At 47.1% G+C, this 129,978-nt stretch overlaps 2 protein-coding genes across 3 annotated transcripts; one reads left to right on the top strand and one right to left on the bottom strand.

Annotated features, from left to right (window-relative positions):
* Positions 1-52,534: 52,534 nt before the first annotated feature.
* On the top strand, positions 52,535-123,224 carry RIMS4 (regulating synaptic membrane exocytosis 4). Of its 2 annotated transcripts, XM_081557084.1 has the most exons (7): positions 52,830-52,926; positions 56,253-56,255; positions 99,077-99,215; positions 112,472-112,584; positions 112,866-112,967; positions 113,583-113,722; positions 118,615-123,224. In XM_081557084.1, exons 1-7 carry the CDS (start codon positions 52,830-52,832, stop codon positions 118,831-118,833), a joined length of 813 nt encoding a protein of 270 aa, XP_081413210.1. In that variant the 3' UTR covers positions 118,834-123,224. The 2 variants fall into 2 exon arrangements, with proteins under 2 accessions (XP_081413209.1, XP_081413210.1); XM_081557083.1 differs by lacking the exon at positions 56,253-56,255 and having other exon boundaries at positions 52,535-52,926.
* Positions 123,225-124,325: 1,101 nt separating this feature from the next.
* On the bottom strand, positions 124,326-129,707 carry KCNK15 (potassium two pore domain channel subfamily K member 15). The gene is made up of 2 exons (XM_081557082.1): positions 129,425-129,707; positions 124,326-125,011 (listed from the first exon to the last, which is right to left on the bottom strand). Exons 1-2 carry the CDS (start codon positions 129,705-129,707, stop codon positions 124,326-124,328), a joined length of 969 nt encoding a protein of 322 aa, XP_081413208.1.
* Between the last annotated feature and the right edge of the window lie 271 nt (positions 129,708-129,978).

The raw sequence follows: 129,978 nt of genomic DNA, 5'->3' as shown, positions 1-129,978 counted from the left end.
CACAAGGAATTGAGCTGCTAAATCTCTTGAGCCTCTTTTAATATGTATACCGTTACTCCTATTCCTCCTTTTTAAAAATGCAACTGATTTGATGAAGAAACCAGGTAAATTCTCTTACAGTTTCTAACAGTCTGAATTTGGCTGATTGAATCTTTGCAATGTTTTAAAAATGTGACACTATCCCTTGAACGTCCTGTAAACAGGTAGTGAGATCTAGTGGCTTGATTAGATGTCAGTTTTGGGCAAGAGTGTTTTATAGGTGAGACTGTATATTTCTTATTTCATCAGATCAGGAGGCATGTAAAGTCTAATTGTTCCTCAATGATCTCTTCCAATCAGAAAACTCATTTCTTTCAGCTCTGAAATATTTTTGCAAATTATTTCTTCAAAGATTTCCTTCAATTCATCTCCATATTTTCTACATCTTCACTCCAATTATTTGGAATCTGCGGTCCTGGAATGATTTTTTTAATTTTACTTTTTTATATTTGTTTTTATTGATTTATTTGGTTGTGCCAGGTCACAGTTGTAACATGTGAAATCTTAGCTGTGGCATGTGGGATCTAGTTCCCTGACCAGGGATTGAACCTGGGCTTCCTACATTGGGCGCTCAGAATCTTAGCCACTGGACCACCAGGGAAGTCCCTAATTTTATTGGTTTTTTTTTTCTCCCTCTCTTATTTTATTTTTTTACCTTTTTGTGTTTGGGTCTGCTTTTCTGAATAGTATCTTCCAACCTCTGTTTAGTCAGAGCTCTGTGCCAGACAGAATCAAAAACCACTCTAGGTATTTTAAGCAGAAAGGAATTTAATATAGGGTTGAGGTTGATGAAGTCAGGGAGATTTTTGTTTCAAAGTCTGCATAGCCGTGACTGAGAGGTTACCTTTGCTACTCTTGCTGTTGCCATTGTAACTTCCTGACCACAGGAAGCTGGGAACTGGGTCCTGGATCAGGGAGTCTGATTACTGACATTTGGCTCAGAAGTACAGTTTAAAGACAAGAGGATTTTTGTTTGGCTTGAATAAGAAGTTGAAATTGTGGGGTAGTCTACGACATGTCAACTCACATGAGGACTTTGACGTCCATCCAACCAATTTTGGGCTTTCGTTTCAATGGAACAGAAGCTGATCTCCTGACTCAGAGAGTTGTAAGGTGTAATCAGAAACAGAGCTCTGATAGCTCTCACTAACCTTGCCAGACCAGAGCAGGCTGTGTCAAGGAGACCAGAGTTCTCCAAACTCACTCAATTGAATTTTGGTCACATAATCACTTTGGCTCTTCGTTTACTTCATTCCAGTAAATGAAGTCACTGGAAAGGTAGGCATCATTATGGAAACAAATATGAATCTGTATTTTGATTTCATGATAACTAGAAATAAGTTTCAAAATGTGTCTAGGTTTTGCAAATTTGTACCTGTTGAGGAAGTGGTGAGGCATCATCGCACTCTAGTACTTGCTCTAACCTTGGAAAGTTCATGGAACTATCCGCCTCCAGTCTCTTTCATCAGAATACCAGCTGGGCAAAAAAACCCCATTAATTTCTTGGGTGTTTGTGTATTTTAAGAATGATATTTTGTAGCGTTTAATTTTAAGTAAGCAAACACCTGCTGTATTCATTTTAACTCATGTATTTTTATTACCTGGAATATATTATCACTGTAAGAAAGCTAAAATATTAAAGATAAAAACTAAAGTCTCCTGTGATCCTATGCCATTTCTCTTCCCCAGGAAGTAGTGAAAAGTCAAAGTGTTGTGTCCGACTCTTTGTGACCCATGGACTGTAGCCCGCCAGGCTCCTCTGTCCATGGAATTCTCTAGTAAGAATACTCAAGTGGGTAGCCATTCCCTTCTCCAGGGGATCTTCTCAAGCCAGGGACTGAACCTACCTCTCCTGCATTGCAGGCGGATTCTTTATGGTCTGAGCCACCAGGGAAGCCCCAGAAAGTAACCAAGTATCAGTTATATAGCAGCATGCATTTGTCAAGGGAGGTGAGGTTTTGCTGCAATAAGAAACATCCTCAAAATCTCAGTGCCTTACCACAACAAAGGTCTGTTTCTTGATCCTTACATGTTTGTCATGTGTTGGCTTCAACTGTATCTCTGGACACAGATTGAGAAAGCAAGGAGATCATGGTAATCTCAAAGCAGAGGGAAAAAAAACAGTGAGGAACCTCTGCTTGAAAGGCACGTGTCATTTTCACCCACATTTCCTTGGTCAAAGCAAATTATACGGCCAAGTCTACTTCAGTGGGGATGTATAATCTTCCATAGAGAAGGGCAGTAAAAATTTTTCTGCAGTTTTACAGAGGACATGATTTTATTTTTATTAAAAAAATTTTTTTTGGCCACAGCTTGCAAGATCTTACTTCCTTGGCAGTGAAAGCTCAGAGACCTATCCACTGGATTGCCAGGGAATGCCCAGGTATCATTTTAATACAATTTATCACAACACGGAACTTTACTTTCTTCATGCAAAAACATCTTAGAAGTCTTTCCATGTTATAAAAATAGACCCGTCTCTCACTTTAAAATGTATCTATATATTTATGTATTTACTTGGCTGCACTATGTCTTAGTTGCCGCGTGTAGAATCTAGTTCCCTGACCAGGGATCAAACCTGGTCCCCCTGCATTGCAAACACGGAGTCTCAACCACTGGATCACCAGGATAGCACATCCCATTTCCTTTTTATTTGTTTATTTATTTTTTGAGCTTGCTTTTTTCTTTATTGCTGCATGGGTGCTCAGTCAAGTCCGACTCTTTGCGACCCCATGGGCTGCAGCACTCCAGGCTTCTCTGTCCTTGGAATTTTTTTAAACAGTTGTATTCACATGCCATAATATGGAGGCAGTATTGTTTAGTTAACTATTTCCTTATTTGAGGACATTGTTTCTAACACAAACAAAGTGTGTAAATATCCTCAGACTTGCCCCTTGTGCACACCGTGCGAGTGTTTCTCTGGGTACAAAGAAGTGGAACTGTTCGTGAATAGCTCATGAATAGTTCCAAAGGAACTGCCAGTTCGATCTCTGTATCCTAGTATGGCACACTCATCAGGAGAATTTCAGAGTTTGATACAAAGATTATTTACAAAGAATAGTGTCGTATCCCAGGACTGATGACGGTGAGGCTAGACCTGCAGGAACACGAAGAGAGCACTGAGGTGTCATGTGGAAACGGAAGGGCGAAACCAGACCAATACGGCCCCATAGGGAAGGAGAAAAGGGAGCAAATGTCTCAAATCACGCTTTTCCTCTGGTCCCCTATGGGACTGACCTCAACCAGATGACAGCCAGGGAGTCTGTTTATCTAGTCCATCCTGGCCTGCCTTCTGGAACATAGAAGACGTAGAAAGGATAGAAAGCCAATCTAAAGGAGCAAATAGAAGATACTCATCCATTCTCTTATCCATGGAACAAGAAATGACCTAATTGCTTGCCAATATTATAAGAAAAAATAAGGTACTTAAAAGTGCACTTTGAACTTGCGTTGCCCTAATTGTGGTACTGGAGAAGACTCTTGAGAGTCCCTTGGACTGCAAGGAGATTAAACCAGTCAATCCGAAAGGAAATCAACCCAGAATATTCATTGGAAGGACTGATGCTGAAGCTGAAGCTCCAATACTTTGGCCACCAGATGTGAAGAACCGACTCCTTGGAAAAGACCCTGATGCTGTAAAGATTGAGGGCAAGAGGAGAATGGAAAAACAGGGGATGAGATGGTTGGATGGCATCACCGACTCAATGGACATGAGTTTGAGCCAGCTCTGGGAGATGGTGAAGGACACTATTTGTGTGTTGCAGTCTATGGGGTCGCAAAGAGTCAGACACAACTTGGTATCTGAGCAACAATTATTAGTGAGGACTTCTGTTTATAATGCAGAGACCCAGACAAGCTAGGTTTGAATAATCTAACCCTAACTGCTACAGCAAGGGTTGCCAACCTCCGGGATCTAACGCTTGATGATCTGAGGTGGAGCTGCTGTAATAATAATAGAAACAAAGTGCACAATAAATGTAATGTGTTTGAATCATCTTGAAACCAACCCCCGCCCTACCCCGCCCAACAGCCTGTGGAAAAATTATCTTCCCTGATGCCAAAAAGATTGCAGACTCATGTGATACAGCATCCAACTATGGACAATTCATAGCGTTTACATTTAATTAGAAGCAAAGAGATCTTGTTGTTACTGTTTGTAGAAACAATGGAGTTGATTTGGTGGTTTGTACCACCAAGTCTTCTGGGACTTGGGCTACTTTAGTCTTGTTGCTTCATTTTACATTAATTGTTCATTTGGACCAAGATCACCTTATGAGTACAAAATGTCTGTTTCAACTCCTGCCATTGCATCTGCATCCAAACCAGAAGGAAAAAAGAAGAGACCAGAGGGGAAAAGGTGGAGGTATTGGGTACAACCCCACTGCCTCTTAAAGGTTCTAGAATCTGCTATGTGATTATCGGATTTATATCTTATTGGACAGGACTCAGTTACATGGCCATACTTGGCTATAAGGAAAGTTAAGAAGATTAACATTTATTTGGGAGACTATGTGCCTAGGCACAAGGGAGATGACCTGTAAATGCTATTTTTAAAAGCCCAGGAATTGGACAGACATCCTTCTCTGGAAAGTGAGTGGGTCCTGCTTTCTAGGAGTGTACCTGTCCTCTGACCTCCATAACCCTTGGCTCTTTCCCTGGGGTCACACTTCCTTGTTCAGTATTCTTATGGCTAAATTTTAATAGATACGAGTGTTACCCTTTTGGGGACTGCACAGGTACTATACCCCTGTCTCCTGATAGTTTGGAGACCCTAGAGTTTCTCATTTCTTTGAGGAAGAAATAAAGGTAGAGATGTTTATTAGGGGACATTTAGTGGTCTCTTCCTCAGATGCTCAGAATAATGCCCAGCCCATTTTTTTCTGTTTTTAGCACAGGAGTCACATCCTATATGGAGGTTAAGTTCTAAAGACAGTTCTTTTTCCTTTTCTTTTTTTTAAATATTATTTATTCATTTGTCTGCACTGGGTCTTAGTTGTGGCCCATGGGTCTTTGGTCTTCATTGTGTCATGCGGGATCTTTAGTTGTGTCATGTGGAATCGAGTTCCCTGTCTAGGGATCAAACCCAGGCCCCCTGCATTGGGCGAGTGGAATCTTAGCCATTGGACTATCAGGGAAGTCCCTAAAGACAGTTCTTAAAGAAAAATCATACACAGTCAAAATTCTTAAAGAAAAATCATATACACAGTCAAAATTATTATTGATACATTGTTATCCTGTATGACTTTGTAAATATGTATCAGTTAGCCAGGACTGCCTAACAAGCCACTTTAAAACTCAGTGATATAAAACAGCAATGATTTACTTTCATGTATGCTGCTGTACTTGGGCTGATCCAGCAGCCACGCACTCTCTGGCATGACAGAAGCACAGAGGGCAAGGCCAACCCTGCAAGCACACTTTAAGCCTCTGCTTGAGTCAATAACTGCTAACATCCCATTGGGAAAAACCAGTCATGCGGCAAAGCCTAAGGTCAGCGAGCAGATGGAGAAGTATTACAGGTACATGATCCAGGTCAACATCCCCAACATCAAAATTTCACTCTTTGTCTAGAAGTGGTGTGGGAGAGGGAGTGAAATGTTTTTGAACAATTTAAATTTGCCAGAAAATTGATTTTTAAATGAATCACTCAAATGCAGTGATTTGAGTGAGTGATCAGTCAAGTTGTGGCCCTCAATTCTTCCATTGCTTATCTGAAGAGGTCAAAGAATCCATCACCAACCACTTGCCCAGTTAGTCGAACATTGTGTAACATGAATGATGAAATAGTCAGCACTGGGGAATAGTCATCATTGTTAATGGTATGAAACCCATAATATAATACATGTATTATTTCTGTATGAATTGGTCAAAATACATCAGTTATTACAACTGGCAAGGCTTGGGTCACAGGTTCACTGAGTGGATGACAAGCACAACCATTTTCATTCTCTAAATCCCCCCTCCCCCTACCCATGACGTTGACATTTGTTGCCTACCAGTCGTTCGCCCTCTTTGAACAGCAGTGCAGATGGGACAAGTACGTGGGTTCTGTAGTGGATACAGTGACATGCTGCCCAGACTCCTCACTCCATGACTGAGACACGTATATTCCCCCAGCTGCTGGAAGCATAGTCTGTTTGACAGCTCTCAATTGAATCCTTCTTGAGGATTTGCCCTTGGCTGAGGAAAGCAACCTAGTCCAAGTTCTATACATCCAATGACTGGATGAAATAGGAGTCCCAAAGGCCAGCCTCCATGCCATCCTAGCTCCACGCTTACCCCTTTACATCAGCTGAGGCCTCTGGGGACTCTAACTCACAACAGGCTCTGAAGTCAGATGGAACTGGGTTTTGTGTTTTATCCCAAATATTCACAAGCTATGTGGCCTTAGACATGATACAACCACCTTAGCCTCAAATTTTTTAATCTCTGAAGGTGAAATAATAATAGCATATGCCTGTTATAGTTACGGTGAGGATGAAGAGAAATAATACACGTAAATCACATGGTACCTGGCGCATGTTAGATTGTGCTGAAATGTATTCCATTTTTACTCAGATCTTTGCTGGGACTTCCAAAAGCCAGTGTCCTCATACTTCACCAAGGCAGAAATGGATCTGTTGTGCCAAGTTCTTTCCAGCAGATGACGCCAGTGGGTAAGGCTGCAGTCCTGTCCAGCTCAGTTACAATTCTCACTATTCACAGATTGACATCAGTTTCATAGGGATTATCTCGTTTGATTCTCTGTCATCAACCATTTCTCAAGGGCTAACTATTTCATCACTTATTCTTTCATCACTTTCTCAACGCATGCTTACTGAGTCCTTACTCCAGCCAAAGGGCAGCTTTAAATCCCTTTTAAAGCATCATGGTGATTAAGAAATAAAACAAAAGAGGGACTTCCCTGGTGGTCCAGTGGTTAAGAATACACTTTGCAATGCAGGAGACGTGGGTTTGCTCCCTGGAATCTGCATGTCACAGCTAGAGAGAAGTCTGTGTGTGGCAACTAAGAACTAGCGCAGCCATAAGTAAATACATAAATAGTTTTTTTTTTTTAAGAAAAGAAATAAAATTCCAAGACCCTGCTGGCAAGCTGGACTTTTGCAGATTAAAAAGACAAGTTTTAGCCTCTGATTTTGTTCTGGTCCTGACTTGCCTCTTGAAGGAGGCTGCTTTCAATAAAGCACTAAAGCACAAGAAGCTTGATCTGAGTGAAACTGAGGCAAGAAGATGATTCCTCTGCAGGGGCAGCTACGGTGGCTCCCCAGAGACCATCCGCCATCCTTCCCAAGGGTTATTGATCTGAGGGCACAGCACATGGTTCTTAAGTAAGTGTAAGTGTTAGTTGTTCAGTTTTGCCCGACTCTTTGCGACCCCATGGACTGCAGCCCACCAGGCTCCTCTGTCCATGAGATTTTTCCAGGCAAGGATACTGGAGTGGGTTGCCATTTCCTTCTCCAACGTGGTTCTTGGACTGGTTAAAATGGCCCAGTAGGAGAAAAAAAAATCTGTGAAGGAAATGCTGAAGGCCTGGGAGGAGGAGGAATCAGCCGGCCTGAATGCAAGAGCTCCTGGGAGAAGCGACTTTGCAGCAGTTCCTTCAGTTGTGCCAGCGGTCATTGAGCATCCCTGGAAGCCAGGAGGCCAGGCCAGCCAAGGTCCTGGTGGGACAGAGGCGCCCCGCCTCAGTCTTGTCTCGCCCACTCCTCAGCTGTGGGGGAATGAACTCACCGGAAGACCACCCCAGCAGTGCAGTTTAGGGGTGCCAAGAAGGGCTCCTTCCACGGATAAAATCCCTCTCTCATCAACCAATCTCTGGGCCCCAAATGCCACCATTAGTGCTTCATTATTACGAGAATTAAGAACAGAAGAACAGAACTCCTCTCTATAGGTAGGGGTGTGTGTGAGAGAGAGAGAGAGATTGTACTGACTTGGAGAAAAGTCTGTAAATGTGCACATCAGCTGTTAACATGACTTGTCTTGAGCCAGAAGGTGTGGAGTAAGGTAGAAAGATTAATGGAGGATAGGAAAAGAGGATGAAAGAAATAGGTGAGGGAAAAAATCACATTAAAAAGAATGTTCATGATTGAAAGAATTATTATTATTTTGCATTAAAAACAATATGACTTTATTCCAGGAATATAAAGTTGATCTAACATTAGGAAATGAGGGACTTCCTTGGTGGTCCAGTGGCTAAGACTCCGAACTCTCAGTGCAAGGGGCCCAGGTTTGATCCCTGGTCAGAGAACTAGATCCTGCATGCCACCACTAAAAGGTCCTGAGTGATGCAACTAAGATCCGGGGCAGCCAAATAAGTAAAACAAATACAAATAAATGTTAAAAAGAAAACAGACATTAGAAAATGAACTCATATAATTTACCACTTTAATATAATAAGGAGAAATGTCATACAACCGTCTCAGTAGATGCAAAGAAAGCATTTGATAATATAGAACACAAGTTTATGATTTAAAAAAAAGACCTTCAGAAATTAGCAGTAGAAGGGAACTCCCTTAATGTGATAAAGATTTTCTACAAAGAACACATGGCCTATTTAATGGGAAAATATTGAAAGCATTTCCACTGAGATCAAAAAAGAAACAAATTCCCAGTATGTCTATTTCTATTTATCATTGTATTTGAGATCCTAGCCAGTGGAAAAATAAAAGATATGAAAGGAAAAAAGTTGCAAACATGGTTACATATAAGGGAAAAATTCCAAATCTACCAATAAACTATTAGAATTAAAAGTAAATTTAGCAACAACACCATATACAAAGTCAGTATACAAAAGTCAATTGTATTTTTATTTATCACAAAAATGAAATATAAAAGTTTGTTTAATGACATTAAAAAGAAAAAAATACCATTTACTTGGTATCACAAAACCCAGATAGCTAGGAGTAAGTCTAAAGAAATATGTGCAATACCTGCAAATTGAAAAGCTTAAAACATCACCAGGAGAAATGAAAGTTCTAAATAAATAGGTATTACTTTTTCATGGGTCAGAAAACTCAATGTTGCCAAGAAGTATGTTCCTTCCAAACGATTCTAAAGATTCAGTGCAATTTTTGTCTTTGAAAAAACAAGGAATATTTATTATTTGTTTCAATTTCTATAAAAGGTTACTCCTGTTGCTCATGAGTGTAAAGACATCCATGAAAGATACCCACTAAAATATTAATAGTAGCCATATACCATGATGAGAATCTAAGGGATTTTATTTTCTTCCTCGTAATTTTATATATTTAAACATTTTTATAGAGAGTATTTAATTAGGAAAGTGGATTAAAAAAACAAAACCAAGAAAACTATTGCAAGCCACAGGGGAAAAGCAATGACAAAAGCTGAGACTTTGGTGTTAGATAGGATTCAAATTCCAGCTCCTCCATCCCCTAGCTGTAAAACTCAAAACAAATTACTTGACCACTCTGCACCTCAGTTTCTTCCTCTTTAAAAGCAGGGGTTGAGTAGATAACTCTTCTTTTTGCCTGCCCAGCATCTTTCCCCTTGATCTCCCTTTGGCAATCATACCACCTAACTTCCACCACAATTCGCTTGATTTGTGCAAGACTGGCGAGCCCAGACACCCACAGGGTCTAGTCTGGTGATGTAAATGAGGGAAGTGGGCCAGATGTGAAGGAGGAACATTAGTAAAAGAAATATTTCACTTTCTTCCTTAATCCACTGTTTAAAACAGTAAAATCAATGTTGTAAGATTTATGACAAATGGTTCTGATATGAGGCTTCAGGGCTGAAACCATAGGGCACGGTGGGCACAGTAGAGAAATGGAGAAACCATGCTCTATCCAGAGGGGACCCTTGTCACAGAGTGAAGAAGTGCACCCATGTTGCTGGATTTCCAAATTGTTCAGAGAAGCAGAAATCTGGATTTTTATGTGAAATCTCTCGATATTTCATTTTTGGCAATGGATGCAAAGAAATCTTTAAATGCAATCCAGGCCCAAATGGTGGAGGCCAAGCAAAGCAAGATTCTGTCTGAGTGCCACATCTAAGCCTGAGGGTCCATGTGTGTGATCATCGGCATAGTGAGAGAGACAGATGGGGGGGCGTATGGGCAGTTTTGACACAGCTTGATAACTGGCAAGATGGAAAGACATGATGTCATGGGGGCAGAGAAGAAAAGCTGGGCTGGGGAAGAGGCGGGTCTTTGAGGAGGAAATGGCACCCGATCTATGTCCTAGAGGAGAACTCAGCAGGCCAAGAAACTTGGGTGGAGCAGTCCAGGCAGAGATAACAGTCCAGGGAAGTTCCGTTCTCAGGAATCCAGCAGATAGGCAGCTCAAGTTCAGATGGGGTTGGGGGCGCAGGGGGAGATGAGCCTGGGGCGATGGGCAAGGACCCTATGGAGGGTGGCCTTGACCACATCACGTGTATATTCAACCATTTCTTAATTTTCCCACATTGTAATTCTGCTCTTTTTTATAGAAAATCAGAGGTTGTTTCTATTCCCTGCCATGCAACCATTTCCTGTGATAATTAGGAGTCCCTTCAGCTCTCAAACTTGGCAAAACTCCTCTTTCTCCTCCCCACACCCAACTGCTCTAGGGCTCACCCTCATATGTGTTTCTTTTTTTTAATTTATTTATTTTTTAATTGAAGGATAATTGCTTTACAGAATTTTGTTGTTTTCTGTCAAACCTCAACATGAATCAGCCATAGGTATATATCTCATGTGTATTTCACTTTCATCCCTGGAGTACCCAAGAAAATAAATACTTTTGACCTTTGTCAGAACACCTTGGACTTGCCAGCATAAAAGAAACAAAATTTGCACAGGAGGAAGTGTTTCGATTCCTCCCAAATGTCTCTCTTTTCTCTTATGTCCAGAGCCAAATGCAGTTGTGTTTTTTTTGAAATTAACTTATTTATTTATGGCTGCTCTGGGTCTTTGTTGCTGCACGTGGTCTTTCTCTAGTTGCAGCAAGTGGGGACTACTCTCTCATTGCAGTTTATGAGGTTCTCATAGCAGTGACTTTCCTTGTTTCAGAGCATGGACTCCAGGGCATGAGGGCTTCAGTAATTGTGGCACATGGGTTTAGTTGTCCCGAGGCAGGTGGAATCTTCCTGGATCAGGGATCAAACCCCTTTCCCCTGCATTGGCAGGTGGATTCTTAACCACCAGGCCACCAGTTCAGTTCAGTTCACTTGCTCAGTCGTGTCCAACTCTTTGCGACCCCGTGGACCACCAGAGAAGTCCCCAAATACAGTTTTGGTTTTGAGACCACAGGGGTGGCCCACAGGGAGGTTCCAAGCTTGTTCTCATACTGGTCGCATGGCCTGACTCCTCCAGTAAGACCAAGCCACACATACCCAACTGGAGTATAAGCATGTATGTTGGAGGGTCTCCTTGAACCTGCTCCATCATGACTCAGGGCCCAAATCTCTTGCACACAGAGCCAGCGTGGACCTGATGTCAGTGATGGTTTGAAAAGTCCATTTAGCCAGCACATGATACATGCCAGAAAGTGAGAAAGAGTCGCTCAGTCATGTCTGACTCTTTGCGACCCCATGGACTATACAGTCCGTGGAATTCTCTAGGCCTGAATACTGAAGTGGGTCACCTTTCCCTTTTCCAGGATATCTTCCCAACCCAGGGATCAAACCCAGGTCTTCCGCATTGCAGGTGGATTCTTTACCAGCTGAGCCACAAGGAAAGCCCAAGAATACTGGAGTGGGTAGCCTATCTCTTCTCCAGCAGATCTTCCCAACCCAGAAAATGAACTGGGGTCTCCTGCATTGCAGGTGGATTCTTTACAAACTGAGCTATCAGGGAAGCCCAATATGTGCCAGGAGCTGTGCCAAACTCTCACCATACATGAGCTCATATAAGCCCATACAAGTCTCCTCCCATATTATAGAAAAGGAAGCTGAAGTCCAGGGAAGCTTAATGATAGCAACTTGTCCAGTCTGATGAACCTTATACATCTGATCTCAAAGGCTATGCTATTTGAAATGGAATGAGACTGATTGCGATGATTCGTTGTTTTTTTTTTTTTTTTTGTTAGTGCAACATATGGGATCTTAGTTCCCTGACCAGGAATTGAACCCACATCCCCTTCCTTGGAAGCACGGAGTCTTAACCACTGGACTGCCAGGGATGTCCTAATGATTTGTTCTATGTGTCAACTTGACTAGGCTAAGGGAAGCCCAGATAGCTCGCAAAACGTAATTTCTGGGTGTATCTGTGAGGCTGTCTCTGGAAGAAATTAACATCTGAAGCAATAGACTGAGTAAAGATGGTCGTCCACTGTGTGGGTGGGCATCCTCCAATCCATTGAGAGCCTGATTAGTACAAAAATGTGGAGGAAGGGTGAATTCCCTCTATCTCCAGAGCTGGGTGGCACTAGTGGTAAAGAACCTGCCTGCCAATGCCGGAGACATATGAGATGCGAGTTCAACCCCTGGGTCAGCTAGACCCCCTGAAGGAGGGCATGGCAGCCCACTCCAGTCTTCTTGCCTGGAGAATCCCATGGACAGAGGAGCCTGGCGGGCTACAGTCCATAGGGTTGCAAAGAGTTGGACACGACTAAAGCCACTTAGCGCACACACACACACGAGTTCCTCTTTACCAGCCAGACACATATGTGCTCCCACCTGCTGCCGCTCCTGGCAACATTCCATGTAGAAGAATCTCTATCAGCCTGGGCCCCAGGAGAGCAGACCAGCCCCCACCCCTGCAATATTCAGTCGACATGTAACATGAGGAAGACCTAAGTCTTACTGTTCTAAGACTTTGAAAATTTGGGGATTATTTGTTACTGCAGCATAACCAAACAACATCTTCTAACTAAGCCGGTTAATATTCTATTCTGTCCTATTCAACCAAGACTTTATTGGTTAATGTCCATACTTTAAAATGAACAGATTACAATAAACATAAGCAATTTCTATCCTGGCTCGTGTGAAAATGTCTTTATTTGCCCTCACACTTGGTTATGTTTGCCTGGGAATAGAATTGCATGTTAAAAATCTCTTCAGAACTTTCAACATGCTGGGGTATTGGCCTCTGGCTTTTGAATTCTGGTGAGAAATCTGATACTGGGCTGAGTATTTTCCCTTCATAAATGAATATTTTTAAAATCCAAGAGAAACTCAGAATCTTTAAAATGTATTGCATCTGACACAATCTTTTAACCTTTTTCTCATGTTCTCTCTCTTGGTCTTTTCCATCTCTATTTCTTTGTTCTATGTTGGAGGAACTTTCTTCAACTTTAAATTTCAGGCATCTATCAAAGTTTACATTTAGCAATAATGTACGTTTCAGAAATTTTAACAATATTTATATGAGTATAGCAAACAGGAAAACCCATGAATCATAAGTGTACAAATAGATGAATTATAACAAAGTGAACACACTCAGATAAGGATATTCAAGTCAAGATATTGATTATTACCAGAAGGTAGTTGTCCCCTTGTGCTACCCCCAATCACTACCCACCCCTGCTACCCAAAGATCACCCATTCTCCTGTTCTAACTCTGTCAGTGAGTTCCTCTTGCTTTTTGAAACTTCAGTGGAATCATACAACAAATCATATATCCTCTTGAAGATTTAGTTTCCTCGGCTATAAATTGGGAGTAAAAATATAACTAAAAGAATACGGCTAATGATAGTGCTTTGGACATGTTTGTTAAATCTAAGAATCTAGGGACTTCCCTGGTGGTCCAGTGGCTAAGACTCCATGCTGCCAATTCAGGGGACCGAGGTTCATTTCTTGGTTGGGGAGCTAGATCCCACATGCCACAGCTTAAGATCCTGCATCCTGCAATGAAGGTTGAAGATCCCGCAGGTTGCAACAAAGACCCAGTACAGCCAAATAAATAAATATTTTTAGAAATCTATGGTTCATTGTACCTTAAATCACTTGCATGAGTGGTGAACTTATGTCATTAAAAAGAGGTCATATAATCAGTGAACCAGAGAAACTGTAGTCCTTGGATCTGATGTGGGCAGACTGGGAGATGAAAAGCCATAGAGTAAGAAAGCAGCATTTTCTGTTGAAAATGAACAAGAATTCCTCTTGCTTCATATCCTCACTAGCATTTGGTGTGGTCCATGTTCTGGAGTTTGGCCATTCTAATGAGTGTATAGTTTTCTTTTTTTTTTGTTGGTTGGTGTGTAGTTTTAATTTGCTTTTCCCTGATGACATGATGTGGAACATATTTTCTTATGCTTGCTTGCCATCTATTTGTCTTCTTTGGTAAGGTGTCTGTTTAGACCTTTGACTCAATTTTTAATCAGGTTGCTTGTTTTCTTATTGTTGGGGTTTTAAAGAGTTTTTGCATATTTTGGATAAGTCCTTTATCAGATGTGTCATCTGCACATATTTTCTCCCAGTCTGTAGCTTTCTCATTATCCTCACATTGTCTTTTGCAGGGTAGAAGAATTTAATTTTAATGAAGTCCGGTTTATTAAATTTTTTCCTTTTGTGGATCATGCCTTTGGTGTTATATCTAAAAAATCATTATCATAATGAAGGTTTTCTCCTGTTCTCTTGTAGAAGTTTGGTGTGTGTGTGGTTTTCATCTAACCTGTGGCTTTTGCCTCCCATCCAGCTGGTTTCTAACGATGCCCTTGGCTCATTGTCTTCTGACAGTTACGGCAGTGCTAACATTCTATAACCCTCTCTTCCTTATCTTGCTAAGAAAGCAATTTCAGCCCAGCATTTAAAATCTCCAAGTACTTGTGTTCGTCAGATTTCTTCCCCTCTCTTTACAAGTCTTCTTATCAGATCCAGTTGAGACTTACACTATGGTAACCAAGATTCATTTGATTCTACACAGGCTTAGGAGCTGATGTCTTCTCTCAGAGGGGGAATTACATTTACCAAGTTCAGGAGACTGATGTGGAAAATCGGAATGTCAATGTATTCACCGATAACAAGAAATAGAATTGTTAAACAGACTGCAAACTTCTCATCAGTCTGACCAGCACAGTCTTTCTTGAAGACAGATTTAAGTGAAAAGTAGAATTATATAAAATAAAGGGAAAGAAGATGGCTTGGTGAGCACTCTGCCCCTTAGCCCTATTGACTAAGAGCCTGTTACACGTCAAGCATCGTGCTGGATACAAGGCGGAGAGCAGCCGGGAAGAGAGATAGGACTCTATATTCACAGCTCCTAAGCTACACAGAGAAGACAGGCCCAGAGCAGAGAGTGGGGCTTGTAGATAAAAAAAAAAGACCGTACACCTTAGCCTCTGCTTCCTCTCTGAAACTACCAAAATAGCAGTACAGGGATTAAAAACAAATTACAATGCCCTGGGAAGGGAGGACGGATAAATTGGGAGATTGGGATTGACATATACACACAGCTATATATAAAACAGATAACTAATAAGAACTTACTGTCTAGCACAGGGCACTCTACTCAATACTCTGTAATGACCTACATGGGAATAGACTCTAAAAAAGAGTAGATACTTGTATATGTATAACTGATCCACTATGCTGTACAGCAGAAAATGACACAACATTGTAGATCAACTATACTTCATTAAAAATTAATTAAAATTTTTTTTAAAATACAGTGTCCTGAGACAGAGGGCAGCAGGCTATGGTCACAGACCAAATCTAGCCTGCTCCCTGTCTATGTACAGCTTGTAATCGAAGACTAGTTTTATAGTCTCAAATGGTTGGGGAGAAAAATCAAAAGCAGAATATTTTATGACACATGAAAATGTTAGGAAATTTGGATTTCAGTGTTCCAAAATAAAGTTTTATTGCAACTTAGCCATGTGTTCCAATGCGTGTTCCATGTATTATTAATGGCTGCTTTTGTGCTACATTGACATAGTTGAGTATTTGCAAAGGAGACCATGTGGTGTGCAAAGCCAGAAATACTTACTATCTGGCCCTTTACAGAAAAGATTTGCCAACCCTTGCTCTACAGTAGCTCTATTCCATAGAACTTTCTGCAGTGACAAGAAATGCCATGTGCTGTCTAATACAGTCACTAGCCACTAGCTCCATGTGGCTACTGAGTGTTTGAAATGTGAGTAGTGTGATTAAGGAATTGAAAGTTCATTTTATTTTGTGCTGGTACCAAGTCGCTTCAGTCATGTCCAACTCTTTGCAATCCTATGGAGCATAGCCTGCCAGGCTCATCTGTCCATGGGATTCTCCAGGGAAGAGTACGGGAGTGGATTGCCATTTCCTTCTCCAGGGGATCTTCCTGAACCAGGGATGGAACCTGTGTCTTTTACATCTCCTGCGTTGGCAAGCAGGTTCTTTACCACTAGCACCACCTGGAAAGCCCATTAATTCAAATTTAAATAGTTGTGGGAGAACAGAGGCTTCTGTGTTGGATAGTGCAGCTGCAGAGAGTAGCAGAAGGGGGTCTGAATTGGAAGCAACATGTGCAGTGGTGGATGGGGTAGCATCCTGAAAGCAGAGGGATGAAGTGAAAGCTTACACGTGGAAGACCAAGATGTTCTGCCCAATCTTGTTTCCTCCAGCTTCTTTCCCAATGCAGATTCCAGAATGCTGACACAGAGGATACGTGTGCTTAGTCGCTCAGTTGTGTCCGACTCTTTGCAACCCCATGGACTGTAGCCCACCAGGGTCCTCTGTCTACGGGGATTCTCCAGACAAGAATACAGGAGTGGGTTGCCATGCCCTTCTCCAGGGGATCGTCCCAACCCAGGGATCAAACCCAGGTCTCCCACATTACAGGCAGATTCTTTACCAGCTGAGCCCCAAAAGGAAGCCCAAGAATCCTGGAGTGGGTAGCTTATCCCTTCTCCAGCGGATCTTCCCAACCCAGGAATTGAACTGGAGTCTTCTGCATTGCAGGCAGATTCTTTACCAACAGAGCTATCAAAGAAGCCCTACTAAAGGACAGTCACATCAAAGCTCATGGTCAATAATTAGACCTCTTCACATGCATCCAGTGTCCAATCAATACAGCCTAGGTCCTGTCCTTCTATGTGAGCAGACAGCCAAAGCTCATCACACATTTAAGGAAAGATGCAAACGTGAAAGAGATCAAACATCCAGACTTAAGCAAAGACCTGTGGGAGAATGTAATTTATGAAAGTTGGAGGCCCATGAAGCTGGGTGAGAAAAATGGTCTTTATTTTCACTAAGTTCAATTGAAACTCGGCATTTCCTTCATTTACGAACATAAGCAACAAACCAGAGTAACATTAGCAGTTTCCGTGACTTCATCCTACAGTGGAAAGTGGATATTTTCCTATCACAATGGTCTTGCTGAAGGTGTCTCAAAGTATTATTTCTGCTCATCATGGCTTTGAAATTATCTTAGTTATTAGACACATGGCTAAATCTTCTAATACAGAAGCACATATGTTACTATATGATAGATTTGTTTTTAAAATATTTTGATAACTGTATTTCAAAATAAAAGATTTCCCCTGTAATTTTATGTATGGAAGTTTATTCACTTAAAATATTATATTGAGGGAACTTTCCTGGTGGTTCAGTGGGTAACACTCCATGCTTGCAATGCAAGGGGATCCAGGTTCGATCCCTGGTCAGGGAACTATATCCCACATGCTACAACTAAGACCCGGAGCAGCCAAATAAATAAATATTAAAATTAAAAAAATTATGTGTTGAGAAGAGATCCAGGGGCTTCATCAGACTTCAAAGGGATCTATGGCACAAGAGGGGTTAAGAATCCCTGTATTTGTGTTCTCTTTAGAGCTGTAAGTGGACAGGGAATGGAGGTAATAGCCATAAAGTACTATGTGCCAGATTTTAATCCTCATCAGTCTAAGCGTAAGTGTTAGTAGTAGTAGTAGTAGTAGTAGTACTTGGAAATGCTCACTTTGTCATTTCAATGAGATGTTTGGAGGGAGAAAGGATGAATAGATGTGCTTAATCAGCCCTCTAGACCCAAATTTTAGTTTTCTTTTATAAAAATAGTACACGCACAACATAAGCAAATTAGAGAAGTGAAAAGGAGACAGCAAAAATCACCTCCAACCTCACTCCCTTTTTGGTGAACATTGTTCTAGACAGCGCCGGGTGCATATATACAAAAATACACATACACACGCACACAGACTTACATAAAGATAAATATAGGTATAAAGATGTATGTGTGCATGTGTCCATGCTCAGTTGTGTCCAACTCTTTGCAACCGCATGGACTGTAGCCCACCAGGCTCCTCTGTCTGTGAGATTTCCCAGGCAAGAAAACGAGTGGGTTGCCATTTCCTGTTCCATGGGATCTTCCCAACCCAGTAATCAAATTCCCATTTCATGTGTCTCCTGCTTTGGCAGGTGGATTCTTACTACTGCACCAGCTGGAAAGTCTTATAAAGATATATACATAGTTTTAAACAAAAATGGGATCGAACTACACATTTATCATTATTATTTTAATAAACAATACATTGTGTTTATCTTCCGTAGCAATAATAAGAATTGAGGCAAGTTAATTATGTTCACCATACAGCTAAGGAAACTGAGACTTGGATGAATCAAAGCCTTGTCCATGGTCACACCTGATGAGAGAGGAAGAAATCTCTTGGTCATCCTGGAACTACTTACTCTTGAAGAACCTCATGTCTGTGAGGGAGTAAACCCTGTAGTTCAGCTGAACTGAGAAAACTTCATGGTCTCAGCTGCATTTACCTGAAAACTTGTAACTTATGCTACTGGAAATCTTAGCAACTTCAGAGGATGCTAGCTTGGGTACAGGTGACCCATATGCTGAATCCCAACAGAGATCTATTGCTGAGAAACTTCAACTCTACTGTCAGAGTGCGAAGGCAGGAATCTGGCGCATCCTGGGCTCCTTTATTCAGTTCTGAGTCTTCCGTGAAACAAAGGGGAGGAAGAAGTCACTTGTCTCCTTACCCCCGCCATCCACCGCTGTAACTCACCACTCAGTGTCTCCGAGGCAGCGCGCGCGGTAGTCCGTGGATGGAGAGCCACGCCCACAAAGATTGATCTCTTCATCCAGTGTGGCTCCCAGGAAAAGGTGAGGAGGATGAGAGAAAGTAGACTTCCTGAGCTTGGTCCCAGGGTTAATCTGAGGGATCCCAAAGCTTAGAATGGCTACATCAGAATCACCTAAGGAGCTTGTTGAAAGCAGTGATGCCAAGGTTTTGCTTCCAGGTAAGTGGATATCAACCTTGGCTACACACTAGAATCACCAGGGAAGCCTTTAGGAAACAAACTGTCGGCAAGTGTTATGGACTAAATGTTTGTGTCTTTCCCAAATTCACATGTTGAAACCTTCCCCTCCCACAATATGTGATGGTCTTAGGAGATGGGGCCATTGGGAGGTAATTAGGAGTAGATGTGGTCATGAGGGTGGAGCCCTCATCAGTGGGATTAGTGCCCTTTGGGGTCACAAGAGAGCTTGCTTCCTCTTTCTGCTCTCTCCCATGTGAGGATACAACAGGAAGTAATAACTAGTCTGCAACCTGGAACAGGACTCTCACCAGAACCTGATTATGCTGGCACCCTGATCTTGGACTTCCAGCCTCCAGAACTGTGAGGAATACAGTTCTGTTGTCTATAAGCCACCCAGTTTATAGTATTGATATTTCTGTTATTAGCAGTCCAACGGCCGCTAAGACAAGACACTCCAAGCTCCTCCATGAAGTGAGGTCACTCAGTCATGTCCGACTCTTTGCGACCCCATGGACTGTGGCCTACCAGGCTCCTCCCAAGGGATTTTCCAGGCAAGAGTACTGGAGTGGGTTGCCATTTCCTTCTCCAGAGGATCTTCCCCACCCAGGGATCGAACCCAGGTCTGCCACATTGTAGGCAGACGCTTTACAGTCTGAGCCACCAGGGAAATCTTAAGCTCCTCCATAGAAACATTGAAGAAACAAGCAGAAACTGTCAGAAACAACTTTGTAAGCATTCTGGAAAACCATCAGGGCTTACAGCAACCAAGTGAATGCTGAATCAAGAAAAAAAGGCAACTCAAAGATGGCACAGTGCAAGCGGGGTGTACGGTCTAAGGCTGAGTTGCAGACACCCTGGCTGAGAGTTGGGATGCCACAGTGCAGAGCCCAGCTGCAAAGACTGAGAGGTGTGTTTTGTTGTATTTGTTTTATGTTTAGTTCCTGATGTTCAAAGAGCTCTCTGTCAGGGTGCTAGTTGAACATGAGCTGAAGAACAGACTTCAGTGACTACATGTGACATGAAATACAGCCTTTGTAAAATAGTTTGGGACAATCCCTATCCAAACGAATGACTGCAGTCTTCATCAATCACAATTAGTGACTTCTGGAGAAGGGGGAGAATCTGATTTCCAGTTACCACACTATGATATTCAGATGTCCAATCTCGGAAAAAAAATTCACAAAGCATATGAAGAAACAGGAAAGTATGGTCCAGTCAAAGGAACAAAATTAACGGATAGAAATTGACTCTGAGGAAGCCCTGACATTGGACTGATTAGTCAAAGACTTTATTTTCTGTTCGTTTGTTTCATTTTTTGGCCCCAAGGCACGTGGGATCTTAGCTCCCAGTTCATGTGTATGTGCTCATTCGCTTCAGTCCTGTATGACTCTTTGCAACCCTATTGGCTGTAGCCTGCCAAGCTCCTCTGTCCATGGGGTTCTCCAGGTAAGAATACTGGGGTGGGTTGCCATTTCCTCCACCAGGGTACCTTCCCCACCCAGGGATCGAACCCATGTCTCCTGTGTCTTCTGCAATGCAGGCAGATTCTTTGCCACTGAGTCGCTGGGGAAGCCCCTTAGCTCCCAGACCTGGGATCAAACCCGAACCGTCTGCATTGGAAGGGGAAGTCTTAACCACTGGACCACCAGGGAAGTCCCCACTCAAAGACTTTAAACCAGCTGTCTTGGAGAAGGAAATGGCAACCCACTCCAGTATTTTTGCCTGAGAATTCCATGGCAAGAGGAGCCTGGCAGGCTACAGTCTATGGGGTCGCAAGAGTTGGACATGACTGAGTGACTGAGCACACACAGGCACACAGTATTCTCGGGGCTGCTTTTGGGAGCCAAGGTGGGTGTTTTTGAGTGGGTCAAATATTATGTAGTCAGTGGTTATAAATTGTTATTTGAAAAGCATTTGGGGGCAGCATTATCAAGTTTGCTGAAGAGATGAAAACTGAGTCTGACCTGACACTGACGTACTCCACTCACAGTGCTCCAGCATACTCTCTTACATACTCTGAATTTGCTCTATGCAAAAATATCAACTGGATTTTGCAGTGTTTTTGTTTTTAAAATTGGTATTTATTGTTAATTGTATACAATTCAGAAAATACCTGGTAATGGCAGGAGAAAAAAATACGTGGTCCCATCACCTATGTTGAACACTGGTGTTTTCTATGTATAATCTTCTCTTACAAAAATTTTTTTCTACATTGTAGGGGTGTTCTGTTTATATGTATTTTTTGTATTCTGATGTTTTTTTCAGAGTAGTAACTCAAATATTTTTCCTGTATTACTGCATACTCTATAAATACCAATTGTAATAGCAAAAACAAAAAAAAAAGACTTTAAACCAACTGTCTTAAAAATACTCAGAGGACTGAAGGAAACCATGGACAATAAAACCTGAAAGAACTAAAAAAAAAAACCAATATATGAACAAAATATGAATATCAATATTCTATCAAAAGAGATAGATATGATTAAAAGAAACTAAGTAGAAATTCCGGAGCTGAAAAGTATAATAAGTGAAATCAAGAATCTGATGCCCAGGGCTCACCCTGGTCTGCATGGGTGCTCAGTTGCTTCAGTCATGTCCGACTCTTTGTGAAGCTATGGGCTGCAGCCTGGCAGGCTCTTCTGTCCATGGGATTCACCAGTCAAGAATACTGAAGTGGGTTGCCATGCCCTCCTCCAGGGGATTGTCCCAACCCAGGGACTGAACCTGGGTCTCCTTCATTGCAGGCAGATTCTTTACTGCTGACCCACCAGGGAAGCACCCCAGCCTAGATAGGTAGTGTTAGCTGCTCAGTCTTGTCTGACTCTTTGCAACCCCATAGACCGTAGCCCGTCAGGCTCCTCTGTCCATGGAATTCTCCAGGCAAGAATACTGGCTTGGGTAGACATTCCCTTCTCCAGGGGATTATCCCAACCCAGGGATCGAACCCAGGTCTCCCTCACTGCAAGCAGATTCTTTACCGTCTGAACCACCTGGGAACCCCAGTCTAACTGTATCCAAATCTCTGGGGTTGGGACTCCAGTGTGCTTTCCAAAGCTGCTAAGATGGAGAACCACTGTCACAGAGATTCTGTTTTAGGAGGTCCAGGGTTGGGAATCTCAATCTCAGAGGTACATTACCATCACCTGAAGAGCTTTAAAAATACTGATGGCCAGCCCACTCCCCAAAATCTCTGAGGGTAGGCACCAAGGACTGGCATTGTGAACAAACTTTTCTTACAATTCTGATTGCTGCTAATGTGTAGAAACCATGGAAAATTCCATGTTGTCTGATCTTCATCTCTATGAAAGCTTTGTGTTCAAATGAACTATCAAGAGCCCCAATATCTAAAATGTAAGTTAATAACATTTGCTTATTCCTTTTTTTTCTGGCTGCACTGTAAAGATTTCAGTTTTCTGATCAGGGATTGAACCCCGGCTACAGCAAAGAAAGCGCCAAATCCTAACCCCTGGATGACCAGGGAGCCCCCAACATTTGTTTACTCTAAAGTCCTTTGATGAGGCAATTGAGATTAGCATCATTCATTTACTCATGTATTTATTTATATAAATGCATTGAGGGGACTTCCCTGGTGGTCCAGGGGCTAAGACTCTGAGCTCCCAATGCAGGGGGCTTATGTTTGATGCCTGGTAGGGGAACTAGATCTCGAATGCCACAACTAAGACCAGGAGCAGCCAAAAAGGTAAATAATTTTTTAAAAAATGTGTTGAGGGCCCCTCTGTATGCCAAGGAAGGCAGCAGTGCACAAAATAGCCAGCCCCTGCTGTTACCAAGCATTCATCCTAGCACAGAAGCCATAAATCAACAAAAATTGATATGTGTGTCAAGCAATAAGAGAATTAAAGTGGGACAAGAGGATAGAGGGGGATGAGAGCAGCTATTTTGGATAGAGTGGTCACAGTGTCCCTGAGTAGCTGACATTTGAGAAGTCGCCTGGAAGAAACGAGGGAGTGAGTTTGGTGCTAGAGAATGTCTGGGAAAGAGCTATCTGTTGAACAGAAATCTTTGAAATCTTGGTTTAAGGATGATACAACCTCCCATCAGCCAGTTTCTTTCTTTCTTTTGTCTTGGGTGCCCTTGATTTTAGGGCTTCTTCCCTCCAGGCCCGTAGAGAATATATTTGTGTTGTTTCAAGTGCTAAGTTTGTGTTAACTTGTTACAGCAATGATAGGAAACTGACACAGTTCTCAATAAATGTTAGCTCTTGTCATTAGGTATGGCCATCAGGACGAGTAGTTAGTGTCCTCAACAAACCCTAACCACAATCATAATAACAAAGACTTGGGGCTTCTCTGGTGGCTCAGTGGTAAAGAATCCGCCTGCCAACGTCCCTGGTCCAGGAGGATTCCACGTGCAACTAAGCCTGTGGGCTATAACTACCGGGCCTGCGCTCTAGAGCCTGAGCTCTAGAGCCGGGAGCAGCTACTGAAGCCCTTGTCCCCTAGAGCCTGTGCTTTGCAACAAGAGATGCCAACTCAGTGAGAAGCCTGCACACCACAACTAGAGAGTAGCCCTCGCTTGCCACAACTGGAGAAAAGCCTGTGCAGCAATGAAGGCTCAGCACAGCCAAAACAACAACAACAACACACAACAACAACCACACAGATGAATTCACCGGAAGGGGCACAATGGGATGTTTCTTCCACTTCTAACTTTTGGCATCCTAGGCGTCTGAAAGCACTTCGTCTGCAGTTTAAAAAGAAATAAAGTTCTGTTTGTTTTATTTGGGGGACTTTGTGTGTTGTTGTTGTCATCTCTGGCTGCACAGCACAGGATGTGGGATCTTAATTCCTGGACCAAGGATCAAACATGTGCCCCCTGCATTGGAACCACAGAGTCTTAACCACTGGACTGCCAGGAAAGTCCCCAGAAGTAAAATTCCAAACTAGCTTCTACTGCTTAGGCCTAATTTCGCACTTTGGGAAAAGTTAATAATTGTTTAACAGGAAGAAGTAGTGGTGAAATGGAACACACTCCAGGTTGGACATCAGAAAGGCTGGGTCCCAGTCCTCACCCTGTCTCTTTCTGGCTGTGTGACTTAGGTTATCTTGCTTCCCATCTCTGGGCTTCATATTCACTGTTTAGAAAATGAGAAAATTAAACCAAAAATAACAGCCATTTTGTTGGCTATCGACAACGGACAGTTTATACATATAGTCGTGTTCGAGTCACAGGAGATATCATTCCCATTTTCTATAGTTGAGAAAATTGAGAGGCCCAGAGAGGTTAAGTGATTTGCCTGAAGTCACAGAGTAGGTACCTGGCAGAGCTGAGATTTAAAATTTTTTTTGCGCATTTCAGAGTTCAGGACCATCTTTAGTATTTTTATTTTTTATTTTATTTCTTTTATATTTTGACTGTGTCAGGTGACATGTGAGATCTTAGTTCTCTGACCAGGGATCAATCCCACGCCCCCTGAATTGGCAGTGTGGAGTTTTAACCACTGACCACCAGGGAAGACCCCAAGGCTCTCTTTAAAGGACATATTGATGCCGCTTCCAGTTTTCTCTGTAGGTCATAATGTGGACGATTGGAGGGGCTGTGAACAGCCCTCAGGTCATTCTGCATCCTCTCTAACTTTCCGCATCAAGGCTCTGGAAACTGATTCATCTCTTTCATTTCTCAGAAACTCTGACTCAACCCCTCAGAGGCTTCTCTCACAATGATCCATTCCCCATCTCATTTTCTTCGACAGACACTACTAACTGCTTAACCAATATCTAATCTTCCCTTTTTACTTAGTAACAGAATCCCAACTTTGCTTGAATAAAATGTGCCCAGTGAAAGATACCTCCCCATACACCCTTGCAGCTAGGGGTGATCTTCTCACCCAGGTCTGACTGACAAGATGTGAGTAGAGATTTGCATAGAAATTCCTGGGACTCTATTGTCTTCCTCATAAGAAAGGGTGGAGGAATTTAGCAGGCACATATTTTTCCCTCCTTGCTTTTACTTTCATTTCTGCCAGGAATATAAGTGAGATTTTTGGAAGTGAAGCAGCCATCTTGTGACAATGAGGGTGAGAGCCACCTGCTTTTGTAACAGAGCAGTAAGATAGAAGGAGCTTCAGTCCTTAATGGTTTCTTTGAGCCTCTGTACAAGCCTGGACTGCCTGCCTCTAGCTTTTTTGTTACATTAGAAAAAGAAAGTTATTTGGGCAGATTTCTGTTGCATGCAATTCCGTGCAATTCTAACTGACAAGTTCTCCAAGAAAAGTCTCTCTTCTGCCCTGTAGCCCTGACATGTGGCCTTAATAAGCATCTGTGGTGACCCAAAAATAGACCTAGGGGAGGAGGGACTGGCCATGGATGTGATTCTGAACTTGCTGAGTCATCACCTGTTCCATCCATGCTCTGGAGAAGACTGCTGTTAATTACACTCTCCCCGGCCAGCTGAGCACAGGAGACGTCTGTGTGTTCTCAGGGAAGCTCAAATATAGCTCAGGCTCCTCCACTGCTTTTGCTGAGTGTGCAACATCCTCATGTCTGGCAGCCCCACTGAAAAATGGGGAAGCTTCTCCTGGGAGGTTAGGGTCTGAAAAGATGCTAAATCCAGGGGATGTTGGCAAAGCCTGGCTCAAGGAAACAAGATCTTTATTTGTTCTGCCTCCTGCAAGTTGTGTGTTATTTCTCCTAGTTAGCAGGTGATGAAACTAGCTTGAGGTCCAGAGGGTAGAGGGACCATGTGTTATGTTATTTGACTGCATGAAACTAACTGGACTCTATAACTGGGAAAAAAATAACTTGGGGGATGAATATAAGATGGCTCACAGAACTGCACATGAGACTGAAAATCCAACTTGGACCCAAAGGCAAACAGAGTTCCAAGGGGTCTGGGTGGCAGAAACAAGCACTGGGGTGACAGCTTGGGTCATGAGCTCATTCCATGGTTAAAGGAGGAATGGACACCTTGACTGACAGTCTTTCTGAAGCTTATCGGGAAGAATGTCTTTTTAAAAAAATTCTTTTATTGAAGTATAGTTGATTTACAATGCTGTGTTAATTTCTACTGTACAGCAAAGTCATTCAGTTATATATGTGTGTGTGTGTGTGTGTGTATACATTCTTTTTCATGTTCTTTTCCATTATGGTTTATCACAGGATAATATATAGTGATATAGTTTCCTGTGCTATACAGTAGGACCTTGTTGTTTATTCATTCTATATGTAATCGTTTGCATCTGCTAGTCCCAAACTCCCAATCCATCCCTCTCCCATCTTTCTCCCCCTTGGCAACCACAAGTTTGTTGTCTACGTATGTGAGTCTGTTTCTGTTTCACAGATGAGTTCATTTGTGTCATATTTTAGATTCCACAGAAAACTGATAGCAAACGGTACTTGTCTTTCTCTTTCTGACTTGATTTAGTATGATAATCTCTGTGTTCATCCATGTCACTGCAAACGGCATGATTTCATTCTTTTTCATGGCTCCATTGTATATATGTAGGGAAGAATGATTTTCCTGAAGCATCCTGAGGGTTCAAGTACCAGAAGATTGGCAAGAGGAAGTTGAGTGGTAAAAACAAAAAAAGTCCCCTGCAGGTAGTATAGGATCAGTCAAGATCAAGGGTTTGGGGAGCTGGCTGACCTAAGTTAAAAGCTTAGCTTTTCCCTTTACTATCTATCTTTGGTTAAGTCAGTTAACCTCTTTAAGCATCAGTTTTCTCATCTATGTGTGATGGGAGTAAGACATGTTTGAACCCAGCAGGATGTAAGCTCTTGATGGCAGAGATTTTTGTTTTGCCCCTATTATTATATCCCCAGCATCCAGACTAGTGCATGTGTACTTTTGGGGGGGGGCCACAAGTCGTGCGGGATCTTAGTTCACAGATCAGGGATCGAACCTGTTCGCCTTGCTGCTGAAAACAACGGGGCACGTTGAGGGCAGGATGGATCTGGTCCAGTGATCTCCAGGGCTCCGATATAACGTTGGCGTGTACTACTTGGCTTCTAGGTCTGATGGGTTAAGACATCTGAAGTCACCATGGCCCCACACTTCACAGTGAACCATGGCATACGGTGGCAAATAGAATAAATTACAGCCCTGCAGAATGTGTGCCTTGTTTTAAAGAGCACACATGGAGGGACTTCCCTGGTGAACTGACGTCAACTCTCTCAGTCCTGTTTTCATCCAAAGCTTGACGAGCTACTAAGCTGGTTCCTATCCCAGGAGCATGGCAGAAATACAAAGCATAAAAGAGAGAGGCAAACCTGGAAGAAATTGGGATTTTGGTATCTTTGTGTGCGTGCATGCTAAGTCACTTCAGTCATGTCTGACTCTTTGTGACCCTCTGGACTGTAGCCTGCCAGGCTCCTCTCTGTCCATGGGATTTTCCAGGTAAGAATACTGGAGGGTTGCCATGCCCTCCTTCAGGGGATCTTCCCAACCCAGGGATCAAACCCTTGTCTCCTGTGGCTCCTGCATTGCAGGCAGATTCTTTACTGCTGGGCCACCAGGGAAGCCCTTAGATATCTTTAGTCCCTCCAATAACCAGGACCTTTGCCATGTTCCTCACTACCCTCAGAAGCATCACCATCACCATGCCCCTGATGACCACTACTGCTACCATTTTCCACAACTGGTACTCCACCAATATTATCACCATCACCACCGTGCCACAATTACCATCAATACCACCACCACCAACCCAACCAAGCCCAATGCTCAGCACAACCATATTCTCCATTTCCAGCATCTCCGTCTCCAACATCTTCACTATATAAATTGTTATCAGCATTGTTATAACTACATAATACATGATACTGGGGTCCCACCCAGGGGCTCTTCACTAGGTTGGTACACTCATCCCCCCAGCTTCTGGGAGAGTTGCTTGCTCACAGTTTACAGCTACTCCCTTGTCTTGAGAATTCCCCTCAGCCAATGAAACTTCTTTGCGAGGAAATGCCCAGAAAGTTACACCCCTGAAGGCAGCGTGCACCCAATGACTGACTGGCATGTACAAGTGCCCTGCCCCCTTGCCTCAAGCTGGGACAACTCTGTGGCGGTACAGAGCTTCCTCAGCTTATGGTGGGGATATGGCCCAATAAACTCATCATAAGCTGAAAACATTGTAAGCTGAAAATGCATTTAGTACACCTAAACTGCTGGACATCCTAGCTTAGTATAACTCACCTTAAGTGTGCTCAGAACACTTATATTAACCGATAGTTGGGTAAAATAATCTAACATGAATACTACTTCATAACAAAGTACTGAATGTCTTTATGGAACACTGTACTGAACGAGCACGGAATGGTTGAGTGCAGAGTGGTCATATGTGTATTGGTTTTTCACCCTTGTGATCACATGGCTGACTGGGAGCTGCGGTTTGCCACCACTGCCCAGCATCACAAGTGTCTTGTACCACATATCGCTAGCCTGGGAAAAGATCAAAATTCAAAATTTGAAGTATAGTTTCTACTGAATATATATCACTTTTGCACCACCGTGAAGTTGAAACATCCTAAGTCCTACTATCATAAGTCATGGCTGACTGTATACGTGCCCCCAAAGCTCTCTATGGGATCAGTCTTGACAGGCTAGACTTCAGACAAGCCCACATTTTTAGCCTAGCTTTCTCTATCCTCCCATCTGCTTCCTTGATCTCTTGGTAGAGTTCATCTAAGTCCCTGATCAATTACTTGTACAAGAATCCCAGAGACTTCACTGGTGGTCCAGTGGTTAAAAGTCCACCTTCCAATGCAGAGGACATAGGTTCAAGCCCTGGTCAGGGAATTAAAGATCCCACATGCCGTGGGGTGACTGAGCCCACACACCATAACTGCTGAGCCCTCCGGAGCCCATGCTCTGCAACAAGAGAAGCCCCTGCCTGCCACAACTAGAGAAAGCGTGCACTCTGCCACAAAGACCCAGCACAGCCAAAAATAAAATTAACTAATTGAAAAAAAGAGAATCCCATTTCAGACTTTACTTTGAGAAACCCAATGCAAGACACACTATTACCACTTTCATGACTGTCCTAGTGGACACATTTTAGACAGCTTTCCCTGTCCACACCCCTCTTGGAGGGAATTCTGCCTGCACAGAGAGGGCTGTGCTGGAGCTGGCCAGCTCGAGCTCATGAAGGTCAGTCACCCACATTCTTCCCAACTCTGTGTTCAGAGACATCACACGGCAGATATCTTGAAATCAGCCATGGTGGGAGAACTTGCCCTGTGGAGACTGGCCGGAACATTTTCTCGTTTTCATTTGTGTGCTTTGGAATGCTGGTTGTTAAATATTTACCAGCATACCACCCGGCATAGGTTGCCCATACAATTCCAATCAATTCCAAACCTTGGTTGGAAAAGATCAAAATTCAAAGTACAGTTTCTATTGAATGAATATCACTTTTGTACCACCATCAAGTTGAAAATCCTAAGTTGTAACTTAAGGAGCTGAGAGAGACTCCTGCTCCTGGAGAGACTTATCCATAAGCTACCAGTGCCATATGAATTATGTGGCCTGGGGAGAAAAAATGGCTTAGGCCAGCAGATGTCTTGTGCAACTGGGAAATCAATAAATTATGGTCAGTTTGGCAAGTAGAGTTGAATAAAATAATCATCATAGCTACTTGGAGGCTAAGCAAAAGTTGTGATTCACTGAGCACTTTGCATGCATTATCTTGGGTAATTCTCGTAACAGCCTTTGCAGGATATGATCATCCCCTTTCATCAGGTGGCACGAGTTCAAGGAAGTGAAGTCCTTGCCGAAGACCACACAGCTTGGTGGAGGAAGTAAGATTCAGTTCAATCCACTGTCTTTCTGCCTCCAGAATCTGCATTCATAATTACCTATGAATCAGTGCTAGGGGCTTAGATTGGCAAAAAGCACAGACATGGTGATATTACGAGGGAGTAAAAACTAGAGGAAGTAGAATGGATTCATCAGGATGCTTTGTTTTCAAGTTATAGAAACCAATGTTGAACTAAATTCAATGAAAGAGTTCTTCACTGGTTCAAATCCATCCCTAAGATGAGTGCTACTGGGGCCCTTAAGGCTGACTCAAAGAAGAGTCTGGAATTCAAAATGAAGCAATTTCTCTCTCACTCCCTCTCTCTCTCCCTCTCTCTCCCCTTTCTCCCCATATCTTTCTTTGTTTCTTTCTGCATGCTAGCATCCTACAAGGAGGGGCTAAGCGAACACTGTCCCAGCCATTCCGGGTTCCCAGCCCCATCTGATTGCAGATGGTAGCTGTTCAAGACATCTAGAAGGTCACACGATCTGGAACTAGGGGATACATGCCCAAGTGATTCTCTGATCAATGAGGACACAGCTCATTAAGACTATGAGCAATCTTACGGATAGCGGACAGTTGCCAAAGTTCATCATCTTTCCCCACGACTGGAATTTTCACTCACAGTTCTCCCTGGGCAGCATGTGCTGTGAGGTCTGATGTAAGAGAGTCCTAGGTTCAGAGTGGCATTCCCATGCAGATCCAGAGCACTATCTGAGTGATATGTGATGGCTAACTGGCTTTGGGTAAGTCACTTCCCTTCTCTGAGTCTCAGTCTCCCCATCTATAAAATGGAGGTGACCACTGTACTTAGCTAGAAGACTTGTGAAGATTCAGTGAATGAGGTGAAGCACCAGGAACACAGATGGGGCTTAGTCAATGTTCATTTCCATCCTCACTTGCTTTTCCAGTGGAATCAGCTCTCTTCTGTTCTGCCATTTCCAGCTGGTTTAGTGGGGTGGCCTCTATCCTTACCCAGGACTGTAGGGTAAAGGGAAATATATTAAAAATATCTAGAGGAGACCCTAATTCTTTGCTAGCGGTTACATAAATTCTAAAGTCATCTCCATCTCTCTCTGCCCTGGCTAGCCTCCAGAGCAATTAAACATTGATGTTGTAGCTATACTTATCTCCTCTTCCCTCTTCCAGCCTAGGACATCAATTCTCCTTATCAAATGAAAAATTTAACCCTCACATTTGTGGACATCTTCGGTTTATGAAGCACTTTCAGAGTCACAGTTTTCACATACTTATTACAGGAATTAAATCAAATGGAAAAGTACAAGGAAGAAAGTTGAAAGAAGTCAAGAGATCAAGGTCAACATCACCAATGGTGCGTCATATTGTGATTATGTATCGCTGATAGGATGTCATGAGACAAACACGTAACTTCTGTGGTCTTCTTCCCTCAAACCTACAATTCCAGTCTAATCATGAGAAAACATCAGACAAGCCAAAATTGAGGGATGTTCTACCAAATATCTGACCACCCTAATGGCAGAAAGTAAAGAGGAACTAAAGAACCTCTTGAAGAAGAGAGTGAAAAAGCTGGCTTGAAACTCAGCATTCCAAAGACTCAGATCATGGCATTCAGTCCCATCACTTCATGGCAAAAAGTAGAAAAGGAAAAAGTAGAAGCAGTGACAGATTTTATTTTCTTGGACTCCAAAATCACTGCAGACGGTGACTGCAGCCATGAAAATAAAACATGCTTGCTCCTTGAAGGGAAAGCTCTGACAAAGCTAGACAGTGTATTAAAAAACAGAGACATCACTTTGCCGACAAAGGTCCATATAGTCAAAGCAATGGTTTTTCCAGTAGTCATGTATGAATGTACGAGTTGGACCATAAAGAAGGCTGAGTGACAAAGAATTGATGCTTTTGAATTGTGGTGCTGGAGAAGACTCAAGAGTCCCTTGGACTGCCAGTCCATCCTAAAAGAAATCAACCTTGAATATTCATTAGAAGGACTGATGCTGAAGCTGAAGCTCCAATACTTTGGCCACCTGATGCAAAGAGCCAACTCACTGGAAAAGACCAAAGGCAAAAGGAGAAGGGGACAGCAGAGGATGAGATGGTTAGATAGCATCACCAACTCAACGGACATGAATCTGAGCAAATTCTGGGAGATAGTGGAGGACAGAGGAGTCTGGTAGGCTGCAATCCATGGGGTTGCAAAGAATTGAACACGACTTAGCAACTAAACGACAACAACAAAATACTTAGAAAGTGTCAAGGCTGTGAAAGACAAGGAAAGACTTAGAAACTGTCACAGGCCACTGGAGATAAAGAAGACATGGCATCTAAATGCAACATGGTTTGAAAACTGGGAGCAAAAAAGGACATCAGTGGAAAAATCTGAATAAAGTCTTTAGTGTAGCTAATAGTATCATGGGGATTCCCTGGTAGCTCAGTGGTAAAGAATCTGCCTGCCAATGCAGGAGAGGCCAGTTAGAGCCCTGGGTTCAGAAGATCCCCTAGAGAAGGAAATGGCAACCCATTACAGTATTCTTGCCTGGGAAATCTCATGGATAGAGGATCCTGGGAGGCTATAGTCCATGGGATGACAAAAGAGTCGGACACAACTTAGCTATTAAACAACAACAATAGCATCATACCAATTACCAAATTAATTTATTTTAAAAAAATTTATTTATTTAGCTGCACCAGGTCTTTACTTGCAGCATGAGGGATTCCACTGTGGCTCATGGGCTCTCCAGTTGTGGCCCTCAGACTCAGCAGCTGCGGTGGGAGGGCCTAGTTGCTCCTCAGAACATGGGATACCAGTTCCCAAACCAGGGATCAAATCCACATCCCCTGCATTGCAAGGTGATTCCCAACCACTGGACCACTAGCGAAGTCCCCTAAGTTACTGTCTGAATTTTGATAAATGTACCATGATTATGTAAGATGTGAATGTTAAAGAAAGTTGGGTGAAGAGCAAATGGAAAAATACTTTCTGTACTCTGCAATTCTGCCCTAAACCTACAATCATTTCCAAATCAAAGGTTAAAAAAGTCTGAAATTTGCATAATTCAAATGAGATGAACATCATGTCAAATATTGTTCAATGCCTGTATGGAGATCATCAGAAATAATTGTATAAAAATTGTTTCACATAATCCTCTTCTTAAATTTTGAAAGATGTCTTACTTTACTTGGATTTAACAGTAAAGATGAAAGAACTTCTGAATTTTAGATAGCTATTTTTCTACATCAGAAGAGATATTAGCTCCCCAAAGAACCCTCTGGAAAACATCAAGACTTTGCAACCATCATCATTTTCAGCCATATATTTTAATTTTAGATGGTGACTACCTGCAGTGAAACATTGGCACTGTTACACTTTTCCTCAAATGTCCTATTTTGTATTAGTTGTTATTTTCGTATTGTTGGGCAAATCAGTTAAAGATTGCCTTTAGTAATGAAACCCGAGCAGAAAATCTGAGCAGACAGCAGCTTAAAATAAACAAACAATGAAGCGTCAGGCAGTTGCTGTTACTGGTTCAGTGCCTCAAGGATGTCAGGACTGAGTTCTCTGCAGTTCTTCTGGGATTTTCCTCATGATTGCAAAGCAGCTGTTGTAGCTCCAGCCATCACAATTTTCTTCCACTATGGAGGAAGAAAAGACTCTTTCAAGAAAGGAAAACTTTCTACAATTTCCTAATCTATACCTCATCAGCCATCACAGTGTTATATGCCACCCCTAGCTACAAAAAGGCTAGGAAATATTGAGTTTTCTTTACTAGGAATATGTGATGGCCCCAGTAAAACTGGTATTTCTTAGTAAGGAAGAAAGGAAGAGATGCTAATTCTCAATTATTTTTTCTTGTTTTATATTTAAGCATATTATTTACAATATTAAATAATTATGATTTTATATGCCAAAGTTTCTTTATATCCAAATGCTTTGTTTTGATTCATCTCTTGGTTGGCAGGATTTCATTGCCACAGGTGATCTCATGAAGTCCCCACAGAAACCTGCCTTGCAGTACCCTAATTTCTTTACTGGCCTGGAATCAAAACTCTAAACGGAAAGAAAGAGTCACAGTGGTCCATACCTGGCCCCCTTATCGAGGCAGAAGCTGTCCCTTTGAAACAGAGTGACAACTTACTGCCCCCAGAAAGACTTTTGATTGACAACCAGTGGGCTCCCTGGAGGCCTGATGTCATTGCCAGTGAACAACAAGGCATCCAACTGGCAGTGCATTGATGAGCTGTTGCTGTGACTGGTATGGGAGCAAGAATGCAGTATGCATCCAGCAAGATTTTGAAGCTGGGGAGTGTATACCACTCTGAAGGCACCCAATCTCATCTGATTTTAAAGCTGATGGGATTTGTCTTAAGGGTATTTCTTCTCGTCCATCCCTGGCTCTTTGGGGCTTGTCCCTCAGCTTTACCCATCAAGCCAGGCTGGGCGCTGGGCTTCTCTTCTCTGTTCTATCTTTCGAAGCTAGGCATCCTGCCTGCAAGACCAGACTCAGGAGGGTGCCCAGGACTGGAAACCCTTGAAGAGTTCTGTCCACTCCAAGAATCCCAGGTCTGAACCTCAAATGATTTTCATATGCATGTCTTTTCCCCCTACTCCTCTCCAAGAATAAACTGGGTACTATTTTTTTTCTGGTTATAAATGTAATACAGGTTTATTATTTTTTTAAAAAAGAAAGGAAAAAAAGAATAGTATAAAGAATAAAATGAGGGAATTCCCTGGTGGACTAGTGGTTAGGATTCTGTGCTTTCACCGCTAAGGGAGCAGGTTCAAACCCTGGTCAGGGAACTAAGATCCCACAAGCTGTGTGTGTGGCAAGGCCAAAGAAATTAAAAAAGAGAGAATATGGAGAAGGAAATGGCAACCCACTCCAGTATTCTTGCCTGGAAAAGTCCATGGACAGAGGAGCCTGGTGGGCTGCAGTCCATGGGGTTACATGACTGAGCACGCGTGCATGAGGGTGGAGGGAAATGGGTTGGTAGCAATAAACTGGTAGAACTAAAAAAAAATAATAATAATAAAAAAATAAAATAAAAAATAAAAAAGAGAGAATAAAAGGAAAATTAGCAACAATCACTGCTAACATTTTTCTGTTCTTTACCTCCAGGATTTTTTCTATGCATTTATGCATTGTCTTTTCTTTTTAGTGAGATAGGATGTAGAAACTTTCATAAAGCACACATTTTAACTATACACTGGATTTTTATGTATAAATACACCAAGTTGACCGCAACTCAGTTCAAGTTCTAGAACATTCCCAGTGCTCTCAGCATGCTTCCCAACTGATAATCCCCCTCAAATCTTGATCACCATAGACTAGTCTTTCCTATTTTTGAACTTCATAAAAATGAAATGGATCTTAAAAATGAAAATGGGACATAACTGTTTTACCTCCTTTTTTCGCTTAGTATATGCCATTTCTATTTCCCCATGTCCTCATTTTCTCACAACTTATTTTTAATGGCTAAGTATTTTATCATATGATTCTACATGATTTATGTAAGTATCCCCCAATTCCTACACAATGAAATGATTTCTGAATTTTTGCTATTTTAAGAGTAGCAGGCAGAGCATCATTTTTCTACATAGTTTTTCAGAGGGTGTATAGCAAAGTGGTTCAGAGCATGGTTTTTGGAGTTAGAGTTCAGGGTCCAACCCCCAATCTATCTTTACCAGTTGCTTGAACTTGAGCAACTTACTACACCTCTTTGAGCCTCAGTTTTCCCACCTGAGAAATAGACATAATAATACTCATCATATGTTGCTATAAAGGCTAAGTGAGTAAAGTGTCAAGTTCTCAGCATCTTGTCTGGCACAGAGTGAACACCAAGTAAATGCTAAACTGCTATTATTCATCCTGTGTTCATTTCTAATTATTTCCGTAGGAAAAATTCCTAGAAGTAGAAGTGCTGGATCAAAAAACATGCTTGTCTGGAGGGTTTTGAGTACAGTCTGCCAAATTGCCCTCCAGATAAGCTGTGCCAATTCACAGAACTACCAGCTGTGTGTGAGAGTGCCCTTTCCCTGGTCTCTCAACGATGAGTATCATCATTAAAAAAAGAAAGTAAGAAAAAAGAAGAAGCAAGAGGAAGGAAAAAGAAGAAGGAAACCTTGCCAATCAGATGGGGGTGGTGGTGCAGAAATCCCTTATTTTTGTTTTGCTTTCTAGTGAAGTTGAAAAAAAATTTTTTGTATTAGCCATTTGTTTTTCTTCATTTGGAAATTTGCCTGGTCAGGTCTTTCGCCATTTTTTTTCTGCTGGGGAACATGCTGGTGTTTCATTCAAGAGGTTTTATTCCATCCTGATGAGCTGCAGTCCCTGTAAGAGGACTTTGGCCTTGGTCCCTGTTCCCAAGTTTCCATCTGGGTGGTCTATCTGATTTCTTGGTTCTTCTATGTGTAAGCTTCTGCTTCACACTTGCTAGGACCCCCAGACATCTGGTGATCCCTTTTCCCCACCCCTTGGCAGCCTGCAATGTGTAGGTGCCCAGAGCAACCAATCATTCAGTGTCTGTTTTTCTCTTTAAATATGTGTTTGTTCAAGGTTTGTTTAGAAACAAGAGTGGTGCATGAAGGAAGAGCTGAGATGGACGACTCCTCGTGGTGACAAGCAATTCAGTTCTGGCCCCAGATCTGCATATCTCTTAATGAAACTAGCGCCCTGAAGTTAAGCACACACATCTTCCTTAGAAGGCAGTTTAGTGGTTCAAAGCATCTCTTTCCCCCAACACCCCAAGTAGTTTTTGAAAGTATCACCTTCCAATAGGTATAGTGACATACCTGAGAGAAACTCAGGTCAATGTAATACTGTCTACCTCATTTCATGTCTAGAGGTGTTTTTTTTTAGCACCCCAGGGATGCTTAACACCGTCTATAGATTGATATTCTTGGCAATTGCCCATTTAACTATTACATTACTGGTTTTGCTTAGTCCCCATAGAGCCCTGGGTTTCCAAGATGTTTGAGGTTGTCCCTTGCCAATGAGGTGATCCAGGATATAAGGTTATAAACGGAAGTGTACAGAAAAACTTGGCTCCCCTGAAGGAAGATTCCATTTCCATTTATTAAATTGTAGAGTATATTTTTAGAAAAAGAAAAAATGAATTATCTAGAATTTAATTTAGTCAAGTATGCCAGGTAAAACCTACAAAAGGAGATTTTTATCTCCTGGATCAATGGAGAAATATACTATGTTTGTGGAAAGAAAGGCATAGCATTGTAATGGGATCAGTTCATTGAATTCTCACTAATATCTGAGGGAGAGGAACTGGATAAGCTAATTCGAAAATGTGCATGGAAGAATAAATTTTCACAAATAGCTAAGACAAGTCATCTCAAAAATAAAAGCACAGGGAACTCTGCTCAATGTTATGCAGCAGCCTGGGTGGAAGGAGGGTTTGGGGGAGAATGGCTAAGTCTCTTTGCTGTGCACCTGAAACTATCACAACGCTGTTAATCAGCTATACTCCAATATAAAATAAAAAATTAAAAAAATAAACTCAAAGGTGGGAAACTTCCCCTACGAGATATTAAAACATAAAGTCTAATTTTCAAAGTGTGCTATTAACACTAGACCAATGGGACGGAAGAGCCCAGAAGCAGACTCACGTATGTGGATATTTGGTATGCATTAGAGGTGGCAACAGAAGTCAGTAGGGGAAAGGGTTCATTATTTTCATGGTATTGGGGAAAGTGGATCCACTGTATGGAATAAACAAAATTATATCCTATCTCATACCACATAGGGACAAACCTCAGATGGTTTAAGCAGCTATAAAAAATTCAAGGCAAATCATTATGATATGGAGTGAAGAAAGTATTTCTTAAATAAAACACATAAAGAAAATGATTGATTTCTGTTCAATAAATGACATCACAGACAAAGTTAACAAATGAGTAACAGATTGGGAAAAGGTATATGCAGCCTATTTGCAACAACAGTCATTAAAGAATGAAAATATAAGCTGTACCAGAAACTCATTAGTAAGTCAGCAAGAAAAAATCTAGCAACCCAATAGAAAAATAAGCAAACGCACTTTCTGAGGAAATCAAGTAGTGAATAAACAGATGAAGAGAAACTCAACTTAGTAACTAGAGAAAGAAAAATTAAAACAACAATGACATACTGCTTTACATTCATCAGACTGGCAAAAAAAAAAAAAGATAATTTCAAGTGCTGAGTAGGATGTAGAGAAAAAAACCTAATGCCTTGTAAATTAGCATAGCTATTCTGAAGAGTAATTTCAAAGCATGTAGTGAGACCAAAGACATTTTAATCTATTATTTTCCAAATTGTGAGTCATGGCCCATTAATATGCTAAATAATCTGTTTAGTAGGTTGTGATCAAAATAGAATAAAATAGACTTAACTAGAATAAAACACATCAGAACGCGTTTCTCATGATAAAGATAGGTATTATTTTACGAAATTTTTGTTTTACTTGTGTGTGTGTAGGTGGCCTTACCAGATTATGATATAAAATGTATTTCTTATTGTGAGTCACAGTCAAGTAAGTTTGAGAGACCCTTCAACCCTACCATCCAGGAATACCTCCTCTGCTTAGACACTCTAGCAAAGACAAAACGATAGGTTTTGGGTTGCAAAAAGTTCATTTGGGTTTTTCCATAAGCCTTGATGGAAAATCCTGAATGAACTTTTTGGCCAACTCAATATAAATATATCCATCACAGCATTGCTTATAACAGTAAAGTGATGGCAAACACATCAGTCTGAAAATGAATTATAAAAAAATGAAGACAAACATTAAACAGTAGTTCCATAAATTAGAGTTAACATAAATCTCAAATACTGTATTGATTGAACAAAAAGGGACAATAGAATAAAATATATGACACGAGAGAATTTACTGAGGTTTAAAAAATGCCCTCCTAAAGCAATACTGTATATTATTTGTGGATACACATACATGTAAAGAAAGGTTTTGAGGGTGGATTGTTTAAGTTTATACATGTGACACATCAGAGTGGGTGGGTGAATGGTGACGAGGAACAGTGTACGTGTTCCTGGCGAGAGTAAAGAATGTTCTAATATTGTCAATGTTTATTAAAAGCTTTGAAAACATGCATCCTTTTGACCCAGAGGTTCCACTTCAAGTGCACCCACTACGGATGTGTCACCAGTTTAACTGGGAGAGTCGTTCTTTCTTTCTTTGCCACACAAAGCAGCTCGTGGGATTTTTTTCCCCCGCCCATGGATCAAATCCTCACCCTCGCCCTGCACTGGAAGCACAGGGCCTTAACCACTGGACCACCAGGGAAGTCTGAGGTATATTTATTGCTGCGGGAAAATGTGTACAACAGAAAGTTAGGTGGGAAAAAAACAAAACAAAACACAGGCCATGAAACTACTTAGGGTATGAGAGCATTGAAATGCACTTAGATGGAAAAAAAAAAAAGGAAGAAAACAGATTTAAAAATAGCTATCTCTGGGTAGTATGGTTTTTCATTTTTCCTTCGTGCTTATTTTTCCCCTAAATTTCCTATCACGGGCAAGGGTGTTTGCAGGTTCTCTGTGCCTGGGTAGGAGAAGGCAACGGCACCCCACTCCAGTACTCTTGCCTGGAAAATCCCATGGACAGAGGAGCCTGGTAGGCTACAGTCAATGGGGTCTCGAGAGTCGGACACGACTGAGTGACTTCACTTTCACTTTTCACTTTCATGCATAGGAGAAGGAAATGGCAACCCACTCCAGTGTTCTTGCCTGGAGAATCCCAGAGACAGAGGAGCCTGGGACTGAAGTGACTTAGCAGCAGCAGCTGTGCCTGGGTATGAATCCACGAGGCAATATCATCTTAGAGTCAGCCCATCATAAAGGGTAACTTAGAGAAGACAAGTCAAAGCAAGACCGTCTGAGACTAAAGAGTGCAGTGGGGATCCCTGGTGGTAGGGTGATCAATCATCCTGGTTTGTTTAGAACTGTCCCAATTATGAAAATACATATATATTTGTGTGTGTGTGTGCACATTAGTCGCTCAGTCATGTCTGACTCTTTGTGACCCCATGGACTGTAGCATGCTAGGCTCCTCTGTCCATGGGATTTTCCAGGCAAGAATACTGGAGTGGGTAGCCATTTCCTTCTCCAGGGGATCTTCCCCACTCAGGGATCCAACCCATGTCTCTTGCATCTCCTCCACTGGCAGGCAGGTTCTTTACCAGTGAGCCACAGGGGAAGCCCTTAATTATAAAAGTACATCCTGGGAAACCTCAGTCCTAGGGAAGCCAGAACTGTTGGTCACCCTACCTGGTAGAACACAAAATGATTTTAGGTGGCCTCCATTCTACTGAGAAAGTCTTCTTTCTGTGCTACTGTGTCTCTTTACTTCTCCAGGTTGTCAATCAGCCTTTTATGAAAGAGATTGCTGACTTCAGACTCAAGCCTTCTGCAAGCCATAGTTGTTCAGTTGCCAAGTTGTGTCCGACTCTCTGTGACCCCATGGACTGCAGCATGCCAGTCTTCCCTGTCCTTCACTATCTCCTGGAGCTTACTCAAACTCATGTCCATTGAGTCGGTGATGCCATCCAACCATCTCATCCTCTGTCGCCCCCTTCTCCTTCTTGCCCTCAATCTTTCCCAGCATCAGGATCTTTTGCAATGAGTAGGCTCTTTGCATCAGGTGGCCAAAGTATTGGAGTTTCAGCTTCAGCATCAGTCCTTTCAATGAATATTCAGGGTTGATTTCCTTTAGGATTGACTGGTTGGATCTCCTTGCAGGCCACAGTCTCCCTATAATTTAATACTGTTTCAGTTTTGTCCTATTTATTTTTCGGTCACCTTCTATCTATGGCAAGTGATACCGGTTCTTATTTTTAGCAGTAGTATAAAATTTTCATCTCAAATAAATGTACCTAAACAAAAAGTAAGTCTATTTAAGGAATAGAATAAGATAGTAATATTTGTGGCTTATGCCTATTGCACAAATCACAGAGGCCTAGATCAACTTCCCACTCCTCTCTACCATTGCCTCTCTGACCACATGTTGTACCACCTTCCCTTTCATTCATCCATATTGACCTCTTTTCCTTTTCTCTAACACATCAGGCACTCTCCCACCTCAGGGCCTTTGCACTTGCTGTTGCCTCTGCCTATAACACTCTTTCTCTGGTTATTTGTTTGACTTACCTCTTCAGGTCTTGCTCAAATGTCACCTTCTCATGATGCTTCTTTGGCCATCTTGGATAACGTTATAAATCTGTCTCCAGACACTCCCAATCCTCCTTCTCTACTTTATATACTTTTTTTCAACATCACTTTCTACCATCTAAACACTGTGTGCGTGCTAAGTCACTTTAGTCGTATCCAACTCTTTGTGACCCCATGGACTGTAGCCCACCAGGCTCCTCTGTCCATGGGCTTCTCCAGGCAAGAATACTGGAGTGGGTTGCCATGCCCTCCTCCAAGGGATCTTCTCCACCCAGGGATCGAACACATGTATCTTGTGGGTACTGCATTGCAGGTGAATTCTTTACCACCGAGCCACTGGGGAAGCCCCTAAACACTATATCCAGGGTTTTTTTTTTTAACTTATTTTTCTTTTTCGTCTTCTATTTTTCTGCACAGAATATCACCTTCATGAGGACACAAATTTATTGTCAGTTTGGGCATTGTTTTCTGCACTTCCTAGGACCTAGAACAGTGCCTGGCTCAAAGGAAGTGCACGGGTAATACTCACTATCCAAGGGTTCTCTGATGTGTGAGTGAGTCAGCCTGGTTTGGAGGAACAAGGCTGGGGAAATGGCTACCATTACCTTCCTCCTCTCTCACATGTTTCTCCCATGATCCAGAAGAGATTTGCACACACTTTCCTCTCTCCTTCCTGCCCCTTTCTTCCCTGGATCAGAAACAAAGACACCTGCATTAAAATCCACATTTAGAAGTATCTTAGAGAAGCTCTGGCTGAGTCTGGGGTTACTTGGTTTCAAAATACAAGCCACGGAGAGGGTTTTAGTGCAGGGATATAGGGCAATGTCAAAGACTCATCGGCAGAAAATATAGGCAGGTAAGTGTATCTGCTGAGATGCTTTTGGTGACTGAAAACAAAATCAAAAGGCCCCAAGCCATATGTATTAAGCAGTAATGAAATGTACATGCTAACAATTACACTAAGCCACTAAGTAGGGCAGCTCCAAGGTTGGTTAATTCAGTGGCTCAATGACATCATTAAGGATCTGGGTTCTTTCTTTTACCTGCTCTGCCACCCAATTTTTCAAGTTTGTCCTAATTTAGCTTCCCTCCTGGTTTCAGTGAGTATGTGTCCAGCAATGGAAAAGGCAGTATTTCCTTCTAAGGTGTTTATTTTTGAAGAGTGAGGGAAGGGGCTTCCCTGGTGGTCCAGTGGCTAAGACTCCATGCTCTGAATGCAGGGGGCTCAGGTTTGACCCCTGGTCAGAGGACTAGAGCCCACGTGCTGTAGCTAAGAGTTCACACGCCGGAAGTGAAGAGCCCATGTACCATAACTAAGACCCAGCGCTGTCAAATAAATAAATAAATATTTTTTAAAAAGCAAGTGAGGGAAGCTTCCCAAGGAGCTGCTTGTCCCTAAAATTTCACTCACATTGCATTGGTCAGAATTGCCTCATATGCATAAACCAAAGACAGGCAGGAGGAATGACTGTGTAGTGGAGAGTGAATTATCCAGATAAAAACAGAGGAAGGTATCGGAAGATGGATTTTGGCAGGCAACCCAATATGTGTGTTTCAGACAGTCTCACAAATAAATGAAATTGAGGACTGCAAAAAAAAAAAAAAAAAAAAAAACGGGCACCAAGTTTGCCTCCTCCCTATTTCCACAGCTTGATTTTCTTTTCATTTCTTGTAGAGTTCTTTTTCAGTCTCCCACTGCTCTAGGAAGTCTGACTTTCCTTGCCCGCCGTGGCCCGTGGCCCAGACAAGGCTCCTTTGGCCCCAACTTAATTTCACATCCCAAATGAAGTACAAGACCCACTAGTGAATATATTAGGCAGGCTAGACTAATGGCTGCAACAAAGAAGTCTAAAATCTCAGTGACTTCAGACCATCTAGCTCCCTGTGCTATACAGCGGGGCTTCCCAGCTGGCACTAGTGGTAAAGAACCCGTCTGTTAAAGCAGGAGACAGAAAAGACATGGACTCGATCCCTGGGTCAGGAAGATCCCCTGGAAGAGGCAATGGCAATCCACTTCAGTATTCTTGCCTAAGAAATCCCATGGACAGAGAAGCCTGGTGGGCCACAGTTTCTGGGGTCCCAAAGAGTCAGATACCACTGACTGACTAACACTGCTATACAGTAGGATTTTATTGTTTATTCATTCTATGTTTACTAACTAGTTTGCCTCTGCTAACCCAATTCCCAGTCCATCCTCCCACATCTCTCCTCCCCCTTGGCAACCACAAGTCTTTTCTCTATGTCTGTGAGTCTGTTTCTGTGTTGTAGATAAATTCATTTGTGTCATATTTCAGGTTCCACATATAAGTGATAGCATATGGTATCTCACTCTGAACTTCATCTCACTTAGTATGGTAATCTCTAGTTCCATCCATGTTGCTGCAAATGGCACGATTTCATTCTTTTAATGACTGAGTAATATTCCATTGTATACATGTACCACATCTTCTTTAGATGATGGTTAGTATTTATTGAGCTACTATACCTGCCAACTATCCTATGAGGTATATTATTTTCCTTGATGAAAGTGAAAGAGGAGAGTGAAAAAGTTGGCTTAAAACTCAACATTAAGAAAACTAAGATCATGGCATCTGGTCCCATCACTTCATAGCAAATAGATGGAGAAACAATGGAAACAGTGAGAGACTTTATTTTGGGGGGCTCCAAAATCACTGCAGATGGTGACTGCAGCCATGAAATTAAAAAACGCTTGCTCCTTGGAAGAAGACATATGACCAACCTAGACGGCATATTAAAAAAGCAGAGACATTACTTTGCCAACAAAGGTCCATCTAGTCAAAGCTATGGTTTTTCCAGTAGTCATGTATGGATGTGAGAGTTGGACTATAAAGAAAGCTGAGCACTGAAGAATTGATGCTTTTGAACTGTGGTGTTGGAGAAGACTCTTGAGAGTCCCTTGGATTGCAAGGAGATCAAACCAGTCAATCTTAAAGGAAATCAGTCCTGAATATTCATTGGAAGGACTGATGCTGAAGCTGAAACTCCAATACTTTGGCCACCTGATGGGAAGTACTGACTCATTTGAAAAGACCCTGATGCTGGGAAAGATTGAAGGCAGGAGGAGAAGGGGACGACAGAGGATGGGATGGTTGGGAGGCATCACCGACTTGATGGACATGAGTTTGAGCAAGCTCCGGGAGTTGGTGAAGGACAGGAAAGCCTGGCATGCTGCAGTCCATGGGGTCAGAGAGAGTCGGACATGACTGAGCGACTGAACTGAACTGAACTGAACTGAAACTAAAGTTCACAGAGGAAAGGAACTTACCCAATATTATGCAGCTAGTGACTCTCAGAAGCCAGTTACTTTCAGTTACTCATTAAAAAAAATTACTTATTTATTTTTGGCTGTGCTGGGTCTTTGTTGCTGCTTACGGGCTTTCTCCAGTTTCAGTGAGCAAGGGCTATTCTTCATTACGGTGCCCGGGCTTCTCATTGCAGTGGCTTCTCTTGTTGCAGAGCACAGGCTGTGGGTTTGTGAGCTTCAGTAGTTGCAGCTTGGAGGCTCAGTAGTTGTGACTTGTGGACTCTAGAGAGCAGGCTCAGTGGTTGTAGCACATGGGCTTAGTTGCTTTACATTATGTGGGATCTTCCCGGACTAGGGATCAAACCCGTGACCCCTTTATTAGCAGGAGTCTTAATCCCTGGGCCACCAGGGAAGTCCCAGTTACTCAGTTTTGAACTCAAGACTATCCAACCTGAAGGAGTAATTCAACAGAAGTGGAAGGAACATCCAAACCAAACTAGACTCAACAAGACATCAGAGCTGGGAGGCCTTTCAGTGGTCATGCTGTGCCACTGCCCTTTTGACGGTGAGCCCCAGAGAGAGGGAGTGTCTGCCCCAAGGTCACACCTTCAACTTGTGACAGAGCATATCTTCATCTTCCTCTAGGTTTCTAGACCCCAGCCGGCTCCTTCTTTTGATCTGGATGCCATCAAAGGAGAGCTTCAGATGCTGAGGTTGCCTGGTGGGAGAAGGGGTACCAAAGGAAAAGGTTCTGGGTCCTGAAGAGAGGAATCCACCGTTCACACCCAGACAGGGCCTCCCTTGGCTTGGGAGAGCAGGTGATGGCTTGGGAAGTGACAGGTGGTTATTTTGGGCAGCTAAGCTTACTTCCCCATTCCCAGGAGCTGGACACGGAAGCATGCTCCCACTTGATGCATGTTGCTGGTGACAGAGTTAGCAGAGAGTTAGAGAGTTAGTGTGCAACCCTGACCTGAGTAACACACTGACACTTCAATTATTTACAAATAGTTACTATTCACCCCTTATTAGGTGAAAAATATACTTAATTTTTTTTTTTTTGCTGCACCACGCAGCATATGGGATCTTAAGTACCCCAACCAAGGATCAACCCATGCTCCCTGCAGATGAAGCATGAAGTCTTAACCATTGGACCACCAGAGAAATCCCTGTACTTAATTTTTTTTAATTCAGAAAAATACATATTCATTGTGAAAAAAACCCTGAAGCTCCAGCTCCAATATTTTGGCCCCCTGATGTGAAGAGCTGACTCATTAGAAAAGACTCTGATGCTGGGAAAGATTGAAGGGAGGAGGAGAAGGGGACGACAGAGGATGAGATGGTTGGATGGCATCACTGACTCAATGGACATGAGTTTGAGCAAACTCTGGGAGATGGTGAAGGACAGGGAAGTCTGGTGTGCTGCAGTCCATGGGGTCAGAGAGAGTCGGACATGACTGGGTAACTGAACAATAAAAGAGGAGGGCATAAAGCAAAAGACACTGACTCCCACCTGAAAGTTTTCTGTCTTGCTTCGCAAAGGAAACCACAGTTAATAGCTTCCTTCCTGTATATTGCTCCTGAAATTTGCATGTCTATTCAAAGACATATATTTAAGTATGAATATTATTTATATGTATATAGGTATATACACACATATGTATATAAACACACACAGATGGGATCATACTATATATACTATTCAGATTTTGCTTTTTTATTTGTGTATCTAGTCTATCAGTGCATATGCAGACCTACATTGTTCCTTAAAATGACCGTAGAATTCCTTGTATGGATGTACCATAGTTTATTTAATGGGCATGCAGCTTGTTTTCAGTCTCTTGCTATTATAACAATGCTACAACAAACATTCTTATTTTATGTATGTGCGTATGTGCAGGTATACCTATAGAATAAATGCATAGAGGTGGAATTGCTGAGTTAAATGGCAAATTTCTAAATGAAATGATTTGTAGAATTGAAAATTTAATAGGTACCAACAAATTAATCTCCAAAGCGTGAGTGCTTAACTCACTAAATTGTGTCCAACTCTTTGTGACCCCATGGACTGCAGCCTGCCAGGTTCCTCTGTCCATGGGATTTTCCAGCCAAGAATACTGAAGTGGGTTGCCATTTCCTACTCCAGAAGATCTTCTTGACTCAGGGATCAAACCTGTGTCTCTGGTGTCTCCTGCATTGACAGGCAGATTCTTGACCACTGAGCCACCTGGGAAGCCCATAATCTTCGAAGAGTTTCCATCGATATATACTCGCAACACTGTGTATCTGTGCCTATTTCCTCGCTCTCTCTCCCTACAATTTATTGTCAAGCAATTTCTTCTTTATTGGACTGGTAGGCCAAAAAAGGTGACTCACTTTTGTTTTAATTAACATTCCCTTAATTGTGAGAGACACTGAATAATATTTTTCTGTTTACATGTCACTTATCCATGTTATGTGCTGAGAATCACATAACATAGATAAATCTTCCTGACCCAGGATCGAACCCGAGTCTCTTGCATCTCCTGTATTGGCAAGTGAATTCTTTATTACTATGCCACTTGGGAAACCACACCATTTATAAATTATATGTCTGAGAACTGTCTGTTCATGACCTTTCTCCATTTCCTATTGGAGCAATGGCCTGTCCATATGGTTTTGTAAAAATTCTTTATATATTATATATATAAAGGAAACTCTTTTTTTTATCCTTTGAAAAACTTACTGTAGTTTTGGGCTTCCCTGATGGCTAACTGATGAAGAATCCACCTGCCAATGCAGGAGACACGGGTTCAATCCCTGATCCAGGAAGATCCCATGTGCCGTGGAGCAACAAAGCCTTTGTGCCCCAGCTATTGAGCCTGTGCTCTAGGCCCCTGGTGATGCAACTACTGAGCTCACCTCCTGCAACTACTGGAGCCCCACGCACCCTAGAGCCTGTGCTCAGTAACAAGAGAAGCCACTTCAGTGAGAAGCCTGCTCACCACAACTAGAGAGTAACCCCCACTCTCCACAGCTAGAGAAAAGCCCACGCAGCAACAAAGACCCAGCAAGCCAAACATAAATATAAAATTATATAAAAAAGCCTTACTGTAGTTTTATAATGTTTTACCATCTGATAGGGCTCATTATCTTTTGTTATTCTTCCCTACTCTTCCCAACTTGTTTTCCTGACAAGTTTTACATGTTTATTTTTCCTATGAACTGTAAAATCAGCTTGCCTAGTTCTAAAGGTTCTTTTCCAATTTTTTCTCCATTATTTCTAAAACTCTTTTACTGCATCATCCCATTTAGCCTTGAAGTCACTGAATGAGGTTTGAAGTTTATTTTTCAAATGAGAACACAGTGGCTTAGCACTGCCTAAGTTCACACAGGAGGTTTCTTATGGCCAGGATCTGCCAGGTGTGCAGTAAAGCCTGACCTCATTCCTTCTGTCTTCCCATCTCTAACTCTCTCTCTCCTTGCTTGTTTCTGTCTCTGCCTCTTTTGTTCTCTGCCTCTTGCATCTATTACTATGTCCCTGTCTCTTGTCTAGTCTCTACCTCTTTCTACCCTTTGTTTCTTTCTTTCTCTCTCTCTTGTCCTAAAGGGTGGTTTTAGGGGGCAGAAATCATATCCCCTACCCAATTCCTTTATTATTTTCTTTCTTTCTTTTTTTTAGCCATAAGGCCCCTCACCAAATAGTAAGTAAAGATGCTCTTCCTGGACCAGAATGTATGTTCCTGCCCCTCCTTGCTCCCTGCTCCCCTACATGCTCGTCTCCTGCCATGAGACAATATCAAATGCTTCCTCAGAAGGAAAACAGAGGCCAGCAGGGATTGGGAGGAAGCAGTGGCCTGAGCCCTACAGTGACAATGGGTCCTGGCTTTGCTCCAGCTCTGCCTGAGTCTCCAGATGACCCAGGACGGGCCCCTGTCATTCTTAGGCTTGGCAGGGGAGGGATCCTCCAGCCTGCTCCATAACTGGGTACAGCTCTTTGCAGTTTTTGAAGGTCAGGTGCACTAAGAATTTCCATAACGGAGGTAAGGCAAGTGTGCTCTATCTATTGTATGGTCCAGAGCAGGCGTAGGCTTTATCCAAGGTCACACCAGAAGGTGGTGGCAGAGGCACTTAATGGCCTCTGCTATAGTAGGGCCCCACCAGCTTCTAGCTAAGGGCTGGCCCGTAGTGGAGTGCTGATGAGAATTTTCCGAAATATACTGGCTGCCACAATGATGATGATAACATTTAATGTAGAAAGCACTTACTATACACTATACCATGCAGTTAGTGTTTTATATCCAATATCTCATTTAACTCCCACACACCTACTTCCAGATCTATCCCATTTCATAGATGAGAAAACAGAGACATAGAGAAATAAAGTCATTTGTCTAAGAGACATAACTATGTAGCTAGTAAGTGTCACTTACTATGTAGCTAGTAAGTATCAGTGCAATTGAGATGAAAGGGTGGGAGGGTGGATAGTTGGGTGGATGACTGGATGGGTGGTTGGAAGCATAAATGAATGGCTAAGACAGTTGTCTAAGGGACTTGGAATTAACAAAAGATCTTAATATCTCTATCCCCATCAGCTCAGTCTTGTGTTAGCCAATTAAGCGCAAAAATTAATCCAAGAAGATGAGTCCCCTCTCAAGCTACCAGCCTACATGGACAAGTTCACAGACAGCAGCCTTCACACACAGTCAAGGCTAAATTCTCACTACCAGGATTTACGGGGACAGATACATACACACATGGACAAGAACAGACATCTGACGTCGATAACCAAATAAAACCAACACAGCCTAGTTACATACACACACACACACGGATCCTGATACACTAAGAGGTAAAACAGATGCTGGGAAGCACACAGTATCAGCAGGAGACACCAGCCCACTCGAGTCGATACAGACCCACACAAAGGCTGGGACACGTGGGTCACACACAGAGAATGGACAAGCGCTCTCTTGTGTCTCTGTCCCTCTTGTGTCTCTGTCACACACACACACACACACCAGTGCATACAAAGACCAGGATGTATGTTGCATTTAAAGCCAGATTGGATTCACTTAACATAAAGACATGCATCTTCCAAGGACATATTTAGAAACAAGGTCATTCACAGACAAGGACACAGATATGCAGAAGTGCCCATCTATTCAGAGACATACCCACAGAGATGTTTAAGCGCGCGCACACACATATCCACACACCCCTATCCCAGCAGGCAGAACACAAACAGGATCAGTCTTTTTCTTATCAGCAGCAACCAGGGCTCTCTTGGGTTCAGCTACCTTCCAGCCGCCTCTCCCTTCCTCTAGAAAGGCGCTCACCTGAGTCTTGCTACACATGGAACATTTCGGAGCCACTTCACTTCGCGCTTCATCTTAGAGGATGGATGCTGAAGAGGAGGAGTTTCATCCATCTGTGCCGTTTTCTCTTGATGCTGCAAAGCTTGGCAGTGCCTCACTTCCCCCCTTCCCTTCCCGATCCTCACCCATCCAGCCTGTCTCTTAATCCTGCCCAAGGTTGTCTCAGCAACTTTCTTAGGCTCAGCCCTCCCTGCCCTCTCCCCAGCCTTGGCGCTTGCTGCCTCCCACCCCGGGCCCACAGCCTCCCATCTGGCCTCGGGACCCACGGTCCCCCCACCTCCTCCATTTCACCTTCCCACGGGACGTTCTTTCTCAGCCTCCCCTGTCATTTGCATTTTAGAAACAATCAGTGGCTTTTGGGTTCAAATCAGGATTTATCTGAAGAGAAGAGGGGGAAGCAACCCTCTAAATTCACTCCAATCCATTCCTCCCAGAGCAGTTCCAGAGATGATTTTTAAATGCAAATGTGAGGGCAGTGACTTTATTTCATTTGCTGGTATTTATATCACCAGGGCCAAGAACAGTGCCAGGCACATAGCATTTTCAGCTTAAATGTCACCTCTCCAAAGAAGCCTTCTTAGATCCCCTCGGGCTGGGTGAGATACCCTCACACACATGCATGCAGGTGCACATACATGAACACACACGCACTATAAAATACATACATACATATATATCTTACAAGTGATATATGATATATACACGATATGTCATATATATATATATGTGTGTGTATCTATCTGTATTATTGTTGTTGTTTAGCTGCTAAGTTGAGTCCGACTCTTTTGTGACCCCATGGACTGAAGCCTGCCAGGCTCCTCTGTCCATGGGATTTCCCAGGCAAGAATACTGGAGTGGGTTGCCATTTCCTTCTCCACAGGATTTTCCCTATCCAGGGATGGAACCTGTGCTTCCTGTATTGCAGGAGGATTCTTTGCTGCTGAGCGACCAGGGAAGCCTGTCTCTCTATCTATTAATATATATATACACACACGCATGTATATATATATATATATATATATATTTAATCTAATCACACAAGCACTTTAATAGCAAAGCTTTCTCAGTCCAGGAATTAGAAGGGAAGTGAGAGAGATTCTAAGGAGGAGAAGTGTTCGACATCCTAACAAAGATCTTGAAGTTGAAGAGGCCATGTGCAAGGACAACAGACCTGCTTCTAGGAAGGGCAAGTGACTTCTGGCTAAGAGCCAGAAAGGAAATGGGACCCTCAGTTCTACAGCTCCGAGGAACCAAACACTGCCAACAACCTGAATGAGCTCAGAAGCCAATTCTTTTCAAGAGCCTCCAGATAAGAACCCAGTCTGGCCAATACCTTGTGAAGTCCTAAGCAAAGAACCCAGTCAAGCCTGCTCAGACCTCTGACTGAGAGAACGGTAAACTAATAAATGGGTGTGTTTTTTGTAAGCCCCCTTGTTATACAACAACTGAAAACTAATACACGTTATCTTACTTAATCCTCACCACCATCCAAAAGTGGGGCAGGGGTTGCATCCCCCTTGTACAGATGGAAAAACAGGCAGGTGAAGGATAGCATCACAGTCTGGATGGAAATTGTGCTCTTGCCATCTCAGCAGGCTGCTTCCTGAAGCAGATGCAGGAACAGCTGGGAAAAGTTAGACATCTGGGCCCAACTATGTAGGGACCCAGGTCTTGGGTCAAGGCCAGGGAATGGAGTGCAGGTTTCAAGTTATGACTGTGTTCATCTAGGGGGCTCTGCATTATCTGAGTGCGTGTGTGTGTGCGTGTGCATGTGTGTGTGTGTGTCCCTGGGGATTTATACGTGGGCGTGTCTGGGTGAACATGTGAGTCTGGTGGAGTTTCTCAGTGTCCCTGTATGAGTCTGCGGGTGTCTATGCATCAGAATGTATCCATCACCAGGAGTGACTAAGTCTGTGCGACTGTGTCTGGGTGTGAACCAGTATGTGTCCACTGAGGTGTGTCTGAGTCTGAGGGTGACTGTGTGAGTCTGATGGTGTTTGTCAGGGTATTTCTGGGTGTGCCTGAATCCCTGCGAAAGAGGTCAGTGTTGGAGGGGCACTGGTGTCTCTACATGCGGGTCTGGTCACTGAGCATGAGTGTGTCACTGAGTAGGAGTGTCTGTGAGTGTGGATTCTGTGGATACTGTGGGTTCATGATGGTGTGTGTGTCCACCTGAACTTCTCAGTTCGTGTGGGTTCCGAGGGTCTCCTGTGTGGCCAAGGGTGTGCCTGTTTGTTGCTCAGAGTGTGTCTGCAGGTCTCTGGGTGTGAATCTGTGTGTGTCCGTGGATGTACCTACCTGTGTGGGTCTTAGGGGTGTCTGGAGCCTAAGGGGTTCTGCCGCTTGGTTCTCCGAGTGTCACTATGAGTCTGGGTGAATCTCTCTGGGTGTGTAAGTCTGAGGGTGTCCATGCTGTACCTTGCACAAGTGGATGCAGTCGTGGGGGTGCCTGTTGGAGCTGCTCTGCGGGTTCACGTGTAAACCTGAGGGTCTCCAGTGACGGTCACCGTGACTGTCCCTTTCGAGTGCGTTTCTGTCCCTGGGGTTAGCCAGTCCCAGGTGGGGACCGGACGCCTGGAATTCGGGGCGTCTGGGGGGCTCAGTGTGGGGGTGGGGACAGCGTGGGGCCGCACCCCGAGACTGGGGGCGCAGCAGTCAGGCGCGCTCGTCGCTCGGGGCGCGCACAACCTGCGGGCCCGGGAGGCGAGGAGGGGCCCCGCCCGCGCCCTCCGGCTCCCACGCCCCGCGCGCGGCGCCCCCTCCCCCGGGCGGCGCCGATTGGCTGCGGCGGCGGCTGGAGCCCGCCCCGCGCGGCCGGCTGGGGGCGCCGCGGGCCAGAGCGAGCTGCGCCGCCACCGCCGCCGCCGCCACCGCTGCCGCTGCCGCCGCCGCCGCCGCCGCCGCCACCGCCAGGAGCACTGCGCGCCTCGGGCTCCGCGCGCCGCCAGCTCCCGGCCCGCCTGCCCGCCCGCCGGCCCCGCCGCGCTCGCCAGCCCCGCCGCGGAGCCCCGGCCCGGCCCCGGGCCGCCGCCACCACGCCGCGCGCCGTACTCCGCGTCAAGAATGGGGCGGCCAAGCTGCCCAAGCCGGCCGCCGCCGCCGCCGCCGCGGCCGAGGCGCCCGGCGCCGGCGCGGGCATGGAGCGCTCGCAGAGCCGCCTCAGCCTGTCCGCCTCCTTCGAGGCGCTCGCCATCTACTTCCCGTGCATGAACTCCTTCGACGACGAGGACGCGGGTAAGCGCGCGGCCCGCCCTCGACCCCCGAGGGGCGTCCCAGGAGCCGGATCCCGAGGCCCCCTCCCCGACCCGGTGCGCCCTAAGAGGTGGCCACTCTTTCCTCCCCACCCCCAATCCCAACCACGCTCAGGGATGCGCCCCCAGGGTCTAATTTCCCACCCACGGGACCTCAGAGTCTCTAGGGTGTGGGGTCTTTTCGCCTCCCGCCGCTCCCAGGGACCTAGATCCTCTGCATTCACCCCTTTTCCGCAGGTGGGCCCTTTGGGTCTCCTGGACTTAGCTCTCCCTACTCACCTGCGCCTAGTGAGTGCTCCCATTCTTGTCCCTGGATTCGACCTGCCACCCTCCCCGAGCTTCCTGTAAGTGCCCACTCAAACCCCGGGGCTCTGGCCGCCTCCCCCGCGGGGCTCCGACGCGCCCCCCGCCATTGGAGGTGGCGCGCAACCTTCCTGCTCCATCTTTGTCTTGGCTGCATCCTGAGACTCCCTGTACCAGACCCCTGCCCCGCGCCCAGGGCCTTGAGCGCCCCCCGTTTGTCTTTCCTCCTCTTCGCCCAGGGGCGGGGGCTTCGGGCTCCAGGACTGGGGTGGACCTTGAGGGGACCGGCCGGGGGACGGCCTTTCCTCTCGGTTCCTCCCGGCTGGTCCCGGAGGGAGGCGTAGGGCGGCGCCGACTCTACACCTGCGCGCCCTTCGGAGTGTGCCCCTGATCCCGGGTGTTCTTGGGCCTGGAGTGGCCTTTCTGGGTGGGCTGGACCGGGCCACCATTCATCGGCCCGAACCTCAGGCTCCCAGGCCTGCGCGCAACCTCAGCCAGAGCCCAAGGGGCGGGGAAATGTGGGGAAACCAGCTTCTGGCGGCCCTGGGACCAGACAGAGGAAACAGAAGGGCTTCGGATACGCTTTTGCGGTGAGGAAGCGAATCCACCAACAGGTGGGGTAGCTAGAGGGCTTGGGTGAGAGTTCCCCAAAGAGTGCCAGAGAGGGAGTCGGAATCAGGTTCCGGTCTTGGGCTTGCTTATCTCCTTATTAGCCGTGACCTTGGGCGAGTCATGCCGCCCCTAGCCTCCATATGCTGATCTGTAAAATGGGATGACGGTACCTCAGACACAGGTTAAGTTAAAAGTGTTTTGTACGCTGATCTAAGAGTATTTTAGTTCAGTGAGGGGATGAAAGGGGAGGGGAGTGTGTGGTGCGGAGGAGCAAAATGTTTCCTAGACGTTTTGAGAAACTTGATGACAATATGGATAAGTTCTCCCCCAAATACATACACGCACCATCCAAACATTTCTGTCCAGAGTTTTAGGGAGTTCATGGCCTCTGCTTAAGACTCTCTGCCTCCCGGGACGCTTATCTGGTCAGCCAGTTATCTGATAAGCCTTGGATGGAGTGGTGGGTGATGGGTGCTCACTTCTTCCTGTTGGAGCAGGAGGCAGGTGGGGAGAAAGTTCTCCAGCAGAATGTGTTGGCTAAGTGGGTGAATGGGGGCGTGTGAGGCTGACTCCTGACACAGCCTTCTTGCTGTTGACCTGAAGACCGGGTGGAGTGAAGATAGTTACTGCAGAGCCAATTTACAGAATCACCATTTTACAGAAAGAATAACTGAGGCTTCACTTCCCCCTTGATGCAGCTGATGGAGGGTGTATTATTATTATTATTATTATTATTATTATTATGGACAAGGCAAGGTGAGGAGGGGTGGAGGGGCTCTCCTAACCCAGTGGCCTCCCCTGGAGCAAAATCAGAGAGAGGAAGTCTGGCTCAACTGGGGGCTTGGGGAGGGAGCCCCACCTGCCTCAGTGGGCGGGCTCCCCCATCCCTCCCTTGATGTTCAAGGATACTCCTGAAGTTCAACAGGCCACTTGGGTCTCAAGAGCCAACTGTCCCTGCAGGGACAGTTGGGTTTTTCTCCAGAGTCATGTTCCTTGTCATGATTCAGATGCTTTGGTTATTATTGTTGGTTGCAGACGACTTGCTCTGGTTTCACTTAAGTTACAATAGTTAACTTCATGCAATATTAGAGATTTTTAAAGGTCCACCTGATATTTTTTTCCCCCAGCAGATTTCTTCAAATTCTTAACTTTTTTTTCACTTGGGGGACCTAGAAATAAATCATCTTGTCCAACCTCTCTTTGCCCCTAAATGGATGTGTGTGTGTGTTTGTGTGTGTGAATGTGTGTGAGATTGAAGTCCCTGTGTGTGTGTGTATAACCCAAGGTCACCCAGTGAGGCGGGCACAGAGCTGAGACTAAAATCAGGTTTCCAGTTCTCTTTCCAGTAAAGCACTAGTCCTGTTTCTGAAAGATGATTTTTTTTAAAAAAGTCAGATCTCGCTGTGTAGAAAATGGTTCCCAGGTGAAGAGGCCCCAGGGAGCGGCCGACAGCCAAGAGTTTGGTTTGGGCATCTTGTGCTCAACTGCTCATATTAAGGGATGCTTTGAATTTGGGAGGGGGAGGAAGAAAGTGAAGTTTCATTTCCGGAAGGCTAATGAGTGTCTGGTGAGAGTCGGAAGTAGGGAACGTTGTCTTGGTTCTTAATTTTTCTTGTTCTTCTCAAAGTCATTAATTTTCTCCTTAAAAAAAAAAAAGCCTTTTAGATTTATTCTTTTAGAGCAGCACCACACTGAACTAATTTCGAAAAGCAGTTTGAATATGTCTCACATAGTGGAGAGAGACTGCTCTAGTTGGAGGGCTGTCGGAACTGACTTGGCTTTACCTTTCTCTTTTCTGCTCCCTTGCCTGACCCGTTTCATGCCCCTCTCTGTTCCCGGTGGCTCAGAAGTGCCCCTGACTTACCTAGGGTCCTCCCTTTGTTGCTGCTTCTGCCTCCTGTCCACTGCATCTTTTTCATCAACTCGATTGACTCAGAGCCATCTTCAGAGCTTATATGCTACCCTTCAGCCGGTTTCCTGAGAAACTGTGAAGAGGAGACTTTCACAAGCCTTAACTGGGCCAGAGCACTTTCCTGCCTTGAGCTTGGGAGCCTTGGACATTTTGTCAGCAAAGGGAGCTGCCCCTTCCTCCCCTTCCTAGCCACCTTGGGACTCAGGAGGCTGGTCATCGAGGATTCCTAGAATTCTTCCCAAGGAGCATCTTCCCTCGTGCACTCTGAACCCGTTTCTTACACTGCTCTGCCCCTTTTCATAAAGATACTGGGGCTTTAGAGAGGCATGCTTTTGGGAGGCATTTTTCATGTTTGTGTCTTCATGGCTCAACCTGGCTCCTTCTGGCTTTGTAATTGAGCAGGGATGGGTCGGGGGGTAGTTAGACATGTGACCTCTGCTTTCTTATCTATATCAGGAAGAAAATAATAGCATGGAGCACAGAGGGTAAACATTTTTTAAATGATTCCTTCTGCTAAGTATTCTCCTACGCACTTTCAATATTTTCTTTCCTCATAGCAAGTCTGTAAAATTAACATTTGACAGTCCCCATTTTCAAATGGGAAAACTGAGACAATTCATGGTAACATCCCCATTTTCAGAGGAGAAAACTGAGACACAGAGTATTCACTCAAGGTCGCTGAACCAGGAAATGAGGGAGGTAGGATCTGAACTTGATCAGTCGGCCTCAAGCATCTGTGCTGTTGATTGTTACGCTGTGTGCACTACGAAAAGGGCAGAGCACAGCACCTGACGCTAGATAGGCTCTCAGTAGCTGTTAGCTGTTAATCTTTCTTCTTACCAAGAAGTAAGGCTTGTTTCTGAGCAAGATTGTAAGAAGAAATCTGTGGGTTTGAGGCAGGGGGGAAGCCTGGTTCTCAAAATGTTAGCTTGTAAGCTAATTTTATTGCATTGTTATAGCTATTAAGGCAGAATTGGGCCCTCCTTCTTGGGAGGGGTTTAAAGATGGGCATTTGGGGGACTTGCATGTGGAACAAGAGGGGCTCCCCATGTCCATATTCTCTTCAACAGTTCATTTTTATTACATCTACAGTCCCAGACCTGCCAGTCTGCCTTGGGGCACGGCTGGGGAGCGTGTCTGGAGAGAGTCTCCAGTTGCCAGCAAATGCCAAAGGGAGTTGCTACATCAGGGTCTGAAATTGAGGATGGTGTCCCTGAGTCTGACCAAGTGGTTTTGGCGTCCAGTTCTCCCCCACCCGCTCGGGAGAGGGGCGGAGAAGCTGGAGCAGCCCGCTCCGATTTGCCCATAGGATGCTTCGATCCGGTGCAGGGAGGAAGTTGCCATGGCAACACCGGCCGGCTACCGGTCCCTCTCCTAGCAGTTCGGGCCACATCTCTGAGCTGGAAAGCCCTTCGTGGTACCGCCTTCTTCCGATCAGGCCAAATCTGGTGGGTGGGGTGGCTTGGTGGCTGGGACCTACCAACTAGAGCCGAAACCCACTCCCCTTATTTTTGGACCGAGGGAAAATGGAGGGGGCTGTCTGCGTTACCTCTCCTGGCTGGTGGGGAGGAGATACTCCTGTCTTGCCAGACAGATCTCAGCAGGGGAAACGAGAGCTCCAAATCCTGCCCCCACCCCAGGCACCTGGAATGACCCGCCCTGGATCCCCCTCCCTTCCCAGTTTACTCCTCTTGGCAGAGTTTTCTTTCCCAGCCCCACTGCTAACTTTTGTCCTTGAAATTTGACCTGAGCTTTTTCTGGGAAACAAAATGTCCTGCTGAACCACCCCCCACCCCCTTCCACCCTGAGGTGGTGGGAACAGAGGACTTCGGCCCTAAAGGGGGGCTGGGGCTGGGTGGATGAGGGGGAATGGTGAGGGGAGGAGCCTGAAAATATCCTTCAGGATCAGGGCCACTGGAGGGCGCGAGGTGGGTGTTCGGAAGCCTCCGTTCCCACCTTCATCCCTGGGGCACGCCACTTCCTGTCCCCTCTGCCGCTTTCCCTAAGTTACCACCAAGTGCTGTAATCTCCTTTATGGGCAGGGAATTGGGCAGAGCTCTTCTGGATTTGGATAACTGAGGCACAGTAAAGAATGGAACCAGCTGTTCTCATAGTTCAAGCTGTGGGTGGGGTGAGAGTGTGGACCCCAAACTCTGCTATCTTGAATGACCCTGAAAGATGCATCTCAGAAAGATAGCATGCACAGGAGTCACCCTTTCCCCCAGTACACAGCTCACTGGCCTCCGGATCTGTTCTCATGCTTTTAGAGCTCTTTCGGAAAATTCTTTCCCGCCTCTGGTGCACCCTCTTCCATGTCCCCAGGCTGCCAGACTCATGGCTGCAGCTTCCTTGGCGTTTGCAGCTATCAGAGAGGCCCCTCTGCTTGTGTTTGGTGGGAAGGGAAAAAGAGGGACCCATTGCCTTGTCTCCCTTTAAGAACTCTGCACTGCCTTCCTCCTTACCCACCTCCGTCCAGAGGTGAGCCTGTTCTGACTGAAGGCTGAGAGAGGGCAGGGCGGAGAGGTGGAGAGCAGATGCAAGCCAGCTGACCCTCCCTCTCTCATCTCAGGGCCTTTCTCCTTCTCTGCCTCCCCTAACATCTCTACACGGTGGCCTTAACAACCACCGCTTCAGCATTTCTTTTAAGAATTGTTGGAAAGGCACCAGTTTTGGAGAATGTGCTCAGAAGGGTGCAGACGCCCCCCGACCCCCCGCACCCGCACACACGCACTGTCATCTGTGTACCACCCCCCACCCTTGGCAGTCAAGCCCACTGTCTTCCTGTCAAAGCTCCAATTTCACCCTCACCCCCAGTCCCCTGGAATGACCTACTGGAATTCCCTCCCTCCCTCCCTCCCATTTACTCAATGGGGCTTGGATTTGACTCTACTTTGGTGTTACGGCCTCAGGCAAGTCCCAGGCCTCAGTTTCCCTCTCTTGAAAAGGGGGTTAATTATCCTGGTCTGAGCATGTCTCAAGGTTGTAAAAATAAAAATGGTTGAAGGGCTTGTTCTCCTCAGTGCCTTCCATAGTCTCCCTGAATCTTACAGCAGCCAGAAGGGGTAGCTACTGTTGTTGATGTACCCATTTTGCAGATGAGGAAAAGCTAGGCAGCTTGGTGTAGTTTTGTGACTTTCTTGAGTTGCACAGTAGTGATTCAAACTCAGGCATGTTTGATTCCAGAGACCACCCTCTGCCTCCTGGCCTGAAATGAGATTCCAGGTGGGAAAGGGCAGTGTCAGGCCTGGCGGCTGGGCTTGGGCTGGCAAAACAGCCACTGACCAAGGCGAGGTTGTGAGGGCCTGTTCAGCTTCAGATGGGCCCCTCTGGGATCTGCCATCCCACTCCATTCCACCCCAGTTCGCTGGAGTGCCTTCCTGCCCATCGGTTACTGATCCCCGTCACGGGGCTGCCTGGCCTCCTTGAAGAATCCAGTTGTCTGCCCCAGCCCTGGGGGCCGATCTATCACCTGCCTCTCCAGACCGATGTAGGCCAATGCTAGATTATATTTAACGCTGTGCTATTTCCACTTGACAGCTCCGGAGCGCCATCCCCCCTCCCCTTTTCTTCTTCCTCCCCCCTCCCCTTCTGATTCACTCGGAAACTGACAAGGCTGATGTCAGCGCCTTATTCTTAGCCCCCGTAATTGTAACTGCATTTAGCAGTGCGCACTTCATTAACAGTTTCTGTGACGGGGGAGTGAGATGACTCCGTGGCTGGGCAGGGATGCGAGTGGGGGTGGGGAGGGGGCAGCTGCTGCAGGTACCCTGGCCAGGTGCCTCTTCTGGATGGACCAGCTGGGTGGCTTCCAGGCCTGGCTTTCCAAGACTAGCGAGATCGTGGAAGGCCCCTTGGAGAGCATCTAGTCCACGCTCTTCGTTAGGCAAGGAGGGAAACTGAGGCTCAGTGAGGCAGAGCAACTCACATGAGCCAAGGTCACACGTTAAGGATCCAGGGCTCTGGCCTTTGAGTCTAGGTTTTCTTCTTGGATGTTATTATTTCTTCAACTCATATTTAATTAGCTGCTCAGTGCCAAACGTCTCTTTAGGTGCTGGGGCTGTATCTGAGGAACAAGTCAGACAGTTTCTGCTCATGGAGCTGTGGTCTGGAGTGGAGGAGACATAATAAACATGGAAGCAATTAAGCAATAAATAATTTCAGGCTGTGTTAAGTGAAATGAAAAGAAGACAGGTTGGCGGGGTAGGACATAAAGTAAGGTAGTCAGGAAAGGCTCACTGAGGAGGTGACAGGTGAGTTGAGGCCTAAATGACAAAGAGCCAGCCATGGGAGTATGAAGGGCGAGAGGGATTTAGGCATAGGGAACAGGTGGTGCAAAGGCCCTGAGGTCGGCATGAATTTGGGTGTTGAGGGAACAGAAAGCAGACCAGCATGATTAGGCTGCGTGAGGGGAGGCGAGGTCAGAGAAGTCAGCTGGGGGCACAAGTGAGCCTTGTAGACACTGATAAGGAATATGAGTGTGGGTAACTGAGATTCAGAGTGGGAAGGAGAACGACGCTCAGCTGGGTGAAGTCAGAGAGAAGCCAAGAACTGCCACTGCTGCTGCTGCTGCTAAGTCGCTTCAGTCGTGTCCGACTCTGTGCGACCCCATGGACGGCAGCCCACCAGGCTCCTCCGTCCATGGGATTTTCCAGACAAGAGTACTGGAGTGGGGTGCCATTGCCTTCTCCGAAGCCAAGAACTACTGCCTCCTGAAGCCCAGTCTTTTGAGTTCCTTAGACACAGGTGACTTTAAATGCATCATGTGGCTTCCTTTCCCATTGTAGCTGGAAGGTAGTGTGGAGTCTGGGCTTCTTCTGCTCTCCCTGCCTGCCCCCTCTCTCCTCCTCAGATCTTATCTGGCCCAGCTGTATCGCTTCTCAGGGTGATATAGCTGGGAAACTCTGGGGAGCTTCCAGGGTGAGACAGAAAGAACGTGGCTTTGGAATCCAACACACCTGAATTTTTATCTCACCTCTGCCATTTCTAAATTGTGCGACCTTGGGCCAGTGGCTTCAACTCTCTGGGACTCAGTTTCTTCATCTGTAAAATGGAGGCATAATAATGGGAAGTTCTTGGACTTCCCTAGCTGTCCCATTAGTGATTAAGTCTCTGTGCTTCCACTGCAGGGGGCATGGGTTCACTTCCTGGTTGAGGAGCTACGATCCCACATGCTATGTGATGCGGCCAAAAAAAAAAAGTTCTTCAAAAGGTTATTGTAGGGAGTAAATTGACATAATGCACAAAACACACCTACCTCAGAGCTGGGCATGTGGTCCTCAATTATAAGGACCAATGAGATTATGGGTTTAATCCTGTGCACATAGTAGATGCTCAGTTAGAGGTTACCACTGTCATTGTGGTTGTAACTGTCGGGTCAGAATCATCAAGTTGACTTGTTGAAACATAGATTGCTGGGCCTCTCTCCAAGTTTCTCCTTTAATCTGGGTTGGGACCTGAAAATCTCATTTATTTAAAAAAATTTTTTGGACTCACCACACAGCATGTGGGATCTTAGTTCCCCAACTAGGGATCGAACCCACTTCCCTTGTGGTGGAAGCTCAGAGTCTTAACCACAGGACTGCCGAGAAAGTTCCTGAAAAATCTCATTGCTAACAAGTTCCCAGATGATGCTGATACTGGTCCAGACCTTAATTGGAGAATCACTGGGTTAGAGAAGAAAGCTGGAGAGAAATGAAAGGTTCTTCTGAACTTGGGATGTCTCCTTAGATGTCTTAGATGCTTGGGACATTGGGTACCAGATTTGGTACCCGGGTGTAGTCTTCAGGAACACCTATTTCCATCACAAGGTCTCTGATCAGATGAGTCTCAGCTGCTGCTCTGCTTTGCACCGGGTTTAATGTGAAGGACCCCATCAATCCTTTTAGAAGCCATCTGTATAAATGATAAATGAGTCGACATGAATAACACATCAACCCATAATATTCTTTTGTGACATATTGGCCTCAGACAGCTCTGGAGATTCTGAGGGGCTCAGGCCTAGCACCTTTTACCACAGGGAATAGGATACCACCCCTTTCTTGCGTTGAGGAAAGGCAGAACTATGTGTTAAAACCAGGAGGTTCATTTGAGGACAGGTCTCCGCTGGGAAGAAGTAAATTAAAGGAACCATCAATGTAAAAGGGTAAAAAGTAGGGAAATTCTACCGAGGGACTTTATTGAGTCAGTTTATTTAGATGTTTCTAAGAAAGGGGTCGCTGCTAATTTCTTACGGAAGGTTGAGGTTTAGCTCAGATTTGAGGCGTGGCGGGGACAAACTTTATGATGTGATAAGAATCTTATCCAGTCCTATAAAATTCAGAGTCTGAAGACAAAGGCATTCACCAGTACATTCCAGTTGGGATTTGTCCTCAACTGATGGGAAGTACTCTTCCAAGAGGGGTGGCTCAGGATCGTGAAAGAGCACGGACTTTGGAGGCCCCCAAACCCAGGTTTGAGTCTCTGCCGCATCCTAGCTATGTCTCTTGACGTGTCACTGTTCTGAACCTCAGCCTCATCCTTTGTCAACTGGAGTGAGTAACTCTACCTTGTGAGAATGAGAGAAAATGCCAGTGTGGAGCATAGAAGGCATCTGGGCCGCTGCAGCGCTGCCTTTCCTGCTGTTGTAGACATCCTGAGTGCAGGAGGGGCGGGATGGTGGGAGTGAATTCCCTGCGGTTGGGACTCCTGGCTCGGGTCCCAAACACAAACACGGTTGGTGTTTACTGTGTGCCTGGTGGAGCCTGAGAAGCTGCATTAGAAGTCAGGAGAAGAGGTCTCCACTCAGCCACTGGATTGCAGCATCTCCTAAGGCCACTTCCCATTGTCTTTTGGGCCTCTGAATCTCCATTTTCTGAGCGAAGTGTTTAGTGAGCTTGGTTTAGATACAACCGGAGTCTCCCAGCCCGGCATCTCCTCCTTTGTGTTCCTCCCCTACCTGTGCCTCTAGGGTCATTTTCATCCCCCAAGCATCCCCGCTCCTGCCATAGTTTCTCTCTGGTTGATTCTTGGCTGGTGGGTCATTGAATACCATTATTTTTAAATGCTCCTGCCAGAGTTTCTCTATAGTTGATTCTTGGCTGATGGGTCATTGAATAACATTATTTTTAAATGAGTCTTCCCTGTAGCTCAGACTGTAAAGAATCTGCCTGCAATACAGGAGACCTGGGTTTGATCTCTGGGTCAGGAAGATCCTCTGGAGAAGGACATGGCAACCCACACCAGTATACTTGCCTGGAGAATCCCCTGGCGGGCCACAGTCCATGGGATCATAGAGTTGGATACGACTGAGCAACTAACACTGCTGCTGCTGCTGCTAAGTCACTTCAGTCGTGTCCGACTCTGTGCGACCCCATAGATGGCAGCCCACCAGGGTCCGCCGTCCCTGGGATTCTCCAGGCAAGAACACTGGAGTGGATTGCCATTTCCTTCTCCAACGCATGAAAGTGAAAAGTGAAAGCAAAGTCGCCCAGTCGCGTCCGACCCTCCTCGACCCCACAGACTGCAGCCCACCAAGCTCCTCTGTCCATGGGATTTTCCAGGCAAGAGTACTGGAGTGGGTTGCCATTGCCTTATCCAACTAACACTACTACTACTTAAAATTAAAAAATTTTTTTTTGGCTGCCCTGGATCTTCGTTGCTGTGGGCAGGCTTTCTCTGGCTGCGGTGAGCAGGGTCTCCTCTGTCGTTGTGGTGTGGTGGCTTTTCTGTTGCGAAGCACAGGCTCCAGGCGTGTGGGCTCAGGAATTGTGGCCCACGAGCTTAGTTGCCCCGTGACATGTGGTCTCTTCCTGAAGCAGGGATCAAACCCATGTCCCCTGCGTTGGCGGGCGGATTCTCAGCCACTGGACCCCATGGAAGTCCCTGCACACTTTTTAAAAGAATGAGTATTATTTGGATTAAGTAATATATGCAGATGGTACATTTTAGAAGCACAAAAATTACCCAGCTTAAAGGGCCCCAGGCATCTCTGTCTTCTGGGTCTCCCATCCCCTCCTCCGGACAAATGCTGTTGCCGGCTCTCACAACCCTTTATGCTGCCGTTACAACTGCAACTTGTTACGTGGTGAAAAGCCAAACAACACCAAAGGACACCCAGGGAACCACCAGTCTCCCTCACACCTCAGCTACCTCGTCCCACTCCCATAAACACCATCTCGGTCATTTAGGTTACCGGTTTTTTCTTTATTTTCCAGTTAGCAAATTCTTATTAAGCTGTTATGGTGGTGCCAGGTTCGATCCCTGGGTTGGGAGGGTCCCCTGAAGAAGGGAATGGCTACCCACTCCAGGATTCTTGCCTAGAGAATTCCATGGACAGAGAGCCTGGCGGGCTACAGTCCATGGGGTTGCAAAGAGTCGGACACACCTGAGCGAGAGGGAACTGTGGTGGTGCCCAGTCCTGTGAGGATTCAAGAGTGGTCAGATGATACCCAGGAAGTATGGCATAGCGGTGGTTATGATAGACACTCCATAGTTGGGTGTTCTGGGTTTGAAGCCTGGCTTTACCACTTAATGGCTGTGCGATCTTGAGCAAGTTACTTCATTGAGCCTCAGCTTCCTCAGCTGCGAAAAGCACTAGGAATCGCTCCTTCCTGCCTTGAAGGTGTCTCGAGGATTAAATGAGTACATACTTGTGACCTGCTCTGCGGAGAGCCCGCCCGCAGTAAGGGTGTGTTCGGAGTGTTAGCTGTTAACTGTCTGAGAAGCTTTAAGCCAGGAGTCTCTTGAAGTCCTCTCGCCAAGGCCCAGACAGGGCTTGCATGGTTTGCCCAAAGCCTCGCAGCAGGTGTCTGGCAAAACCAGGGGCAGAACGGATGTTTCTGGATGCCCAGCCAGGGCCTTTTTCTCTCCCAGGTGACCCAAGTGGTCACCCTGCACCTTATCGGCACCCAAGCCCTCAGGGTCCTTGAGAAATCGGCACCCAGCCCTCGGGGTCCTTGAGAAATGCTGCTTGGTAGTTGCCTTGGGAGCCGGTGGGAGGACATGTCCCTGATTGGGGCCTGGAATGGAAATTCATTCGTTCCTCAGCAAATGCCCCGAGAAACATCTCTCATCTGCGTGGGCCCAACACCAAGACTGGACCAGGGGCCTCAGGGGCCCACCCAGACCCAGGCCAACCTACCCTGCAGCCATCTGGCCCCTGGAAGCTGCAGCCGCTTCTGCTTAGCTTCTGTTGGTTGTGCTGAGTCTGGGGAGAGGGACCCCCAGGCTGGGGACCCTGGCCCTGATGGGAATCAGGTGGGTGCTACGAAGGAGGGAGAAATGAACACGTGCGGTGTTCTTAGACTCCTCTCGCTGGTCTTCAAATTGAAAAGATTATAGAAGATGGGAGAATGCCCTCCTGCTCCGACTGTCTTAGGCTGAGACGTAGCTTCCTGTGCAGGTGACACGCAGTGATCTCAGGTGAGACCAGGGTGCAGGTTGAGCAGGAAAAGGAGCAGCTGGGGACGTCCTTAGTGGTCCAGTGGTTAAGACTTCACCTTCTGATGCAGGGGGTACGGTAGCCTTGCAGGTGTTCTAAGGAAATTGTATGTAGCAATTACCTGGGAAGCTTTGATTAGGGGTGGGGACAAGGAGTCTAGAACCTGAGCCGACCTCTGCTGTGTGTGTACAGAAACAGAGGCAGATCAGGGCCCACCTGTGAAATGGGTGCAGTGACGCTTGTCTTGCTGTCCTAGCTTGTGTTCCCCATGAAACAAGCGTTTGAGTACAAGTATTAGGTTGGGGACTTCCCTGGTCATCCAGTGGCTAAGACTCCATTTTCCCATTGCAGGGGGCCCAGGTTCGATCCGTGGTCAGGGAACTAGATCCCACATGCTGTAACTAAAAGATCCTTTGTGCCACAGCTGAGACCTGGTGCAGCCAAATAAATAAATGTTTTAAAAAGTATTAGGTTGAACCATAGGAAATTGCCATTTATGGGAGTCGAAACAGTCAAATAGCAGTTGTATGTGGTTCATGACGGTGATGGGTGAATCTCCAGGAGGGGAGTGAGAAAGGCAGTCACTATTATCAGCCATGTTACCCCTGATCAAGGGCAACCGAGTCAGGTCGTACCAGGGGCTCTGGGAGGCCGTATAACAGGGCTCAGCAAACTTCTGTAAAAGACAAGACCCTGGATGTTTTAGTCTTTATGAGTCATAAGGTCCCTGTCTCAGCTGCTCAATCACACAGTTGGAATGCAGCCAAAGACAGTATATAAACGGATGTGTGGGGCTGTCTTCTAATAAAACTTTATTTACAAAAACGGGCAGCAAGCTGGATTAGCCCATGGGCCCTAGTGTGCAGACCCCTGGAGTAGAACATGTACCTCTGTTACCCCACCCAGGAGTGAGGGAACTGGGTGTTTATACAACCCCCGTCGAGCGCTGGTTGAGGGGGTGGGGATAGGGTGGGCGCCAGGGCTTGTCTGAAACCCTCAGCCAAGAAAAACAGGGGCTGGCCCCAGGAGGTCAGGTCAGCGGTTACTGAAGTGGGAAAGGTGGATGGGGTAGGGGACGATGGCTCTTGCCAGCTCTGAAGCCTGACTGTGTTTGGAGACTGTATCAGAGAGAAACTGGCAAGATGAACAGGAAAATGAATTTCTAGGAGGGCCAGATGATTTAACTTTGTATTTCTAGCCTTTCCAGTCAGTTGTTACTTCCAGGCAAAAACCGGCTCCTCCATTCTTGGCAGCCCCGTTCGCATTTTCTACTCCCATGCCTGTGCTTCGGCAATTTCATCTTCCAGGATGCCCTCCCCTTCCCCCTTTAGGGCTCTGATGCCACCTCCTCCAGGAAGCACACCTCTCGTCTCAGGTGGAGTTGATTGTTCCTCCTGGGTGTTCACCTGAACGTGTTTTCTGTCTCTCCAGCAGTTACAAAGTCTGGCTGATACCAGTTTTCACTGCCACCCTGAGAGCCCTTACAGATCAGGGACTGTGTGATTCTCAGCCACACTCCACTGGGGGCACTGATTTTGGAAAGGTGGAGATGAACCCCAAACCTTCCCCTGCCTCCCTCCCTCCCGCCCTCCCTCCATCCTGCCCTCCCTCCATCCTCTCCCCTCTGTGTCTCCCTGTTCTCCAGTAGATGCTGATGGCCAGGCCCTGTCCTAGGTGCTCATGAACCAAGACAAGCCCAGTCTTTGCCTTCATGGAGTTTACAGTCTGGTGGTGGGGGGTGTGGTTAGACATTTGAGAACCCAATGGAACAACGGATAATTTGATCATTACTGTGCTAAGTGCCATACAACATCAAGTGCAGGGTGTGGGGGGATGCTGGAGCTGGAAGAAATGACCCGGGGTGGGGGAGAGAAGGAGGCAGGAAGCTGAGACTTCAGGGATGAGTGGAGTTGGCCAGATGAAGGCAGGGGAGGGGAGGGAAATAAGACAGAATGCCATGGCACTGAGAGCACGGACTTGGGAGTCAGTTATGGGAGTTGGGGGGATCGAATCTTGGATTCTGTTGGTCTGTGTGGCTGTCTCCCCCACAATCTGTCTCTCTCCCTCCTCTTTCTCTCTCTCTAACATGCACACATACACGCCTGCATAGGGGTGGCAATATTAACTGTAATTGCAGAATTACGGACAGTTTTTGTTTTATAGTTTGCACTTCCTTGGTATTTTCCACAATGGATGTGTCATGGCAACAAATGAAGTCCTCCGTGTCCAGAGACCGCACTCCCACTGGTAGTTGTGTGACCTTGACCACACTGTCCAATCACTCCTGCTTCTGTCTCTTGCTCTATGAGATAAAGACAGTGATGATTGACACACAGTGCCCATCACGTCACATCCTGACACTTCACCTCCCTTAACTCGTTAGAGCCTCAGCTACTCTGTGAAGCAGGTACTGTCACCGCCCCTGTTTTATAGATGAGGAAACGGGCACGGAGAGGTGAAGCATGTTGCTCAAGATGACACTGCTAGTAAGAGTCAGAAGCGGCGTTGAGACCCAGATGTCTGACTCCAGAGTCTGAGCTTACCCATGTGACTCTACCACCTGCCTCACCGGGTAGAGATGGGAATCTGTGAGAGGACACCTGTCAAGCCCTTAGCACAGCGCTTGACACGCAGTTAATGCTCGGGAGATATTAGCGCATTATCATTAGCAGCTGTGCAAAGGCCCTGGGGTAGGCGGGGCATACGGTTTCAGAGGCACATGTGCTTAGCGAAGTAGTAGGACTGGATCACGCTAGGTCTTTGAAGTCAAGAATCTTGGCCTTACACTTCAGAACAGTTGAACACCTGTCGGGTTTTTATAGCAGAGAGGTGACCGACTCAGATCTGGGGTTTAAAAAGACCTCTGTGGCTGCGGATTGGAAGAATGGAGCCACGAGGCCCGGGGAGGCTCCCTTTAGTGATAGTAACTCTCCTCAAGTGGGTCGGGCCATCCCAGCGTGGACTCAGACCCTGGCTGTGATGATGTTCAGCTGTCTAGCCTGGCCGTGTGGGCCAGATCACAAGGCAGGAAGTCAGGAGCGTGTCACTAGGCTGGTCTGGTGATGCGGAGGGGCTGGGAAGTGCCAGTTTGAAGGCAGGAACAAATTACTCTCCTGGAGACGAGGCTGGGCCAGTTCCTGTCGTGTTGCATTATTAAATTTGTAATCTTCATTTTAATACTTCCCAGCAGTGAATAAGAACCAAATTTAAAATGCTGGCTTTACATTTCTGGAATGAAGCCCTTTGTCAGGGACTCTTGAAACCCATAATTTCTCTCCAGAGGTGAGTGTCTACATCCTTAAAAAAATTAAAATAAAAAAAAATAAAGGAAAACCACTCTTTAGTTACAGGTTGGGTTTTAAGGGTTGTCTGCAACCCCAGCCCCGGCAAGAGCTGAGAGTGGGGTGTGTGTGTCTCCAGCCCCAGAGAAGGCTTGGAATAGGATGGGGTACCCTGGGCCTCCCAGGATATTTAAACCCCTAAACCTGGGCCTTGCTAGGAAAGAAGAGTGGGAGAAGCCACGTGCCCACCTCACACCCAGGCCTGTGGATTTGTGACAGGGTCTGGTTAAACGCTGGACCGTAGTCTGTAGGAGAATTGGCCTGTGTCAGGCTCCCTTGTCTTTTCTCATGACCGGTTTGGTGGGTGTGGACCTGACTGCCGGTCGAACCATGGGCTGTGTTGTTCCTGCCTTTGATCTTGGCAAGAAGGGCTCTGATCTGGGGTCCCCAGCACTACTGGGTTGATCTCTAGCCCTCCTCACTGGGTGAGGAATCTCTGGGGCAATGGGTTCATGCCCACCTGGACCCCTCTTTCTAGGCCACATTCCAGGTATGTGGGACCCTGGAATTCCCCATCTAGATGGAGTGCCTGTCCAGACCCCTCTCCTAGGCCCATCCTCCGTCACTGGTGTCCTGATACGTGGCCATGAAGTAGGTGAGAACAGGGCACAGGTATTCAGAGTGGGCCTCCGGATGCACAGGGGCGGGGATGAAGGGAAGGGAGGGGCAATAGCGAAGGGCTCATCATATTCAACCCCTCTCTCCATATTCAGCCATGGAACTCTGAGAAGTCTAAGTCTGAACCTGTCCTGGCCTTCAAGGTCATTATGAAGGCATACTTGTCAGAGTGGAAGGATAGAACATATTTTATTTAAGAGCTTGATTTATAACTTTTAGATATTTAGAATAAATGTGACTGACTGTCCTTTCGCCCTGGACCCCACCCTGTTGGGTGGGCGATTTGCATCGTCCTTTGAACTGAGACTGAGAGCTGCCCAGGGGTGGCCCTTCTCCAGCTGGTACCACGTGTGGGCCCTGATGCACACACATGGTTTGTATGGCATGTTTGTACCAGGTAGACAAAGACACTTCTCACCCCCACTCCAGGTGATTGAATTTTAAAATAGTAAAAAAAATGCTAAAATAGTACTACCTCCTGTGACTTCCCTGGTGGTCCAGTGGCTCAGACTCCTAATGCAGGGGTCCTGGGTTTGATCCCTGGTCAGGGAACTAGATCCTCCATGCCACAGCGAAGATTGAAGATCCCAAGCGCCGCTACTGAGACATCGAGCAGCCAAAATTAAAAAAAAAAAATAGTACCTCCTGTAGGACAGGCTCCCCAACCTTTGGGATCTAAGGCCTGATAATCTGAGGTGGAGCTGATGTGATAATAGAAATAAAGTACACAATAAATGTAATGCACTTGAATCATCCTGAAACCATCCCTTCTACCCTGGTCTGTGGAAAAATTGTATTCCATGAAACTAGTTCCTGGTGCCAAAAAAGTTGGACCGCTGCTGTAGGAGGATGAATTAGAAAAAGGCTCCCCCTTCTCCAGCGCCTGTGGGGTATACCGCCTGGCCATTGAAAACAGGCTGTATTTCTGCCCACCTCAACTGGGCACCTTTGTGCAGTAGCAACTTGTTCAATAGTCCATAGTGCTCCCTGGACCTGAACCAGAGAGGGGCCCTGAGCAAGACCAGAAGGGAAAGTGCTTATATTCTAAGGTCCCAAGATAGTCATTAAGTTATTTTACATTTTCAGTAATCGTCCTCATCATGATAGCAGAAGTTTATTTTGTGCTTCTTACATGCCAAGTACTCTAAGCTCTTTACCTGGTTTATCCTATTGAAACCCCCTCCAGCTCATGAAGGAGGAGGGTACAGTTGTCATGCAAATTGTACAGATGAGGAAACTGAGGCTCTGAAAAGAGAGGCTTATCTTTGGCCCAGGGTCATTCAACAGTAAGGTGAAATGCAGGTCTGCCTGACCCATGAATCTGTAGGTCTAAACCACTGCTCTGCCCTGCCCTTTCTTGTTTTAAAAAGCGTCATTTATGCACTCAGCATATTTACTGACCCCCTGCTCCAATGTGGTGGGTATGAAGGTAGATGCCCAGTAAGACGGGGGCCTCCCTCAGCCAAAGAGACAAGCAGAGCAGATAACTGGGTGACCCCATTGAGTAGGGGGTGCTCAGTAGAGCCTAGAAGGGTGAGAAGCTGTTTACCAGGCTGGAGTGGGAGGCGGGGAGGGAGGTCCTATAGGCCACTGGGGGTCCTGTGTGGTCAGGGAGGGGCACCCTGAGGTTTATTGATACATTGTGGGTAGGTGCCTTAAGAGATAGGTGTGGGTCTACAAAACAGAACTAGAAGGGCTTCCTGGTGGCTCAGTGGTAAAGAATCTGCCTGCCAGTGCAGGAGACACGGGTTCGATTCCTGGTCTGGGAAGATCCCATGTGCCTCAGAGCAACTAAGCCTGTACACCACAGCTATTGAGCTTGCGTTCTAGAGCCCGGAAGCTGCAACTACTGAATTCTGCACGCCCTAGAGCCTGTGCTCCAAAACAAGAGAAGCCGCTGCAATGAGAAGCCCGCACACCGCAACCAGAGAGTATCCTCCACTTGCCGTAACTAGAGAAAAGCTCGCGCAGCAACAAAGACCCACCGCAGCCAAAGATAAATAAAATAAATAAATTATTTAAAAAAAATAGAAATAGAATCAAAGCTGTAGAAAACAAACATGGTTACTAGGAGGTCAGGGGAGAGGGATAAGTTGGAAGATTGGGATTGACATATACACACTATTTTATACACAAAGTAGATAAGGACTCACTGGATAGCATGGGCTTCCCTGGTGGCTCAGACGGTCAAGAATCCGCCTGCAATGTGGGAGACCTGGGTTCCATCCCTGGGTGGGGAAGATCGCCTGGAGAAGGGCATGGCAACCCACTCCAGTATTCTTGACTGGAGAATCCTCACAGACAGAGGAGCCTGGCGGGCTACAGTCCATGGGGTCGCAAAGAGTTGGACACGACTGAGTGACTGAGCGCACAGCACTCTATAGCACAGGGAACTCTGCTCAATACTCTGTAATGACCTATATGGGAAAAGAATCCAAAAAAGAGTGGATATAGGGATATGTGTAACTGACTCACTTTGCTGACACAGTTAGCAAACTGATACACCTGAAACTAACACAACCTTGTAAATCAACTCTACTCCAATAAAAATTTAGAAAAAGAGATAAGTGTGGGAAAGAGGTGGGGCCAGGAAAGGGGGTGAGCAGGTCGGGGAAGGCTTTGGAGCCATGTCCAGGACCCAGCCTTTCTTGAAGACCAGAGCTGTGTCATCCTCTTGGGCCCCTGCCCAGAGGGGTGGTACTTACCTTCCACCCACCAGCACCATCCTTTTCTAAGTCAGAAAAGCAAGATTGAAAGGGGAGGGAAGAGTCCTTTTGTGCATTTCCTGCCAGTTGGGTTTGGGACCCAGGCCTCTAGGTATCCCCTCCTCCGGCTGTAGTCTAGTCCCTTCACGAGCTGCAAGAGTCACTCCTTATCATTTTGGTTTCTTAAAACCATCTTGTGCTTTCACAAGTCACAAACGCTGCTTGTAGAGTCATTCTAGCGTGTGTTTCCTGAGCACACGCCATGTTCCTGTGCTGTGCTAAGACTTCATGCATGTAATCTTGCACAGTACTCAGAGTGAACCTCTGCAGTGGGTCCTGTTGTTATTCCCATGTTACAGATGGGGAAATGAAGGACCTCTCCTAGGGTCACCTGGCTAGCAAATGGCAGAACCAGTTTCCTTGAGCCCAACCTCCTCAGTCTATGCTCTTTGTACCTAAACTTTGGTAAAATGCAGAGAAAGCACACAGAAAGAAAATTAAAATGACTCCAGTTCTATAATCCAAGAGCAGAATGTTTAACCATTGGGGTTGTTTCTCTCCAGTTGTGTGTGTGTGCGTGCGTGAGCGTGCATACAATGAGTGTGTGCAGGAATGCATGTTTAAACCAAGGCAGGGTCATGCTTGTGATACTGTTTTGTAAACCAAAGCCCCTATTTAACAATCACCTTAAAAGGACCTTCACAGGCTGGTCTCTACAGGGGCACTGATTTCTAGGATCAGGTCTAAAACTACATCAGGCTTGCCAAGGCAGGACCCAAGACAGCAGCAGGCAGCTCACCCTAATAGCCCTGGTTCATTTTTGTCCCTGCTTTCCGCTCCTGTTCTTGTTAAAATAAAATAAATTTAAAAACTGACAGACCTACCCAGGATTTTATTCCATGGCTGGCCCGGCATTTAAATGCGAGAAGCAGAAGGCTTGCGAGCTATAAATAGACCGGGCTGCTTCTGAACAGTGGCAGGGAGAATTTGCAGGTCCTGTTCCCTCCGAACCTGGTGACCTGGATTACTTCCTTCCTGCAGCGATTACTTTGCTCGCTGCCTCCTCTGCCCCATCCTTTGTGGAACAGAGCAGGTCCCTCTCTGCAGATGCTTGGTGAGCGTCTACACTGGGCCTAGGTCCTGGGCACACGGACTGGAGCGAGCCACCACCAGCCCCATCACAGCCTGGGATGGTGGGGGTGGATGTGAACACATGTCTGCAAATGAAAATTTGGTCATGGGGGAACCCAAAGAGGAGGGGGGGTCCCTAGTTCTGGGAATCAGGGGAGGCTTCCTGGAGGAGGGGACGCTGAAGCTGGAAAAGGAAAAGAGGAGATGGGGAACCTGGAGAGGGGGGGCCTAGGAGAAGGAGTCTGTGGGGCTGTGGGTGTGATGCTTGGCAGAGAGCAAGGTTTTGTTGTATGCCTCTGGAGGGCATATGATGGGTTTCTTTAGTGGCTTCCATGGCTTCTAGGATCCATGGCTTCTAGGATCCTTCTGGGTAAAGAGGCTGCTCAGCGTTTCACTGGCCCAGTGATTCCTCACCTGCTCTGCCCATGCACTTCCATCTGGAACTAGGATCCTGAGCCACTCAATTAAAAACTCAACGGAACCTGGAAATCGACTGCTTCAGGAGCTCCCCAGGTGATTCTGATGTTTGACCACATCTAAGATAAGTGGTGCTGACCCAGGCTCCCATCTGGGGACCAAAGCCTCAGACCCCCGGTCCAGTCTCCCTCAGATGACAGTGACGGGAGCTCATACCCTCTCAGGGCAGTTCCTTGCATTGACAGACCGACCGCCTGACTACAGGAAGGTCCTCTCCCCTTGTGCCCTGAGTCACCGTCACCATTAATCCTAACACAGCGATGACACTGAAAATCAAATTTGTACAGTCCTTTGTTGTCTGCAAAACGCTTATTGAATTTGAGATGCGATAGATTTTAAATTCAGACAGACCTGCATTTAAACCCTACCCTCCTCTTTTCTTCTGCTCTGTTGGCTCTGTCCTTAAATGAGTGACTTAACCTCTCCATGTCTCAGTGTCCTTATCTTTTTTTAAGATTTTTTGTTGTTGTTGTTGATGTGGACCATTTTTAATGTCTTCTTTGAATTTGTTACAGTATTGCTTCTGTTTTATGTTTTGGTTTTTTGGCCACGAAGCATGTAGGATCTTGGCTCCCTGGCCAGGGATCGAATCTGCACCCCTTGCACTGGAAAGCGAAGTCTTAACCACTGGACTGCGAGGGACGTCTTCTCCAGCGTTCTCGTCACTTAAATAGAGATAATAATGATGCTTACCCCTCAGGTCATTGGGAGAATTGACTAACATGCATTCTGCAGGCTCACAACAGCAGTAAGGCACTCACTGTACAATAATTTCTTATGATTATTACTGCTATTGCTGTTATATAAAATATTTACATGGTAAAATCATTATCCATGAGGTTTTCATTGAGTGCTGAATGTGGGCCCTACTGTGGGTGATGAGCTACATTGTTGAAAAGTTCTCACTAATTGGCAGTTGTCATTATGAGTATCATTAGGGTGATTTGGGGGCTTTGCTGGTGGCTCAATCGGTAAACAATCTGCCTGCAATGTGGGAGACTTGGGTTCGATCTCTGCGAAGGGAAGATCCCCTGGAGAAGGGCATGGCAACCCACCCCAGTATTCTTGCCTGGAAAATCCCGTGGACAGAGGAGCCTGGCTGGCTACAGTCCATGGGGTTGCAAAGAGTCGGACACGACTAAGCGACTAACAGACACGCAGGGGTGGTAAAGTCACCCACTTTTTATTGATAAGAAGATGAAGCTCAGAGGTGTGGCGCGAGGGGTCAAAAGAACTAGCACTAGTGCCAACGCAGGAGACGTAAGAGATGTGGGTTCGATCCCTGAGTCAGGAAGATCCCCTGGAGAAGGAAATGGCAACCCACTCCAGTATTCTTGCTTGGAAAATCCCATGGACAGAGGAGCCTGGCGGACTGTAGTCCATAGGGTCAGAAGGAGTGAGACACGGCTGAAGTGACTTCATGCAGGGGTTTAAAGCCCACTCAGCTGCTGAGAGGTGGGATGAGAAGTTAATCCATGTCTTCCATCTAATCCTCTTCTTTTCTCCCAGCTTCAGGAAGCTTTTTGGAATAGTCAGTTCCTACAAGAAGAAAGGGAAGGAGGGAGGGAGGGAGGGAAAGACCATTATGTACAGGTTAAGGGGCTTCTCCAGCCTTCGTTCCCATGCCAGACAGTTTAGGGCCAACCGTGAGTCTTTTCTCTTCTCTCCCTCCACAGCACTCCACCAGGGAAATCCAGTTTTGTTGCTTTGAGGCATAAACAGGTCCTCAGGGGGCACTCCCCCTGCTGGCTTTGCAGCCTGGATGCCATCTGGGTCTTCTGGTCTACCCTGGCAGGGGCAGTGCCACCCCTTCCACCCCAAGTCACTGCCAGTGCTGACAGCCTGGCGTCCCCAAGTCCAGTCCCTACCAGACTTGTTGAGTCCGAGGCTTGTCTCGTCTTCCTTCCTGTCCCAGGAAGGTGGGCAGGAGCTTCAGCCACTGAGTTCTCTCTCCCGGGGAACTGGCCTTTCATTTGGATCTCTCTGCACTGGTTGGAGGATCCCGTCCCCATTCAAAAAACTGCAAACTTCAACAAGGCAAGGAGAAATGTTGTGGCCAGCAGAAAACTGAAAGTGTTAGTCACTCAGTCGTGTCCAACTCTTTGTGACCCCATGGACTGTATCCCGCCAGGCTCCTCTGTCCATGGAATTCTCCAGGCAAGAATACTGGAGTGGGTTGCCGTTTCCTATTCCAGGGGATCTTCCTGACCCAGGGATTGAACCTGGGTCTCTTGCATTGCAGGCAGATTCTTTCCCTGCTGAGCCACCAGGGAAGCCCGTGGCTAGCAGAAGGTCCCTGTAATTAGACGTACAGGTGGGTTCCTTGCTGGCAAGGTGGATCCCCAGCCCATGGTTCCCATGTCTTTTATTCTGTACAAGATGTTGACTTAAGCTTTCCTCATTCAAGCCTTTCTGAGCTTGCTCTCTCCCTTGCATAACTTGAGCTGCCCTGTTTCTATCTCTCCTTCCATCCATTTCATTGATCAGGCAAATCTAATTTCTAATAGCCTCTGACAGTGGGGAAACACTGGGTCGAGTGTCAAGAGACCAAGTTCTAGATCGGTGCTGTCTGACAGAGATTTCTGCCACGTTCTGTTTCTGCGTTGTCCAAAATGGCCCTGGCCAGATGTGGCTGTTCAGCTCTGTAACTGTGGTTAGTGCAGCTGTGGGATCAAATTCTGAATTTTTTAAAGTTGTAATTAATTTAAGGGGTCACATGTGGCTCATGGCTGCTGTGTTGGGCAATACAGATCTAGACTTAGCTCTGAATATGTTGAACTCTGAGACCTGGAACACATTTCTTGCCCTCTCTGGGAAGATGAGGAGTGCAGTTCAGGAACCCAGAAAGAGGCTGTCTGGAACAGAGACTGAGATCTGGGGTCAGCTACATCTAGAATAGATTCCAGTTTTGCCCAGTTCCAGCTGTGTGATCTTGGTCAAGTCATTTAACCTCCCTGTGCTTCAGTGTCCCCATTTGTAAAGTGGGCTTACTAACCATTACCTCACAGGGTTAAATGAACTACAATGACTGAGTGCCTTACTCCTGGTAGACTCCTGACAAATTGTAGTATTTTTAACTAGTCTTATAGGAACCCAGGTTCCCCTCCTGCCTCTTTGGAAAGCTCTGACAATTCTTGCTTTTGCTGCAAATGTTTATAAAGGGTTTCCTTTGGTCTTCATCATCACCATTGTTGCCATGCGCTGTATGCCACGCTTGATGCAAAGTATGTCTGTTTCCCCAAGTCTGTCCTTCCTCACCTGCTGCATCATCTCAGACTTCGTCTCAAACCACTCCCCTTGCTCATTCTGCTCCAGTTGCTCTGGCCTCCCTGTTGGCCGGATGTAAGTCCACCCGGGGGTCTGTATGTTTGTGTCTTCTGTGTCGGGAGCACTTACTCCTGAGATAGCCACATGGCTCATTTCTTTACCTGCTTTGCGTTTCATGATGAGCCCCACCCCCTGACCTCTGTCTAAAGCCGAAACACTCACCCCTCCACGCATCACCTTCTGACACCCCCTCTGTCTTTATGTACTTGTGGGCTTTGGTGTTCGCATGCCTCTCCTGGATCGGAGCTTCAGGAGGACAGATGGTTTCCCTTATTTTTATTCCCTGCTTTAGCTCCAGTGCCTAGAACAGTACTTGACATATAGAAGGTGCTCAGAGAAATGCTTGGTGAGAGAGTGAATGAGCCAATGGATCTCATTTAGTCTGAGACAGGCCCCCGTAGGATCCTCAAACTTCAGCCAATGTCACTGATGTAACGTTGTTCAGTTGATAAGTCGTGTCTGATTCTTTGTGACCCCATGGACTGCAGCACACCAGGCTTCCCTGTCCTCCACTGTCTCCGGGAGTTTGTTCAAATTCATGTCACCCTGCTTATTTAACACATGCAGAGAACATCATGTGAAATGCCGGGCTGGATGAATCACAAACCTATGTAATATGTGCAATCAATAAATCTCGCCTCTGTGCCACGTTAAGTCTCAGGTTCTAGGCATAGGAAGATGAAGCACATCTCAGCTCTTGAAGAGCTCATAGGCCTTGGGGTGGGGGTGGGGTAGCCACAGCCATGCTCCTTTCCAAGCACTTACTGCAGTTGTAACCACCGAATTGTCCTGCTGTCCTGGTCTGTCTTCCACCCTAGACTGGAAGGGCACAGTGGACAAGGACCCCCATCTATCTGGATTGACACTGTGTCCTCAGCACTGGGACAAGGCCAGCATTGGATGTATGAATAGACAGGACACATTGGTGGTGGAGTAGGAGATGGCTGAGGGTCTGTGGTCTGCGGAGCCATGGAAGAGTTCATACGGGAGGCGAGGAACCCTCCCCTGTCCCTTGGCAGCTTGCCTTGACTCTTACTTGGCCAGTGATGGAGCAACATGGTGATGATGGGAGGGTGGGGGTTTCCCCTCCCTCAGGAGGCTGGGTGGCCTACTGCAGCCCTTCTATATTTCAGTTCCTGCTTGCGTCTCTGTCCTTGGAGTTAAAAATAACCAAAGATGGGAGCACAAGGACACACTGTCCTTCTTTGCCTTGGAGCCAGGATTCTGCTACCTCCTCTCAAAGGGGGCTGCAGGGGAGCAGGTTTGAGAAGCCAGCAGCTTAAAGAATTATCCCTTCCTGCCCCCTTGAGGATGAGCACAGACCTCACTTTCCCCAATCTGGGGTGACTCTAAATGAGTTATGGATTGTTGCAGCTGGAAGGGCTCTCCAGTGTAGGCTAGTTACCTGGCAAGAAGCCCATAGACCTCCAGGCCTGGGACCTTGGCAGACATTACCAATCAATTAAGCCCCCCCTCACCTTTCCTGGGACCATGGCAGGCATCACCAATCAATCACAGCACCCTTTCTACCAAATCTAGACACAGTCTAAGAATTCTTAACAACGAATATTTTAGGTAACAGCTATCAAGAGTTGGCAAAAAAAGAAAAAACCTATTTATCATCACAGTCTAGTCCAGTCCCCTTGTGGTGGGGAAACTGAAGCTCAGAGAGGGACAGAAACTTAGCAGATTTTACACAGGAAGTCCATAGTGGAGCTGGGACCAGACCCAGGAGTCCTAACTCTGCTGGGACTTTTTTCTGTCTGTCCTCTAACATATCCTCTTTTCTACGAGAACTAAGGTTTGTCTAAAAGAAGGGTTTCTTTTAACCCATGGACTGCAAGCCTCAAAATGTTATGCTGTGTGTTCTGTGCTGGCAGGTGCTTTTCTAAGGAAAAGGAGAATAGCTCTCATCAGCTTCTCAAGAGGAGCCATGTACAACCTAAGAAAGGCAAAGCAGTCAGAAAAGAGAGAGAGCAGAATGGATTAATGTCTTGCTACTCATAGTGTGGGCCACAGATCAGCAGCATCAGCCTCACCTAGAGTTGATAGAAATGGAGATTCTCAGGCCCCACCTGCACCTACCGAATCAGAATCTGCATTTTAACCAAATCTCCAGTTGGCTCAGTTGCACATTAAAGTTGAGAAGCACAGGTCTGGAATCGGAAAGAGTTGCCTTTGGTTTCTTGAAGGTGTATGGAGTACTTGCTGAGGTCTAGACACCCTTGCCGGTCTACAGGAGGGCCATGATCCTTGCTGTCATTTGAGGGAGTGGGAAGAAACCTAGGCTTCTTCTCCTAGATGGGTCCCAGCTATTCAGCAACTCTGTTTAGGTCAGATCAAAGGAGGGACTTGCTTAAAAGGAGGTATTAGTTTAAACAGGCCAGATCAAAGGAGAGACTTGTTGAGAGGTAAAGGATAGAACTTCCATCCAGTGAGTAGGAGACCCCAGCATGCACTGAGTGAGTGCGTAGGGAGGTTCTCACCTGGAAAGCCTTGGAAGGTGCTGGGTTAGCTGCCCTCCTGTGTGGTGGTGCCTGGTTTGTTGTTCAGTCGCTAAGTTGTGTCCGGCTCTCTGCAACCCCATGGACTGCAGTACGCCAGGCTTCCCCCAGGAGTTTGCTCAAACTCATTGAGTCAGTAATGCCATCCAACCATCTCATCCTCTGTAGTCCCCTTCTTCTGCCTTCAATCTTCCCCAGCATCACGGTCTTTTCCAGTGAGTTGGGTCTTCGCAATGGGTGGCCCGAGTATTGCAGCTTCAGCTTCAGCATCAGTCCTTCCAGTGAATATTCAGGGTTGATTTCCTTTAGGATTGACTGGTTTGATCCCCTTGCAGTCCAAGGGATTCTCAAGAGTCTTCTCCAGCACCACCATTTGAAAGCATCAGTTCTTCGGCGCTCAGTTTTCTTTATAGTCCAGCTCTCACATCCATATATTACTACTGGAAAAACAATAGCTTTAACTATATGGACTTTTGTCGGCAAAGTGATGGCTCTGCTTTTTCATACACTGTCTAGGTTGGTCATAGCTTTTCTTCCAAGGAGCAAGTGTCTTTTAATTTCATGGCTGCAGTTACCCTCCCCAGTGATTTTGGAGCCCAAGAAAATAGTCTGTCACTGGAGGGACTGGTTTTTAAGCCCTCATGGGATTTGGTTGAGTTGAGTGGGAGCAGAGCTGAAGAATTGATGCTTTTGAACTGTGATGTTAGAGAAGACTCTTGAGAGTCCCTTGGACTGCAGGGAGATCAAACCAGTCCATCCTAAAGGAAATCAGTCCTGAATATTCATTGGAAGGACTGATGCTGAAACTGAAGCTCCAAAACTTTGGCCACCTGATACGAAGAACTGACTCATTGGAAAACACCCTGATGCTGGGAAGGATTGAAGGCAGGAGGAGAAGGGGACGACAGAGGATGATATGGTTGAATGGCATCACTGACTCAATGGTTGTGAGTTTGAGCAAGCTCCAGGAGTTGGTGAAGGACAAGGAAGCCTGGCATGCTGCAGTCCATGGGGTCGCAAGGAGTTGGACATGACTGAACTGAACTGAGAGAGGCTGCGATGCTTGAGGCCAGCTTCTCCAGCAGCCTCTGGTGCTGAGAGCCACTCATCTAAGGTGGCTTTGCGCTGATGAGTACTCGTGCCAGGTGGTTCCAGCTGGTACCAGTGGGTCTCAGGTGATTCTGGCTAGTTTTTCTGGGTCTGATAGGCTCTGAAGGAAGTTGACCCTGCGTAGACCGAGGAAGGTGGTATTGGGGGTGGGGCACAGAAGAAGGTTTGCCCTGGTGGGGCTGTCATTAAGGCATTCAACCCCTCTCCTCCATGTGATCACCGCATGCTTCTTCCATGTGCCACGGTGGAGATCCGAGTACATGTATGTGCTTTGAGGTCCAAACCGCACAGCCCGAGATTCATCTGGCCTTTGCGACAGGCTTTGTGTTCTGCCCTCTTGCTTAGCTGGAGTCCTCTCTTGCCCCTGGCAGAGGCCAGTGATGACCTGAAAAAAGCCTACTCACCCTGACACTGCTGGCCTCCTTATTCTCTGGGGTCAGTATAGACTAGGGGTTAACAGCAGGGCCTGGGAAACCACACACACACATGCACACAGACCCACACACAGAACTTTACTGAGATCATTCACATACCGTACAATTCACCTATTTAAAGTATACAATTCGGTGGGTTTTGCTATATTCGCAGAGGTATGCAGTCATCACCACAGTCAGTTGTAGAGCATTTTCATCACCCCCAAAAGAAACCTGTACCCGTTAGCTGTCACACTCTAGTCCCCCCTCAACGCAGCCCCTAGCAACAACTAGTCTGTGTTTTCTATCTCTATGGATTTGCCTCCTCTGGACACTTCATGTAGTCACATCAATGGAATATGTGTTGTTTTGTGACTTGCTTCTTCCATTTTGCATATTTTCAAGGTTCATCTTTTGTAGCATTTATCAGTAATTCATTCCTTTTTATGGCTGAATAATATTCCAACAGCTGAGTATATATGTGGCTTATGTAGTCATCCATCGATGGACATTTGGGTTGTTTCAGTTTTTGACTGTTGTGAATAATGCTGCTGTGAACATCTGTGTTCGGCTCTAGGCGTGGATAGGATGGGTTTGTTTTGCACTGTCCCTCCATCACTCACCTGCTGTGGAACCTTGGGCAAACTGCTTCAGTTCTCAGAGGCTCAGTTTTCTGAGAATTTCTGGGAATTGGGGACGTTGCTGTCTATCTCAGAGTACTATACTGGAGTGGGTAGCCTTTCCCTTCTCCAGGGGATCTTCCTAACCCAGGGATCAAACCCAGGTCTCCCGCATTGCAGGCGGATTCTTTGCCAGCTGAGCCACCAGCGAAGCCCAAGAATGCTGGAGTGGGTAGCCTATCCCTTCTCCAGCAGATCTTCCTGACCCAGGAATCGAACCGGGGTCTCCTGCATTGCGAGCAGATTCTTTACCAACTGAGCTATCAGGGAAGTCATTATTGGTAACAGAGGCTATCATTTACTGAGTGCCTTTATCTTTTGTTTGTTTGTTTGGTTACATTGTGCAGCTTGGGGATCAAGTGCCCTGACCAGGGATCGAACTGGGTCCCTGGCAGTGAAAGTGCTGAGTCCTAACCACTGGATTGCCAGGGAATTCCCCTGAGTGCCTTCATCTTATCATGACAATCACTGTACATATGCTATATTTTTGAGTTCAGCCCCACAAGGGGCATGAGAAGATTTATTTCACAATTAATGTGGACTTGTGCTATAATGGGCTAAACATGCTGCCTCGTTATAGCAAATGATTTGGTAGCTTGATGAGGTCTCCATCCAATGTTTGTGCCTAGGGAGAGAACTTCCTTACCTCCCCTGTACCTTTGGCCTTTTCACATTATTGGGAGGTGTGTTTTTATCTTTACTTTTATATATTTAAGTTAAAAAATAAGCCTAGAGAAATATACATAGAGAAGGGAGTGACAGAGGATGAGATGATTGGATGACATCACTGGCTCAATGGACATGAGTTTGAGCAAACTCTGGGAGATAGTGAAGGACAGGGAAGCCTGACATTCTGCAGTCCATGGGGTCACAAAGAATCGGATAGGACTTAGCAACTAAATGGCAACAATAGAGAAAAATGCAGTAACTAGAAGAGCTATCTCATGGTTCCATCATTTCTGTTTTCTCTCTGCCATGAGAAGAGCATGTCCTAGGTAGGACATGCTCTTCCTTCATCCTGCATCCCATAAGAATTCATGGAGTAGGGCCATACCTAACTCACAGAGGACATTTAATATGAGGAAGAACTAAACCATGGTTCTATAAGCCACTGAGATTTGGGGGTCATTTGTTACTGCAGCACACCCCTAGTGAGAGCTGACCAATACATTTAATCCTTACAGCAATGTAAAATGGGTTCTATGACTATTTCTGTTTTTTGAGGGAACTGAGGCTCAGAGAGGTTCAGTAACTTCCTTCAGTTTACTCAGATAGTAGCAGAGGGGTGCTTCAAGTCCCGAGACTGGTTATTCAGACTCCAGAGCCTGTGCTCTTAAGACGGAACTACGTGGGCTGTTTGGTGAGTGATGAGTAATCGGTGTGAAACACCTGGCCTGTCCGTGACGTCAGACCTGTAGTATAGGTTTGGGGCAGATCCTGGAAGCCTTGAAAGCTGTGTGGATTGTGAAGCTTCCTAGTGCCAGATGGAACCATACACTCTACCTTTTGCTCACAACTCAACTGTCCCAAAACTTGCTCAGCTTGTCTCAAGAGCTGGTGGGAATGGCTTCCTGGGGAAACTTGTCAGAATTGTAAATGATCTTCCTTCCAGTAATTGCTAAGATGCCCCCTCTCTGGGAAATCTTCCCACCCTGGAGTCTTCCCACACTTGCAATAGACTGGGAGAGTGAATAGCTTTTCCCTGGCCAGCCCAGCTGAGTTACACGACCTTCCCCTTCCTCTGCTTTCAGAACTCTTTGTCCTCAGTTTATATTTTGGTTTCACATTTTTGCCTTCTCTCTACATGTTTTCCATTTGTCAGTATAGCGTTTGGCTGTAGTCTCCCAAAAGGTAGCATTTCTGCCAGCAATAAAATCTTAAGATTTTATTTGTAGTCAAGTATAACTCAGCAGCTAAGTAATTCTCCTTACAACCCAGACCCTGCCTCTACTTCCAGTGCTGTATTAATTACTCTTTTCCCCAATTCTTGTAATATGGTGTGTATCTCTGCCCTTGAACTACACTATGTTGTAATTATAACACCTTGTGTTAAAAATTGCCCCTTTACTTGGCTGACTCCTGGTAGATTGGGAGTTTTGGCCAGGTCTTGGTTTAGTTCACTTGTGTTAGGAGTCTTCAGCACAGGCTCTGGCATGGAAAAGGCACTTAGTAAGAGGTGAATTGATCATTGAATTGATCATTGAATAAATGATCAATATTTCTGTTTCATCTCCCCTCCCTGTCTATTAATTATAAGTTCCTTAAGGGCAAGGACTGTGTCTTAGAATCTGCAAGACCAGGGACTTCTCTGGTGGTCAGTGGCTTAGATACCACACTCCCAATGCAGGGGGCCCAGGTTTAATTCCTGGTCAGGGAACTAGATCCCACGTGCTACAACTAAGAATTCTCATGCCGCAACTAAGACCTGACACGGGCAAATCAATAAAAATAAATATTAAAAAAAGAATCTGTAAGACCAAGAAAAGCATGGTATAGAAAATGAGGTCAATAAATGTATACTTCATTGGATAAGTGAGAATGACATTTCTTTCTGGGAACAGAACCCTTTGGAGTCGCAAAGCTCATTATCCAGTTGATCCTCTTGAAATCTTCAAATTCTGCCTCTCTAGTGTTCTCAAATCCTTATCATGTGCTCTTTGCCTCCCTTGCTCCTACCTGTTTCCTCTGTGCATCTTTATGATTTCTCCCTCTTTCCCCTTCAGATCCTCTTGGAAAAAAGTCTGTGGGACTCTGCCCCCTCTTGCCCAATGAAAAGTGATCTAAAGGGCAAAAATTACATCTTGTCTGCACTGAACCAGAATCATGCTTCCATGTAACAGCTTTGTCATCTTGGGCAGATTCACTCACCTCCCTGAGTCAGTTTTCTTTTCTGAAAATGGAGACAATAGTGGTTGTGTGGTTTGGATGAAGTAATGGATACTGAGCACCTAGCATAGGCTCTGGTTGAGCCCAGTAAGTAGGAGTTCCTGTCTTTACATGGAAGGGTGGAATTTGAGACATCAACAAGCCTGTGGGAAGGGACTGTGGTTCTGAAACAAACAGGGGATAGGGTTACTTGGTTCTGAGGTCTCCCCTCCCTGTGAGCAGCTACCTCTGCCTCAGGCAAGCCCAGAACCCCTGCCCCAATCAGCACCACAGACAGTTCCGTCTGCATTTGGCTGTTTGGCTAATTACATCACAACTTTTTTTTTTTGGTACCACCAAAAGAGATAAAAAACATGTCAGAATTTAACTCTGACATGATAAGTTGTCAGTTACATCTTAATTTCATAGATGTCAGAAAATGTGTCTTAGAATCAATGAAATAATGACAACTTTGTGAGAGGTGGTATCAGTGGGCTTCCCAGGTGGCTCAGTGGTGAAGAATCTGCCTGCTGATGCAGGAGACTCAGGTCCAACCCCTGGGTCTGGAAGATCCCCTGGTGAAGGGCATGGCAGCCCACTCCAGTATTCTCGCCTGGAAAATCCCATGGACAGAGGAGCCTGGTGGGCTACAGTCCATGGGGTCACAAAAGAGTGGGACACATCTAAGCATCCATGCATAGTATCAGTGAGCCATTGACCCCTAACCCTTGAAGAGGTTAATTATAATCCCCAGCACTTTTTGAAAGCCTACTGTGTCTCAGGCCTTTTCCACTTCTCCTTCTCTTGTCCTGGTGCTCTCTGCCTCTGTACATTCACTTAACAAATACTACATTCGAGGAATATAAATGTAAGTCAGGTAGACAGTTAGTCAACAGTTTTCTCAGTATTGCTCCCAAAATATTCTAGCCCTGAGCCTCATTTCTTCCGAGTATTGCTTCTTGCCAAAGGATAATCTAACGTGTTAAGCTTTCTAGTCCACATCATGCTTAATCCATTTAAAGAGCATGTCAAATGCATACCCTATGACCCAGTAATTTCATTCCTAGGTATGTGCCAAAAGAAGTGTACACAGATGGTCACCAAAAGACACGCACAAGATTGTATCTGGCAGAGCTATTTGTAATATCTCCAAACTGGAAGCTACCCAAATGCTCATCGACAGTAGAAAGAATAAAAATAATTTGGATATATTCATACAATGTTAAACAATGAAGCCATGAGAATAAATGAACTGCAGTGAAGCAATCAGCATGGTTGGATCTCACAAACGTAATATTAAGTGGAAAAAGTCAGACACTGAAAGAGTATATACTAGGTGATTCTGTGTATATGGAAGTACAAAACAGGTGAAGCCGGTTGGGCTGTTAGAAGCCAGGATAATGCTACTCTTGGCGGGGAAGTAACTGCTACTCATGAGGCATTTCTGCAACACTGATAATCCTCTGTTTCTTGGTCTCGGTGTTGGTTCTGTAAATGAGTGCACTTTATAATGTTCATCAAGCTGTATGGTTAGAGTTGTACACTGTGTAATTGTACACTTTTGTATATTATACATCAACAAACAGTTGTTTTTAAAAGCATCTTTCTCCAGAGAGGAGAATGCTGAGAATTTCCTATGTGAGATGATAGGTAAGATATTTGGGGGTAGTTGGTCATGTGGACTCTTTGGAGTTACCCGAATTATTCAGTGTGAATGGAATGCAGAGCCCACTAGGGAAAGGGAGGAAAAAAGACTGTAAATGTAGTTTGGGACCAGGTCAGAAAGGCACTGTGTGTTAATGCTATTGGGATTTATTCTGCAAGCAGTGGAGTACCATTGGAGATTTTAAATTGAAGAGATGACATATTCAAGATTGAGTTTTAGAAAGTTCATGCAGGCCACAGAGCGGAGAACTGACAGAAGAGGACATTTCTGAGCTGGTGACACCAGTTAGAGTAAGGGTGATCTCCTGACCAAGCATTTGAGTTATCCAGAGATTTCCAAAACCTGCAGATTCGTGACTCCCACCCTAGGCCAACTGAACCAGAATCTCCAGGAGAGAAGACCAAGGAATCTGTTTTAACTAAGTTCCCAACATATTCACACTGGCCTCTAAGCAGGTGCTTGGGAGCCTCTGAGTTAATTGACTCTAGCAGTCATCCAGGCCAGAGGGGGATGTGAGCTGTGACCTTGGTGATGCAGAGCAGACTCAAATTTGTATCCCCCAAAAGGAGGCATGGAGACAGTTTCAGTTCAGTTCAGTCATTCAGTCGTGTCTGACTCTTTGTGACCCCATGGACTGCAGCACGCCAAGCTTCCCTGTCCATCATTAACTCCCAGAGTTTACTCAAACCCATGTCCATCGAGTCAGTGATGCCATTGAATGATCTCATCCTCTGTCGTCCCCTTCTCCTCCTGCCTTCAATTTTTCCCAGCATCAGGGTCTTTTCTAAGGAGTCGGTTCTTTGCATCAAGTGGCCACAGGACTGGAGCTTCAGCTTCAGCATCAGTCCTTCCGATGAATATTCAGGACTGATTTCCTTTAGGATTGACTGGTTTGATCTCCTTGAAGTCCACAGGACTCTCAAGAGTCGTCTCCAACACCACAGTTCAAAAACATAAATTCTTCAGCACTCAGCTTTCTTTATGGTCCAACTCTCACATCCATACATGACCACTGGAAAAACCATAGCTTTGACCAGACGGAACTTTGTTGGCAAAGTAATGTCTCTGCCTTTTAATATGCTGTCTAGGTTGGGTATAGCTTTTCTTCTAAGGAACAGGTGTCTTTTAATTTCATGGCTGCAGTCACCATCTGCAGTGATTTTGGAGCCCAAGAAAATAAAGTCTCTCATTGTTTCCATTGTTTCCCCATCTATTTGCCATGAAGTGATAGGACTGGATGCCATGATCTTTGTTTTTTGAATGTTGAGTTTTAAGCCAACTTTTTCACTCTCCTCTTTCACTTTCATTGATAGGCTCTTTAGTTCCTCTTCACTTTCTGCCATAAGGGTGGTGTCATCTGCATATCTGAGGTTATTGATACTTCTCCTGGCAGTCTTGATTCCAGCTTGTGCTTCTTCCAGCCCAGCGTTTCTCATGATGTACTCTGCATATAAGTTAAATAAGCAGGGTGACAATATACAGCCTTGATGTACTCCTTTCCCATTTTGGAAGCAGTCCATTGTTTCTTGTCCAGTTTTAACTGTTGCTTCCTGACCTGCATACAGATTTCTCAGGAGGCAGGTCAGGTGGTCTGGTATTCACATCTCTTTCAGAATTTTCCACAGTTTGTTGTGACCCACATAGTCAAAGGCTTTGGGGTAGTCAATAAAGCAGAAGTAGATATTTTTCTGGAACTCTCTTGCTTTTTCTAGACAGTTTACTTGATTGATTGATACATATTTATGTGTCATATACTAAATAGTGCTTACTATGTGCCAAGCCTTATTCTAAGTACTTAAGAGAAAAAATACTAATTTAATCCTCATAGATATCCTATGAGGCATGTACTATTATCTTCTTCATTTTTTTAAGAGGAGAAAACTGAGTTACAGCTTAAATAATTTGTTCAAGATTGCACTACTAATAATGTGACTGGGGCCAGTGTACAACCCAAGCCATCAGACTCCATTGTCCATACTTTGTTTTGTTTTTTTTTTGGCTGCTCCATTTCGCATGTAGGATCTCAGTTCAACCAGAGATTGAACCTGGGCCCACAGCAGTGGAAGCACTGTCTTAACCACTGGACTACCTGGGAAGTTCCATCCATTGTCCATGCTTTTAACCACTATGCTTTGCTGCCCCTTGAAAATGCTTCAGAAATAGTCATAAATGGCTGTTTACTGTGATAAGGAGCTGAGAGGCTGGTAATTAGGAGTCCATACATGCTAAGTCACTTCAGTCATGTCTGACTCTTTGTGACCCTATGGACCATAGCCCACCAGGTTCCTCTGTCCATGGGATTCTCTAGGCAAGAATACTGGAGTGGGTTGCCATGCCCTCCTCCAGGGGATCTTTCCCACCCAGGGATGGAACTCATATCTCTTATAACTAGCATCACCTGAGACCTGAATCCTAATGCCAACATGGTCATTGCCCCATGTCCCTCCTGGGCCTCAGTAGCCCTTCTGCACAAGGAAGGCATTGCTGTGGATGACCACTAAGTTCCACCCAAAAGAAATTTTCTCTGATTTTAAGGGAAGGCAGATGTTGCCAGTTCTGGAGAGAAGAGGGGGAAGAGAAAGGGTTCTTACTGAGGGTTTGTGCTTCCTTGACCTGTCCTTGGAGACACAGCCAGAAGCAGCATCAGGGCCGTGGAGGCCTGAGTTCTTGCGTGTCAGCTCAGTCCTTGGTTTTCAGATGAGTTTTAGAACCTGGGCAGGGGGGAGACATGAGACTTGAAGTCATTGGGAATAGCTAGGCCAGGAAGAGGCTGACCATGGAAACTCTAGGGTATTTATCTCAAAGGGACAGGAAAGGCAGGAGCTGTGGGAAGGGAGAGCAGTGAGCCCCAGGGGATTATCCTAGTTTGAAGTAACCTTCTGACCCACAGCTCTATGTATGGAGGACTTCACAGTCTATCGTATGTATGGACTGAGGGAGAACCACTCACAGACGTGAGATTATACTGTGGAAAGTGACATGGTTAGGGATTTTAGAGCCTGGGGACCTGCAACAAGTCATATAACCTCTCTCAGCTTTGGGCTTCTCATCTAGAAAACAAAGCTGTAAAGATCCATCTTGGATAAAATGTCAAAGTGAAGCATGGTCGTGTTCTTTCCCTCCACTCCCTCCCATTTCCACATCACTGCAGTCTTAAGTGCTTAACAATATATGATCTTACAGATAATCTGGATTTAAAACCTAGCTGTGTCTTGTCTGCTGTAACCTTGGGCCAGTTGCTGAACTGCTTTGAGCTTGGCTCCTTTTTGTAAAATTAGGATAATGATACTTGACTCTCAGAGTTATGGCTTAATTTTACATGTACACACACATATAAGAACATACATAAGTAAATAAACATATATTTATAAATTTATAATTTGTGTATTGGGCTTTCCAGGTGGTGCTAAGTGGTAAAGATCTTGCCTGCCAATGTAGGAGACATAAGAGATAGAGGTTTGATCCCTGGGTCGGGAAGATCCCCTGGAGAAGGAAATGGCAACATACTCCAGTGTTCTTGCCTGGAGACTCCCATGAACAGAGGAGTCTGGCAGTCTATGGTCCATGGGGTCGCAAAGAGTCAGGCATGAATGAAGTGACTTGGCATACACACACATGCACAATTTGTATATTATAATTTATATTAATTTAACGTATGTAAGGGCTTCCCTGATGGTTCAAGTTGGTAAAGAATCTGCCTGCAATGCGGGAGACCTGGGTTCCATCACTGGGTTGGGAAGATCCCCTGGAGGAGGGCATGGCAACCCACTCCAATATTCTTGCCTGGAGAATCCCTAAGGACAGAGGAGCCTGGTGGGCTCCAGTCCATGGGGTTGCAAAGAGTTGGACACGACTGAGTGAATAGCACAACATATGTAAAATACCATGCATATATATATATGTAAAAAATAGTGTCTGGTAAAGAGTAAGTGCTAAAAATAATACCAACTAGTAATTTATTATCATTTATCCTGATTCTTCATGGATACTTGCTTTTGAGAGGAGGTACAATAACACATTCATACTCAGTATGGACAACTGAATGAGACTCACTTGTTTTCTTTACTGGAGGATTTACACTTTTCTTGAGGATGTTCTAAAAATAAAAGCAATTCAATTAAACACACTGTTAGTGGGATGGGCAATGCTGGGTGCTGTCCATGGTTCTGAAGGGAAATGAAGGCGGAATGAGCTTACACAGTAGAAAGGATATCAAGTAGGTTGACCAAGGACTGTATTTCAAGGTGCAGTGGAATAGATACCTAATAAAAGTGAAGACGAAGTGCTCCCTGGGACTCAGAGAGTTTGATCAGAGAAGGGTTTGTGGAAGAGATGACATTTGAATTCTGTGATAGAGCATAGTGAGTTTAGTGGTTCAGTAAAAGCATGAGTCAGAAAGACATGGCTTGAATTCCAGTTCTGACCTTAGTAGCTGTGTGTGTCTTTGGGATGGTTACTTAACCTTATTTTCCTACCCTGTAAAATGGGGTAGTAGTTATCTCACAACTTATTGTGAGAATTAAAATGAGAAGATGTCTATGTAAAACACTAGGCATAGCATCTGGCACAGTGGTGATACTAATAGTTTTTTGGTAATACTAATGTTAATAATAGTCATCTTGTTGAGTGCTTACTGTGAGCCACAGCCCACCTAGGATGTCCAGAGGATTAAATGTCATTATATTATTATATTACCTTATTATATTTAATCCTCATAACAGCCCTAAGAGTTTGGTGAGTTCCTGATTAACTACTACTTAAAGCTTAAGTCTGGAGTATGGTTAGAATTTTGATAGGAAAGGTGAGGATGGCAGGAAAGTAAAGGAGAGAAAATGGGGATGAAGAAGCTATTGAGGATGTACCTGGAGCAAAGAGGTGCTCAGCTGGGCTGCAATGCAGAGATGGAGAGGAAACCAGGAGCAGATCGGGGGGAATCAGGTAATGGAGAGTCGTGAATACCTGGGTGTGAAGGGGGTACGTCATTTGATGGGCAGTGGGGAGCCATTCTAAAGTTTTAAATAGAATCATGGCATGAGGTTATGATTTATTTATAAATGTATATTTTACGATCATTTCCATTCTAGAATTTATACATTTAACTATAAAACCTTGAAAAGATACCACAGCCTACAAAAGAGAAATAAAATATCCCCACTGGGCTGATTGGAGTGTAAATTGGTACAGCTCCTTTGGAAAATCATTTGGCAGCATCTGCTAAAGCTGAAGAGATGTTTGCCCTATGGCCCAGCAGTTCCACCCTTAGGTATATTTCCAAGATACACAAGTACAAATATTCAGCAAAGGCCATGCACTAAAGTAATCACAACAGGATTATTTCTAATAGCCCCAGCCTGGGGAAAAAAAAAAATGAAATGCCTATCAACAGTACAATGGATAAGTAGGTTGTGCTACAGAATATTCATACGGTGAAGGAATGTATAACAGTGGTGATAAACAGTCTACAGCTATGTACAACAATGTGGGTGCATCTTATATAGTCAACATAATGTTGAGCAGAAGAAGCCAGCCCCCCCCCCCAAGACCATGCTCTGTGTATAAAGTTTAAAAACAGGCAAAACTAATATCTAATGTTTGAGATCAGGATAGTGGCTGCCTTCATGGAGCAATATAGCCTGGAAGACTGGGCACTGTGGACGTCAGGGATCCTGGCAGTGCTGTTTCTTCATCTGGCTGCTGGTTACACAGGTGTTTACTTTGTGAAAACCCATCAAGCTGTACATTAAAGGTTTGTTCACATTTCTGTTTGTATCATATACTTAGATGAAAAAGTTACAAAAGGACTTCCCTGGTGGTTCAGTGGTTAAGAATCTGCCTGCCAATGCAGGGGACATGGTTTGATTCCCAGTCTAGGGAGATTCCACGTGCCACGGAACAGTCAAGCCTACTAAAGCCCGAGTGCCCTGGAGCCCGTATTCTACAACAAGAGAAGCTTCCGCGATGAGAAACCCATGCCCTGCAACCGGAGAGTAGCCCTTGCTCTTGGCAATTAGAGAAAATGCAGCAACAAAGACCCAATGCAGCCAAAGATTGATTAACTCTTAAAAATTTACCAGAAAAACAATCTCACACACCCTCTAGCGATCTTTCTTCCTATCGTTATTCCCCATTAACAGTTTGGGTCATATCCTCCCAGATTTTTCTGTGTCTATGCATAAAGAGAAAGAGAAAGCTACACTATCTATAGCTTTACAAAAATGGTCTTCTGTTTTACATACCGTCCTGCAGCGTGCTTTTTTAACTCCACAGTATGCTGAGGCAGTCTTTCCATGTCACTGTAGATGTAGGTCTTGATGATTCTTTCTAACATTTGCAGTGTTTTATTGTGGGGATGTGTCATTTGGTAAAGCCATCCCCATTGACAGACCTTTAATTCCAGCATTTCATTGGTGTAAATGATACTGTGGGGAAGTCTCTTCTTGCATAGCTTGGTGTACTTGTCTGTTTGTGAATTTATGAATTGCTAGGAAGGGAATTTCTTGGTCTGAAGTGGTATTTTAAGATTGTTAATCTGTTAATGACTTGCTGAGTGGGTGGGTTGGATGCAGGGAGACTAGTTAGGAGGTTGTTAAAATAATTTAGACTTGGGGTAATTAGGGTGGTTGGTGGTGAAAATGGACAGAAAAGGAGAGAGCTAAGAGATATTAAGGGCAAAGATTTCATAAAACCTGGCATCTAATGAGAAAGAGGGAAAGGTCAGAGATGTCCTTGGGGGTTCTGAGTCTGGGTGGCTGGGAAAATTGGGAACAGAAGTCAAAAGGAATTGTTTGGGGGAAGTGGGGTGGGTCAGGTTGCATTCAGGGAGCCAGTTCATCATCCAGGTAGTGATATCCAAAATGCAGTTGGAAGAATTGCTCTCTTATGATATATAATTTTATTTATTTATTTATGGCTGTGCTGGGTCTTTGTTGCTGTGAAGACTTTCTCTAGTTTCGTAAGCAGGGGCTACTTTTTAGTTGTGGTGTCTGAGCTTCTCATTCTCTTTTTGGGGGGACACGTGGTGCGGTTTGTGGGATCTTAGTTCTGCACCAGGGATCGAACCTGTGCCCCCCTGCATAGGAAGCCTGGGGTCTTAATCACTGGACCACCAGGGAAGTCCCACGGCGGCTTCTCTCATTGCAGAGCACGGGCTCTGGGGTGTGCGGGTCTCAGCAGTTATAGCTCCTGAGCTCTAGAGCACAGGCTCAGTAGTTGTGGTTGCATGTGGGTCTTCCCAGACCAGGGATCGAACCCAGGTGTCCTGCATTGGCAGTCAGATTCTTTACCATTGAGCCACCACAGAAGCCCCGGAAGTATTGCTCTTGATAGACTTAAGGGCTGCAGATTGAGGTGTAGGATTCCTTTGCTTAGGGTGGTCCTCATGGGGGAGGGGAATGAAATCAGCAAGGGAGAGGCTCTAGAGAGAAAGAAAACCTAAGGACTGGATAGCCAGGGTCTCGTGTATAGGGACGCTGGCAATGCTCCGACACAGGAGGGATCTACTAGGATCCACTGTCATGGAGGCCGAGGGACAGATCTGAAGTGACTGTCATTTGAACGATGAGGTCATCAGTCGCCTGCATTAGTCTCCCTCCTAGTACCCTCCCCTGGTGAGTGCTATCATTACATCTTTTTCTTGTTCCTCAAAACCGTTTACATCCTTGTGGATTAATGAATATCATCATGTGTCTAATGTCCACCTCCGCCTCTGAACTGTGAGCTCCAGGGAGGCAGGGACCGCTTCATTCTTGTTCCCTCTTCCATCCTCCTCAGGTGTGGGTGTAGCACGTAGTCATGTTGGTGCCCGAAGTTGCTGCTGTGGTTTGGTGGGACTCTTAACTGTCCACACACACACTCTGCCTGCTGCCTTCCCCCACCCCCACCCCCAGCTGCACACACAAACACACACACACACACACACTCCGTACAAGTTGGGAGAGGAGGAACTTAAAACCCACAGGGTAGAGCAAGCGGGAGTAGGTCGCCAAAAATAGGTCATCCACACTCCATTTACTTGGCCAGCTGGAGGACAGCCTCACAGTTGCAACTCAGAGTGTACAGGACTCAAACTCCGGGTCTCTCCAGGGGCGCCTTATGATAACCATGGACAACAGAACCTCTCATTTGACCCCGTTAACCATCCCCTCGGAACTTCCATGCCTTCAGCTTTGTGCAGCTGCTCTTTTTATCACCGGTTTTCTTGGAGGGAATGGTGTTTCCATTGTGATGCTGGAACCCACCTGTGCAACGATGTTTGAACCTTAACTTCCTTAGGATAACAGCTTAGCCAGGGGTCTTGGGTCAAGTTTCCCCAAAAGGATCCAAAGATGAAATTTGTGTGTAGGTGTATCCCCGTGTAGAGAGGGTGTTGTCCTTGGACATGACTGTGCTTGTGTGTGTGTATGTGTGTGTGTGTGCGCGTGCGCATGCACGTGTGTGTGTGAGTGAGTGGAGGGATGTTTTTCTGTGCTTGTGAGTCTGTGTGAACACAGGTGTGTTTCTGAATCTTCTGTGCTCCTGACCCTGCTGTACACAGAGAAACAGAGAAATGTTGGGAGAGGGACTTCAGATACAAATGAAGGCTGGGATGGCAGGAGACAGACACAGGGAGACACATCTTCCCCACATGGTCAGGAAACACCAGGGTGACACACGTGTGCACACAGACACACAGACATGCACGCTGTGTCAGTTTCTCTGTGTGCTTTCTTGAGCGGGTTGGAGTACACTTCTTATGGTGACGCGTCTGTGTGTGACTGGCACACGCCCAGACACCTGCCCGTTTAGCCTCAGAAGTAGAATGGCAGGTGTGCAGAGACCCAGGGGTGCGTGTGTGCCGAGTCGCTTCAGTCGTGTCCGACTCTTTGCGACCCTATAGACCGTAGTCCCCCAGGCTCCTTGGTGCGTGGGATTCTCCAGGCGAGAAAGCTGGCGTGGATTGCCATGCCCTCCTCCAGGGCAGAGACCCATGGCAACACACAAATGTGGACTCTTAGACATAGGTTAACAAACTGCATCTTTGCAGGTATATTCCTCCGTGTGTGTGTGTGATAATCTGAGTACGTGGGCATCTGTGTGCCTGAATTACGCAGGTGTGTGTAGGAGAGAAACATGTGGGCACACCCTCTGAGAAGCACACGCAGAGCGTCTGTATCTCTATGTGCTCGCACGTGTCTATCTGCCTGCAGGTCAGGGAGGAAGGGGGCATCATCGAAGAGTTGGGAGGAGCAAGATGGGGAGAAGTCCAGCAGGAGGTGCCCTGGCCTCGCCACACACAGACCCAGCTCCCCATCATTTTACTGAGCAGGATGATAGGGTTTGAGTGGGTCTATTTGCAAGCACTGCTGAAGGCCCTGAGGTCTATCAGCTCATCTCAGACTCTGGGGAGGCAGGGAAGGTCCCACTAAAGATCCACCTCCACCCCTAGACCCCACACCCCTCCAGGGTGGTGTGGGACGTAAAGCTTGCCTTGATCACCAGGCTGTAGAGCACGGAGCAAAGAGACCCCTTTGGGGTCAAATCCTCACCCCCGTGCCCCCACTTCTACCTTCTGGCCCTAGGGCATGGACCAACCCCATGTGCTTGGTGCTAAAGTGGGGCAAGCAGGAGCAACTGCTTCTTGGGTGACTGAGGATTAACCGCACTCTCAGGGCAGATACCCGTTCATCCAGCAGTTGTTACTTGAGCACTTCCAATGGCTAGGGGCTTCCCTGATAGCTCTTGATAAAAAACCCGCCTGCAATTCTGGAGACCCCGGTTCGATTCCTGGGTTGGGAAGATCTGCTGGAGAAGGGATAGGCTACCTACACCAGTATTCTCGGGCTTCCCTGGTGGCTCAGCTGGTAAAGAATCCACCTGCAATGCGGGAAGCCCTGGTTCGATACCTGGGTTGGGAAGATCTGCTGGAGAAGGGATAGGCTACCCACTCTAGTATTCTGGCCTGGAGAATTCCGTGGACTGTATAGTCCGTGGGGTCGCAAAGAGTAGGACACGATTGAGCAACTTCCACTTTCCATGGCTAGATTCTGTCTCTGTTCTTGGCCCTGGGGCTTCAACATTCGACACAATGAAGTTCGCTGTCCTCATGGGGTTTACAATGAAGTTCGCTGTCCTCATGGGGTTTACCTTCTGTGTGGAGGAAGGTAGTCAGTAAACCGACAGTGTAGACCACATCACAGGTAGTGAGCGTCAGGAAGAAAACCAGGGCAGGGCACAGGGCAGAGAGAGGCTGGCCAGGAGAGGATCAAGGAGAGCTTAGATAGGATGATGTTTGCTCTCAGTGGAAGCGAAGGTGTGAGCTGCCGGATCGGGGAGAGGATGGTTAGAGGGAGGGAATAGAAGGGCAGAGGATCGGGCTTCCCTGGCTGGCAAGTGGTTAGGACTTCATACGTCCTCTGCAGGGGACAGGGTTCAATCCCTGGTTGGGGAACTAGGATCCTACATGCCATGTGGTGCAGCCAAAAAGTTGAAAAGAAGGGCAGAGGACCACGTTCTCCCATTTTACAGTTGAGGAAATGGAGGCACAGGGAGGTTAGTAATTTGCCCAAAGTCTCACAGTCTGTGAGAAGGAGATCCAGGACTTAAACCTGGGCAGTGTGGCTTCAGAGCCAGTAGTCTATATGGGTGATCCTTGATCAAGAGTGATTTTTGTCCTCACTCCAGGGGATGTTGGGCAGTGTCTGGAAGGAGGACTAGCATCTAATGGGTAGAGGCCAGGGAGACTGGTTAGACTTTCCACAGGGCACAGGACACAGGACAGCGCCTGACAGCTAAGCAGTAATGCATCTCCTTGCCAGTTGTGCTGAGGTAAAGAAACCCTGGTTTAAATCCATGAAAAGCACTTGACAGAGAATATGATACATCGTAGTTCAGTTCAGTCACGCAGTCGTGTCTGACTCTTTGCAACCCCATGGATTGCAGCACGCCAGGCCTCTTTGTCCATCACCAACTCCCGGAGTCTACCCAAACCCATGTCCATCGAGTCAGCAATGCTATCCAACCATCTCATCCTCTGTCGTCCCCTTCTCCTCCCGCCCCCAATCCTACCCAGCATCAGGGTCTTTTCCAATGAGTCAACTCTTCTCATGAGGTGGCCAAAGTATTGGAGTTTCAGCTTCAACATCAGTCCTTCCAATGAACACCCAGGACTGATCTCCTTTAGGATGGATTGATTGGATCTCCTTGCTGTCCAAGGGACTCTCAAGAATCTTCTCCAACACCACAGTGCAAAAGCATCAATTCTGCGGTGCTCAGCTTTCTTCACCGTCCAACTCTCACATCCATACATGACCACTGGAAAAACCATAGCCTTAACTAGACGGACTTTTGTTGGCAAAGTAATGTCTCTGCTTTTAAATATGCTATCTAGGTTGGTCATAACTTTCCTTCCAAGGAGTGAGCATCTTTTAATTTCATGGCTGCAATCACCATCAGCAGTGATTTTGGAGCCCCAAAAAATAAAGTCTGACACTGTTTCCACTGTTTCCCCATCTTTTTCCCATGAAGTGATGGGACCAGATGCCATGATCTTCAGTTTTCTGAATGTTGAGCTTCAAGCCAACTTTTTCACTCTCCTCTTACACTTTCATCAAGAGGCTCTTTAGTTCTTCTTCACTTTCTGCCATAAGGGTGGTGTCATCTGCATATCTGAGGTTATTGATACTTCTCCTGGCAATCTTGATTCCAGCTTGTGCTTCTTCCAGCCCAGCGTTTCTCATGATGTACTCTGCATATAAGTTAAATAAGCAGGGTGACAATATACAGCCTTGACGTACTCCTTTTCCTATTTGGAACCAGTCTGTTGTTCCATGTCCAGTTCTAACTGTTGCTTCCTGACCTGCATACAGGTTTCTCAAGAGACAGGTCAGATGGTCTGGTATTCCCATATCTTTCAGAATTTTCCACAGTTCATTGTGATCCACACAGTCAAAGGCTTTGGCATAGTCAATAAAGCAGAAATAGATGTTTTTCTGGAATTCTCTTGCTTTTTCGATGATCCAGCGGATATTGGCAATTTGATCTCTGGTTCCTCTGCCTTTTCTAAAACCAGCTTGAACATCTGGAAGTTCACGGTTCACGTATTGGTGCTCAATAAATAGTAGCTGAAGAGGAGGAGGGAAATAGTAGTTCGGAGAAGATTGCAGGGCAGAAATGAATTCAAGAAACAGTATATGTTGGGTGAACCTAGAGAATATTATACTTAGTGAAGTAAGTCAGACAGAAAAAGACAAATACAATAACCCCTATATGTGGAATCTAGAAATAATACAAATGAATCTATATACAAAGCAGAAACAGATTCATAAACATAGGAAAGAAAGTTGTGATTACTAAAGGGGAGAGAAGGAGAGATTGGGAGTATGGGATTAACAGATTCAAGCTACTATACATAAAATATATAAGCAACAAAGATTTACTGTATAGCAGAGGGAATTAATTATAGGGCTTCCCTGGTGGTTCAGCTGGTAAAGAATCCGCCTACAGTGCGGGAGACCTGAGTTCACTCCCTGGGTTGGGAAGATGCCCTGGAGAAGGGAACAGCTACCCACTCCAGTAGAATTACTCCAGTAGCATTCTCCAGGAGAATTCCACAGACAGAGGAGCATGGCAGGCTGCAGTCCATGGGGTCTCAAAGAGTCAGACATGACTTTCACTTCACTTCTTAACGGGGATTTATATTCAATATCTTGTAATAACCTATAATGGAATTTAATTTGAAAAAAAAACTGAATCATGTTGCTGTACACTTGAAACTAACACAATGTTGTAAATCAACTATACTTCAGTTTTTTAAGAAAAGTACATGTAAATGAATCTGCCAGTTAAGAGAACTCATGTGATGCTGTTTGATGGGAGAGTATAAAGAGCAAGCTGCCCCTGGGAGGGTGCATGCAGGTGAGGCTGGTGGTTGGAGGAGGTTGATGGACCAGGCGGGGTGTGAAAACCAGTGCTGGGCAGCCACCAGCCTCTGAAAGACTAACCAGAGGACTGGTCTCTCTGTTCCCTCCCACCCCGTGTCTCTTTCCCCATCTCTCTCGACCACTCTGCCTGGAAGGGGACAGCCGGAGGTTGAAGGGGGCCATCCAGAGGAGCACGGAGACCGGCCTGGCAGTGGAGATGCCCAGCCGGACTCTGCGCCAGGCCAGCCACGAGTCCATCGAGGACAGCATGAACAGCTACGGCTCCGAGGGCAAGTGAGTGTGGCGCCCACGGTCATGTCGGACGTGGGGCGGGCGGGAGGGACGGAGCGGTGCCCTCTAGGAGCCCTGGGCCAGCCTCAGGCCAGGAGGGGTGCTCACTCTGGGCTCCTGGGTTATCCTCTGCCTTGGAAGGGAGGTGATGAAAGCCAGTGATTGTCCGAGGAGGTGTGAGTGGGGCAGGGATCTGGTACCGAACTGTCTAGGTCTCCACCCTGGCTCCACTGCTCACTGACAGCGTCATCCTGGGCAAGTCACCTCTCTGGCTCAGTTTCCTCATCTATAAAATGGAGACAGTAGTACCAACCTCATAGCGGGTGGTAGGAGGGTTAAATGGGTTAATATTTATAAAACGCCTGGCACTGGCTGCCACAGCAGAGGTTAATGAAGAAAGGGGGTCGAGAGGGGTTTTGTTGGGATGGTGGTTAATTCCTCTTAAACTCTCTTAGTTTCCTTAAGTCCCAATTGGTTTTTAAAAATATGCAGTACTGCTTGATAAGGAGTTTCACACACATCAAGTCATAGCACATTAGGTCCAGCTGGCTCCTCGCCTGTGTTTCTCTCCCCCGGCTGTACATCAGAATTGCCGGGAACTTGTTACAAATACCGATCTCGGGACCCTGAATCCAAGCTGGTGAATCAGACTCCATGAGGGTGGAGCCTGGGAGTTCCATTTTTAAAAGACTCCCTGGGACAAGATCGATCTAGACTGGGGCTCTCATGGTTTGGCTTCCCTGTTGGCTCAGGCTGTAAAGAATCTGCCTGCAATGCGGGAGACCTGGGTTGAATGCCTGGGTGGGGAAGATCACCTGGAGAAGGGAATGGCTATCCACTCTAGTATTCTCACCTGGAAAATTCCATGGACAGAGGCACCTGGTGGGCTACAGTCCATAGGGTCACAAAGAATCAGAGAAGACTGAAGCTACTGACACTACACTTTCACTTTGAGAATTTTGGGAAAGCTTGGAGCCTGCTTTCCCCTGATAAATATGCAGATGTGCACCCTAACACACTCACACCGCACACACTCATTCTCAGATGCATGGTCACACAAACACATTTCATTTAACTGTAGGGGGCTCCCAGATTCCCCTAAATCCCATCCCTGGTAAAGAAACTTTGATCCAAAGTGACTTCTTCATTGAACAGATGACCAGGGCACTCAGAGAGGTTGAGGGGCTTGGTCTGGATCACACAGCATGTTCATAGGTCTGGAACCAGGCATCCAGACTCTTAGCGGGGCTTGTATCATAGCACCCCATTGCTTCATTATCTTAGCTGTCCTCAGCCAGGAGGACAGGGGTATCACAACCGTTGTCAAGCACAGGAGAAGATTGGGGCTTGGAAAAGTTAAGCTCCACGCTGTCCAGTATGGTAGACCCCAGACGCATGTGGCTATTTAAATGTAAGTGAATGAAGATGAAATATTCTGTTCCTCTGTCGCTCTCGCCGTATTTCAAGTGCTCAGTGGCAGCTTGTGTCCAGTGCCCACCGTATCGGACTGTGCAGGGGTCAGACATTTCCATCAGCGCAGAAAGTTCCACTGGATGGTCCTGACTGAGTGGCTCGTCCAAGGGCAGACACCCTCCAGTTTCTGGCCCTGCCTCGCAGCTGGGGGCTCTGCCGCCTGAAAGCTTCCCGCCCCCAACCCCTCCTAAACTGGGCATCTGCGGTCTCTCTGAATGGCCTTGCCTTGGCAGATGCTGCTGGTCCGCCCACCTCCTAGGGAGACTTTCTGGAGGGCGAGAAGAGGAGGAGGACATGCGGAAGGGAGAGGGAGAAGAGGAGAACGAAGGGAACAAATGTTTGCTTTAACCTGAGAAACTTGGCAAGACAGCGAAACTTGGAGGGAGATAGTCTAGGCGTCAGGGTAACAGTGGGTCCCTGCTGAGTTTCAGGGGATCGGGAGATTTGGGTCCTGGTCTCAGCTTGGTCACTGACCCCGAGTGGCCTTGGGCATGTCCGTTGTCCTCTTTAAGCTTTAGGGAGGCTGATACACATCTCATCTGTTGGCTTCATGGGCAGGTCAGAGGACCAGGTCAAGGAGGCGGTATCATGGTGCAGTGAACAGCAGCAGGGGGTCAAACCTATATTCCCATTTTCCAGAAAAGGAGCTGAAGGCTCAGAGAGGCCCCAGGACTTGTCCACGGGGAGCAGCATAGGAGGGCACTGTGAGGCAGAAAGATGATGCCTGCACATGACAGGTGCTTGGGACGTGGCTCTTGTCGTTTGCTGTCATGTGCTTTAACGGACCAGAGAGTCAGATTATATTACAAACACGTCCAAAGTCAGGACTCTGGAGTCAGACAATACTAATTGGGCCCCATTTCTGCTTCAGAGCTGTGTGACTTTGGGGGAAGTTACTTTACCTCTGTGAGTCCAGTTTCTTCATCTATAGAAAGAGGTCCAGAATAGTACAGACCATTAATAGAGTTGTTGTGGAGATTCAATGAACTAACATATGTCAAAGCACTTAGAACAGTGGCTGGCACATTGCAAGCATTTTTATTACTATAGCTATTACCGTTTGTCGATTCAGCCATTGTTTTTTGGGCATTTTGCTCCTTGTTATAATTGTGTCTAGAATGTGCTTAGCACACGGTAAGCATGAAATAAATGTTGGCGGTAATGATTATGATTTTTAAAAATTTTCTTTCTTTATTTGGCTGTGCAGGTCTTAGTTGAGGCATGCAGGATCTTTAGTTGTGGCATGTGGATTCTAGTTCCCTGACCAGGGATGGAACCTGGGCCCCCTGCATTGGGAGCACAGAGTCTTAGCCGCTGGACCACCAGGGAAGTCTCCTGTGATGATTATTGTGATTGTTAAAAGGTTTGTGGTGGGTGTCTTGAGACAGTTGAGGAACGATCAGGTGGGTTCAAGGGTCCTTTGTCCAGCAGAAGGGAGAGTCTCGCCCTCCTGAAAGGGACTAGGTCTTGGTGGAGCCCAGCCAGCTGCTGCTACCCACCCCCAACACGCACCTGGCTGAGGAAGGGAGGTCAAAGGGACAGGGGGACAGGTGGGGACACTGAGCTGTAGTCGACCTCCTCTTTGTTTTGGAGGTATTTTGGGCACTAGCAGGACCCAGATGCCAGGCTGTGAAACAGGAGGGGGTGTGACCATCCTCCCCCTGGGCTTCTGCCAGCCCAGCTGAGGCTTACAGAGAGCCAATGCCTTTGTGCAGCCCCCACCAGCCTGCAGCCCCTGGCGCTGCCAGGCGTGTGTATTCCTGCAAGTGGGCCCAGGGATGCTACCATGTGGGTTTTCATTCACCACCTACAGTATGCCGGATGATCGGACCGAGCACCTCAGAGACCCTGCCTTCCACTGACCACTCAACTAGTAGTGTAGTGAGAGCTGCAAAGGACAGGCACAGAGAACTTTGGAAATGCTGTGTCCTCACCAGGTCTCAGGGCTGGGGAAGGGGTGCACAGGGGTAGGCCATTCTGCCAGTGATGATCCTTGGGCTCCAGGTTACACAGTACCAGTTACAGTGGGTTTAGCCCATGCTGCTCAAAGTGCGATTCTCAGCCCAGGAGCAACACCATCCCCTGGGACCTTGTAAGAAGTATAGCATCTCTTGGTACTTCCCTGGCGGTCCAGTGGTTAAGAGTCCACACTTCCACTGCAGGGGGGAGGGGTTCCATTCCTGGTGCAGGAACTAAGATCCTGCCTACTGTATGGCACATCCAAAAAAAAAGAAGAAGAAAGGAAAAGAAATGCATCATCTCAGGCTTCTAACAAGATCCCCAGGTGTTTCATGGGTTAAGGTTGAGAAGCTCTGGCTTAAGGGTAATAATGTTCTGGAGTGAACATTTTATAAGAGCACTTGCCATGGGCAGACACTGTGATAAATGTTTTTACATGTAATGACTCATTTAATTCTCCTGATAACCCTGGAACTGTTAGTATCCTCATGTTACAGATGAGGAAATGAAAGCCAAGAGAGGTTAATTAATTTGCCCGAGGTCACATAGCCAGAGTGGCTTCCCTGGTGGCTCAGACAGGAAAGAATCTGCCTGCGATGCAGGAGATCCAGGTTTGATCCCTGGGTTAGAAAGATCCCTTGGAAGACGGCATGGCAACCCACTCCAGTATTCTTACCTGGAGAATTCCATGGGTGGAGGAGCCTGGTAGGCTACAGTCTGTGGGGTTGCAAAGAATCGGACATGACTGAGCAACTAACACACAGCCAGTAAGTGACATCAATTTCGGGGATCAAGTCTAGCATTTGGAGTCTGCCCTTAACCATTCTACTCGACTCCCTCCCTCATTTAATGGCTGTGTCTATCAAGATTTCTGGAGGTGGACGCTTCCAGGATGGTTTGGTGGCTCAGTGGTCTCTCCGTCTTTTCCCTGCTGCAGACTTCAGCATGGTGTTCAGCATGGTGGACCAATCCTGGTTTATCCTTGGGGACTGGGGAAGGGTTTTCCTTCCAAGTGCCCCTTTCTGCCTGGTGGAAAAGTTGGTTCTGCATGTTAAGGATGGAAGGGAACACCTATGAGTTGGGCAACTAGCCAAACTCCCACTCCCCACCTCTCTGAGCATCTCCCCCAGATAAAGGGCAAGGATTCAATCCTCCTGAGAAAGGGCCAGGAGAACAGTACCCCCCCCCCCCCCCCACCGAGACCCCTCATCCATCCTGAGATACTCCCTGGTGACCATCTGCTTCAGTTTAAATTTCCCAGAAACAGACGCAAGACATGGATTTGAGTATAAGCATTTCACTTGGAAGGTGATTCTGGAAAACATGGTGGAGGAACCCATAAGAGAGACAGGGCAGGGGAGGCCTCCAGTAACATGTGTGTTGAGAAGCCAGCTGCCACTGTGTGTATCCAGAGCTTAACCCTGATGGGGACTCAGAACCAGTCTGATACAGGTGCCTGAGAGTCATTCCCTGGGAGGCCAAGGAGCTGAGGTATTTATACTCCCGCTGTTACTGATTACTAGTTGATGGCTGCTCACGGTTAAGTCTCCTGCCCTTCCTCTGGAAATGAGGGCTCTGGAGACCAGAGAAATTCCTTGTGGGCCAGAGAAATGTAGCCAGAGGGATGCAGGTGCCAACAGTTAGAAGTCTGTGAGCACTGACAGGGTGGGGGTCAGAGGATGTGGGGGATGGCCGCAGAATCTAGTATCCTTCCTGAATGCACAGCACCACTAACTATCTCCAAGCTGCCCAAACCAGAAGGCTCTCCCAGACGCCTCTCAGTCTCTCTCACTCCTTATCCAACCCTTGACTGGGCTCTACCATTTCACTCCTAATTGTCTTTGACTCCATCCATCCCCCCTCTTCCCCAGCCATGAGGCCACTCATCACTCTTGTCTGGATACTTGCCAGGTATCCCCAAAATTGATGTCACTTACTGGCTGTGTGTTAGTTGCTCAGTTGTGTCCAACTCTTTGCAACCCCATAGACTGTAGGCTACCAGACTCCTCCAACCATGGAATTCTCCTTTGTGGTCAGAACTGCGTAGTCTGTCACTCAGCACTTATTTCCTCTGGATTCTGCCAGCTTCCCCCTTTTCCCCCACAAGCTGTGTGCCCCTGCTCTGTTATTGAACCTCTTGCCCTGCCCTCTGTCTCACCTCCTGGTCTTTGCATATGTTGCTCCCTCCCCCGACACTCTCTTTCCTACCCCTCCTCCCTCTTCGTCCCCTGACTCATTCCTCCTCCAGATCCCAGATCTCCAGGATCTCCAGATCTCCTCCAGATCTCAGCTAAGAACATGAGCTTTATCTCGTGTGCCAACTCTAGCTAATTGATCGTGGCTTCCTGGAGTGTTGTGTTGAGAAGGATTCTGAAGTCCAGTCCAGGCTTGGCGGGAGTGTTGGGGTTGATGGGCAGTGTCCGTCCTGGGAGTGGGCAGGGGAAATCCGCCAATCCTCTACCTCCATCTGCAGCTTCCACAGCTGGGTCTTCCCCCACCACAGCGCCCAGCAGTTCTGTTGTACTTGTTACACGTGCCTGTATGTCCTGCTACACACTTGAGTCTGGTGCCTGTTCAGTCCAGGGCCTGGCCCGCAGCAGGTGCGCTGCAAATCTGGATGAGTGATGGGTTGGGACTGTGTACAGAAGCACAGACACACACGCACGCATATGCTTGCACACATACACTCATGTATGCCTCTCCTTCCCGCCCCTCCGCAGCCTCCTGCATTGCACATCCGCCCTGTAAACCCACAGCTCTCCACGCTGGCTGCCGGAGCTCCTCCTCCTCCTTCCCTCTGCCCCTCGTGGTCCTGTGGTGTCTGGGTCATCGGCACATGGCTCCCTGGGTGACCGGCTCACGGTGCCCACAGCTCTGGAGAGCAGAGTGTGATCCGATGGCAGGGCCGCTGCAACCAGCCTCAGGGAGGCTTCTGGTCAAGGCTGTTTGCCTCATCACCAAAGGCCCGGGAGTTCGGGTGGGTGGTCAGAACCTCCTTCCCCTTCGCCCCTTCTGTTGTTTTGCAGACGTCATGCCTCAAGGACAAACCGGCACCGGATGTGGCCAGCGGCTAGGAGATGGGGATTTGTTTGCTTCTGTTTTGTAAGCACTGGTATTGGTTGAGTACTTGACTACACCGGAATCGGTTCTAAGGCATTTGTCTCATGTAACCGTTACAATTGCACCGAGGGTGTGCTGCCATTGTTCACTCCTGCTTCACTGAAAAGCAAACCCAGGTTTTGAGCAGTGAAGGCTGTGTCTGTACGACCAGTGAGTGGGGGGAGTCGGCTCATATTCAGGCTGCAGATCCCCTTGCTCTGCCATGGGGAGGGCTGAGGTCCCCCTGGGACATGGAGACAGTGTAGCAGGTTGAGATGAACCCCGGAACCAGACTCCCAGTTTCAGATCCCAGACCAGCCACTTGCCAGCCGTGTGATCTTGGTCAGGTTACTTAACATTTCTGTGCCTTGGTTTCCCCTTTTGGAAAATGGGGTATTCATATAGTAAGTACCTAGCTTGCACAGTTGTTAAATGAGGGTTAAATGAGTTAATATTGATAACTTAGTAGTATCAGCGCTTGGCTCATGGCAAGCTTTTGATCAATAAAAAATAAATCAAATCCTTGGCTTCACGCCCAGGAGGTACACTCTCGTGGCCCAGGGCGGGTGGGAGGGGGAGGCAGGTTTGGGAATGTCCTGAAAGCTTGAGAAGCTGGAATCAGGGTTGGCTGATGCTGTGTATCTTGGCACACAGTCAGTTCTGCTACAATGCTTGTTTTCAAAACTCAAATCTGTTCCAGCACGATTCAAGTATTCTGGAATAATTGGAGCACAATATAAATTTCGCCTTTGCTCAGGTGTGATTTCATCCACGAGAAACACAAGGGGGAACTCAGGAAAATACACCCGTAGGGGGCTGCACAAAACACACCCCTCGCATCTGCCCGCTCCCTCAGCCCCCCGCCCCCCACACCTGGTGTTACAAGTTCCCACCCGTCCGTTTGGAGAGCCCTCCATCACCACTTGCAGCAACTCACACTGCAGACCTGCTGACACTCATTTCCACAAGCAAATGTCAAACTGTCTTCAAGGTAGAGCACCATATTTATTGCAGTATCTACGCATTTATTTCATTTTTAAAAGACTTCTTTTTTTATATGGGACGGTTAGATAGCATCACCAACTCATGAATCTGAGTAAACTCCGGGAGATAGTGGAGGACAGAGGAGCCTGGCGTGCTGCAGGCCATGGGGTCGCAAAGAGCCAGACATGACTTAGTCACTGAACAACAACATAGCCGATTAACAATGTTGTGATAGTTTCAGCAAAGGGATTTAGCTATAAATAAACACATGTATCCCTTGTCCTCCAATCTATGCATTTCTTAACCATTTTACAGATGTAAGACCGTGCTGCCATTTTTATTATGTCTTTTATTGTTGATAAACTTTTGGGGTGTTGTGCTTCTAACCATATATTCCCCATACTCTCTGTGATTTTGACTGCAGGACTTTGCCCTGCACTGTAGTGTTTAGGAATGTATATTTCGAGTTAGAGCAGAACTGGCTGTACTGCACCCTCTGCGAGGCTGTGGGAGGGGGGACGGATGGACGATGGACAGGTAGGGGCAGGCAGTTAATGGATGAACAGAGAACCCATGAACCTTTCAGGACCACATGACCCATACTCACCACGAGGGCTGGGGCGCCTTTTAATTTCCAATGAGTTGAGACAGGCAATCCATCTGGAAAAGAGAGTAGACGTCAAACCCCCAAATAACCCAATTATTTCTTTAACCGTGGGAAACAGAAAATCCAGGGGCCAAACCGAGCTCAAAGGTTAATAATAAAAGACAAATGGGTTTCAGCCCCACAAACCAAACTAACAGGATTTGAGAGGCAGGAAATCTCATTTCACCATTAACACAAAATAAAAGGCCAGCAGGTCTCTGCCTCCGCCTGCGTGGCATGCATCCCTTGGAAGAATCAGCTGCTGTAGCCACCCCCCTACCCTACCCCCAGATGACCTGGGCTTCCTCTCAGGCGCCCAGGTACTGCACTTCCTACTAGGTTTGAAATCATAAGAACCATGAAAACACCACAGACGGGGAGAAGAGGCTCTCCCAGGCCAGGCAGGTGAGACCTGCTGGCCACAGCGTCCATTCCTTTGTTCATCCAGCCAATGCTGTGGACATTTGCTAAGCACCTTGCCTGTAGTATTGACTCTCTCCAACAACTTAGCCGGGTAATTTTATACATGCAGCTCAGAGAGGTTACCAAACTTACCCCAGGTTGCACAGCACTGGAATCCAAGGTCTGTATGATACCAAAGTTCAGTCTCAACCAGTAGGCTTTCCCACTTCTGGGCCAGGCCAAGAGATGTGGGTTCGATCCCTGGGTCAGGAAGATCCCTTGGAGCAGGGCATGGCAACTCACTCCAGTATTCCTGCTTGGGGAATCCCACGGACAGAGGAGCCTGGCGGGCTACAGTCCATGAGATCGCAAAGAGTCGGACATTACTGAAGCGACTTAGCACACACAAGCGTTTGTCAGTAAAAGCCCATGCACAGCAGCGAAGACCTAGAAGAGCCAAAAATTAAAAAAAAAAAAAAATAAGAAGAAAACATGTATTGAGTTCCTACTGTGGAAGGCCTGGTCTCAGTAATAGCAAGTATGTGGCACTTAATAGTAATTCAGCATGCTCTTTTCAAATCATTTAAAACTGGTATAGTGCAGGCAGCCAGCAAATGCAGGAAAGACTGTACCCAGTCTCCAAGGTCGGTGTGGGCTCATTTGCAGATAAGAAGATTCAAGTGCAGAGACACCAGCAGCTGGCCAGAGGTCACACAGCAAGCACTTGACCAGCGAGGAGTTCGAGCAGCCCTGACTTTGTATCTTCTGCCTTCTGTCCTTCTCCTGGGAAGACCCTGAGTTGGAGCGGGGTCTCTGATGCAGTTGGTCCTCTGGCCAGCAGGGACCTGCCAACACTTGATTCTTCCTCCCTCCAGCCCTGTGGAGGATGGGATAACCCGTTCAGGGTTTCTGGGGCGTCAGCCTGGTTCCTTGGCAGCCAGCGAGGCACCCTGGGATGGGAAATCAGGCAGCCGCCCAGATATTATAAACAATTACCGCTAATTACCAGGCCTGCCAGTTCCCTATTGTCTGCTCACAATCCCACCAGACACAGAGGAGCAGACAGTGACGATGTTGGAGGAAACTTTCAATTTCAGGCCGTGGAAGGCCTTGCTCTGCCTGGGAGGCTGGGCCCCTTCAGTGCCTTAGAACCCATGAGGCATCGCCGTTTCTTGGGCTTCAGGAGCCCAGACCGTCCTAACAGAATGGATTGCAGACCTTCAGGAGGCTGAGCTGGAAAAGAAACTGGTGTGGTGGAAAGGCCAGATCACCCACTGTGAGAGTCTTGGGGCTCTGTGAGAGGGCAGGCCATTTAAAGGGCTCAGTTCCTGTGGCTGTTGGTCTTCAGGATTCTCTCTTCTTTTAATTTCCCAGAGAGAGTCTTTGTTTCACTGAGTTTGGATCAGCTGTCTGACCCTGAATCCATCAGCTCTGATCAGGGGACAAAGTACTGGCTTAGTTTAAGTCAAACCAGTTTCTTCAGTCAATGACTTATGACTTAATGACAATGACTTAATACGAACATGTATTTTTTGCTCATGTAAACTTCAGCACAGGTGTTCTGGTCATTGCACCTCGCCAAGCTCCTTTGTTCTTTTTTAAAATAATCCAGTATGTGTTTATGATTCCTCTGCTTTCAGATCTTTAGAGAGTTTCCATTTTCACTATTATAAATCATCCATGGCTAAATACAATCCTTTTCTCCTTAACATCCAAAGGCCTACAACAATTGGTTCCCCTCTTTTTTTCCTGAGTCTCTGTCCTTTGCTGTGTTCTGTGACATTGTATGAACCTGCAACATTGACCTTCTCCAAGGTGCTGAACTAGACTCTCTTGCCCCTGCCTTGTCTCCATCACCCTCTTGAGAGAGAAGTACTCTTTCCTGCTCCTTACAGGGCTCCCTCACTCTTGTGGCATCACCATCCTGAGGAGCTCAGGACCCCCTGCTGATGACTCTGGTCAGTGTAGAGAGAAGATTGTATGTGGGAGGTGACCTCCTTTCCTCTCGCCTTGTCACTGGGCCCTGTGTATCCTTCAGCCCCGCCAGGTCAAATTCCCCTCCTGGTGCATTCTGGGCCACTGCAGTCTGCAGTGGTTCCTCTCTTCTGATGGCCTCTGAGCTTTCACAACCCACGGTGGGCGGGTAGCGGGCTGGGTGTGTCTCGTAAGGAGACAGTTGTCCTCTTTAGTTGTTTATTGGGGGGCAACACATTTGTTTGCCCAGCAGAATGGTAAGTTCTTTGTGCACAGGATCTTCTCCTGTTTGTTCCTGCAGCTTGCTTGGAATTTTATACGTGAAGATGCAAATACTCTTGGGTGTCGTGAATTGGGCAGTGGCCTGGTATAGCAGCAGGCACTGCCATTTTCTAGCCCTCAGGCAGCTGTCTTTCTCACTTTAGGCCTCAGTCTTCCAATCTGTGAAATTGGGTCAGAGGACTTTTCCTGGAGCTATTTGCAGAGCTGGAGAGTGAATCTTTTGCCAACTGTGAGGATTTGTGATTTAGCAATGAGGTGTAAAGGCAGACAGCTGTGGTTCAACCACCAGGGAGCATGTCTAGGGTGTGAAGAGCTGGGTACAGCCAGAGAGGACCATAAATGAGTCATTCTCTCTTAAGAACTGGGGCAAATGTAGACAAGCAGAGTGGTTCGGAAGCAGAAGGGAACATCTTGAGGTGGAACCAGATACCCCTTGGGTTCTCCTCTGGCTCCTTCAAGGCTGATAGCCCAGCATGTTCCCCTGGAAGGAAGCTGGGGACAGAGTAGGGGCTCCCTTAGGGCAGGAAACAAAGCATGCAGTGCTCTCAATCAAGTCCCGAGGTAGTTGCCCCCTCCTCCTAAAAGACCCTTTGACTGGCTGCTGTGAAACCCGGCACAGTACGTGCTTGTTCAAAGTTAACTGTTATTCTTGGAACATGCCCAAGTGGAAGGTCACCTGGGGTTGGCCTTAAAGGTGTTGTATCCATGTGCTGATTTTGCCCTGTGAATTCTGGCTTCAGATTGGGCCGAATATGCCTCTTTACATGAATAATGCTGATAAAGGTTAAAAAAAAAAACAAAAAATGAAAAAAACCTCAACCTTCTTTGGCTGTGGCGAGGATCCTAAGAGAAAATGGGTTACAAGTGCTTTACTTCTAAAGATAATAGGCACATCAAGCTTGGTGTTTAGTGCCTGATCTCATTAAGTTTCCCAGTAGTCATGTATGGATGTGAGAGTTGGACCATAAAGAAGGCTGAGTGCCAAAGAATGGATGCTTTCAAGCTGTGGTATTGGAGAAGACTCTTGAGAGTCCCTTTGACAGCAGGGAGATCAAACCAGTCAATCCTAAAGGAAATCAACCCTGAATATTCACTAGAAGGACCGATGCTGAAGCTGAAGCTCCAGTACTTTGCCCACCTGACGCAGAGAGAGCTGACTCATTGGAAAAGACCCTGATGCTGGGAAAGATTGAAGGTGGGAGGAGAAGAGGACGACAAAGGAAGAGACGGGTGGATGGTGACACTGACTCAATGGACATGAGTTTGGGCAAGCTGCAGGAGATGGTGAAGGACAGGGAAGCCTGGCGTGCTGCAGTCCATGGGGTCCCAGAGTTGGACATGACTGAGTGACTGAAAGACAACAATAACTTAAGTACTTAACAGATCCAGGAGACTGGAGTGTTATTGTTCCCATTTCAGAGATGGGAAAGAAAAAACTAAAATTGGCTTCAGCAGAATAATATAATAATAGTTGTTGTTGTTGTTGACTTACATAACCAGAAAGAAAAAGAAGTATGTCTTGCTTCTGGCAGAGTTTGATCCAGGAGCTTATGCAGTGCTGCCTGCGTGATGGCCTCCTTTATGGGCTGCAGGTGGCAGCAAGAGAGCGGCCAGAGGCTCCAGGCTTCCGTCTCAGATTCATATCTCGTGAGAAAAGAGAGTTTCTCACTTCCTACAGTTCAAAGAAAGCTTCCTGGGCAGATTCTTGTGGGCTTGGGCAACACGCCCAACTCTGGACCAGTCACTGGGCAAGGAAGGAATGGCCTGATTGGCCAGGTTGAGCCCACGTGAGCCTCTGAAGCTGGGTCTGCTCTGCTCCACAGGAATCAATGTCTTGAGGAGGGGGCTCCCGAAAGGAGATTTAAAGTCTGGTTCCCAAAGGAAGGGGAGCAGCAAGAACAAGCGCAGACCTCCAAGGCTGAGCCACTGGCTCTGTACGTTTCTAACTGTCCAGTGCAAACAAGTCCTCTGGGGCTCATGTTAAAAGGCAGTTTCTGATTCACCAGCTGGGGAGTGGAGTGGACCAGCATTTCCTTTCTAATTAGCTCCCAGGCAGTGCTGCCAGTCACTGGACCACACTCTTAAGTATCACAGCACTAACCCATAGAGCCAGGCACGGACAAGCATCACCTCCTGAGAGTCCTACCCAGAGAGGCAAGTAACATCATACCCGTTTCGTGGAGGAAGAACCTGAGACTTGGCAAAGGAGAGGTCAGACAGGACACAGAAATTAAGCCCTAGAATTTTGGAGTCAGAGCAGAGATTTTAGGGCCATTAAAGTAGAAAGAAAGCAGAGAGAGGACACTGGCCTGCCTGAGACTGGGAGATGGATGTGGACAGAATCGTGGAATTAGGGAGGTTCTAGAGCTGACTGCCTGAGTCATCCAAGTCCTCAGTTGGCCCCCGGGAACGTCTGTTTTTGTCTCATTGTTTCTTGCAGCCTTAACTACGGGGGAGTTTGCCTGGCATCGGATGCCCAGTTCAGTGACTTCCTGGGAAGCATGGGGCCGGCACAGTTTGTGGGCCGCCAGACCCTGGCCACCACGCCCATGGGTGAGTGTCCCAAGACCTGTTCCAAAGAGGGTGGGGGTCCCCACCAGAAGCCCCGTGTCTCTCCTCTGCCTGGGTTACATCCACTGAGCACTCAGCCTGGAGCCCAGGTCCCACCTGCCAGGCGCTCTGCAGAGCCCGGGCACTCAGCGTGGGGTTGGTTCTGGTTTGTTTGTGGCTGGGAGCAGGGGAAGGGAATTGGGTCCTCAACAGAGAGGAGGAGCTGAGTCCTTGATGGAGCTTCCAAGCCGCTTCCCAGTCTCAGCTCTGGGGGCCTGTTGCAGGGGACGTGGAGATCGGCTTGCAGGAACGGAATGGTCAGCTGGAAGTGGACATCATCCAGGCTCGGGGACTGACGGCCAAGCCAGGCTCCAAGACACTCCCAGGTGTGGGGGCTGCCCTCCTGTCTGCAAGTTGTGGGTAGAGGTCTGGGAGGATGTCCTGAGGGGCAACTGGGTCAAGAGAGACGATGGTGGCCAACTGAGGGTCTCCTTCCCCCTAGAGCTACTGACTCCGGTGTCACTGACGGTTTAAAATTTATTCTGGAGACCCATTTGAAATCCATTGACCTTGTCCACCTCCTTGACTGCACTGAGCTCCTTGGGGTTCAGAGACCATCTTTGGGTTTTTTTGTGGTTCTACCATTTGTGATTCTACCCTAGTATTTGGTAGGGTGCATGGAATGCCTTGAGTGTTCAGCAAACATCAGAGTGAGTGGGTTAGCCATGAGTGTGTAAGCCCAGGAAGGGTGGGCAGGCCAGGGACTGAGAGAGGGAAAGGGTGAGCAAGGAAAGGATGAGCAAAGGGGCAAGCAGGCAGGATCACTCGAGAGGGTAGAGTAGACCCCAGCCAACCCTGACTGCACCCCACCCCTGTTGCCTCGTCCCCTGACTCCCTCGTCCCCAGACACCCCGATCCCCAGCAGCGGGTCCCTCTGCTGCACCCTCTGCCCACCATATGAGGCCCAGGCTACAGCTCACCCTGCTGGCCTCTGTCCTCAGCGGCCTACATCAAGGCCTACCTGCTGGAGAATGGCATCTGCATTGCCAAGAAGAAGACCAAAGTCGCTCGCAAGTCGCTGGACCCGCTGTATAACCAGGTGCTGCTGTTTCCTGAGAGTCCCCAGGGCAAAGTCCTGCAGGTGAGGGGTCAGGGGGCCGGGCCGGGGTTGAGGATGGGGGGACCCTCCCCAGAGCTTCACCTGGAGAAAGCAGAGCACTCTGGGAGATCTGAGCACCACCGTGTGGTGTGGTGCAACTTGGAACAAGTTCCTTTCTGAGCCTCAGCTTCTTTATCTGTAAAATGGGGTTATTAATGGTAGAGTTACCATGACAGTGGAATGTGTGCTTTGTGCAAGAAAGGTATTTGCAGGTTCGGCCTGTAGTAAGGGCTCTACAAGTGGCCGCCGTTGTATTATCGTGATTACCATCATCATCAACCTCTGGAGGCCAGGGGCTTAGCATGGAGTGCAGTGCTAATAGACTGGAAACCTTTTGAGGATCCAGATATCTTTGGCCCCCTGACTTGTAGGAAGATCCTAGTGGTCACCTAGGGCTTCCTTGGTAGTTCAGCAGAAAAAGAATCCACCTGCCAATGCAGGAGACATGGGTTTGAGGAAGCAAATGGCAATACAGTTGAGTACTCTTGCCTGGGAAATCTCATGGACAGAGGAACTTGACAGGTTACAGTCCATGGGGTCAGCAATGACTTAGCAACTAAACAAAAAACAACAAAAGATGTTTGCTGAAACTAGCGTTAGCTGCCTATCATGGGGTCGGCAGGGCCCAGGCTGGATGCCTTAGGAGCCACATGCCTACTCTCTTTGAGCTGCCATTTGTTTTTGTTTGTTTGTCTTTGTTTTTAAAAATACTTATTTTTTTGGCCACTCCCAGTCTTAGTGCAGCACGTGGACTCTTAATTGTAGCATGTGGGATCTAGTTCCCTAGTTTACCAGGAATCACACTCGGACGCCCTGCATTGAGAGCGTGGAGTCTTAGCCACTTGACCACCAGGGAGGTCCCAGAGCCGCTCTTTGGGCATCTCTAGTTTATACCTCAGTTTCTTGCTCCTAACCTGAACGGGCAAAGCATACAAGGGTAGGGCCAAGGTGTTACAAGTCTCCGAGTCAGCGGGCTTTTGCCAAACTGGAAAGCCCAGGTCCTGTCTCAGGCACAGTCTTTCAATTTGTAGGTTGTGACCCATCAGCAATTTATGAACTCGATTTAGTGGTTTTTTTTTTTTTTTTTTAATGGAATGGAATAGGAAATAGGAAAGAAATGGAAAATAGGACTAGGAAAGAAAACATTTCTCATTCTTAGTAAAGCAAGTCTTATTTGGTGGAGCCACTTGCTTCAGTTGTGAATCTCACGTGTTCACTGGGTGGTGATTTAAATGTCTGTCTTGCTGTATATATCAGTCAGAATAAAGTTTGGAAAAATCTTTCTGGTCTAGAGGTATTCAAAGACAATTTAGAACAACCAGAAGGCCATCTGGGGGCCACGCCTGGCCCACTGGGCCAAGGTCTGTGTTTTCTGGCCTGAGCATCTTTGAAGAAGCTCCAGAGCACATCCCTGTCTGGGATGCAGAGAGATAGAGAAATAGAAATCTGGCATGGGGGTCCTTGCTGCTGAGCCTTCTGACTAATGTCAGGGCGACAGACCCACCATGATTGAGCGATGCCAGCTGTGATCGTTTGCTAAAGCTGCCATAACAACATACCATAGTCCTGGGGTCTTAGACAACAGAAATTTATTTCTTACAGTTCTGGAGGCTAGAAGTCCAAGATCAAAGTGTCACAAGTGATGTTTCTTCTGAGGCCTCTCTCCTCGGCTTGCAGACGGCCACCTTCTTGCTGTGAACTCATACGGTTCTTTTTTTACAAGCAGGCATTCCTGGTGTCTGACTGTGTGTCCTAATCTTCTGTTCTCATTACAATACCAGTTAAAATAGCAACCCACACTAACGGCCCATTTTAATGTAATCACCTTAAAGGACCAGTCTTCAAATACAGTCACGTTTTGGGGTTAGGGCTTCAATATGAAATTGCGGGGCACACAGTTAAGCCCATAACACCGATGATAACAAATCCATTCACACACTCAGACATGGGCTGCTGCTTTTTTTTTTTTGATTGAGGCTGTAGTTGCCGTACAATGTTGTGTTAGTTTCTGCTGTACAAGGAAGTGAATCAGTCGTATGTATACATATATCCCCTCCCTCTTGGACCTTCCTCCCACGCCCCACCCCTCTAGGTGACCACTGAGCACCAAGTTGGGCTCCCTGTGCTATACAGCAGGTTCCCACTAGCTCTCTGTTTTACACATGGTATCTGATCAGTTACCTAGGGGGCATTGACAATTTATTACTTGAGTGACCTCGGGCAAATTATTTAACCTCCCTGAGCCCCAGTTTAAACAGCTGTGAAATCGGAATCCTTTTTTATAGCGTTGTTGGGAAGATTGAATCTAGGGCTGATTTGGCCTTAGACAGTTTCTGACATGCAGTAACCAATAGCCGTGGCCCATGTTGTTTGTATATCTCTCTGCATGCTTGAGGAACGGCTTACAGCTTACAGTGAGCTTCCACATTTATTATCTCCTGTGATCCTTGCCTGCCAGGTGAGCTGAGTGTGGATGATTCCATTTACAAACAAGAACCCTGAGTCTCAGTGAGGCTAAGTGACTTTGCCCGAAACGACCTAGACAAGACTGGAACTTGACCCTACACCTGTCTGACTCCAGAGTGCGTGCCTCAAGACAATAGGTCTTGTGAATGATAAGCCAGCCCACATTTAGAGAGGGGCAGAGTTAGAGCCTGAGAAGAGTGAGGGTCCTGCAGCCATAGAGACCGCCTGTCTGGCTGCTCTAAGAAAGAGAGGTTGACCGAGAAATGGGGAAGGTACTGCACAAAAGAGTCTGTTGGAAAAAAGGAAGGAGGCTAGTATGTGTGTTCTACATGCAGCAGCCACTTTTTAAAAATTGAAGTATAATTGATTTACAGTATTTGTATATTGATTTACAGTATTGTGTTAATTTCAAATGTGCACCAAAGTGATCCAGTTAGTTTTTTCAGATTTTATTCTACTATAGGTTTTTACAAGATCCTGAGTCTAGTCCCCTATTTGTGTGTGTGTGTGCACTTAGTTGCTCAGTTGTGTCCAGCTCTCTGTGACACCCATGGACTGTAGCCTGCCAGGCTCCTCTGTCCATGTGCATTCTCCAGGCAAGAATACTGGAATGGGTTGCCACGCCCTCCTCCAGGGGATCTTCCCAAACCAGGGTTCGAACCCAGGTCTCTTTCATTGCAGGCGGATTCTTTACCATCTGAACCAACAGGGAAGCCCATAGTCCCCTATGCTGTACAGTAAATCCTTGTTGCTTTTCTATTTTATATATAAAATATATATTAATCCCATACTCCTAATTTGTCCCTCCCATCTTCCCTTCCCTTACCCTTTGGTAACCGTAACTTTGTTTTCTGTGTCTGTGAGTCTATTTCAGTTTTGTATATACATTCATTTGTATTATTTTTCTAGATTCCACACTTAAGTGATATCATATAGTATTTGTCTTTCTCTGACTTCTTCACCAAGTATAATATATTCTAGGTCTATTCACCTTGCTGCAAATGGCAATGTTTAATTGTTTTTAAAGCTGAGTAATATTCCTGTGTGTATGTATGTGTGTGTGTGTATGCATACCATATCTTCTTAAGCCAGTTGTCTGTTGATGGGCCCTTGGATGGTTTCCATGTCTTCACTTTTGTAAATAGTGCTGCTCTGAACATTGGGATGCATGTATCTTTTCAAATTAGAATTTTCCTCATTTTCCAGATATATACCCAGGAGTGGGATTGCGGGATCATATAGTAGCTCTATTTTAAGTTTTATAAGGACCCTCCATAGTGGGCTGTACCAGTTTACATTCTCATGAACAGGGTAGGAGGGTTCCCTTTTTTCCCTGTCCTCTCCAGCATTGATTGTGTGTAGACATTTTGATGATGGCCATCTTGTCTGGTGTGAGGTGATACCTCATTGTGGTTTTTGATTTGCATTTTTCTAACAGTGATGTTGAGCATCTCTTCATGTACCCATTGGCCATCTGTATGTCTTCTCTGGAAAAAAAATCTGTTTAGGTCATCTGCCCATTTTTTGACTTTTTTCCCCAATATTGAGTTGTGTGAGTTGTTTATCCATTTTGGATATTAACCCTTTGTCAGTCTTATTATCTGCAAGTATTTTCTCCTATTTCTGTCACTTGTCTTTTTGTTTTTTGATGGTTTCCTTTGCTGTGCAAAAGTTTTTTGAAAGTTTGATTAGGTCCCATTTGTTTATTTTTGCTTTTATTTCTTTTGCCTTGGGTGAGTGATCTATGAAAATATTGCTACTGTTTATGTCAGAGAATGTTTTGCCTAAGTTCTTTTCTGGGAGTTTGATGGTGTCATGTTTTAGGTGTTTAAACCATTTTGAGTTAACTTTTGTATATGGTGTGAGAGAGTGTTCTAATTGCATTGATTTACATGTGGCTGTTCTACTAACCACTTTTATTTTTTTAATTTATTTAACGTTTAAAAAAAATTTTATTTATTATTTTTATTTGTCTGTGCCAGGTCTTAGTTGGGGCATGTGGGATCCAGTTCCCCAGCCAGGGATCCAATTCTGGCCCCCTGCATTGGGAGAGCGGAGTCTTAGCCACTGGGCCACTAGGGAAGTCCCAACTACTAACCCCTTTTAAAACCTGTATTTCTGAGGATCTGGAAGCAGAGGGCAGGTGGATGAGGGGGTAGGTAGGACACTCACAATGTAGGGTCAGCCCTCAAGGCGAGGGCTCAAAGATGGGGCAGGTGGAAAGAAAGAGCAAGATTGGAGGCAAGAAGCCCATCATTCAAGAGCATCTGGTGGGACTTGAGCCATTTTAAGGCGGTGGACTTCCAGGACCCGGAGATGATTGAAGCACACGGTGACCCCAGGTTCTGTTTTCTGGGCCTGTGAGTGGCGTTGGCAGGATCTGAACCACTGTGTCTCTTGTCCCGCAGGTGATCGTGTGGGGAAACTACGGGCGGATGGAGAGGAAGCAGTTCATGGGCGTGGCCCGCGTGCTGCTGGAGGAGCTGGACTTGACCACCCTGGCCGTGGGCTGGTACAAGCTCTTCCCCACCTCCTCCATGGTGGACCCAGCCACGGGCCCCCTGCTCCGGCAGGCGTCCCAGCTGTCCCTCGAGAGCACCGTGGGGCCCTGCGGCGAGCGATCTTAGTGCCGGGGATGGGGAGGGGCTCCCCGAGATGGTCCGGAGACCGCCCAGCCCCGACCTGGGACCCCAGGCCCCGGGGCATATTGAACAGAGGAGGCCGGGGTTCTCCCCCACCCAGTGGGGAAGCTGAATGGGGAGACCTGACCCCCCAGGGCCCCTCCTCACCCCTTCTTTGCCTCCTATTCCCTGAGACCTTCCCTCTCCCGATGGGATTGGCTGCACTTTTGACTTGGCCGGTTCTTGACCTGGTGGATGTGTCTGCAGTCTGGAGAAAGGAAAGATCGAGGCGGCAGAGCACACCATCCTCCTGCCCCCGACTCTGTCCGACCGCACCCCCTTTTTGCCTCCTTGGAAGCTCGCTGCCCGGAGTCACGTCCAGAACCCAGCGGCCATCTCCATGGTGCCAATTACCAGCAAGTGTCTTTCCTGCGGCACCGGGTTCAGGCAGCTACTCCTGCCCCCCGAGCCTACGGGGCAGCTTTGCAAGGATCCGGCGCCAGCTCCGGGGGCCCCACGCCCCCGACTTGAAGAGGAGCTCAGGCCTCTCTCCGCCTGCCCATGGAAGGAGCTCTGCTGCCGCCTGTTCGAGTCCATCTGTCCGTCCCCTGCCTGCTCCTCTTTTGGCGGCTCTAGGACATGGGGTCCAGCAGGGACCAGGGGAAAGGAAGGGGGTGCCCGGGGCCTGGCACGGGCCCCCAGGGCATCTGGCTCTGTGGGCTTGCAACAAACTAGTTTGCACACTGTGGGTGGACTGGAAAGAACTCCGTTGGCTGTGTTTGGACTGAGGAGCTGTGGGACCCTAACTTTCGAGAACCCCAGCCCCAGAGAGCTCACCAGTCTCTGAATTTGGGGGATGCCGGTTTGGAGAGGGAGTGTGAAGATAGCTGGGATTGGGACTGGTGGGGCCAAGGCGAGGGATTCCCAGGTAGGAGAATCCCTCCTTGTCGGATGAGGTCAAAGGTCATCTTGTCTGGCCCTCTGCCTCTGGGCTAAGGGCCTGGGGAGGCACCCGAACTCCCCAGTTTTAGTCTTTTTAAACAAACCATCCTGTATTAAGGGCAGAACCCACTGCTCCGGCCTCAGCGACCTTGGCTCAAGGAAAGAAAGAGAGGTGAGACAGGAGTGTGAGAAAGGGGGAGATTCCTTCTTGAGCAGGCCCAGGGGGCTGCCTTTCTGGCCCCGCCCGGCCTGGTCCTCCCTGGAGCCTTCGGAAGCCCTTTTGCATGCTGGGAGGACGCCGGCTGGCCCCTTTCTGTAGAAGCACATTTCTGCCATCTCCCCTGGGAGGCACCCAGCCACCCACTACCCACACCACCCCCTATCATTACCCAGTCCTGCTGTGTAGGACGTAGTCTTGGTTAGCTGGGTAGGCTTAGAGTGCCTGGCCCTGGGTCTGGTCTTAGCTTCACATAGAGTCCTTACAGAGGGGATGGAGAAAATTCCAGGAGGCAGCCTTCTCCCTGCTGACCTGGCCTGGGTCCAAGCCTGGACCTGGTTCAGGGGAGGCTGGCCCCTCCTCCTCCTCCTCCTCCTCCTCCTCCTCCTCCTCCTCCTCCTCCTCCTCCTCCTCCTCCTCCTCCTCCTCCTCCTCCTCCCCCCTTCCCTCCCCCTCCTCATGTAGGGTTGTAGCCAGAGTCACCTATGACACTCAGATGTTCTGATTTATTATGCTTGGGACTGATTTTATTTAGGAAGCGCTCCTGAGGATGTGGGCCTTGGCGAAGGGGGCCTGGGCTCCATCAGAGGAGATGGTTTTCCACTGAGGATTGCCCGGCTGTGCTCTGTCCCACCTTGTCCCCACTCCCCCTCCCCACCTTTAGGCTGTGGACCAGGTGAGTCCTTCCACCTGGAACTCCCCCCTTCCCTGGCCTGTTCCCAGCCCTGGGCATCCTTTGAAGTTTTGGTTGAGTTGTAGCGCCCCCCCCTGCATGGGGATGGGGAGATGGAGGCGCCTCCTCCTTGGTCCAGGAGGCCTTCTGACCTTGGAATTGTGGTGGCTGGAATCCCAAGGCTGGGGCGGAGGCAGAGGGGCTCAGAATCAGCCCCTCCCCCGTGCTTTTTTTTTTTTTAATTTAAACCAGTGTGATTTCTCTGCTGTTTGTTTATTACTCACCATTCGGAATATTTTGAGCCAGGAGAGCGCCTTCTCTCTCCAGCTGTCACTGCTCTGGTAGTTCAGGGGTAGCATTTCAAAGCCGAGGTGGGGCCTGGCTGTCCCAACCTGAGGGTGGGGGGCACAGCCTTGCGCCCCAACCTGAGCCCGCCCTGGTGGGGGGCGGGTCTGCACAGCCTTTATAAAGAGAGAAGGCGCTCCAAAGCAATAACATCCTGAGGGTGGTCACCAAGGGCCCCCCTCAATGACTTTCTGTTTGTTCTGTGATTTCTCAGCTCACCTCCCGGAGGGGTGGGGTGGCGCGGGGGCTGGAGCCCTCTTTCTTTGTATCATCGTTGTGAGCACATGGCCACCTTCCAGGGGGCTCTGAGGACCCCCCCCCACCCCATCTGTCCTCACCCAGGGATGGGGGTTTGGGGAGGGAGTGGCTGTTTTCATCATTAGCTTTGGGGAACCTTCCAGCCTGCTCCTGTCTGATCCTTTGCCAGCTCAAACTCCCCCATTTGGAGAGGAGCTGAGAGGGTGGCGCTGGGGGAATTAGGGGTGTGGGGGGCCTGGGGGTTCTCTCGGGGACAATTCTTTTTTCAATCTCTGGGCGAAAGGTCATGTGCTGGGGTACGGTGGGAGGGAGTCATCTCCACTTTCCTTCTCCAGAATCTGCCTGTCACACTAAAGGGGAAGGGGCTTTGGGACCATCAGTGAAATGATTCCCATCTTAACGAAGAGATCACAGGCCTCTGGGGTCACCTGTGAGTTCATGACACTGGCAACCTGGGCCTCCTCAAGCCCCCGGGGGCTGAGCTGGAGCCAGGGCAGGACAAAGTGAGGCCATCATCCCCCCCCCCCCGCAATATTTCCTCTGCCCTTCTCTCTGTGGCCTTCTCCCAGAGGCCTTGAAAAGATGGGCAGTGCTGATTGTAGTCCATCTGAGAGGGCAGGAAACCAAAGCTCAGAATCAGTAAGTGGCTTGCGCAAGACAAGACCCCTCAGCAATGAGGCCAGAACAGAAGCAACTCTGTCCTTCCTCCTTCCTGGGACAGCCGACCATTGCTCCAGGGCACATCTGCCATAATAAGGATCTGTGACCTTTAGGCCCTGGACCACCCTGCCCTGCTTGCTTCCATCTGGATGGGCCAGTAACTTTTCTGGTCCTTGGGTTTGGGGGAAAGGCTTGCCATAGAGACCTTGCTCTCCTGGGTCGGGGGTGGGGGGCCTGCCGTGACTGACGTGGGGCTGTGCAGGCTGTGGTCCTGGTCTTGATGTTAAGTGGGGACTCCCCCCAGGGACCACAACCCCTCTGGGACCAACCTGAGGGAGGCCAGACACCACTTCCTCCCTGGGCTGTGTGGGAGTGAGGGGGGTGGTGGTACTCCTCACCTTAAGGCATTCCCCGCCAAACCTTCAGATGGAATAACACCGGAACTTCTCGGAGTGCTTTTATCTCGAGTGTACCCTCACAAGAGCTCCCGGGCAGTCAGTGGGGTCCTGGATGAGTTATCAGCCCCATTTTACAGAAGAAGCTGAGGCCTGGGGAGGGGAAGGTGCTCGCTAAGGCCCCACTGTGCGTTGGTGGCTGAGCCCAGAGGAGAACCCAGTTCTCCAGCGGTTCAGGGCTCTTTTCTTCAATGCGGGGCAAAGCAGAGTTGAGGTAATGCACTTGACAAGCTGATCCACTGTCCAGCTCCTTACATCTGGAGCTCATGGGCACATTTCAGCATTGAGAGGCACCGCTGAGCCCCGCTGCCCTTGGAGCACAGCTGTTGCGTGAGGCAAGGCCACCTGCATTTATTTATTGAGCAGCAGCCCTGTGCGAGACCCAGGGGACGGGGTGCCCCGACTCCATTGCCCGCTGTCCTGTAACAACTCGTCTGGGCTCCAGGAGGCCCCGTGTCTGTATAGCGGCACCTCTGAGTGGACGGAAAGCTTTCATGTCCATGAGCTCATCTCACTCACAAACCCTGCTATGGAGGCACTGACCATGCCTGTTTGACTCATAGCTTCTGATAGGGCAAAGTGGAGACTTGAACTCGGGGCTTCGGACATCATCTCTAAGCCCTTTCACCCCACCACTGCCTCCTGAGGGGGTGGCAGGAAGGCAGACCCCTGGTCCTCAAGCCCACTCTGCACTCACTCACCTTTCCCCTCTTCCCTCTCCAGGAGCAGGAGCCCCTCAGGCTTTGGGGGAGGGAGGGTTTCTGGGGCCCCTGGGTTGGAGCAGGTCACGTTGCATTGTGTTCATGACCATGTAGCTCATGTTGAAAATTAAAGTTTTTGGCTTTTCTAACCCAGCTTGCTCTGTTTTGTGGTGACGCAGTTCTCTCTGGGACACTGAGGGCCATTAGTTTTAACAACCTGAGTGCTGTGCGATGTCAGCTTTGTTAGTGTCTGTTTGTGGGTCTGGGGCCCATCCCGCGACCACTTCCAGAGATGCACTGGAGGGAACAGGGTACTGGGTGAACCCATTTTACAGATATGGAAACTAAGGCCCAGGGAGGGGATGAGAACTACCTTAATTCCCATTGTGGGTGATTGGCAATAACCAGATCTCACAGTTCCAGAAGAGACTGTGGCCCAGGGACTTCCCTGGCAGCCCAGTGGTTGAGACTCCACACTTAGAAAGCAAAGATTTGATCTCTGGTTAGGGAACTAAGATCCCACATACTGTGCAGAGCGGGCGGGGGCGGGGGTGGGGGGAGACTGGTCCAGGTAGTTCCGATGACACGGTGGGTGTCAGCAAGACCCCCTCCCCCATCCGAAACGAAACGGGCTGGCCAAGGACAAAGAACATGAGATTAGGGCTGGGGCCCGTTCCCTCGACATGCCAAGTAAGAGAAGGAGGAATTTAAATGGCGCAAAATTTGCCCAGTGGTCCACGCTGGATGGTAAATGTTTCTCTTCAGTCCATCTGATCCTCGTACTGCTCCTCATAGTGGGAGCAGCTGACCTCACTGGTTAGGATTCCAGTGGCGGAAGTCGTGCATTTCCCCCACAACGCGGAAAACCACGTCACACAACAGAAAAACGGGCCTGTGGAGAATGCGTGTGGCCACGCCTTCCCGGAACAATTTGGACCACAAGGGACTTGGCACCTACGGGGTGGCTTAAGAGTCGTGCTTTTGCTTACGATGCGACTTTTAATGTATTTTTGGAGAGGAGGGCGGGGCTCGCGCCACAGAAGGGAGTGAGACACTGCTCGAGACAGAGGATGGCACTGAGGCCACCGCCCCTCAGCCCTTCTCCAAGCTCTGGGGAGGGTGCGCGGACAGGTAAACCCAGACCCTCAGGCTCTAGGACCGACACCCCGCCTGTGGGATGAGTCCTGTGGGATGTCTGGGGGCCCATCCCAGGACCGCTTCCAGAGATGCACAGGAGGGAAGGGCTATCAGATGGACTTCCTCCGGGCCGGGGGCCTGCCGGCTCCGCCGCCGGCGCCCCAAGCCCCGGGGCTGGCCGGGGGCGAGAAGCCGGGATTGTCGCGGGCGCACAGCTCCAGCCGGTGGAGGCGGCAGGAGATGGAGATGAGGCCGGCGCGGTGAGCAGGGCCTCGGCTCTCGGGCGCCCCCGGGCGGAGCGGGCGGGCAGCGCGCTCCGGCGCATCCGCGCCCGCCGCTAGGAAGCGCAGGACCACGAGGTTGAGGAAAGCGCCGATGACCGTGAGCCCCAGGAGGATGTACAGGAAGCTGAAGGCCACGTAGGGCGGCTTCCTCTGCAGCGCCTCGTCGTTCTGCAGCGCCACAAAGTCGCCGAAGCCGATGGTGGTGAGGGTGATGAAGCAGTAGTAGTAGGCATGGAAGAAGGTCCAGCCCTCGAAGTGCGCGAAGGCGGCCGCCCCGAGGGCCAGGGTGGCCGCGCACACCAGCAGCCCGGCCACCACCATGTTCTCGGGGGACACGCGCGGCCGCCGCAGCCCCAGGCAGCGCTTGGCCGCCAGCAGGAGGCGCCGCACCAGCGCATTCAGCCGCTCGCCTAGGCTCTGGAAGGTGACCAGGGTCAGGGGGATGCCCAAGAGCGCGTAGAACATGCAGAAGGCCTTGCCCGAGTCCGTGCCCGGCGCGGCGTGGCCGTACCCTGGAGGGAGAAGGAAGGGGCAGGTTGACGAGGGTCCATGCCCCTCTCACGCAGAGGCCTTCTTCCTGCCAGGTCTCTCTCCCCATCCTCCAGAGCCCGCAGAGCATGTTGAAATGCTAGTTCGAACTAGGTCATTCCCGCGGCTTTGAAAACTTCTGTGACTACCCATAATCGGCCCAAGTTGTAAACAACCTAAACTGTCCCTCACCTGGGGAATGGATAAACAACCTGTGGTACATCCATACAACAGAATCATTCTTTTCAGCCACGGGAAGGAAGGAACTGCTATTTCCTCAGCAACAGAAGATGGATCTTGAATGTTTTATGCTGAGTGAAAGGAGCCCAGCTCAGAAAGCTACATATTGCTTGGTTCCATTTTAATGACATTCTGTAGGATAACTGGCAAAACTTCTGTGGCAAAACTGTAGGATCAGAGAGTAGACCTGTGGTTGCCAGTCCTTGGAGTTGGGGAAAGGGGGTTAACCCAACTACAAACAGATATGATAGAATTTGGGGAAGTGATAGAAATGGTCTGCCTTGAAATCATGGCTGCAGTTACACGACAGGTTTTCATTTGGCAAAACCCACACAAGTGTACACTGAAAAAGAATGAATTTGAATGTCTGTAAATTGTGCCCTTGATAGAAAAAAAAAAATCAGTTGTGGCTCCCTGGTATCCACAGGGTGAAGTCCTCGTTCTCAGGTAAGGGCATGATCTGAACTCCCTCCCCCCTCCAGCCTCACGCCATGTCCTTTTCTCGTGGTTCCCCTCCCCTCAGGGATCTTTTCCACCTGCCCGCATCCACGTTGCCCTTCCCACTTCCTGTGCCAAGCCAGCTCTCATGAAACACTTCTTCAGTCTGGTGGAGTCCCTCACTGAGTCCCCTGAACTGGGTAGGGAATGTAAACCTGAGTGGGCTTCCTTGAGTCCCAGCACACAGAACAATCATTGTGGGATTAGCGTATGTGTATCTCTTCCAGGACCCAAGGGGTGAAACCTTTCATGGTATTCTCAAAGGGCCCCATAACCCAGGAAAAGTCAGGTGTCCCTTCCTCAATAGAATATGCCTCTTCTAGCAAATTGGCCCCCTCTGCCAAATGATAAATACACCTTTAGCCTGTGCTGTGCCACAGTGAGGAAAGTAGTCCTCTAGGACATATACACGTGCAAGGTGATATGTGCACGTGAGCTGTTGTTGCCACACTGTTGGCAACAGCAAAAATAAGAAACAGCCTAAATGTCCATCAAAAAGAGCCTGGTGAAACCATCCATAGTGCCATCCAACGATGGTTGTGGTTCCAACTAAGGGCAATTTAGCCCCTGAGGGGACAATTGGCAATGTCTGGAGACAGTTTCGATTGTCACACCTGGGAGGTGGTGGGTGTGTGCTACTGGCATCTGGTGGGTACAGGCTAGGGTCCTGTTTAACATTCTTTGATGCACAGGACAGTTCCCACAATCAGAATTTGTGGTTGTTTTTCAGTTGCTAAGTCATGTCTGACTCTTTGCGATCCTATGGACTGTAGCCCGCCAGGCTCCTCTGTCCATGGGATTTTCCAGGCAAGAATACTGGAGTGGGTTGCCACTTCCTTCTCCAGGGGATCTTCCTGATCCAGGGATCAAACCTGCAACTCCTGCATTGGCAGGTGAATTCTTTACCAAGGAAGTCACCAAGGAAGCCAACAAGAATAGCCAGTCCAAAATGTCAACAGTGCCAAGGTGGAGAAGGCCTGCTAATCAGTCATGAAAAAGAGGACACAGTTCTTCAGGGACTGATGTAAAGAAATCACCAAAATATACGAAGTGAAAAAAGCAAGAGACAAAAACGCATGTATAATATAATGCCTCTATCACACATAAAAGTGAAAGCTCAGTCATGATCGACTCTTTGTGACCCCATGGACTATATACAGTCCATGGAATTCTCCAGGCCAGAATACTGGAGTGGGTAGCCTTTCCCTTCTCCAGGGGATCTTCCCAACCCAGGGATTGAACCCAGGTCTCCCACATTGCAGGCAGATTCTTTACCAGCTGAACCACCAGGAAAGCCCAAGAATATTGGAGTGGGCAGCCTATCCCTTCTCCAGGAGCTCTTTCTGACCCAGAAATCAAACTGGGGTCTCCTGCGTTGCAGGTGGATTCTTTACCAACGGAGCTACCTGTGTGTGTTGTAAAGGAACATATAGGCAGAGAAGATACTTGGAAGGATACTCAAAAAACAGATCACTGCATTTGATCCAGAGAAAGGAATTTATAGGTTGACGGGTGGGGAGAAAGGGAGACTTCCTTTTCACCCTATACCTTTTGTACCCTGTGAAGTGTGTGCTGTGTGCATATATAACAGTTGAAATCAACACTATATACATATATCTATTTAAAGATCTATGACTCCACGTTCATGTTTCAACCTCATGGCCCTGTTAGTCTGCCTCTATCTATTTGAGGGGGAGGGACTCTGCTGCCACTAGACTGTGAGGTCCTTGAGGCCAGAGACAAATCTAGTCATTTCTCATGTCCCTGGTCACCAGTCCCCTGCACAGACTAAGAGCTCAATGAAAGTTTAATAATCAATAATAATAATTAAACCAGATTGAAGGAGGTACAGAGTGCGAGACGGAGGAGCGTCTTTAGGAATAAAAGGCCAGGCAGAGCTGTTTCTAGCCATTTGTCTGGTTTTGGCAGAGAGGAAAATGAATAATGATAATAACTAAGCATGCTAGGTACTCTACATGGATTATTTTATTTAGTCGTCTCAATGACTGTATGAGATTATTATCCCCATCTTACAGATAAGGAAACTAGGCTCAGAGGGAGAAAGCTGCCCAAAGGTCACAGGGTTGAGCTATTAACCACTAATCCTCCATAGCTTTTCAGCGGCTCTTTTCTGTCCCTGCAGAGCTCAACCCCTGGGTTCTGTCGCCTGGCTCTGCAAGGCGGGCTTCTGCAGCCTGAACCACACAACCATACTGGCGCCCCCAGGTGGCCCAAAGCGGTAAAACAGCTATTTCCACAGTCGCTTTCCACACCCTGGTCCCTACTCCCTCCCCATCCCAGGTGCAGGTCAGAGGCAAGCAGTCAGAAGTGGAGGCCGCATCCAGCTGGAAGGTCTCCAAAATGTGGGGGAAGGCAGAGGAGGTGAACAGGGTACCACACCACTGGGACAGAGAGGGTCTTAGGCTGAGCCAAGATAGAGAAGCAGGGGTGCCCAGGCTGACAGGAGGGGTCAAAAAGGCTGAATAGGGGCTGGGCCCACAGTTGGCAAATAATGAATTGTCATTATTGCTAATTAACAGTCCCTACTTAGCCTCAGAACTTGTGCTATGCATTTTACCCGCTTGACCTCACTTAAACCTGGCAATCACTCAGTGAGGTAGCAACATTTGCACTTTGTAGTTGAGGAAACCAGGGCTCAGAGAGGTACAATCAATTGCCAGAGAAGGTAGGAGGCAACAGATGAAAACCAGAACTCTGGCCTGTGTAATTTCGGAATGCAGGCTTTTAACTCCCCTGCTAAACCCACAAACTCACACTGACTGGCAAGAGCATTATGGAGGAACTTTCTCCACAGCGCTGGTTTCCAGGGTGGTGGTCCAGGCCCAAAGAGACACTGGGACCTCCACAGCCAGCCTGGGGGAGTGGCTGGAGCCCCGAGAGCCTCTCCTCTCCTTTTCTGCTTCCCCAGGCTTAGGCTCCGCAGGTACCAACCAGTCGGTAGCCATGGCAACGGTTGGCGGGCCAGATGCTGCAGAGAAAGTGCTCTGAATCCCCGAGGGTGAGGTCCAAAGCTGGTGGTAATCAGTCATTCCTTTAACAAATATTTATTGAGTGTCTACTACAGGCTAGGCACTGGCCATATTGCAGGGACTAAGACAGATTAGGCGCCCGTTCTCTTTTTTGTTATAATGCAAAAATCAATCTCCCCCTCCCCCCCTTTATTTAGTGCTTTCTACTTGTCAGGCCCTGCGCTAAAACTTTCTACATATATTATCTCCTTAATGAAAACTGTCTCAGTACAGCCTTGAGATAGGGCCTATTAGCACCCCTCTTTTACAGAGGAGAACACTTGAGGCTCAGAGAGGTTAAGTAACTGGTCTGAGGTCACACAGCTAAGGTGATACCACCCCCCCCACAGGCAAGGAAGCAACTCCAGCCACTTGGGCTTCCGACTCCACTTTATGAGTCTCCCAGCCCCTGACACTGCCACTTGGCAAAGGGGACCTCCTGGCTCCTCCCAGCCTGGTCTGCTTGGAAACGATGGAGCCCATTCGACAGAGGGAGGCAAATGAGGCTTGGCGAGCTGAAATGACTGCTCCGAAGTCACCCCGCCTGGCAGAGGTGGGATTGAAACCCCGGACGCCGCGGGCGCCTGGGGATGGAGCGGGCGCCGAGGGGAGGCGCCGGGGGCCGCTCACCGATGGTGGTGATGACGGTGATGGCGAAGTAGAAGGAGCCGGCGAACTTCCACTGGCGGCCGGCGCGGTGAGGCTCGGCTTGCAGCGCCAGGCGCTCCAGCTCGCGGTAGTCCTCGGCCGAGAAGCCGTACTTCCTCCGCAACTCGCTCCGCTTCTGGGCCAGTAGCCGCTTGCGGCCGCTCTCCGCCTCGGACTCGAGCGCGTCGAAGACAGCGGCGCCCACCAAGAGGTAGGACAGGATGCACAGGACGAGCGCGGCGGTGCGCGCGCTCTGCTTCCTCATCGCCGAGCCCCGGGCCCCGCTCCCTGGCCCCGCGCCGCGCTCGCCGCTTCCCCGTCCATGCGCCCCGACGGTCGCCCCGCTCCCCCCTCGCGGCAGGAGTCGGGGCTGCGGGCGGCTGGGGTGTGGCACCCCGGGGCGGCGCCTCGGCGGGGCGGGGCGAGGGGGGCAACGAGGGCCCGGAGGGCTCCTGCAGCTGCCACCTGCCTGCGCCTCCCCTGCCTTTGTTTCCCCGGGGGCGCCCCGGGGCTGTAGCGTCTGCAGGTCGTGACAG

The sequence above is a fragment of the Giraffa tippelskirchi genome, chromosome 13 (genome assembly GCF_054371585.1).
Source record: "Giraffa tippelskirchi isolate mGirTip1 chromosome 13, T2T-mGirTip1v1.2.pri, whole genome shotgun sequence".
Classification (NCBI taxonomy): Eukaryota; Metazoa; Chordata; class Mammalia; order Artiodactyla; family Giraffidae; genus Giraffa; species Giraffa tippelskirchi.
This window is presented reverse-complemented; position numbering and strand designations above follow the sequence as displayed.

Bases quoted from the DNA above. Each gene is read 5' to 3' on its own strand.
- RIMS4 (XM_081557084.1), top strand. From the start codon at position 52,830: ATGGAGCGCTCGCAGAGCCGCCTCAGCCTGTCCGCCTCCTTCGAGGCG. The intron at 112,585-112,865 runs GTGAGTGTCCCA...GGCCTGTTGCAG, and splicing joins CCTGGCCACCACGCCCATGG to GGGACGTGGAGATCGGCTTG. The intron at 113,723-118,614 runs GTGAGGGGTCAG...CTTGTCCCGCAG, and splicing joins CCCAGGGCAAAGTCCTGCAG to GTGATCGTGTGGGGAAACTA.
- KCNK15 (XM_081557082.1), bottom strand. From the start codon at position 129,707: ATGAGGAAGCAGAGCGCGCGCACCGCCGCGCTCGTCCTGTGCATCCTG. The intron at 125,012-129,424 runs GTGAGCGGCCCC...TTCTCCCTCCAG, and splicing joins CACCGTCATCACCACCATCG to GGTACGGCCACGCCGCGCCG.